This window comes from Macaca thibetana, chromosome 1 (assembly GCF_024542745.1).
Source record: "Macaca thibetana thibetana isolate TM-01 chromosome 1, ASM2454274v1, whole genome shotgun sequence".
NCBI lineage: Eukaryota > Metazoa > Chordata > Mammalia > Primates > Cercopithecidae > Macaca > Macaca thibetana.
This window is the reverse complement of record NC_065578.1, coordinates 110,959,670-111,103,848: the sequence shown is the minus strand read 5'-3', so window position 1 is coordinate 111,103,848 and position 144,179 is coordinate 110,959,670. Positions and strand designations below refer to the sequence as shown.

General features: G+C 41.3%; 3 protein-coding genes and 1 non-coding gene across 10 annotated transcripts in view; 2 read left to right on the top strand and 2 right to left on the bottom strand.

Moving 5' to 3' along the window:
* DDX20 (DEAD-box helicase 20) overlaps window positions 1-6,527 on the bottom strand; it is an 11,622-nt gene extending 5,095 nt beyond the window's left edge. The window contains exons 1-8 of the mRNA XM_050745734.1: window positions 6,439-6,527; window positions 5,967-6,315; window positions 5,447-5,541; window positions 2,288-2,456; window positions 1,582-1,696; window positions 1,322-1,464; window positions 1,045-1,183; window positions 886-944 (exon numbers count right to left, since the gene is read on the bottom strand). Coding sequence (XP_050601691.1) covers window positions 886-944; window positions 1,045-1,183; window positions 1,322-1,464; window positions 1,582-1,696; window positions 2,288-2,456; window positions 5,447-5,541; window positions 5,967-6,267 — 1,021 coding nt within the window. The 5' untranslated portion in view covers window positions 6,268-6,315; window positions 6,439-6,527. The remainder of the gene's footprint in view (window positions 1-885; window positions 945-1,044; window positions 1,184-1,321; window positions 1,465-1,581; window positions 1,697-2,287; window positions 2,457-5,446; window positions 5,542-5,966; window positions 6,316-6,438) is intronic.
* A 16,893-nt stretch (window positions 6,528-23,420) lies between these two features.
* Window positions 23,421-40,722, top strand: INKA2 (inka box actin regulator 2). Its single transcript, XM_050746586.1, has 2 exons — window positions 23,421-23,660; window positions 35,045-40,722. The coding sequence occupies exons 1-2, from the start codon at window positions 23,604-23,606 to the stop codon at window positions 35,879-35,881; spliced, it is 894 nt and encodes a 297-aa protein (XP_050602543.1). The 5' UTR covers window positions 23,421-23,603; the 3' UTR covers window positions 35,882-40,722.
* Window positions 40,723-49,586: 8,864 nt separating this feature from the next.
* Window positions 49,587-143,398, bottom strand: RAP1A (RAP1A, member of RAS oncogene family). 7 transcript variants are annotated; one of them, XM_050746935.1, is made up of 11 exons: window positions 143,241-143,398; window positions 137,720-137,798; window positions 135,592-135,685; window positions 99,156-99,235; window positions 71,613-71,696; window positions 67,079-67,147; window positions 64,986-65,042; window positions 59,551-59,691; window positions 58,206-58,349; window positions 53,426-53,541; window positions 49,587-50,278 (listed from the first exon to the last, which is right to left on the bottom strand). In XM_050746935.1, the coding sequence occupies exons 5-10, from the start codon at window positions 71,667-71,669 to the stop codon at window positions 53,455-53,457; spliced, it is 555 nt and encodes a 184-aa protein (XP_050602892.1). In that variant the 5' UTR covers window positions 71,670-71,696; window positions 99,156-99,235; window positions 135,592-135,685; window positions 137,720-137,798; window positions 143,241-143,398; the 3' UTR covers window positions 49,587-50,278; window positions 53,426-53,454. The 7 variants fall into 7 exon arrangements, with proteins under 7 accessions (XP_050602892.1, XP_050602925.1, XP_050602901.1 ...); XM_050746968.1 differs by lacking the exon at window positions 135,592-135,685 and adding an exon at window positions 91,863-91,968; XM_050746944.1 differs by lacking the exon at window positions 99,156-99,235.
* LOC126944525 (U6 spliceosomal RNA) lies at window positions 112,776-112,883 on the top strand. The gene has a single exon (XR_007722079.1). It is a non-coding gene; the product is annotated as a U6 spliceosomal RNA (small nuclear RNA).
* Window positions 143,399-144,179: the final 781 nt, after the last annotated feature.

Genomic DNA, 144,179 nt, shown 5'->3' with positions numbered 1-144,179 from the left:
CATAAGACCCAGTCTTAACACTTTTAATACACCAACCACAGTTAATTCTGTCCTTCTGTGCAAATCTAGGTTAAGATCCAAAGTTAAAGTCTTTTAAAATATGGTTTAGGCAATCAACTTGAAATTCAAAAATCCATCTTAAATAGTAATCAGGCCATGCCTGAATATATAACATTCTATTTGCAAAGTTACATATGAAGTATAAGTAGCAATTCTTAGGAAAATACAAATGCTTTAATCATCTGTTTATAATTTGGTATTAAAGTGTGATCTATAGTTAAAATATTGGCTCATTAGAAAATAGTCTCCCCAGTATCTCATGATATACCATAACAAAACAAGCTCATGCCAACAAAACTAAGCTGACACCAAACAAAATCCTAAAAAGGACCTCACTGATCAAAAAATCCTTTGACTCTTTCATTCTTATTATGCCAGCAATAATCATTTAACTTTGCGGCAAGAACTCAATCACTTTTGCCTTCCACAAAACCATAAAACAGTCAATTCAGTTAGCAATCTCCAGCATTTTAACAATGATTACTAAAAAAAAAAAAATCTAAAGAAAAAATATTTTTATATTAACACAGACGAACTTGGTTTTACAGAATTATTTGTGGCTGTAAGAGAGATTCTAATAAAATTACGTCTCTCTGAACACTAGTTTTCTAACTTTTTACTATATACCAAGTTACTCCTTAAAAACAGAATGATATCGACACATCAAATTCCAATGAAAAATAAGCCTGAAAATTCCTTTACTCTAAAAGATACAAGATAATTTCACACTCTCAAGACAACTCATGAAGTGGTATTTCTTTTTCCTGACTTTGGAGGCTTCAAGTTAGTATACTAAATAAAGATTAAAGTAAGAGATGAACTTACCTGAAATGCACTCAGCAGGAAAGCCTTTAGAAGAAAGGATATCAGCCAAATGTTGTGCTCTATGAAATGTAACATAAATGGTTACAAATTTACAAATATTGCCCCATGACTATCCTTTTATTTCACAAGTTCCCCAGATGACCTTTTAAGTTACATTACCTGCTGTGCAAATTAGAAAAGACTAAAGCTTGATTAAATGGAATTCTGCTGAACAGTTCCTGTAAATGCTGAGTCTTTTCCTCAAAAACCTTATGTGCCAAAGGGTATGAATTGACAATTTTGTAATACTGCTTCAAACCTACAAAGAAGAGCTATCAGTTAAAACAAACATACATGCTAATGGTAACCAATAAACAGCAAGAGACAACTAGGCAAGGGAAAGCTCCAGAGTATCACAAACAAACCAATAATGTAAGTACCTAAAAGCTATACATACCTATGAGACTTGGATCACTGGAATTCAGTCTTACAAAAGTGGGATCTCTCATGTACTTTGTCAAAGCATTAGCCAAAAATTCAGGGTAAGTAGCTGATACTGCCAGCATCTGTTTACTGGCAGGCAAGGAAGAATAAATCCAGCTACAAAATAAAAACAGACACCATGTAAAGTATTCAGACAATAATCACCACTCGGAAAAGCTACAGATAGATACTTTGGGACACTGTTTTAATAGTCAAGTGAGTTATTTTTCTTACTTTATTTGCTCCTGGAAGCTGCCTTCTTCTAAAAGCTTATCTGCTTCATCAAGAATAAAGAGGCGTATACTGCCTGGGTTCAAGTAGTCAAGTTCTATGAGTTGCTTAATTCTGCCTAATTAAAAAAAAAAAAAAAAATTGAAATATTTATGATGTACCAAATTTGTGTAAATCTCAGTCAATGTTGTTACTCTACTTATTCACAGGTTGTTCTGCTGAATTTCCTGATTCAACTCTCATTATGCATGTACACACTAAACCACAAATTAGAAATCTGAAGCTCTGATCTTGCCTAAACTCATTGTTTTCCCCTCACATTTCATCACCAGTAAATAAGCACCACTTCTATCAAAAGACCTAAAGCACTGAATGCAAGATTCTGATTCTGAGTGATTCACAACCAAATATAATAGAGAAGCCAAAGAATAATCCCAATCCATGGCTTAGAAGGGCCTCCTGAAAGTCATTGCATTTCTCCTCTTCTCAAAAGTCTATCCCATGTCTTCTCAAACATACTTAGGAATGCAAATTTCATAAATTCCACTGGTAAACCAGTCACGTGCCTAAATCTCACTGGTCTAATGCTCTTAATTTCTAATCAAAATAATTATCACAGTTATCAAAGACTCCCATATATCTTTATTGTTATATTAAAAGTGTGTAGTTCCTTAAAAGCCCTGGTTACCAACAGGCATTGTTATCTTACCAGGAGATCCAACAGCAATATGACACTTTTTAAGTCTGGTTTTGTCTTGTGATAATGGGGTCCCTCCAATAAAGACATGACACTCTAAGCCTTCCATTTTGATTCCAATGGCTGTAATAACAGAATGTATCTGTACAGCAATTTCTCTTGTAGGGGCCAAGATCAAAATCTAAAAAAAAAACAAAGTATACTTTTGAGTCAGAGAAATAAATACATAGGGGACTGCTATATTCATTACATGACACACTATATTTCATTTAAATGATCATTTCAAACGAGTTTTTATTGATAAGGTAAGATACAGTTATCCCTTGGTATCCACAGGGGATTGGTTCCAGGAAGCCCTCAGATACCAAAACTGGCAGATGCTCAAGTCTGTTATATAAAACTGCATATATCTGTATGTTACCTATGTACATCCTGCCACATATTTTAAACCATCTCTAGATTACTTATATTACCTAATACAATATAAATGCTATGTAAATGGTTACACTGTATTTTTGTTTATATCTTTTTATTGTTGTATTATTTTTTATAGTTCCCCCACCCCACCCCTAAGTATTTTTGATCCACAGTTGGCTGCATCAGCTGATACAGAACCTGAAGACAGGGAGGGCTGACTGTATTCCATTTATTCATTCATTCAACAAATATTAAGTAAGAACCTACTCTGTGCTAGGCAACATACTAGTTTCTGGGGAATCAACAGTTAACAGTATAAAGTCTTTGCCCTCACAGTACTTTCATTCTTGGATAAGAATATATACAATAAACAAAAATAAGTAATGACAGGTAATGAAAAGTATCATAAAAAATCAAACAGGGAAAAAAGGAGTCATTTTATTTTATTTTTATTTTTTTTTTTAATTATACTTTAAGTTCTAGGATACATGTGCATAACATGCAGGTTTGTTACATATGTATACTTGTGCCATGTTGCTGTGCTGCACCCATCAACTCGTCAGCACCCATCAACTCATCATTTACATCAGGTATAACTCCCAATGCAATCCCTCCCCCCTCCCCCTCCCCCCTCCCCCCTCCCCATGATAGGCCCCGGTGTGTGATGTTCCCCTTCCCGGGTCCAAGTGATCTCATTGTTCAGTTCCCACCTATGAGTGAGAACATGCGGTGTTTGGTTTTCTGTTCTTGTGATAGTTTGCTAAGAATGATGGTTTCTAAGGAGTCATTTTAAATGAGGTGATCATGAACCCTCCTCTAAGGAGGTAACACTTGAGCAGAGACCTACATGTACGGCATAGAGTAGAGCTGGCTATATGACACCTGGGGAAGCGTTTTCACCAACAGGAAACAACAAATGCAAAGGCCATAAGATGGCAGTGTTCTTGGTGTGTTTGAGGAAGAAAAAGAAGGCCTACATGACAGAATCTGGGGGAAAGTAAAGGAGGTCAGAGATCTAGCTCCAGGGACTAGATCACAAAAGGCCTTGAGAGCCACGGTAAAAACTTTGCAATGTAGCTACTGGAGAAGGAGAAAACAAAACTTTTGTGCTCTTAACTACGAGAAGAAAAAATTGATTAAAAAAAAAAAGGACTAGGAGAAAATATGCCAAAACTGTTAATAGCAGTTTCTCTCTAGGTAGTGAAATTACAGATCTTGTTTTCTGGTACTTCCTAATTTTCCTGAACTTTCCCTATTTCTAAAAATTAATAGGTATTACTTTGTTACACACACAAAAAATAATGTAACTGTGATAATCCAAAGATCTGAAATTAAAAATATGAATTTGCCAGGCATGGTGGCTCACCCCTGTGATCCCAGCAGGTTAGGAGGCTGAGGCAGGCGGATTACCTGAGGTCAGGAGTTTGAGACCAGCCTGGCTAACATGGCGAAACCCCGTCTCTACCAAAATTACAAAAAAATTAGCCGGGCATGTGGTATGCACAGTTGTAATCCCAGCTACTCGGGAGGCTGAGGCAGGAGAATCACTTGAACCCAGGAGGCAGAAGTTGCAGTGAGCCAAGATTGTGCCACTGCACAATCCAGCCTGGGCAACAGAGTGAGACTCAAAAAAACGAATTTATGAAACTTTTCCAGGATTTTAGCATTTTATCTGTTGCCAAATTATCAGAAGCCAAAACCTCAAATACATCTTCGTCTACAATTAGACTAGCTCAGGTTCTTGGGAAGTAGGAGGATTTCCAATATGCAACATCACCTAGGATTTGGCAGATATAAGATGGACTCAAAAAGCTTCCCAGGTGATGAACATGGATATCCGGATTAAAAACCACTGTTGAAGACTCATCATCAGATATACCAATGCCTGAGAACTTGAAATACAGTCTGCCATAACAACTAAACTACAAAGTAAGGTTATGAGAATCACATCTAATTCATCTTTGAATCTCCAATGCCTGACATACTGTTCATACGTAATATGGGCTCAACAAATCTTTGTTGAAGAAATGATCCCCAAACCCAAATTTCCTGCTAATTTGGGTAGGGTAATCTTAGAAACACTCTAAGACAACCTAGAAGATGGGAGATGAATATGATACATTTACAGAGCTTTAAGAACCACCTGCATACCGGGTGTGGTGGCTCATGCCTATAATCCCAGTACTTTGGGAGGCAAATGTGGGAGGACTGCTTGAACCCAGGAGTTCGAGGCCGGTCTGTGCAACACTGAGGAGACCCCATCTCTACAAAAAATACAAAAAGTAGCCAGGTGTGGTGGCACACACCTGTCGTCTCAACTACTTAGGAAGATGAGGTGGGAGGATCACTGGAGCCCAGGAGTTCAAGGTTGCAGTGAGCAATGATCCGCCACTGCACTCCAGCCTAGGTGACAGAGCCATACCCTCTCAAAAAACAAAAACAAACCCTGCAGTTATCAGCAATAGCCAGAGCACTTACATTACCATGAATCAAGTCAAATGTTAAGTATCACATTAGTCAGTAAGTAAAAGAATCCCTGTCTGTATTACCAAGTAGTGAGAAAACTGACACGTATGGTAGCTTTATTCTATTTAAATAAGGTACGCATAGAAAATTCCAAAGTTCACCACCACCACCACTTAACTCAATCATTCATCAAATTCAATTCCAGCTCTGAGGGGCTACTGGTATTTCATCTGACCTGTGGTAAAGTCCACGTAACACATCCTCCTCTGGTCCTCTGAGCTAACTCACCTGGGTACTTAAGTTTTCAAGAACAAGAGAGTCCAAAGCTATGGTGGAAAACACACAGGTTTTCCCAGTGCCAGATTTAGCTTGAACAATTAAATCTGCGAAGGAAAAAAAAAAAAAATTATCACTAGCCAGTACTCACGGAAGCAGCTTAGGGGCTCGCATGGAATCAGAGAACTAGAAGGGTCTCCTGAGATTCTCCCAGTTGGCACCTTCATTTTTAGTTGATTCTCAAAAACGTAAGAGAAAACGCCTAGTCCCTGACCTTTTACCGTTTATCTTCTCAAACTTAGAACCACCTGTCAGTGCTAAAAAAGGTCTTAACCATCTTCAAGTTCAATAGTGCACCTTAGTTTTACAAATAAGTTAACTGAGCGTACCGCCTAGCCCCAGGCCGTGCCCTGCTCCGGGAGCCGACCGAGGGCTCTCCCCGAGCTGCAGTGCAGGCCTGGCTGCCGCTGCCGCCCCTCAGTCGCCCTTCTCCCGCCCCGACCCCCGAACTCTCCCGGGCCCCCGCTCTCACCGAGCCCGCAGCGCCCCAGCGGGATGGCCTTGAGCTGCACCGGCGAGGGCCTCTCGAAGCCGGCTGCCCGCAGCCCCTCCAGCACCGACCGCGAAAGCAGCAGTGACTCGAAGTCGGCCGGCTCCGCCAACAGCACGTCCCCCGTGCGGGTCCGCGGGCTGCCGAGATCCTGAGCGGTCCGCAGGCTCCTCATAGGCCCAGGTGTTGGCTCTGGGGCCGGGACGTGCACGGCCACATGCTCAGCTGGCATAGCAGTAGCCACTGCCGCTACGGCTCCCAGGGCTTCAAACGCCGCCGCCATGCTAGCCGCACAGTCAGATCTCGCGGTGCTTGAAGAGAAGCGGGGATCCTGGGAGCGAGAAAAGGAAAAACTTTATTGGCAGTTTTCCCACGAAGACACTAACACGCCTGGCTTGGAAGTGGAGGAAAGGGACGGGAGTCGGAGGCTGAGAGACTAGGGAACACTACCCACACACACAAAAAATGTGGCCTGAGGAAAGCAGCATGAGGGAGGAGAGGAAAGATGAGGCAACTGTTAAGTCGCTGCCTGGGGCCTGCAGAGGGCGCCGCGGGCCCGCGGTGGGGGCGCCGCCCCGCCTCTCGGCCCTCTTCTGGGCGGAGCCGCCAAGCCGTGTCCCCGGCGCCACCGCCCTCTCGGCGCTCTTTGTGATGTGCCCGTTGCGTCACGCCCCCGCCCCGTGCTTCCGTTTTCCGTTCCGCCAGCCTGTCCCGTTCCGCGGCCGCCTCTTCCCCAGCGCTACCCGCTCTGCACCCTGAGTCGCTGCTCCTCTGTGCTGGCAGAGTGCGCCCAGAGCGTAGCCGGGCCCAAGGGTTTACTACGTTGACTGGTGTGTCCGTCTGCTGTGCAACCCAATTTATCTCTGGACCTTCAGCCCCTAGCAAGTCCCTGGCGCACAGTGAACTCTGATAAAAGTACGTTGAATTGGAACCTGGAACCGGACTGACATTTCCCAAGTTCATATCTCCGCCTCAGATCTCCCTTTAGACTCTAGACGTGTACATCCATCTGCCTCCATGCATCCACCTCCGCAGCACCTCCCCTCGGATGCCTAATAGACTCTGAAATGTTACATGCCTTCTGTATTGCTCCTTTCCCCATCATTTCATGCGTAGGCGGCTAGGAGTCTCTGCCACTTTTCCTTGTTGTGGACTTCTGCCCAAATATCACCTTTTCAAAGAGCTCTTCCTTTTAAAAGAAGTCTTGAACACCCTAAGACAGCTCTGTCATCCTGTCTGCTCCCTGGTCTTTCCCAGCACTCTCTTGTTTCGTTTTGCTTTATTTTTTCTTTATGATACTTACAACTACCTGAAATTATATGTCTACTGCCTGTCTCCCACACTCTATGAGGACAAGGACCCATTTTGTCTTGTTCTCCTCTGCATCCCTAGTGGGAAAAGCAATCTGACACATAGGAATTGTTCAATATTTATCAAATGATTGAGCTCCTATAACAAACTCTTAGTCATCATGCCAAATTTAAATATTTCTGGACCTCAGCCATATTCATTATTCCAAACTTAGCTGTATGGGGTGGCTCGCACCTGTAATCCCAGCTTCTTGGGAGGCTGAGGCGGGAGGATCGCTTGAGGCCAGGAGTTGCCAGCCTGGGCAACATGCAGAGACCCTGTCTCAAATTCTTAAAAAGTAAACAAATTTTTAAAAATACGAAGAATACCAAACTTAAATATATTCTGCAACCAAGCCCAACTTTGTCCATAGATTATAATACTGGTCATTGTCCCTAACCCCTTCACACACACACACACAGTGATGGTCCAGATTCCCTATGATAGAGGAGGGGCTTTGACATGGTAATCCCATTGGAAGGTGGTCCTGACGGTTTATATTGCCTGGAAATTTACAAAACATTGAGAAAATGTCAACTATCCGTTTGAAGGAATGGAGACTGATGGAGGAGATGGCACTAAAGGTCCCAGCCTTCCTCTTAGTGCCCTCACCTCTTTTATCTGCCTAATCCCCAGACCCCAAACTTGGGAATTATTCTTGACTCCTTCCCCACTTTCTAACAATTTACCGAGCACAAGTAATTTTGCCTCCAAATATTTCATCCATTCTTCTTAAGTCTCCATAGCATCTGCCCTATTTTAGGTCCCTGTATCATCCTAATTTGCAAAAACCTCCTGAATGGTCTGCCTGGCCAGAGTTTCTTCTCTATCCCAGCCGTGTACCCCACAGGTGCTGCAGTGATCTTTCTTTTTTTTTTTTTTTTTTTTTTTTTTTTTTTTGAGACGGAGTCTCGCTCTGTCGCCCAGGCTAGAGTGCAGTGGCCAGATCTCAGCTCATTGCAAGCTCCGCCTCCCAGATTCATGCCATTCTCCTGCCTCAGCCTCCCGATTAGTTGGGACTACAGGTGCCCGCCATCTCGCCCAGCTAGTTTTTTGTATTTTTTAGTAGAGACAGGGTTTCACCGTGTTAGCCAGGATGGTCTCGATCTCCTGACCTCGTGATCCGCCCGCCTCGGCCTCCCAAAGTGCTGGGATTACAGGCTTGAGCCACCGCGCCCGGCCAGTGATCTTTCTTAAGTGGATATCTTAGGCTCTTTGGGTCCAGCACCAGATCCTGCTCCTTTTGACACCCTTTTTTATTCCCCACCCCAGGGTCCCACAGCACACTATCAATAATTCCAGTCTGGCTCTTATGTTTTATTTGCTTGGTTACTTGTATGTGCCTCACACTAAATAAACTATGAGCTTCTCAAGGACAGTAATTTTGTCATCCTAGACCCTCTGGCCCAGCACCAAGCACCTGGTGGACCCAGTAAACATTGAATGGCTGACACCTTGCTCAAAAATCTCTGCTGGATCTCCATGCACATAGCAGTGGTTCTGTAGAACTCACATCAGTCACCACTGAAGAACCACAGGATTATCCCAAGAAAAGCAAAAAGACTGCATTTCCAGAAAACATTTATAGTTTTATAGGCATTCTGTTGCTGCATTTGTTGTTTATGATGTTTTACAGACACAAATATTGCAGTAAATTATTGGGAACCATGGTGAATAACACAAAAATTTTTTTCTCACTAGTCAAAAGTTGTAACAGTGTTGTTGACCATAATTTTTAGTACTATAAAGACAAAACACAAAAGCAAGAGATCATTTAATAACTAGGTAAGGCATAGGATAACACATACAGAAATGGGCTAGATTGTGTCTGTCTCCCAGCCTCCCCCAGATAAATAACAGTGGGATCCCTGTCTCTTCTCTAGCAGAGCAGCACACCTACCTCCTCCAACCAGACCAAACTAGCCCAAATGCTTAATTCTCCATGGCTTGTAACACCTCAATACCTTTGTATTTGCTGTTCCATCTACCTGGAGAGCCTTTCCAGGGAGCTAGAGGAGGAAGAAATTCATATGAACTGAAGAGATGAGAGTGACACTTAGACTCAGAATGGGTGTTAAGATTCAAATGATCTCGTCCAATTATTTTGCAATGGAGGCTTCTGAACCCAGAGGAAAAGAAAACAGTAAAAAGAAGGCATAGTGTAAGGTGGCCCACCCTGGGTGTGAGGATCGGTGGGGGAATGCGGAAAGAAGGGAAGGAAACTTAAGGTTTTAAAGCCACTTTTTCTCATTTGACCCTCAGAGCAACACAAGGTAGGAAATATTATTATTTGCATTCAATCTACAAAACATCTCTAATCATTCAACAAAAATGTTCTGAACACCTATAAATCAGCCAAGTGCTAGAGATACAAAAATAGAACAAAGTAAACAGAGCCTCTGCACTCAGGGAGACAGATGCACACAAACAGGTGGCCTCATTTGCTGTATAAAGTGCAGGGTGCTACTTAAGTCAAGGAGGTAACCAGATGTGGGGAGCCAAGAAAGACTTAGCAGTCAAAATTAGGTTTGATTGAAAGTAAGACCTCAAAATAGGAGGTTACCTCCCCAGGATAGAAGTTCATTTTGCCCTTGTAGAGAATTCTGGAAGCAGGACTGATAGTCCTGGTCCACAAAGATCCCAAGCACCCAGACTTCTGTCTTGGTCCCCAAACAGTTGCTGTAGTTCCAGTCGTCATGTTTGCATTGCAGCCAGCAGGAAGGAAGAAGACTCGAAATAGAAAGTAGAAATGGTAATGGTCATCATGCCAGCAGTCCTTTTAAGAAATGTTCTCAAAAGCTGCCACATTATCTGGCATTTCTTGGAAAGAACTTAGCCATAAAGTTATACCTTCTTGCAAAAAAAAAAACAAAAAATCTGGGAAATGTCATTTTTCCGGACAATCACATGCCCAGCTATACACTGATTTGAGAGGAGGTCCATTACTATAGAGGAAGGGGGAAAGGACATTGGAGGCAACTAACAACCTCTGCCACATCTTCCTAACATTAGTGAGAGCTACGGTAAGATCTGAAAAATGAATCAAAGTTGGCCTTGTGACAGAGGAGGGGAAAATGGAGGTCTGGAGGTGAGGACCACCATAGCACATTCTAAAAGAGCTTAGAATGCAAATGGGACAGTAAGCTTTGATGAGGCAGGAGAATGAAGTGTAGGCCAGGCTAGTGTCTGGACTTTATCCTAAAAGCCTTCTATGTGTCAGATGCCGAAGAAGATGCTGCCCTCAAGTAAATCCTCAGAAGATTACTAATCTGCTCAAAGTCACAGAGCTCATAATTGGGATTGGAACTCAGATCTATTTGACGGCAAAGTCTAGGCCCTTTTTACCCTCTGTCCTAAAAGAGTTGACAGCCCAGCTAGGGAAATGACCAAGCATGAAATATGCAAGTAACACAAGCTGGTGTAAAATCATATGCAGTACTGACATTTTTTCAGGGCCTTAGTTGTTCAAAGTGTGGCTGTCATGTGGGAGAGAGTGAGAACTTCTGAGAAATTGAGGAAAACAGCTTTTGGTATTCAAAGAGCAATAGCTTTCTTCTCTATGTCCTTCTCCTCCACACCCCAAATCAAAGTTGCTTAAAGTATATATGGAAGTATGAGAGAACAACTGCACATACAAGATCATTGTTTACCTAATTCCTGGAGTCTAGCACTTCTGCCAAGGCAGCAGCACCAGGAGACAAAGCTCAAGTCCTGTGAGGCAGTGGGGGCTGATACCCTGAGTTTATCCTGAAGGATGAATAAGGCGTTCTTCAGGCAGTGGGAGTGGAAAGAGAGCTCACCAGGCAGACAAGTCTCAGAAAGATATTCTAGGCACAGAGAACAGTTTGTGTAGAGGCGTGGAAGCATGAAAGCTATAGTCATTTAGGGAAGTTAAGTCTTTTACTGTGAGTGGAGGCAGGTATGGCAGAAATGACCTGGACATAAGGATGCAGAGATATACTGGCCCTATATTAAGAAGCACCTCATTTGCTACCATAAGGAATATAAAATGAGTGTGTTATGCTCTTCCAAAGGTGGGTAGTGTTATTTAGCAGTAAAGAGAAATGCAATTGTAAATGTAACTTGGGGCTTGGATAATGGCAAAGCCGAGCAGTTTGGATCCCAACTTGCAGACCTTGGAGCATCACCTAGGTTTGGGATCTAATATGAGACAAGTAATGGAAAGGCCCACAACACACACTGTTTCTTAGACCTAGCAGTTCCTAGGACTTTAGGTGTTGGTACACTGCTTTCCAAGTGCCAGTGCCATCCCTATGTACATGCTGCTTACCCAGCAAAGCACAACTGAGATTTTGCTTCCTAGTTACTTTGCCTGGCCACGGATACTTTCATTGTTATATTCTTGAGCCATCTGTGTAGTGAACTGGCACCATCTATAAACTTACGTTGTATCAAGTTTATCAAGAAACAACTTCTGCCCTTCTGGATAGAATGTATTATTTCATGACCCTGCCCAATCCTAGCTGGCTACCTCCCAACATGGAAAATATCCGTTTTTTACATGTGTCCCATGGCTTATGGGGTGACTAGCCTCAGAAATTAGGAAAGAGGGAGAAGTAGCAAAAGCCTGAGCCCATGCCCACTGCACAGCCACCCCCAGCCATCGGGATTTGCCTGACTGGCTTTTGGAAGAGAACCTCAGGTGATCCTCCCTCAGGCTTCTGACCAGATTCCTCTCCGCGCAAGGCCCACGTTGATTAATTGTCCCATTTAACACCACTGCCTCAGTCTTTAGGGAGGAAGGTGGCATGTTTGCTCTTCTCCTTTTGAGAAAGGGGCCCAATTTATTCTTGTCCAGGCAGCATAATAAATAACCTGCCCCTTTTGGCAGGGAGTTTATTAGAGACTGATGGGACATTTAACAATAACTAGGGGCCTATGATTTATTAGGTAGGGAGGTTCATGGCATCTCTGAAGACTGGGAATGTGGAATTTAATTGATAAAGCAGCTGTCAGCAGCAATGAGATGCACTCAATAGAATATGCATTTGAGGGATCCTCTTTGGAGCTGTCAGGAAGGGTTTCTGCTAATCATATTCAGCTCCTGTGGATAGTAGTGTCTGCTGGATATCTGGGTGAGAGACAAATGGCAGGGAGGGGGACTCTGAAAGGGGCCCAGGGAGGGGTACACCTGTCAGTTGTCTGCCGACCAATGGAAGAATGTGGCATAAAGGAGCAAAAAGAAAAAGAATTTCTATCACCCTAAGTAAGGGCTCCCCTTGGAGAGGCCTGTGTCTCTCCTCTGAGCTGCTTAGGAGAACAAGAGGTGCTGAGCACCCACTTCCTGAAAAGAGAGGGAAATGAAAGGGTTAAATGACAACAAAAGAGATTTGTTCTGGAATTCTGAACTCTCTGCACCAGAAACTCCCCTGCCTTGGCTGACACACACACACACACACACACACACACACACACACACACACGCCAACACCCACAGCATAGTTACCTCACACCCACGCAGCCGCCCCTGAGCCCCTGGCTCAGGTGGCATCTCCTCTTGTCACTGCAGCTTCCACACCAAGAACAGAGCCACAGAAGCTCAGATGGACGGGGCCTCACCTTCCTGTTGTTGTGGTTGTCTCCCAGCTCCGGAGACCCCAGAATCCAGGCTGAGAACCTGGAAATAAATGCTCATGGTCTGGAGTACATAGAGCATGCAGCTATCTTACTTCTCTACCCATCCTCCACCCCACTTTCCTGACAATAAGGGAGACTGGTTTTATCTCTGTGGGGCCATCAGTAATGGCACAGCTCTGTCCTCAGGCAGCCTTGAGCCTTTGCAAGGCAGCTTTGCTCACATTTTCTATTCCCCCCACCCTTTGGGCTGTTGCTCAGCCTTAAACAAGGCCATGTAAGGCATGGAGAGGGGCTTTCTCAGGCCAGAGCCTGTTTCCCTCCTTTGATCCTCCCGCATCTATTCTTAGGTCCCAGGAGATTGGTCTGCCTCCTTGTTCCCTCCAGGGAGTGAAAGGGAGGGGGGAGGCTATAGCTAGGAAAGAAGAAGTAATTGTCACTGTCTAATCTGAATCTCAGTGGTGACACTGAGGGACCTCTGAGCAGGATGGATACAGCAACTGGTTTGATTAAATCAAACCTCTCCCACAACCTTGTTAAATTAAACTGACAGGCCCAGAGCAGATGAGGGAGAGCAGCAAGATGATCGCATCAGGTCAGGGGGAGGGGAGGCGAGGGTAGGATTGGTAAGAAGATCAGACAGAAGCAGAGCATCAGCCTGCCCTTTTTCTTATTTGCTGACTATAGATAGGAGCTAAGATTCATGGATGTGAGATGCTTAAGTACCTGTCTGAGCACAGACCGTGGAAACTGACACAGAAGCAAACTGCTGCCTCCCAGTAGGCTTGGCAAATTCCTTTGGCAGGCAAACCTCACATTTAGAACTGTGCTCTCGACATTTCAAAGGGCCTTTGCATACTTTACCTTCACAAGAAGGTAGCAGTGGGACTATCTGTCCCACTTTACAATTAGAGAAACTGAGGCATCAGAGATTATAGGGCCAATCTAGAGTCAGCCCAAGAACCCAGATTTCCTGCCTCCTGGTCCTGGCACACACTGCCTCCAACATTATGCCAGATGGCAGCATTTCCTAGGACTTAGTCCCTGGAGTGCCATCTTTTCTTCCACCCACTAGAAATGTAAACCACACAGCTTGCTTCATGGGCTAATTCCCAACTGGCCTAGCGCAGCCCACCTGCAAGCACATGGCTCGCTTACAAGGTCACAAGGCCGTTGTAACATCTTCATATCACTTTCCCACATGCCCAAGCCCTTCCAAGTCATTTCTACTCTACCTAATTACATTTCATGGAACAGGGAGAGGTGGGAGAGATGTTGTTAGCAACACAGAAACAGCAATAGGAGAAGGATAACACTGATACCCTGCTGGCTTCCTCACCTGTCACCCAGTTCTTCACTTGCCAAAGCTAATTTTCCACTCACCAGTGGGTGAGAGCTCATTTCAGACTGTCTGAAATACACACACACACACACTCTCACACACACTCACACATATATGGATACACATTGTGAATAATGCCTCACCCAGGATTTCCTTGTTCTATTTCAGATACCTTCAATGGTGTGTTTATTGACACATCCACCCCTTTCCCATCTCTTTTTCAATAGGGAGGAGACTGGGATGGGGATGCTTGGAATGTGGTGTGCACTGAGAGCACAGCTGAGATCCTGTTGGGCCCTGTCTCCTCCCAAGGCACACATCACATCCCAGGTGCACACCAGTAAATGATCAGATTCTGGACGTAGGGAGCCAAGGACAGGGGAAGGAGGAGAGAGGAGCAGAATTGCAACCACTGTCGTCATGAAGGAAGCTGGGTGAGAGAGCTGGCACAAGGTGGCAACATTTGCGTGAAGAGGACAAACAACTGGAGATACCATTGGGGGCATGCATAGATGTAACACACCAGTCATGCTCTTTCCCTACGGTTACCAGGCGGGGTTTGATCACTATGCATGACCTGAGAAAGACAGACAAACAGCAGACAGACAGACAGGTTGGAGGTACTTAGATAAACAAATATAACCAGCCTCCTAAGCTCATCCTGGTGTTATGATTGGCCACACCAAAATGTAACATCTCCAGTCTATCTGATATCATCGAACAGGTTTCCTCTAAGGCAAGGAGTTGGATTCCCCTAGAACACCTGCCAAAGTGGAGTGGAAGGGAAGGACGTCTTGCCTGGGGGCAGTGGTCACTGGGCCTGGGTTTCTGTGCTGATTCTGCCCTTAGCAACCTGAGTGACCTAGGGCAAGTCACTTAACATTTCTGTGCTACACTTTTCTGACTTGTAAAAACACATGCTTGGGTGGCAGATGCAGACTGTTAGCAATTTTAAAACTTTAGAGATCACAGAGGAGAAAACTGAGACCCAAAGAAGTTAAATTACTTGTCCAAAGCCACTTGATGAGGGAGTAGAATGACCGAGAGGATGTGGATTCTGGAACCAGGGCCAGTTCCACATGATGGTTCCAGCACACCCCTCATGGTGCCCTCTGGTGATCTACTGTCTCCTCATCTCCCTTCCTCCTCTGCAGAATGGAGGAATAGCAGCACCTGCCTCCCAAGGTTTGGGAAGAATAAATGAGTAGCTGACACAAGGAAAGCCTCCAATATATGTTAGGCTATGCCCATTTTTAGTGATGAACCAGAGGCTCATACCCACAAATCTTTTCTTCCAGTCTTTCTATGAGGCCACACGTCCTAATGAAGGTCCTTTTCAGCTCCCAAGTTCTATGATTCTAAGTCGAAAAGATTAAGATGCAAGTTATTTCCAAAACCCTCCAGGCAGAAACACAAAAGCCTATTTGAGGGATTCATTATTCACTTTCTATTGCCTCAGTCACTTTCTATGGATGATGATTCATGGAGAATAATCACAGCAGAGAAGATCTGTCCAATGCTAGGAGAGAAGGCAGTAAAGCCCAAACTCCTTCGCGTGTTCAGCTCCTATTCTCCACTATGAGTCTTCACTTGTTAAGCGGCGGCAATGTTTCTTGGCCTCGCTGCCTTTCTTCTCTGGGAATTTGAGGCCTTCTCTTGGTATAGACTGTTGCTAGTGCAGTCACTGCCCACCCAGCACCGCTCCTCAAAATGCCAAGGAGAGGGTCCTGCCTTTCTGGCCAAGCAAAAACCCTCACAGAAGCAGCTGTCGCCAATGGCACTGGCTCCTCTCAGGGTGTCCAGGCTGAAATGTTTAGCATGCCCCAAGTTGATGTCTAATCAGAGCTATGCGAATTATCTGGTTCCTGAAAAACAGCAGAAGAGACTTAAGAGCCAGCCTGGTAGAAGCCAATATGCAGACAGCCAAACTTGAGATGTGACCTCTTTTCCCCCTCACCCCATGGTCTCAGGAGGAGAAGCAGGTGGCTTTTCTTTCCCTCTTGCTAACATGTCTCTCCCTGGCAAACTGCCAACCACTGGTCCTTGCTTACAGCTAGCTAGTGGAGATGGCCAAGTGGTATGTGATAAAATGAGCCTTTGCTCTGAGTTCCAGGCCACGGTAAGGTTACAGAGCAGCCAGCACTGGGCCTCTGGAGTGTCAGATGTTGCAGAATGTCCCAGGAGAGTCCTGGGAATGAGCCATTTTCCTTCCTGCTACAGTTTGCATCCACCAGTATTAGTTTGCACAAATACCATATTTCCCTTAGCTGTGCCCTGGCATTCTTCACGTGTTCTTCGTAGTTCAAAAATAGTTGCTTTTCCTGGCCCAGTATGGTGACTCACGCCTGTAATCCCAACACTTCGGGAGGCTGAGGTGAGCAGATTGCTTGAGCTCAGGAGTTCAAGACCAACCTGGGCAACATAGCAAAACCTTGTCTCTACAAAAAAGAAAGAAAGAAAGAAAAAAAAGAAAGAAAGAAAGAAAGAAAGAAAGAAAGAAAAAGAAAGAAAGAAAGAAAGAAAGAAAGAAAGAGAGAAAGAGAGAAAGAGAGAGAGAAAGAGAGAGAGAGAGAGAGAGAGAGAGAGAGAGAGAGAGAGAGAGAGAGAGAAAGAGAGAAAGAGAGAGAGAAAGAGAGAAAGAGAGAAAGAAAGAAAGAAAGAAAGAGAAAGAAAGAAAGAAAGAAAATTGCTGGCATGGTGGCATGTGCCTGTAGTCCCAGCTACTTTGGCGGCTTAGGTGGGAGGATCACCTAAGCCAGGGGAGGTCAAGTGTGCAGTGAGCCGTGATCACACCACTGCACTCCACCTGGTCGACAGAGTGAGACCGTTTCAAAAAATATATATATATATTTTATATATATAATATATATATTTTATATATATAATATATATATTTTATATATAATATATATTATATATATAATATATATTTTATATATAATATATATATTTTATATATATATAATATATATATATGCTTGCCTTTCCAGTAAATATTTGCAAAATGGAAATACTTGCTTCCCAAGTAGCAATGAGATCTTTGCTTAGGCATCATAAGCACCAAGCCCATAGCTCCAAATTATTCCATATAGAAGTGAGTATCAGCCCACAGACTACTTGTTCATTATTTGGACAAATCTAATTTTGCACTTGAAAACTGTTCAGATGAGATAGCCTGGGAGCTATTCATACATGAATTTTACTCAAAATACCATACTGCTATTTCTTCTTCCATCACCTTCCTTCAGTCGCTCTCTAAGAAGTTTCAGGAACTCTATAATTGATAGCCTGATCTTGAAGCCCAGTGACTTTATAACGAAGTAAAGGTTGTGAGAGTGGTGGTCTGAGTTAGCACTATGGGCAAAAGTACGTGGTGGGCGGATCACGAGGTCAAGAGTTTGAGACCAGCCTGGCCAATATGGTAAAACCCTGTCTCTACTAAAAATACAAAAATTAGCCGGGCGTGGTGGCACACACCTGTAGTCCACACACCTGTAGTCCCAGTTACTCAGGAGGCTGAGGCAGGAGAATTGCTTGAACCCAGGAGGCGGAGGTTGCAGTGAGCCGAGATTGCGCTACTTACTCCAGCCTGGGCGATAGAGCGGGACTCTGTCTCAAAAAAAAAAAAAAAAAAAAAAAAAGAAAGAAAGAAAGAAAGAATAGCCGGGCGCGGTGGCTCACGCCTGTAATCCCAGCACTTTGGGAGGCCAAGACGGGCGGATCACGAGGTCAGGAGATCGAGACCATCCTGGCTAACACGGTGAAACCCCGTCTCTACTAAAAAATACAAAAAACTAGCCGGGCGAGGTGGCGGGCGCCTATAGTCCCAGCTACTCGGGAGGCTGAGGCAGGAGAATGGCGTGAACCCGGGAGGCGGAGCTTGCAGTGAGCTGAGATCCGGCCACTGCACTCCAGCCTGGGTGACAGAGCGAGACTCCGTCTCAAAAAAAAAAAAAAAAAAAAAAAGAAAGAAAGAAAGAAAAGAAAAAGAAAAAAATGATGGCAATTCCGTGGATGTGGAACATCAGAACTCACTTCCTCAGTGGCTTTCATCATTTCAATAATCCACTTTAGGGCACCTCCCTCCTGCTTTCTGAAGAGTAGAATAGCTGAATTAGTGCTATGCTGAAAACTGGGAGACCACATTCCATCACCATACAGACGAACCTTTTTGGGTTGAGTCGCTCCATCTGTAAGAGAATGACAACCTTTGTTTGAAGACACCCAAAGTTCATGGAGCTTTTTATGACTACAGTCTTTGATTCCTCCGCCCAGTCCAAAGGTTTTGGTTTTTGTTTTTTTAAATTAAAACCCAAAGTGATTATTTCCTTTGGAACTGAGAGGGTTCCCCAACACACAGGCCACTTCATCCTCTCAGCTGTCCCTCCTGGTATTGGACTTATAAGGGTCAGAGGAGCCCAGTCCTCTGTCTAAGGTAGACAAGGGAAGATGTCATGAAAGCTGGGAGTTGGATTCTTTCAAGAATAGCTGGGCCTCAGTCCAGTTCCTCCCCTACCATCCCAATGTGTTCCCACTCAGACATGTACACAGTCTCTGCTCAGCACCTCTGGGCCAGCCAGTCAGGCAGGGTCCTCTCCCTAGAGAGAAACAGTTCCGCAGTGATATCTGAACACATTCCAACAGCATGTATTTATCTCTAGGGTCAGCCTTTCCTGTTGATGATCAGGCAGCATGTGGTGGGTGATGGGATTGGGATAATAGTTGTTGGCAGCCACAGTCAGGGGCAAGGAATGAGGGCACTGGCGATAGGGCCCCTGCCCTTGGGAGGGTGATGTTATGATGAGGTTTCCAGACTGCTATGTGACCAGGTATCTCTCTCCTTGCACCAGGATGTGCTCTCCAGCTCTCCTGTTGCCAGTAGAGATGAGAAGCTGGACACTGCCTCACTCGGGTATGTCTTCCAGAGCTGGCTAGGACCTGGTGGATAGGGACCTCCAGGTGGGGGCCATAGATCCTATAGATCTGGAGCCAGGAGAATGGCGGTGTTTCCATTATTTAATGTAGGATCTGAGCTCCCTTGGGACACAACTGGTTCTGCCTCTTCATTTGAGCTCATTGATAGGTGTCAGGAGCTTCAGGCTCTGGCAGTGGGACAAAGGGGGCCACCCTCCCTGGCTAGGTTAGGCAGCCAAGTCCCAAGAGTTGACAGCACTGGACACAGTTTCCAGGAGCTGCACCCTCTCTGTCAGGTAAAGTGCCGACCAGTGGAGGGCAAATGGCCACGTACCTTCTGAGGGTTCCATCCCAGCTCTGAACAGCTTTAAGAAAGTATGTTCACAACCAGTCTAAAGAGCTTTGATTTCTTTATTATTTATTTCGAATGAGATAACCTCATCCTTCCTCCAGGCTGAGTTTCGGAGGCGAGTGGGTGGGTGGAAGGGAGGAGGCTGAGCCATCTGATTCCTCTTCAGCAAAAATGAATCATGTCCCCCAGCCCCCATCCTCAGCCCAGAAATATTTATCCATGTTTATATAACCATGGCAACAGGCTTTATTCTCTATCACTTAAATCCTTTTTTAAAAATAAAAAGCAGAAGGCAGCTATTTTTCCTACTTTTTCCACCTGCCTGCTCTGCCCAGATGAGAGTTACCTCTTCAGGAACAAGGCGAGAGAGAGACCCCCCCCCCCCCAACACACACACTCCTGGGGTAACATTGGCCTTCTCAGAAGCAAGGGAATAGGTAAGTTGCAATGGCCCAGCACCACGAAAGGACTTCAGAGTTAGACAGTAATTGTCCTCCAAAGTCTTGTGGGAACCACACAGTGATACCACCTCAGACTTGTCTAAAACTTCTCTTTTGAGTTCTGCACTGGTATTATGACTATCAATTTGTTTTCTTGCTATCTCTCTCTACCTGAAAATGGATGGAATGTGAGCTGGCTTTGCTAACAATACATTCTTCATCTGCAAGATGGGGTAAATATTCCCCTGCTCCTGACTACTTCACAGTTAGTTTTCAGAAGAGAGTTGCTTTTTTGAGATGGAGTCTCGCTTTGTCACCCAGGCTGGAGTGCAGTGGCGTGATCTTGGCTCACTGAAACCTCTGCCTTAGCCAGGTTCAGGCGATTCTCCTGCCTCAGCCTCCTGAGTAGCTGGGATTACAGGCGCCCGCCACCACGCCAGGCTAATTTCTGTATTTATAGTAAGAGATGGGGTTTCATCGTATTAGCCAGGCTGGTCTCAAACTCCTGACCTCGTGATCCGCCCACCTTGGCCTCCCAAAGTCCTGGGATTACAGGCATGAGTCACTGTGTCCAACCCAGAAGAGAGTTTTGTAAGGAGTATAAAGTGTTACAGACTCACAAAGGTTTAAACCCATAAGCAGGGGAAATTGAGGCCCAGTAAAAGGAAAGCATTTGTGCAAGGTCATACTCTGTTGTCAGCAGCACAGAAGACCTAACCACCCAATCTTAGGTTCTTGCCAAGAGATCAGCCTACTTCTTTTGGATTTTCAACCCTAGTCAGCCTCCCAACTTCCAAGTGGATTCCAGCCCATGAAGCCTCAGAGATGGAGAAAACTGGGGCTTACACTGGACCCTAAAGACTATTTCACTAGGCCAGGCATGGTGGCTCATGCCTGTAATCCCAGCACTTTGGGAGGCTGAGGCGGGCGTATCACGTGAGGTCAGGAGTTTGAGACCAGCCTGGCCAACATGGTGAAACCCTGTCTCTACTAAAAATACGAAAATTAGCCAGGCATGGTGGCACCCGCCTGTAATCCCAACTACTCAGGAGGCTGAGGCATGAAAGTCGCTTGAACCTGGGAGGCGGAGGTTGCCCTGAGCCAAGATCACACCACTGCACTCCAGCCTGGCAGTGAGACTGTCTCAAAAAACAAAAACGAAAACAAAAACAAAACAAAACAAAAACACTATTTCAGCCACAGATCCACAAACGTTTACTTAGAGTTTCTTACATCTGACTACCGTGCTGGAGACTGGAGATGGAGCAAAGCAAGGCCCTTCAACTTGGGGAACCATTTTGTGGTGTTTCTCCGCATTAAAGGCCCCCTCTGTGGACTATATGTCAACACTGGGTCCTTTCTATCCCAGTCCCATGGTATTCAACTACAGAACTTCTTCAGCTGGACTGGAAACCACAACTCTGTCCTTGGGGGCGGCTCTCACTCTGAACATCTGGTGGGTCCCATAGAAAGGGATCTCTTGGAGGATTTCTGCCCACAGCTGCAGAAAAGGCAGGAGGGGCAATGCTGCTCAGACTGGTAGGGCCAGAGTTGCCTGGGCTCGGCCAGCGGTCACTGACCAAATTCAGCCCTTACTGTGCCTCTTTTTTCTTTTCTGTATGCATTGGCTACAGCTGCCCCAGCTTCACCCAAAAGGACTCTTGGGGCTAGGCTGAAAGCTGTGGGCAAGAGCTACTGTATAACAGAGGACATGGGGTTGTTAAGTGGAGGCCATTCAACTGGACTCTGCAAACTCTTCTAAAGATTTAATTCTCTCTCTCGCTCTCACCCTCCCTCTCTTCAGACCCTCCATTTCTGTCCCTCCTCCCTCCCTGCGCCACGTGTCTATGTCTCTCTGTATCTCTCTCTCCTCCTTCTCTCCCCCGTCTTTTAGACGGAGTTTTGCTCTTGTTGCCCATGCTGGAGTGTAATAGCGCGATCTCAGCTCACTGCAACCTCCGCCTTCCGCTTTCAAGCGATTCTCCTGCCTCAGCCTCTGGAGTAGCTGGGATTACAGGCATAGGCCATCACGCCCAGCTAACTTTGTATTTTTAGTGGAGATGGGGTTTTACCATGTTGGTAAGGCTGGTCTCGAACTCCTGACCTCAAGTGATCCACCCGCTTCCGCCTCCCAAAGTGCTGGGATTACAGGCGTGAGCCACCCGCGCATCTATCAATAGTTAGCGTATCTGGCACTCTTGGCTGCCACCAACGGACCGATCGCGGAACCGGCACCGTTCGTGCCTTCTCTGGTGTTCTTACAGTTGTCCCACTCAGAGACCTCAAATCCTGCCTGGGGCAAACTTTTCCCCGTTAATTACCTTGAAACAACACGTCGCTAATTGCCTAATTACTCTCTGTGCTCTGCGCCACCGTCCCCGGCTGGCCCGGCCGGGCGCGGCGTCTCCGCGCTGGGAGGGAGCAGCGCTGGCGCACGCGGAGCCGGGCGTCCAGGGCTGGGGCTGGGAAGAGCAACCCCGCCGGTCTGCCGAGCCCATCGGCCTATGGAGCCCATCGGCTGCAACTTCATCCTCCAGGGCCTGGCTGGCGCTCGAACGGTTCCTGTTCGGCTCGAATAACATCGGAGCATCCCAGCCTTTGAGCGCTTCGCCAAAGGCCAGAGCGTCAGCTAGGTTGACTGACGCCGAGCCCTGGGGAGAGAAAGGCTTGCTCCCTGCCCACCCCGGTGAAGGTCCCAGGGAAAACAGGCACATCCCCTACCCCGTTTCATGTTCTCATAAAAATCATCGTCTGAAATTACCGTGCTTACCGTGTGTGTGTGTTTACCTGTTTATCTCGCCTCCCCTTCTTCCCCATGTAAGTTCTTGAGAGCAGGGACCTCGCCTATCATACTCAGTATCCCCAGCCCTACAGCCTTGCCAGGGGCGCAGCCGACCCTCGGCGGCTTTGTGTGATAGGCGTGAACCGGCCAAGCGGCGGCGTCTCTGCTCCGCCTGAGAGGGCAGGGCTTCGAGGACCTCACTCTAGGAGTGAGGCGGGAGCCACATTCCCAGGGTCCTCTTCGGGGAGAAAAGAGCTTCTGAGGGACTTCTGGGGATGGCAGCGGAGGGGGTGGGGGTGTTTCCTTCCTGATCGGAGTTTGGGGAAAGGGACTGACACTATGGCACTCTGCCTCTTACTGACATGACACCGCTACCCAGTCCCTCCCAGTAAAAATGTGCTCTCCCTTTATGACCACACGAGGGTCATGTGCTTCGTTGGGGGCCGCCGTACGGCCTGGAATCACGATGTCCGCCGCCGCGCTGGCCGGGACCAGGTGTGTCCCCGCCAGCCCCAGTAGCTGCGCCCGGGTCCTGTGCAAACACCGTGGTAGGGCCGGCCTCGACCGCCCAGCCCGGCCCCCCGGCCGCCCTGCCCATTGGCTGAAGACAGCCCCCCTGAATTCTCATTGGCTGTCCCACTTTTCCCTCCGCCCTCAGCACCGACCGCACGCTGCCAGCCGCGGGGGAAGCGGCTCTAAGTCCCGGGCTCGCAGCGCAGGCTCAGCTTCGCGCGGCTAGCGCTACGGGCGCAGGGGCGGGGAGGCCGCCCGGCGCGCAGTTTCCAGTGGGGCCGGGGTCCCACCCGGGCACTCTCTGTTTGAACCGAACCCGACAAATGGGCGCATGACGATGGAGAGCAGGGAAATGGACTGCTATCTGCGTCGCCTCAAACAGGAGCTGGTAAGAGCGAAGCTGGCTCCCGGGCAGGGAGGACTGCTCCGCCCCGACGGGCACCTGGTCCCCGCCCGGGCACCCGGGGGGCCGGTGCGTAAGCAGGGCGGAGGAGGGCCAGGGAAGAGAGGGGAGGACGCGGGCCGGCAGGCAGAGAGCCGGGCTTGTCCTCAGGAAAGGGGGCCACGAAGAAACTTTGAGCAAAGATTTGTGATGAGACAAGAACAAGTGACAGAGAGACAGAGGGAGCAAGCCAACCAGGCTGAAATGTGACACAGAGAACCCCAGGGAGAAAACAGTGCACGCCCAGAGATGGCCAGGCACTCGGACGCAGTGGGGCCCCCGCACCGCCGACGCGGAAAGCGCGGGAGCCAAGGTCTGGGGAGCGAGACGCGGGCGCCCGGGTGCTGGGCTGCGCAGGCCGGCCTGGAGCGCGCCGGCGGGCGGGGCGCGGGGAGGAGGAGGGTGCTGGGGCCTGATCCCTGCCCGGGCACGAGGTCAGCGGGACTGCTAGCTCGAGGGGAGCCGGTACCACCCTGGGCCCCCAGCTCTGCTGGGCTTGGCAGAGCTGGCGCGGCTGCGGGGGCAGGCTTGGCCGGCGTCTGCCTGGGCTTGTCTGCCAGCAGGGAGGGGGCTGGCAGCTGGAAAGGCGGGGGAGGGCCCTGCGCTGGAGGAGGGGCTTTGCCTGGCAGATCGCGAGCGGGAGCTGCGGAGGCCCAGCCAGATGTCAGGTCTGGGCTTGGGGAGTGCACAGGGAGCGTTCGGAGGCCCTGGAGTGCAGGGAGGGGGAGAAATAACTCAGTCTGGGGAGGGGGAAATATCACCGAAGTCGGGGGAGTGGTGTCCGCTAAAGCTATGTTAGGGAGAGCCAGGTTGATTCTCACTGGCTTCATATACCACTACCCCCGCCCCCACGCCACCTGCCATCTTTCTTATTCCTTCACCCACCGGAATTCAGGCAAATGTTATGCACATACAGCCCCATCTCTGCTTTGCCCATCTCTCCTTCCACGAGGCTCTGTTGTGTCTTTGCCTTTCGTCTCTTTTTATCTCTTTTAGTTTGTCTCTCTTGGAGTCGACTCTTCTCAGTCTCACTTTTTTACTTTCTAGAGCCAGGGGCACCCAGGCCACACAACAGCAGACCTGCATCTAGAAAGGGCCAGCTTATGGCTCTCCGGATTCTGTGACAGCCTTTCCCACTCCCGCCTGCAAAGGCTACACTCTTCCTGCTTGGGAAGGAAATTGGCAGTGTGTTAGGGGCCAGCTCTGGGGGTGGGGGCAGAGTTTGAAACTGCAGGTGTTCTCACTGATGCTTCCTGACCAAGTCACCCTGCCACTCTTCCTGTCAGTCCTACTCCAGGGTCTGCCTGCTCACATCAACCATCATTTCTCTCTCTAGCCCTTCCTCCTGGAGCCCTTTCTGTGGTGACACTCAGATGCAAAAGTTACTGACTCAGAGAGATACTTCTTGAGAGACAGGAATATTCATTGCTGTTCTTCTGAACTTACACCATGCCCCTTCCCATAGTCGTTTGCACATGCTTCTCATGCCAGATTGGGATGGCTGGCCCCAGCCCACACGTACACATACACAATTCTCATTTTTTCCCATTTATGTGTGCAGTACCAGAAAGCAAGCTCAAGGTCATCACAGATAATGTCTGAGGTCCAAGACCCATGCTGAGAAAAGAATCTAATAGAATCCTCCTTTTTGTGCTTCGAGTTGGGGACTACACCACCCACCTCAGGATCTGCCTTAATGGAGGGTTTGTGGGTGTTCCTGGCATGGGCTCGAATTTTTAAATCCTGCTGATTTGCATTTTTTACAGCACTCTAGGTGGGAGGTGGTGAGGGGAGGAAGACAGAGACTACGGATGCCAGGAGAATAAAAAAGGCAACTAGAAATCTGCACTGAGCTGAGCTTCACATCTTGATTTGCACCCCCTCCTGCCAAGGACTTGAGCCCCCAATGCCTGGGAGGAGGAAAGGGAGAGGCTGAAGTCACTGAGCGCCCCATTAGCTTTCATTTGGCCCTTTGTCTGAGCAGCTTCAGCCTTTGACTCTCTTGGAGAGGAAGCCAAATGCCTGGCCTGGATCCCAGAATGACACTCAGATGGGAGAGCTCTGCACTACCCCCCATGGTGCTCCGCCCCCTCCTCAATGCCAGCCTGCTCAGAGAGGAGACAGAGCAGAAGGACAGACAGAGCTAGTAGAGTGTCACTTGCTCCCTGACACCTCAGTTCAGTGCTTAGGTAGCTGGGCCAAATCTCAGTGCCTTAGTATCCCCAACAGTAGCAAAAGGGAAACTAGAGCTGAATTAGCCCAGGGTCAGCCCTTTGGCTGCCTTGCCCAGGGACAGTAGGGATTGAATTCAATGCAGCTTGCTTGTGACTGGTGTTGACTTAATACCCTAGGTCACAATGGGGTGGGAAAGGAATACAGTTGGTTTCTGTCATGAGCTAGGGAGCTTTTGCACTGCAAATGGCCCATCCCAGGCAGGATCTCCCTTGCCACCCGGAAGACATTGTGTGCCTGGCTCTGCCCTTAGTTCATGTTTACACAGGCATGGCCTCCTGTAATACTGGTCAAGTTCTATGTTCATTTCTTTCAGTAAATTTCTCTCAAGAATCACACACTCTGCAGACACTGTGGGATAAACCTGCTGGAAAACAAAACATTAACAGGTTGTGAAATTATCTTTGTCAAGGGTGTTTTATGCTCCCCTTCTGCATCCTATCCCTGTCCTTGGCCCAGAAAATCTAGACAAGAAGAGTGTGTTTCTGAAAACCAAAGTAGTGGAACTTCCCAATTCCCTGAAGCAGAAAATGTCATTGTAACAGGTGAGCGCTGGGAGAAGGCTGAGGGTTTGGGGATCCTGGCTCAATTAGTTGATAAGTAGAGAGCTGGCCCTTTCCTTCTGCCTGGAAAGGGAAGGGGATCGGGTTTCAGGGATGAAATGTGGCAGGAGAAGTAGCAGCAGCTGACACAGTTCTTCATTAGAATGAGGGCTTGGGGCTGCAACAGCTCAGCAGGGAACACATCTCTTTTCTCCCTCCAGCCGCCAAAGAGGGGCCCTGCCTGAACACAGGCCTTGGGACCAGCTGTTCCATACACACAGCTCCCTTGTGGGCTGCCAATAAGTGGGGTAGACACAGGCACACAGACGAGGCAGATGTATGATGCTCACAGGGCATCCCTCGTGAGTTCAGATCTGTGTAGAACAAATAGAGTGCGTAAAGGCTGAGTGATCAGAGCTCATGAAGTACAGCCAGGCTGGGAAGGCTTCCTGGAGGAGGGAGAGGTTGCAGGAGGCCATCTCTGAGAATGTCTGTCATAGCTGAGGCATGGGGAAGCAGTTCTCTAGCTTTTAGTGGCCACAAGTCCAGGGGTTTCTGGCAAATGGGTAAGGACTGGGGCCTAAAGGCAAAATAAGGAGAAGAAAAGTAGGAAATGGAGAAGATACAGTAGGAACAGCCTTCAGATCTTGGGGCAAAAAGGCAAATTTCCTGAGGCAGAAAAAAGCTTTTGCAAAGGATCTCATAATGCATCTTCTTTGATGTTTAATGTTGGGGAAAGATGACTATGTGACTAGTTAGGCAGTGTGGTCATCGGGAAGAATGCAGAGTATAAGATTTGGGGTCAGACCAACTTCAACTTAAATCATGGCCCTGTGTGACCTTAATATATTACTTAACCTCTCTGTGCCTTGGTTTTCTCATCTCTAAAATGGGGGTTTAAAATACCTACTTTATATGGCTACTGTGAAGATCAAATGACAATTTAAGTGCCTCACCAACTGTATGTCCTTCACATGTAGCACAGTGTCTGATGTGTCGTAGGCACTTGGTAAACTGTTGATGATGGATTGATCAGACTGTTTTGTGTAAGAGTCATTCATAGATAGAACATGTTATTGAGTTCATACTGTGTTTAGGGCATTTACTGGGCACTGGCACTATCATTACAAACAAACAGACACAGATCCTGTCTTCAGGGAACACACAGTTTAATAGAAGATATAATAATAACATTACTTGATGTTAACATCGATATGCCAGACATATAATTTATGATGTCATTTAATTGCCAAAACAACACTAAGAAGTTGTACTTTCATTATTCTCACTTTATGAATGAGTCAATAAAGACATGCGAAGGTTAAGTCACTTGGTTAAAGTCATAGAGCTGGTAAGCGGAGGAGCCAGGATTCAGACCCCACCAGTCTGATTGCAGAGCTTATGTTCTCAACCGGTACATGTATGCAGACCTCTGGGGCAGAAATAGAGGATATTGTGTTATGTAACAAGCACAGGTTCAGTGCTCTGAGAGAGGGAAGTAAACTCCAAATGGGAGATTAGAGAAAGCTTCATGTCTTGGAAGAGGTAGCATTGGAACTAGACTTTGAGGGATACATAGGGACACGCACAGGAGAAGAACAGCAATCCAGGCAGATAATGAAACAACATGAGCAAAAGGTACAGAAGCTGAAGTGGTGGGGATGTCTGAAGAGCAGCTGGAGTTTGCCTAGAGCACAGGGTAAAATGCAGAGAAAGAGTGGGCAACAGTGCTGAAAGAGCTGTCGTGGACACACTCTGGATGTCATGCTAAAGAGTCTGGCCTTTTCTGTATGCATTGGAGAGCAGCCCTGGGATCCAGAAGGTGATATGGGGTAGAGGTGGAGGTGGAGGGAGGGAGGAAATTGAGGCAGGAGGATGAGTTAGAAGGTTATTACAAGAGTCAGCCAAGAGATACTGAAGGCCTGAACCAGAAAGGAAAAAAAGAAGGTAACTTCTTCTTGAGGTCCCTTGGATGTTCGAGGAAGTTGATTGACTGCAATGGAGAGGAGCTAAAGCTGGTCAGAGGGAAGAGGGCTTGCGGAGACTAAGAGGCAAGCTCCAGGAAGAGGCAGCATTGGAATCCCCTCTCCATCTGTCTGCCCCTTGCCTGAGCGTGTGACCCCCATAGATGGTTCTGTTGGGAAAGTGGGTCCATCCATTTCACAGCCCTCACTTTCTCCTTTCTTTACCCTCCTCTCTCCTACAGCTCTTGGCACAGTTTCCACTTTACCTTCCTGTTGAGAGTTCCAGCCAAGTGTGAGGGGCTGTGAAGGTCCCTATTCACTGAGCTGGAGAATGGGCCACTTGGCACAGTGGGGCTTTTCCCATTTCCGGCCCTCAGCCTCCTCCTAGCTTCCCCAGGGGCTGAAAGGAACTTTGTGGGGATCTTGTGAGTAATGGGGTGGGGGAAGTGAGGCAGGGCACACAGCCAGGCTCATGGGCAAAGCTGGAGCCTGTGTCAAAGGATTCTGGCTGAGCTGGGAGAGGGCGTGAGATGGATGGAAGGACGGCACAGCTGCGGGATCAGTCGGGGCCCAGGGGAGGGATTGGGAAGGGAGCCGAGGATGCCGGCGTCACATTTTCCCATCCCTGCTCCTCCCTCACCACAAAGGGCCCCAACAGGGCCCAGGGGGAGGGTGCTATCCATGGCCAGCTGACCCCACACAACCTCTGTGGGGCTCAGGGCTGGAAGTCCAGGACGGTGGGATCTGGTTCTGAACCGCATCTTCCCCTCCAACCCCAGGCAGGCAGTTCCTCTTCCCTCTTCAGATGACTTAGTGAAAGGGAGGCCTCGGAGCCCCTCAGAAGGATGACTTCACGTTCTTCCTCCCCATCTGGTGGTAACTGCCCTTTGCACTTCCTGCTGGCTGCCCTGGTTTCTTCTCACAACAATCCCAGGAGACTAAGAGGTCAGAGGTTACGATGACATGGAAAGCTCGTTGGCCTGGAGTGCGAAAGCCAGCCTTGGGGTCCCAGGTCTCTCACTAATAAGCCTCAAGACCCCAGGAACCACTGGTGGTGCTCAGGATGATGGAGGCGATACTCCAGGAAAGCTTTCAGTTTAAGATGTGTGTTGATAGGTGCCATCTGTCTACGGCAAGTGTAAACACTTCACACAAGTTCCTTCATAAGTACACTATTTACAGAAACAGATAAGAGATGTGTTCATGGAGACGAGGTCCTGTGTAGATAGGGTGAAAATCATGAAGGAGGTCTGGGGAGGAATGCTGGGAAACACTGAGGGAGAAGATGGACCTCCCAGCCCCCTGGTTCCCTAATCCATTACATGGGGATAACTCCACCTGCCTGGCCTCAGAGTTTAGCTGTGGGGATCAGGCAGTGCAGAGAAAAGGGCTAGTGCTGACACCAGGAGATGTCATCTGAGGTTCAGAACCCCAGGCCCAAAAGGTGGGCGATTTTGCCCAAATGTCATGTGGCCGAGTAAGTCAGGTCTCCAGATGAGTGTGGAGCCCTTCACAAACACCAGGCGGGTGCCTGTCGTGCTACAGCTCTCATACAGCGAGGAACCCAGAGGCTGGTTTCAACTGCAGCCGTGGAGACTGAAGTTTGACATGCAGACTTCCGGAGACGCTGAGGGTGGGGGAGGGACTGTGGGGTGGTGTGGAGGCAAGGAGCTGGTGAGAAGACCTTTCCTGGCTTTTCACAGAAGGGATTCCCACAATCTTCATTGGAATATGGTTATTAAGGGTTTTACCTTTGATGGTGGAGCAGGTTGGTTCCCTCTCTCTCTCTCTCTCTCTCTCTGTGTGTGTGTGAGAGAGAGAAAGAGAGAAAGAGAGAAAGGAGAGACTAGGGGTGGGTTAAAAGGAGGTGGCTGTTGGATCCATTCCCCCTCAAACTAATCAGGACCAGGTCGACCTTCTTGTGAATTCTCCCAGCTGACACCTGAGAGCAAGTTAGGTATGATTTGGTGCCTGTTCTGAGGAAGAACCTGAGGCTCCAAGACATTAAGAGGCTCCGGAGGAACTCTGCACCCTGCAGCCTGGAGATGGATTTAGAGCTACTCATGTTTGCTCGGGATTTTGTCTATCTGAGCTGGCCCCTCTCCTTTCCTCTACCCGCCTCACTGTCCGCTTTCTTCCTCCTTTTGGTCCCGAGGCAAGGGAAGCCCGGGGACCTGAGAGGGTCCCAAGCTCTGGAAGAAGAAGGCAGATCCCAAGCTTGGCCTCCGACTCTTCCTTCTTGGGTGACGGCATCCCCTGGGGTCAGCCAGGAAAGGCTGTTCTGCTGGCTCCTCTCTTAGTCAAGACCCAGCTGACACTCCTGCCCCACCACTGCCGTGGTCCTCTCAGGTTCCCCCAACTCCTCCTTCCCTTCTCATCCCTCTCCCAGATGCCTTCTTGCCCTTCAGTGTCGGCACCCTGGATGTGGCTGGGCTGAGCGTGGCTGGGAGTGGGCAGGAGGGTGCCAAGACTTCCCTTCCTTCTCTCCCAGCCCCTGCATGGGGCAGAGGTGGGGAGGGAAAGACAGGACCTTCTCCTTGTGCTTCTCCTTGATTAGACCAGATATAAGGAACGGAATCCTGTCATGACTATGTGCTAAGTTTCACCAAGGAAGAAATGTTGTGGAAGTACATGGGAAGTCTTAAATTAACAGCCAGAATTCACCTAATGCTTTCTTGGTTTCATGCAGATACACATTACCTCACTTAATCTGCACAATAGCTTATGAGGCAGAAACTGTTATTCCCATTTTAAAGAATGGAGAAATTTGGCTGGGTGCGGTAACTTCCGCCTGTTAGCCGAGCACTTTGAGAGGCTGACGTGGGAGGATGGCTTGAGTCCAGAAGATCGAGACCAGCCTAAGCAACATGGTGAAACCCTGTCTCTACAAAAAATACAGAACAGTTAGCTGGGCATGCTGGCTTGTGCCTGTAGTCCCAGCTACTTGGGAGGCTGAGGTGGGAGAATTGCTTGAACCCAGGAGGCGGAAGTTGTGGTGAGCCGAGATTGTGCCACTGCACTCCAGCCTGGGCAACAGGGCAAGACTCCGTCTCAAAAAAAAAAAAAAAAAAAAAAAAAGAATGGAGAAATTGAAAAACAGAATGTAAATAACTTGCCCAGGTCACACAGCTACTACATGGCAGAGCTGAGATTTGAACTTTGTTCCATTGTCTCCAGAACCCAAGTTCTTAACCAATACAGAATATTATTTTGCAGATGGGTGCAGTTTCAGCACTTGCTTACTTACATAGGGCCTCTGTTTTATGGGCAGCTTGAATTCATGCATACCCACACATTCATTCTCACTGGAAAACTGTGCAAAATGTCAGCATTATTTCCTCTGGATTTTTCCACACTGGAAGAGATTGAATGGGGTCATTTCATTCCTCCCTCTACCTCCGACCTGGGCTGGGTTTAGCCTTCTGGAAGGAAGCCTGCCAGTTCGGACTCCTTGCCTCTGGATGAAATGAAACCTTGGGAAGCAGCCCTGGCTCTTTCTCCCTGTGTAGTGAGTTACTATCTGAGGGTAGCAAGCAGCCTGGAGGGTGATCTGGGGTGGTCAGTGGTATTCAATATATGTTTTATGCGTATGTAGCAAGTGCCAGGTGCTAGCGAGGTTCTGGGCTGACATGCTGATGTATAGATCTCAGCCCCTGTCCTCAAGGAGTAGATACTCAATACATATTTCACAAGGGACTGAGCATTTAAACGCATAGAGGACATGGGGTGAGTACATAAATGGCAGGACTACAGAGAAGAGCATATTAAATATCACAGAAGATTTCTAACAGGAGCATGGGGGGTACGTCTCAGGGAGTAGGGATATGCGTGGAACTGAAAGTTGAAATTCTGTCCTGGAGGATCTTGACTGCAGGACCAAATAGTTTGGATTTGAGTCTGGGCATTGGAGAGCCATGAAGATGACAGAAGATGTGTGCTGGGAAGACTGATCAGGTGCCCATGTGTCTGGCGGTTCGGAAGCCGTCTAGGAGGCTTCTGCAGCATTCCTGAGGATGGAAGGAAAGATATGTGACATTTGCGGGAGGAAAAATCCAACATGAGTAAGTTGGACAGGAGCAGGGGTAGTTGAATGGAGAGGCCAAAAATGACTGAGGCTCTAGGTAGGGAAGACAAGGAAAGTGGTATTGGAGGAAGGGAGAGAATAGGGAAGTCAGAGGGAGAAGCAGCTTGCAAGGGAGGAGCTGAGTTTGGTTTGGGGCTTAGAGTCTCCTCTGACTCTGCTCTAGGTCTTAGTAGCTGTAGCTGAGTGCTTCCAAAAGGAAGGGGTCAGGAGAGTAGAAGCAAAGAGGCCAGAGAGAGGGGCTGTCAACATGTGCATCTGTCCCACAGGCTCCGTGTCCCTTGCTGCTGCTGCCACCGCCGCCACTCAAATGGTGTAACCTCTGGCAAATCCCAGGGCTGTCAGGGCCTGGAACTGCCATTTCTTCTTGCCTGTCTTGGGGAAAGTGCATAAAGCATGGGCAATCTCCACGCCCCAGCAAAGGCCTCCTTGCCCTCAAGGGCAGTCAGCCCTCCACTGTTCTTTAGTGTTGCTTCTGCTGGCTTATTGAGAGCCTGGCTGGAATCTCCCATCCCCAGCAGGGCCAGGGTTGGCAGGGGAGGATTTGACCCAGAAGCCTGAGAGGGTCAGCTGTAGCCCAGCCCGGCAGAGCCTCTGTGCCTGCCCTTCCGATCCCTCCATCTTCTGCGTTTAGCTCTATGCATTAAGACAAGCTTGGGAGGTAAGATGATCCCGTGGGTCTCTGGGGGGCTTAAGAAACAGATGGTCCCCGCACAGGAGGTTTGCTTTTGGTAACTTGATCAGGAGCTGGGGAGGGAGCTGGCAGGACCAAGGCAGCTTGGGCCCAGGAACTGGGAACCTTGTGAATGTTATCAGACACAGTCCCCCCGCCCCCATGCAGCCTCCAAATTCGGCCCTCACCCAAGTCAATCTCTCAGCCCCTTCCAGCTGGCAGCCGGGACTCAGGCCTTAGACACCCACAAAGGGGCTGGGAGAATTGGCCCCCAGCATCCCACTCTGGCTTGGCCAGGGCAGCAGAGCCAACTGGGCTGAGAAGGCAGGAAGAGTGTTGAAGCCAAGTCTGAGAACAGCTGAGAGAGGACAGGTGTTTGGCAGGGAGAGGCAGGCTGAGCAGCACTGGGTTTTCAGCAAACAGGAGTTTCCTGGCCTCCTTGTCTCCCTTCTGATGAGTCAGACGTGAACAGCAATTGCAGGAAACCCCAGGCCTACCCTTTCTCTTGGGGAATCGGAGCTCTTCCTTGTCTCCTAATGCCCTTTTCAGCCCTTCTTCACTGTCCTATAGAGGACAGAGTAGCCTTAAAGTCCAGCTCTGGGTGCAGGTAGCACACACCTGTGGTCCCGGTTACTCAGGAGGCTGAGGCCAGAGGACTACTTGAGGCCAGGAGTTAGAGGCTGCTGTCTACTATGATTGTGTCTGAGAGTAGCCACCACTGTGCTGCAGCCCAGCAAACATAGCAAGACACTGTCTCCAAAAAAAAAAAAAAAAAAAAAAAAGCCTAGCTCCACTGCCCAGCCATCTCGAGTCTCGAGGTAGTATAGGTTTGGGTATTCCTTATCTGAAATGATTAGGGCCAGAAGTGTTTTGGATTTTGGAATATTTGCATATATATAATATCTTAGGGATGTATAAGAAGATACCTTAGGGATGGGACCCAAGTCTAAATATGAAATTTATGTTTCATATACATCTTATACACATAATCCAAAGGTAGTTTTATACAATATTTTAAATAATTTTGTGCATGAAAGAATTTTGACTGTGTTTTGGCTACCACTTACCACGTGACATCAGGGTAGAATTTGCCACTTTCGGTCATATTGTGTCTCAAAGTTTTGGATTTTGGAGCATTTTGGCTTTCAGATTCTTGGAGTAGGGATGTTCAACCTCTATTTGGTAGTTAGGACTACAGCATCTGGAGTGGGACAGTACCATGTTTGAGTCCCAGCTCTATGAGCTGTGTGACGTTACGTAAGTTACTTCACCCCCTCCAGCTTACTCATTTGTTAAGAAGAGAAAATAGCAACCTCATAGGATCTATATAAAGATGAAATGAGATGAAGCACATAGAGTCCTTAGCACAATTCTTGTTACAAAGCAGAGGAAGAGGGCTCAGACTCAAAAAAGGATGAGGATGGCCACTACAACTCTGTGCACTTCAGGCTGATCTCAGTCCCACCTCTTACTACCTTATCTTGGGCAAATTACCTGTGAAATGGGAACAGTACTAGTCACTACCTCATAGGGTAGTTGGGGAGATGAAATATGTGTGTGTGGGGTGTGTGTGTGTGTGGGGTGTGTGTGTGTGTGTGTGTGTATGGGGTGGGGGGAGCCTTCTCAGGACAGTGCCTGCCTTAGCTAGTTAGCTACCATTATTATTTCCTTTACCCAGCACTGATCTGCACTGCACTAGGCTATAGAGAGATGGGGCTGGTGGCAGGCTGGATGACCCTGGAAGTGCATGTTTCAGTGGGGGACCCAGGTTCAGGGCTGGGAGAGGCACTGCTGCCCCCTGTGGCTCATAGGCCCCATGCTTTCTCTCTCCCTCGCAGATGTCCATGAAGGAGGTGGGTGATGGCTTACAGGATCAGATGAACTGCATGATGGGTGCACTGCAAGAACTGAAGCTTCTCCAGGTGCAGACAGCACTGGAACAGCTGGAGATCTCTGGAGGGGGTCCTGCACCAGGCAGCCCTGAAGGTCCCAGGACCCAGCGCGAGCATCCTTGTTGGGAGGGTGGCAGGGGTCCTGCCAGGCCCACAGTCTGTTCCCCCTCTGGTCAACCTTCTCTTGGCAGCAGCACCAAATTTCCATCCCATAGGAGTGTCTGTGGAAGGGATTTAGCTCCCCTGCCCAGGACACAGCCACATCAAAGCTGTGCTCAGCAGGGGCCAGAGCGAGTGGAACCGGATGACTGGACCTCCACGTTGATGTCCCGGGGCCGGAATCGACAGCCTCTGGTGTTAGGGGACAACGTTTTTGCTGACCTGGTGGGCAATTGGCTAGACTTGCCAGAACTGGAGAAGGGTGGGGAGAAGGGTGAGACTGGGGGGGCACGTGAACCCAAAGGAGAGAAAGGCCAGCCCCAGGAGCTGGGCCGAAGGTTTGCCCTGACAGCAAACATCTTTAAGAAGTTCTTGCGTAGTGTGCGGCCTGACCGTGACCGGCTGCTGAAGGAGAAACCAGGCTGGGTGACACCCATGGTCCCTGAGCCCCGAACCGGCCGCTTACAGAAAGTCAAGAAGCGGAGCCTTTCCAAGGGCTCTGGACATTTCCCCTTCCCAGGCACCGGGGAGCACAGGCGAGGGGAGAATCCCCCGACAAGCTGCCCCAAGGCCCTGGAGCCCTCACCCTCAGGCTTTGATATTAACACAGCTGTTTGGGTCTGAATCCTAGAGACAGAAAGTTGACTGAACCTGAAAGGGCCAGGTCCCAGTGCTGGGCCCCTGGGGAGGAGGGAGGGTGGGCGGTATGGCTCCCGAAAGCCCAACTCCAAGTTCCTTTCCCCCAGAAAGCAGGGAGAAGCCAGAGCTCTTGGCTCTGGGCTGAAGGGAATGTGGTTGGGAGAGGCTGTCTTGGGGGCTGGCTGGTGGAGCAGGTAAAAGTAGCTGGAGAGCGAGCTCTGTGTGTGTGTGTGTGTGTGTGTGTGTGTGTGTGTGTGTGTGTGTGTCTGGCATGCACACACTCACTTTGGGGCTGGAGGTGACAGTAGGTGAGGGCAGGGGAAGAGATCAGAAAATCCCTCTGACATCTCCACTGCCCCCGAAGACCTCCGTTGAACATTCTGTATGGAAAAGAGCCCTGAAGCATCAGGTTTCCCAGATAGGCCCCCGAATAAAGACCTGTCTATGGCTCTCCCAACCTTCTGTCGGCTTCTTTGGCAAGACATTGCTCTAGGCACAGGGACTGAACCCCGGGCCTCCTGGGACTGGAGCAGCAGTGAGGCAAAACCCGACCGGTCATCCCTTCCTGCCTTGGAGGTTTCAGTCCATACCTGGACCCTGAGAAAATGAGCTAAATGAGTACAGTGTGTAAGGAACAGCCGGGGAAGCCCTAGACACTCCCCCATGCACATGGGAGGAAGGATGTAGACATAGCATTGGACCGTTTGAATGCCTTTTCATCTCCATGGTCCCATTTGAAAGTGAGTGAGGCAGGCAGGCATGATCCCATTTTCCAGATAAGGAAACAAGCCTAGATACGCTACCTGTCCAGGAACAACTGCAGCCAGGAGACAGAAGAGCCTAGGCCTGACTGCAGAGTAGAAGCTGGACCCTGGAGTTACACACTCCTCCCCAACTGTTCGTAGCGCCCTGCAGGCCAGGCGCAGTGGCTCACGCCTGTAATCCCAGCACTTTGGGAGGATGAGGCAGGCAGATTACCTGAGGTCAGGAGTTCAAGATCAGCCTGGCCAACATGGTGAAACCCCATCTTTACTTTAAAAAATATAAAAATTAGCCAGGCGTGGTGGCACACGCCTGTAAACCCAGCTGCTCGGGAGGCTGAGGCAGGAGAATTGCTTGAGCCTGGGAGAGGGAGGTTGCAATGAGCCAAGATCATGCCACTGCACTCCAGCCTGGCTAACAGAGCAAAACTGTCTAAACAACAACAACAACAACAACAAAAACAGTTCTTAGCACCCCGCACCCCATAGCCCCTGTCTCCTGCACTTAACTCCCACCTGGGTCAAAGAACAGTCAATTCACCAGTGAGGTAAAGGTGAACCCAGAAGAAATAGCCACTTGATTATAAAATTCCTAGCTCCATTCCGTGGCCGCCGCCTCACTAGACGCAGCAGCCCCAGGCCTCCTGTTCCCTCCTCACCCAGAGGCGGCCGGACGGAGGGGGGAAGGGCAAGGTGGCAGCTCAGCTCCGGTTTTTCTAAAGCCGCTCTGGGCACGTGGCCCAGGAGGGCCGCCTAGGACCACCCTGGGAAGCCACTGTCCCTCCCACTCCAGCAGGGAACACTCACTGGCTGGGAAAAGACAATGTGGATCTTCTCTTGGGCTGAGCAAGCCGGGAGGGCATACCCTCCCACTGCCCCCTCTGCCTCCCGCCAATTGTCCCACAGCCTGATGGGGTGTGACAGCTGCAATTAGGGGCAGGATGCCTTCCCACCCTCAAAGCATTAATAGCCAGTTGGAGAGGCAAAATAGTAAGAAAAGCCTCTTCTGCTTGCTTCCTGGATCCCTGGGGAGAGTGGAGAGAGGGGCAGAGCTCAAGATGGGGTTATGGGGGCGCAGCCACGGTGGTTAGGGTCACCCTCAAATCCTACGCAAATGGTAAGATGTTTCATTTTTGGTGGGGGAGCTACAGGAGGGGGAAGGCGCTCATGCTTTTTGGGTTTTGTTGAGCACTTACTATCTATCTGTCAGGTAGTGTGCACATCTCTCAAACTTAGAATGACCCTAGAAGGCACTCTTCTCCAGACACATCTATGGAGGTTATTAGGGGTCATGTAAACTACCCAGATTAGGCTGCTAGCAAAGGAAAGGACAGAGATTTAAACAGAGGGTTGGGTTATCTGGCTCCAAAACCCCTGTCCTTTTCTTGCTAATTCTCTACCTGGAGTTTGCCAACTGAGCAAGCCCATTCTGGTGGAGCCAGCCCTTGCAAATCCTTTGTGTCTTCCCAGAGAATACTAACATTTCAGTTTTGAGTGAGGGAACGTTTGCTGTGGCTGCCTTTGGAGGTGGAGATGGTGGAGGTGGTGGTGGTAGTGTGTGTGTGTGTGTGTGTGCACACACACAAAGTGCATGTGAAGATTCCACCTACTGAATCATGAGAGGAGGAGGTCATGGGCTGCTGGCTGGTGGAGAAGCCAACTAGCATATTATTCAAGATGCCACCAGCTCCAAGTCTGGAATGAGTCTATGGGAAACCAAGGTACTTCTTGGACATTCGTCTACAATTCACCTGTTTCGTGGACTGGTCACAGTGGTTTGGATAAATTGAACAAAACTTTATGAACACCTCCCAACACCAGGCGTTGTTATAGAAAGCTAAGAACAGAGCAATGAAAAGGACCCAACTCCTGCTCTCAAACGGATGCAGTGGAAAATAAGCAGACTTTGAACCATTGGTTAGTCAGAAGAGACTCGGGGGACTGAAAACTTATTTCAACTTGGGCCAGAACAAAAAATTCGGAAGCAACACTTGCTGTCAACTTGATTTACAGGTGCCAGCACCTTCCCCTCTGTTATTTCCTTCTCACTACACACTGAAAGCGGTTGCTCTTGTTTTACATGGACAGGCTCAGAGAAGTTAAGCAGCTTGTCCAGGGTCACATAGTGGTAGAACTGGGATTGAATCCGTTCCAACTGACTTGCAATCTTGTACTTTTCAGACGATCCCACTAATTGTCCATATCTGTTCCAAAGCCAAATCAAGAGGAACAAGAGCAAAATCTGTCCTCCCATATTATCCATGGTCCTGCGTGGATCATAAATGGCATGCTGACTGTCCAATGGAGGAGACTTACTTTTCCCTTCCCCCTGGACACCTGCCACGGCAATGACAGAGGCTATATTTTACTGTAGTGGAGGGAAGAGGTGAATGTGAATGCCTAGGGCCTAAGTATACAGGAAGGTGTAGGGAGAGGGAAGCAGTGTGTATGTGGAGGAGATAGTGGAAGTAAGCAGAGAGAAATCAGACAGCTTAATTCTTCCTTTGAGGGAGCACTTTGTGGTTAATTAGGACATGCAAATGAGCTAGAAGCTCATTTAATACCCTCCCTGACATGTAGCCCCACCCCGCACCTGGCCCACTTCCCCGGCAGGTACAAGGGCCACCTGATTGGCCCAGGTATCTGTGGAGGGTTCCACCTGCTTCTTTGTGGCCCAGGGAACAGAAAAGAGTCCCTGCTGGGCATGGCTAGTGGGGCCTGCCTGGTCTCCCTCCTCCCTTTCTCTTCCCAACCTTTCAGACCTGGGACCTCTCTTTTCCGTCCCCCTCAGACACTTCCCCTGTGCCCCACCCCTTAGGGTGATCTCTGAACCCAAACTTGTCCCAAGGAAGGTTGCTGTGTCCTCTCCACATCCCCACCTCCTCCCCGGGGCCTTGGGACTTTCCCAAGTCACACCATCATTTCCTTTGTGCCCTGGACAAGAGCAAGACACAGCCTGTCCCCACCTTCTCCAGAGCAGCCAGAACCCACCTCAGGTGCCTTCCCCATGCAGTGCAGTTAAGGCACTTCTGCCAGCACCATGGTATGAGCACTAGACTTGGAGTTAAGATTGGAGAGCCCTCTCTGTCACTGCGGAAGCTTAAGCATGTTGCTTGACCTCTCTGAACCTCATGTTTCTCATCTGTGAAAGGTGATAATGTGGGGCTGCTGTGAGATTTAAAGGACATAATGCACCTAGGGTCCAAGCACTGCATGGACCAAAGTGGAAGCTCAGCAGATACTGGACTACCCATCCCCTTAGTAGAGGCACTAACCATGTCACCCAAGGCAAAAGTGCTTTAAAAAAAAAAAAAAAATGCTTTCTCTGAGCGTTGGTCTCTTCTGTCAAAATATTTATATTGATTTAATATCCCACAGGATTGTAGCAAGGATCGGAGAAGACAATAGGTGACATGTTTTTGTACACTGTAAAAATACTACCCACCCAGATGGGCTATTTGCTAAATGGCAAATTTACAGTGTTCCCCAAACGATGACATGTACTGGGGAGGCGGGGGGTGTGGAGGTGGGGAAGGGCTGAGCTGGAGAAAAGGTGCTTGAGGACCCGACGGCCTAAGGACCTGCTCTTGGAAACATTCCCACCCACTACACCCTAGCTGCCCCTCACAGTCAACCCTTAAGGACCTCAAATTCTTGGCAAGGGGTAAAGAGTTGAAGGTGCCAAGTCCTAGTGGTTTTGAGAAGCCTCTGGTCTGCTCTTTCTGCTCTCTAAAGCCCTAGTTGCCAGAGTCCCCTACAGCCCCCACATCGCTCCCTTCCTCCTGCCCTCCAGCCACCCTGGAAACTAATGGCCTAAAGGTGCTGTGGCTGTCCTCCTAAAATCCATTCCCTCCTGATGAGATGGAGGAATCTGTGAAGCCCGCCTTCATGAGAGGTCTCAGGGCTCAGGCTGGTGCTGCCAGAGAAAGGGTGACTGAGCCAGAAAGGCCTAGGGGTAAGAAGCTCAAACTGCAGTCATCCCCTTAGCACGATTATTAGGATGTCCCTTGCTTTCCTTCTGCCTCCTCCACCCAACCCCTAAAATAAACAGTATGATGAAGCCTCTCTTCCAGATTCCCTCTGGATTTGACAGAGGACTTACTTCCTGGCTCTCTACCCTTCAGTGAGTCCTGACATATCACTCTGTCCACCCCCTCTAAGCCCCAGATCTACATACCACAGCTCTGGAGCACACATGTACATGCACGGGCACCACAATGAAGTCGGCCTTGCCAATGTCCCCAAAACAAAGTCCCTGCCTTCTTACACTCTTCTCTCCCACTGGAGTCCTCCTCGTCCCCGCCACCAAACACACACACTGTCCCCTGAAAGTGCCTCTGTGTTCCTGGTCGGAGAGGACACTGAAGAGCAGTGTGTCCCTGAACACAGTTTGGGGCAATACTCATTTGACAAGGGAACCATAACAATCACCGCATGCTTTCCCTTTTCCTTGCATCTTTGTCTGAGGAGAAAGAGCAGAATTCTATGCCTGGCTTCAGGCCACAGCTGCGCACAGTTCCTGGCTTCTACTCACGGAACCTATTCACCTATATGCCCCTCTGGGCCTGTGCCTCAAGATACTGGCCCTTTACAGGGACATACCAGAAACACTGCCAAAAACCAGCTCCTGTGAACTCTACACCCCCACTCTCTCTGGTTCTACCCACCACGACCTGGCTCTGGGCTGTCTGCCTTGCCCCTTTTTGAGTCTTCTCCACTCTGAATGTGATAACCCCAGCTTCCTTCAACTGGCCAGGGAAGGGCGGCTCAGGAGCCCATCTGAGGCTGCCTGGGGGCTGCTAGTTTGCAGGAGAAGCTGTCCTCATCCAAAGGAAGAATCAAGTTTTGTTTTCCTGTGGTTCCCTTGCTTCCCCCCGCCTCGCCTTGAGCTTTCGCTTGGGCCCCTTCCCATGCTTCTACTTGAGCCCCACCTGCCCCACCGCCGCCTCCTGCTCAGGGTCTGAAGGACAGACGATTGAATGCGGGATCTGTCTGCGAGCTCCTGTCACTTCATCCTGTTTCCTGTCTTCCCTGGTGTCTAGCCCAGTCCTGCCCAATTAGATCCCACCCACTTTACCCTCCAAGGTGATGGGCTGAGTGTGCCAAGCTTGGGTTCTTTTCATGCCACTAGGTCTTTGCATATGCTGTTTCCTGAGGAATCCAGTTCCCCCACTGCCAGTACTTATTTTGTAAGTTACTTCTGTGCATGTTTGTCTTCCCCTCTACGTTGCTGTACCTCCTGGGTGGCAAATACTCATTATTCATTTCTGTACCTCTAGTACTGAGCACAGGGTTCCCATGTGACCTCCACTTCTCAAACTGAGCCCTGGGCTGAGCCCATCCCCTGCTTCAGGGAAGACCAGCAGTCAAGGCCTCCTTAGCTGCCTCCTAAAGCCTGTTTTTCACTCTTGTCCTCAGCCCATTCTCCAGAAGAGGGGGAGCTGTGGTCAGTCACTTTCAAGAGAACAGGAAAACTCTCTGTCCCCAGCACCCTCTCCAAGCTGTTGGGCAGTCCCCTTTGTCCCTGGCCTGGTGCTCTGGCTTCTCCACCCTAGCTTCCCAGGCCAATTCTATTTTAATGTAGGCCGTCTGGTGAGCCTTCATCCTCACCCCTCCCACTCAGCTCTCTGTCCCCATTGTCATGCTATTATTGGCTATCCAGAACTCAGGCCCTTCAGATGATCACAGCCACTTCCCACATCTACTCAATCCCAAGTGGGTCCCAATTTCCATTCCAGAGGAAGTCACCTTTACCCTATCCTCCATGTTTTTTCCCTTTCTTCCTCGATCCCTTGCCACTCGTCTTCCTGGCTGGGTTCATCTCCTTGTCCTTTTAGCAATATCATCTGGTCCCAGATTTACCCTACCCAAAGATTTTTTCTAACTTGCTATGCTGGTGGCCCCACTGGGGACATTGAGTCTGCTACATTCTCCTCCCATCATTGTGATTATGGAGGGAGGGTCAGGGCAGGGCAATGGGGAAGGAAGTTGAGAGCTGGGTGTTCAGCGCCTTCCATGCCTCCGGCTCCACTACTGGCCACACTCCAGGCATTGTCTCCCTACCAGGGATTGAGCTGCCAGTAAGGCAGCAGGAGTATGGTCATTTGTGTAGAAGAGGTAGGAAAGTGGGGGGTGGGGGATGGGCAGATAGGCATTAAAAAAGCAGCAACAGAAGTTCTTCCAAATGGAGTAACGGCAACTGAAATCCCTGCATAGCCTCAGCTCCCTGAGCAGAGGTGCCAAAGCTAGTATCATCCCCCAGATCACCTCCCTGTCCTGGCCCAGGGCCTCCACTTGCACTCCCACACCATACAACTGGCCTAGGGAGCTGAGTTATCATAGTAAGCAATGGGCCAGATTGACTTAAGCAGGTGTTAGAATTCTTGCTCTGAAGTTCCAAGCATCTGTTAAGTCAATTCATATTCCAGAAAATAAAATTCGTATCCCAGTTAGGCTTTATGTCAGTGATTTCAAGGGCCCAAATAATTCCAAAGCTTCTGACCTAGGCTTCAGGACCCTGCTGGGAGTATAAGGATCAAGTATCTTCTGTAAATTTCTCCATGTACATGTATCCCCTCTCCAAGGAAGACAGGTAGGTCCCAGTGCCTAGTACACTATTCCAAGTCCTACTTTCCATTGAGAAGGCTGCATGCTTAGAGTTCCCTTGATCCTGGTGGCTGCGTCAAACTCCCCAACCTGTGCAACTGGAGACATTAGTGATGCTAAGGGTTACAGAAGTGTGGCCTGTGCCCTTCCTCTCACCCACAAGAGGTCTGATGATGGGATCCTGGTGGGAACATTGGCAGCTAACAGATGGGGGTGGATTAAGGCAGAGTCCCCACTAAGCCTTCTCAATAAGATATGGTAGATCACTAGGATGGGATAGAGGGGCTGCTGTTTCATGCTGTTCCTGAAGAGTAGAGAGGAAAACAGGGAGGATACCAACAGTCTGCCTGCCCAGTAGGAGCCAGGTCCTCTGCTAAAGAGTCTGAGAAGAGCAGAATCATGTCAGGTGAAGCAGACGAATACAGGGGCAAGAAAAAGAGATTTTTCTCTTCAATTTTCTTTAACATCTTTGAGGGCCAAACAATTAATGCTGGTTCCCTTCTAAGTGGAACATTTGTCTGGGAGTCATGGCCTTAGAGGTCATCTTCATTAGAGAAAGGGGGGAAATGAAGTGAGAAATGAAGAGTGAGAGAACCATCGGAATTCATACACAGTAACCCTTAAAACTGTGATTTTCATCCTACTCAGGTCTGAAATTTCTCCATCCCTGCCCTCACCAAGCCTCACTGAGGTGGTTCCTACGCCCTAGATATTTAATTCAACCTACTAGTTAACTTCTTGTTTCAAGGCCAGCCATGACATGGCCCCAATGTATTCTTCCAGCCTAATTCCTTCCACATTTCCCAACACCAGATGGAACTAGATAACTTCTTGTTCATTTCTGTTTTCTGCACTTGCTTTTTTCCTGAAATCTGCCTGTAATATTCTTCCTTACTCTCACCTGTTGAAAATTCCACCCTTTCTTAAAGGCCTACTTCAAACGCCCTCTGAGGAATTTCTCCCAGAACAGAAAACATCTGTCCCATCTCATACTACTTTCCTTGAGACCTTCTCTATACCTACATACCATTTTCCCTCCTGCAACTATGCCCACCTACACTCCTGAGTCAGCGTCTTTACTTTGATACTAGACTCCACCCATTTAGCTTACTGTTTTCCTTCTCAATAGGTCATCCCCCTTAGCACAGAAATAAGCACTGTTTCACCCATCTTAATAGGGCAATCCATGGTTGATGTCTCCAATGTTTTTCTTCCCCTTTTTTCCTGTGTCTACTCCAGACACTGTCCCCAACCATTCCACTGACAGTCCATCAAAGTCACCAGTGCCCTCCATGTCTTTCTCTGCTAATTCCTCTCCATCTCTCAACCTCTTGATAGAATTCCTCAGGGACCTCTTTTCTATCCACACTCAACCCTAGTGATCCTATATAGCTTCATGTTTTAAAATATTGAATGTTCTCTCCAGACTGCTTCTGCTGAATTTGACTCGTATCCAACTGCCTATTATAAATCTCTAGAACATGACACACTTCTTACACATAGTAGGTTCAAATGGAACTCCTGCCCATTCGTCATTCTCCTTCCAATCTGCTCCTGTCATAATCTTCACTTGATTATTGGCCCAAATCTTAAGATTCTTCCTTGACTCCTATTATACTCTTATGTGTCAGTAAATCCTGTTGGCTCCACTTGCAAAATACACCTAGAATATAGCCACTCCACTGCTACCCCTATGGTCCAAATCACCGTTCCTCACATGATTCCGTCTTCTAAGTGGTATCAGGCTTCATGTTTGTCCTCATACAGGCTATTCTCAGCTCAACAGAGCACTCCCGATGGCATATTATAGTTGATCACATTATACCCTTTGCTGAAATCCTTTCCATGGACTCAACACAGAGTAAATGCTGTGGGAAATTTCCCTCTACTCAATCCCATTACCTCTCTTTTACTACTCTTCTCCCACTTGCTCACTCTGCTCCATCCATACTGACCTCCGTGCTAGTCTTCAACACATCAGGCACATGTTCACCTCATGGCATTGGCACAGATCCTTTCCCCAAGGAATGGAAAATCCTTCTTTCCCGCAGGCAGTTGCATGGGCTGCTCACTTTGAACACTTAAATATCAACTTCAATGAGCTATTAAACTACTACCACCACATTCCCTCTGCCTAGTACTCTTGCCCCTTTACACCACTTAATTCTTCAAAGCACTTATCATTACACAACAGTTGTCTTTGACCCTTTTCTAAAGATAAAAACTTGGCCGGGCGCGGTGGCTCACGCCTGTAATCCCAGCACTTTGGGAGGCCGAGGCGGGTGGATCACAAGGTCAGGAGATCGAGACCACGGTGAAACCCCGTCTCTACTAAAAATACAAAAAATTAGCCGGGCGCGGTTGTGGGCGCCTGTAGTCCCAGCTACTCGGGAGGCTGAGGCAGGAGAATGGCATGAACCCGGGAGGCGGAGCTTGCAGTGAGCCGAGATCGCGCCACTGCACTCCAGCCTGGGCTGGGTGACAGAGCGAGACTCCGTCTCAAAAAAAAAAAAAAAAAAAAAAAAAAAAAAAAAAAAAAGATAAAAACTCCATGAGGAAAGGGATCCGAGTCTGTACTGTTCACTGTTGTTTCCCCAGCATGCAGATCAGCACTTGCCATACAGCAGAAGTGCAATGAATATTTGTTGGTAGGGCCCATAAGATCATGTCCTGTTCTGATTTGCATGTCCTACAACATTTAGCACAAAAATCTGAACATGGTTAAGCTTTAAAAAAATTCATTGAAAACAACAGCTCAAAATAAGAGTCACACCACTGTTTAAAATGGGAAGGTTTATTAAGGTTTTTCCTCAAGAGGAACAGCCAATCTCTTGCTTCTTGAGAGAAGCAATTAGTGGGAAATGTATGTCACACCTTGGGCCCAGAACCACAGGAGGCTGCTTCTCAGCATGCCCAAAGAACATACATCCCCCAATTCCCGTTTAAAGCTCATTAATGTCTACAAAACAGAACCCATGTTGCCTTCCCAGAAAACAGAACTAGGAACCCAGTCAAAGCCTCCAGCTGTTCTCAACAAGAATATTTAAGCAAGACAGGGCAATAAATGGACTGCACATTCAACAAACCCAAGATGAAATTGCAGTAAAATCCATGATCGAAGTAATGTCTGGACTACATTTTCAAGAATAACTTACAGTTTTTACATTTTGGGGAACATAAATACTAAAAGCTGGGTGGTTAGACTGCCTCAAAGCTCACATTCATTTCCCTCTCGGCAAGATGAGCTCTTTCCAGACCCTGGACAAGAATCCAAACCACTCTGCCCTTTTAAGCCTGGAGCTGATTCAAGAGGGGATATTTTAACACATATTTAGCACCTTAAATAAGTACAAAATCCAAATTCTTAAAAAGCTTATTTTACAAATTATTTTCTTCCTCCAAATACCTGACAATTTCTTTACACTTTGGTTTCAACACACATACAATTTATAAGAGTATATTTTATGTTTTCTAGCATTCTGCTGTGATTGCTTACAAAGGAAAACACCAAGGTATTCCTTATTTCTCTTTCTGTCCCTCAGTCCCTAAGACAAAACTGAGGCACATAAACTGACAAATACATGTGTATCTACGAGGGTAAGGGGGCAAAATATTTTAAACTGGCCATGTCCAGGAAATGTAGAATGTCTTATTACTATTCTTCTATGGAGAAAAATGTTCCAAGCCTGTTTTAATAAAGTTGGTAATAAAGATCACTATTTTCTCTAAGTATTAACTTTCCAAGTATATTATAACCTCAAAGAAGAGGATTACTTCAGTGAGGAGTAAATGGTGGCCATTTATGATGGCAAATCAAGGTGCCAAACACAGATTAGTTCATAATTGTAGGGAGAAGAGAGTAACACACACATCCATATTTCACCAAAAGTTCTTAATTACCCATGTAGCCACAGTTCGGAAAACTATGGTGTTATTCATATCTTTGATGAACTGTAGTATGTTCCCTGCCCAATTAGATTGTAAACTCTTGAGAGAGTGTCTCTATGCCTCTTTGTGAACCACGCAGTGTTTATGTACTAGGACTTAGTTACTTCAATGCTTATGAAAGTATTAACTGGGCCAGGCGCGGTGGCTCACGCCTGTCATCCCAACACTTTGGGAGGCTGAGGGGGGGGGGTGGATCACGAAGTCAGGAGTTCAAGACCAGGCTGGCCAATATGATGAAACCCTGTCTCTACCAAAAATACAAAAATTAGCTGGGCGTGGTGGCGGGCGCCTGTAATCCCAGCTACTTGGAAGACTGAGGCTGGAGAATAGTTTGAACCCAGGAGGCAGAGGTTGCAGTGAGCCGAGACTGAGCCATTGCACTCTAGCCTGGGCAACAAGGCAAGACTCTGGTCTCAAAAAAAAAAAAAAAAAAAAAAAAGTATTAACCAATATTGATGCTCCCCCTGGTGGAGGGTAAGATTACAGCTGGATTGTGTATTTACTGTTAATTTCTAAAAGTAGACAGTTCAGGGATACCAAGCAAACTATGAACTATGGCATCAAGCCTCCTTAATTCTGTGTCACTCATATAACCAAAGTCATTATACTTTAAATAGTCACACATACTAATATGAAATCAGTTTCTAGATATTTATCATTTGACATTCATACAATATCCTAGAAACTCTTTTTTCAGCTATAAAAATACATTTATTTTCAGATACCCTTCCCTTTGGAACCAAGACTAAGGAGTTCACATTAGGACAATAAAAAAAACACACCTATTTCACTTTCTAACAGGATACCTTTTCATCTTGCTCAGCAACCACAGACTTCCTTGCATATCTGACTTCAGCTGGTTCTGCTCTGAATACCACTGTGTGCTAGAAAGGCATTTTTCTTGAAAGTTCCACCTTTAACCCAAGTAGATTGTATAAGATGTGACAAAGGAATCTAATTATCATCTTTCTCCACCACATTCTAAAATAGAAGATACTGAGTTTATGCTACTAGTCAAGCAGACTGAGACTTGGAGTCTTATCAAATGACTTCTATTTAATCTGTTAAATACACAATAGATGTGACAAGGTAGTATTTAGAAAGTTTTACTGGCTGATGAGATGTCTGTCTATGATCTTAAGTTTAAAGAAATGTTTGAGGGGTGTTTTAAAGCAGAATGACTTTAGAGGACCTTAAAATAAAAGATGCCACCCTGACCTGACAACTGGCCCTAATGCTTCATTAAAGTTCACTCTAGTTTTGGCCCCTCAATCCCAGACATATGCATAATTGGATGAGTAGAAGGGAAATGTTAAGTAACTAAGTGTATTCAAAACTAAAAACAAAAACAAAAACAAGTTTTCAGTTTTTTAAAAACAAAACATTTTCTCAGGTTGGTCAGAGCTTAACATTTGAAAACTGATTTTAAAATTTCAATTTAGTAAGTGACAGGCTGACCACATGCCTGGAAAATCTCAGCAAGACATGAACACTTCTTCATACCTAGTTGCAAAGAGACAGTATCTAGAGATCCCTGAGCAATTACTTAGACTTTCTAGGACTGGTCTCCTCCTTAATATTTGAGGACAAGGCACAGGGTTTCCTAAGCTTGTTTCTTTCCTTTTCCAGAACTTAATAGGCTAACAAGCTTTTTGTTCTACGTCTCTTTATAGAGATTACATAAGCAGTATCACCCTGGGTCCATGTCTTACTTAAGCCCTGTCTTTTGTAAAGACAAAAATAACTGGGAAGGAAAAGAAAAAGCACCACTATACACGAAGCTAAAATTTTAACTTAGCAATTTCTTCCATATTACTACTACCATACTATTTCATAAGTAGTTTAAGCAAAAGCAACACATTCCTTTTATGTGTTTTAACTTTCCCTCATTTTTCTCAAATTATTCAATCTATTATAAAGCAAGTTTGAAATTTTTCACATAACACTTCATTGGTGGACTCACACCCAACAAATTAACAATGCAAAAGGATTCCCTTGATGAAATTACAAGCTGTGGAAGATCTGAAATAGTAAAAGTTAAACCCTGATACAGTATTAAACTTATCTTTTTATATATAAAAATAATATACAGTGGGATTTTTATTCAATAAGATACAATCTTTAAGATCAAGAGAGAATATACAAAACTATTCTATGTTATCTGATGTATTTTACTGTATAGTAGGAATAAATATATTTAGAACAGAAAGTGCGACGTCTGTTCCTAAAGAAATCACCAGTTATTTAGTATAGTTTAAAGCCAGTGTTCTGCAGATACTAGGCAGAAAGGAGCTACTGTCGCATTTAAAACAATGTGGTCATTATAAAATAAAGGCCTTAAATCTATAAACAATAACAAAAACACACAAACCAAATGAAAATGTACTAAAATTTAATCATCCATAAAAGCTGTAATTTAATCTGACAGTAAAACACAAGAAGCAATATTAGAGTTGGTTTAGTATATTATATATTTTAGCTTTGAAAGCCATAGAAATCAGTTATCCCAGTTTTTTTTCCTATAAAAGACCCATTTTTTCCAAAGCATTATGCACAATTTTAATTAGAATATAATGACAGATGATATTCCATAATTTTTTAAATATAAAATGAAGTCATTGACTCAAAAAAGTTATCTGCTGCAATGAGTTTGAGGGGACATTTCATAATCAGTATCATTACAGATATAAAGTATAATGGTTCAACTTTTTAGTGCTTGATAGGGAGGAATCATGATAAAAAGGTCAATATGAAATCATTTGATTATAGTAGCAATATCTAACATTTGAAATGCATCCATGCTCTTTTGTATAATCATATTAGAGTCAAGTATATTTTCACATCTGTTATAACTGCTATTGCAAAGGAGAAATACTATTGTCTTATTTTCCAAGAGATATACACAGAGCAATTTTTTTCTCCAGGGAACTTGTGCAAACCAATATAAGATCTAAATTCTTCACATAATATATAAAACAGGAGAAGCCTCTTCAGATTTTTTTTTTTTTTTTTGAAGTCTGGAATGCTGGCACTTTCCAATTAGGCAACAGTTCTTCATTCCTGTAATCTAAGACATGGGATATACAGATATACATATATGTATGGTTAATCTCTTGATGTCAGAAAATGGTACTAAACAAGCAGGTATCCAATAAAATAAAGCGATTTCAGCTGATTTTACCTGGAGAACTAAATTATGCTAAACAGCTACAGTAACAGTGCTATTGTAAATTCCCTTTAAAAATGTTTTAAAAAATCAAAAATAGAAGTTCACAAGAGAGGAGTCCATAACTGATCAACTTGAATTATCCTCAGTTATACTTAGTTATACTCAATTATATTTAGTGCTTCCCATTACATCTGACAATCCTGTCTGTACAGAGGAAAACAATGATATTTTTTCTATCTCATTACCGTCTTATTTTTAGTTTCCTTTTTTACTAAAGGACACCTGCCTCCATAAACTTTCCATAAGACATTCTTTATTCAAGCATTTTATGATTAAATATTAGAATTACCATTTTTAATACAGGTTAAGGCAAGGGATGATACAGAAAGAGCTAATCCCCATAGTTTAAATCAAAGTTAAACTATGGGCAGAAGGGCACAAGAATCAAAGTTAGTCTTATTGTCAACAGACAAGAATTAGGTAAAAGGAAGAATCCGGATGATGAATATCTCTCAGATGTCTTTAAAACTGGGACATATAAAAAAGAGATTAACATGATTCAATACAATTTTGCCTAAAGGCTATGGACTAGATAAGCTGCCCTCAGGGTTCATGTACTCTTACCAAAAACGTTTATAATTTCTATTTAAATCTATCCTGTATCTCAGTACTTTTAAAAGTACAGGAACAACATGGCACTTCAAGTCTATAATCACAGTAAAATGGATGTAAAGTAGTCTGATTGCTAAGTCACGTATTATTTGGTATTATCGAACATCCACAGAGATCTTGGATGACTTATTAAGTCAACTTTATCACACATCACAGTCTAAGAATTTATGCAAGCAGGACTAAAGTCTTATTCTAGATCTAGGTCAAGATTTATCTTCTCTAAGGTAAAACTCACAAGGGACTGTCACATTGTTGGGTGTGTATAAATGAATTTTAAAAATCATAATAGGCCAGGAGATGGCACCTTTTCCTTTAACAAAAGCTAAAAGGATATTTTGTGAGAACTGAAAATTAAACTAGGACCAGCCATAGTAATGAGCTGTCAATGAGTCAGTCAACTATAAGAGAGTTAAGTAACATAGTATTTAAGAACTGGAACTGGAATCTTCATTTTCTCTATCTTTGTACCCTTACCTAAACAAACACATACACCAGTAATCTTAATAATCACTTTCAGAGAACTGATAATTTAAAGTTACTGAATCAAGGCCAGGCACTGTGGATCGGATCACCTGAGGTCAGGAGTTTGAGACCAGCCTGGCCAATGTGGTAAAACCCCGTCTCTACTAAAACTATAAAAATTAGCTGGGCATGGTGAAGTCCCAGCTACTCAGGAGGTTGAGGCAGGAGAATCGCTTGAACCCAGGAGGCGGAGGTTGCAGTGAGCAGAGATTGCGCCACTGCACTCCAGCCTGGGTGACAGGGCGAGACTCTGTCTCAAAAAAAGAAAAAAAGTTATTGAATTAAGATTTCACTAAAAGCCTAAAGCAAACATTAGCCAGATGCTGTCTTTCCTAAATCTGACTACTGGAGATAATCCCCAGGTCCTTTTCTCCTTTCTGCCCATTTTTCCTGTGTACCTTCATTTAAAAAGGGAGCTATAATTACTCAGGTGTTTTTCCCTTAAGAGAGAGATTCACATCTCTAAGGAAGCACATATTAGTTAATAGGGAGCTCTTAACGGATAATCTACTAAATGGACCCAAGAGACTTACAAGAGTTACTGTAACCAACTCTTCAGTGGACCAGTTTACTCCGACTGGAGACCAAGTTTAGTAATAATCATGTAATAAGCATCAAATTACGTAATACATCCATTCCATGAAAATAATCTTTTATGGTATTATTTATAGAACTGATGAAGTAGAAACGTTCAGGGGATTTAAATACAAATACAAATTAAAGAAAACAGTCCCCACAGATCCTGGTCTCTCACTTGATAGTCAGCTTAAATGCTGTCATAAATTTCTTTCCAATGGGGTCATTTAGTGGAAACTAAAATGGTAAAGTCAACTAATACTTAGAAGCCTAAATAGAAAACCTTTATTTGAAAGAAGCTGACGCATACCAGAGAGGGAAATGGCTACCAAAATTACACTGATATACCCCCACATATCCCCTGGAATGGGTCAAGTTTAAAAGACTGACAATATCAATTTTGGGGATGATGTAGAACTCAAAAACCGTTGGAGTGTGTGTAAACTGGTACAACCACTTTGAAAACCTTTTTAGCAGTATCTACTATAGCCGTCCATATGTATAGCATATGATCTGGCCATTCCATTCCTAGATATATACCCAACAGAAATGCATGTACATGTGCACAAAGACATATAGGAATGTGCACAGAATTATTCATACTAATTCCCTCAAGGAAAGAACTTAAATGAACACCAACAGCAGAATACAGAAACACACTTCCAGTACTGTCATGCAATAAAAATAAACTATTGCTACATTTAACATAAATAATTCTCAAAAACATATTTTGGAGTGTAAGAAGCCAGACATAGAAAAATACACTATGTTTTTGTTTATGTAAAGTTCAAAAAGAGGCAAAACTAATCCATGGAGTTAGAAATCAGGGCAGAGTTTTAATTTAATTTGGAGGAGGGAGACTCCTGTTGTTATATATGGGTGTGTTCACTTTGGGATAATTCACCAAATGTGCACTTACATCTTTTTATTTCAGAGCAACTACTGTTTCACTTCAATTCAGAATGAATTTGGGAGTCATCTAGGAAGGCGTTGTATTCATTCAACCACTATTTTTTAATACCCAACTCTGTATCAGGCACTGGGGACACAGTGGCAAGGTAAAACAGACATGGTCCTTGCTGTCAGAGAGCTTAGAATCTCAAAGGGACAGGGCAAGTTATCCAAAAGATGACTGTACCTACAAGTTATATATCACATTTACAAGTTAAAGACACTTAGGAATACCATAACAGATGAAATGGAAAGTAGCTAAAGTCTGGAAAACACCAAAATAAGAAGACGAGAAAGGCACTTCTTCTGCTTTTAGCATCTTACCTGGCTCAGAGCTGCTGCTGACTATGGGCCTAGAGCAGCAGACATGATTTCTTTTTAGGCTTCTTCTTTTCCACTGGTGTTTTCCTATTTATCTGTCTGACCAGGTCATAAAATATCTAAGTAAAAACAAGAAAAAAAGTACTTACTCGACCAACTTTTGAGACTTTGTTCCACAAAACAACTCTGGTAGGTACTATTCTGGTCTTAGATATGTATTCTGCTTCTTTCTTTGAAAGTCAGATTTGTTAGAAGGCTCTGACTTTCAATCAGGGTAAAAAGCAGGACTTACCTATTTATAATGAAGGAAAGGCCCTTGCTCCTAGATATTCGACATCAAATCAAGAAAAAGAACTGGTAGTAAAAAATAGTGAAAACTCCAAACCTACAGAAAAGTTGCAAAAATAGTACCAACAACTTCGTATATTCTTCCCAGATTCACCAATTCGTAACATTTTGCCACTTTTACTTCACACACACACACACACTCTTTCTGAATCATCTGAGAGTAGACCTTAACTATTAAGTCCTTGATAGTTAAATTGTTCCTAAGAACAAGGATATTCTCTTACATAAACACATTATAGTTATTACACTTAAGACATTTAAGGATTGACATATTATTTTGTATAACTACACAGCAAATTCCAATTTTGTGTCAATTGCCCCAATAATGTACTTTATAGTAACTTTCCCCTCCAAGGACAAGATCTATTCAGGATCACACACTGCATTTTATTTCCTCTCACTTTAGTTTTTAAAAATCTGGAACAGTTCCTTGGCCTTTGCCTTTCAGGACATTGTCATTTCTGAAAAATAAAGGCTAGTAACTTCCCTCAATTTGGGCTTATCTGAGATTTTCTCGTGATTAGATTCAGGTTATACATTTTTGTCTAAAATAGGACAGAAGAGATACTGTCCCCCTTTCAAGATATCACATGCAGAGGCACATGATTTTTGTCTTTTTTTATGTTAATTTTGGTTAAAGCAAAAAATATTCAGAAAAAGTCTGCTAATCCTTGATTTGAAGTAACAAATATTTGTGGGTTTTAGTTTGTTTGTTTTGTTTTGAGACAGAGTCTCACTCTGTCACCCAGGCTGGAGTGCTGTGGCACAATCTCGGCTCACTGCAACCTCCACTTCCCAGGCTCAAGCGATCCTTCCATCTCAGCCTCCTGAACAGCTGGGAACTACAGGCGTGCGCCACCACACCCAGCTAATTTTTCTATTTTTCGTAGAGACAAGGGTTTTGCAATGTTGCCCAGACTGGTCTCAAACATCTGAGGTCAAGTGATCTGGCTGTCTCGGCCTCCCAAAGTGCCAGGATTTTAGATGTGAGCCACTGTGCCCAGCCCAAATAATATTTGTTAATAAATCCTGTGGATTCATTTTTGGATGAAAAGTGCAGTGTCAAAGACAAAAATACAATGCTACTTATCTCATAAAAGCAGATTATTTTAATTCTGATGCCAAAGTATTAAAACATGAAATAGATAAGCTTTGCTATGAAATACAACACTTACTAATGATTTGGAATAAAAACAAATATCATAGAAGTCCCTTATTGATACTAACCTGGAATAAATAGTTCTTTGCAGAAATATATTAAAAAATGGACTGGCTTTAAGGAGCATCTCAGGGACAACTGGTAAAATCTGAATATATACCAAACACAGACTGTGTCATCAATTTTTAGGATTCTAATCATTGTGCTGTGGTTGTGTAAGACAATGTCTTTGATCTGAGGATACATACACTAAAATATTTAGGGGTAAAGAAGTGTAATTTCTGTAAACAAGTGGCAAAATTTTAATAATGGGTGAATCTGATGAAGGGTGAACAAATTCTTTTTTATTGTTCTTATATCTTTTGAGTACATTTTAAGAGTAAAATATTTTTAAATTATCAATCTACATGTATTTTAAGATAGATGGTAAATAACTGTATTTCTTTAAAATGATAATTGCCTATTTACTTTTTTAAATGGTCCAGACTACAAGACTAAATTAACTGTTAAAAAGAAAAAAAACCTGAATGATTTATCCAAAAGCTATAAAAGTGACTCATTTAAATTCTTTTCTTTCTGCTCCATTCTTCCCACTCCCATCCTCTTCAAATCATTTAACTGTTATCTTATTTCTAAAAGAAGTGTGAAAACAGAATTTATAAACAAAATTGTAGTTTCTGTTTTACAACTCCAAAGTCCAAGTTGTTTCAAAACTCTGAAAACTTCAAGAACTCAATGTGCTTAAGCCACAAATGAGCTTTTATTAGTTCCCTACACTCAATGCATAAGCTATAAGATAAAAAATTAATAAAAGTAAACTAAAACAGTAAGTTAATAAAAATTACAAGTAGTTTCTATTTCAGTTTCTTCATACTAGCCAGTTTCTGGTTTCTGGTACTATACAGAAAGGTAACTAATGTTTGTAGTATTATTCTAAATTATTTCTTTGGAAAACATTGCCTACCTCACAGCAGCAGATGGTTCAGTGATGAGGGCAAGTTCGAACTATAATATTTGGTTAGAAATGCTGAAAGGCCCCAGCCTAGGTTCTTCCTCATCTCTCTGAACTATAGAAAAATCTAAAGGGAACACAGAATAGAGTTTCTCAATCCCTCTCCCATTCCTAAATTGGGATGTCTTGATTCCAATTACTATTCCAGCCTCAGCAAAGAACAATTAATTCTTGATTAAGACTACTGTGATTCTGGTATAGCCATATACTACTTTAAAACATTGCAAAGTGGTGTGAATAAGAGTTTTATATATATATATATATATATATATATATGAATGAATTAGGGGGCTCTTCAGCCAAGTAGTATGTCCTTGTGTCTGTTTTCAAATTTAAGGCCAAGAGGTGAATTTTTGAAAGTATCTCTCTATAATTCAGGCATTCAAAAATCACAAAAAAATTTACAAGGCAAAAGTTGTGTGAGGAACTATTAACTATCAAAGAAATCCTGTAGCTGGATTATCAGGTTATAAAGAGAAAAATATTAAAAGAAACTAAAATTATCTGCTCCATTCTCCCCACTCAAGAATTGAACATAAAGTTTGTATGTTTTCCAAAAAGTAAAGATTCTTGAGATGGCTAATGCATTTCATTTTATGGTTTTTCTGTTTGTTTTTATAAACCCTCGTTTATAAACTCTCTGCTTTAACAAGACTGCTATGAAAAAGTATCTCTGCTGCATTGGAAACTAATCCAGAGGAAGTTTAATAGCGTGCAGGAAGGTTTAACAGCATGGAGGTTCTCACAAACATGTAGTGCACTGTCCTCTGGCTCCCAAAGGGAAAAGTCCTATGCACTGGACCCAGGCCCAACCCAGCCCCACCGGAGCCTGGAGCCTGACAAACTTGGTTGGTGGGTCCCACGGAGGTAAGGACAAGGACAGCAAGGAACCACATCCCTTAAGGCCAATTATCTTGTAGATAGTGACCTCACATCACTGTTCTGCTAGCCAAACACATTCACCACTTCTAACACATTCTTTATCAAAATCACTTTTTTTCTTTAATTATTGCTGAAAGACTTGTTTCCCCAGTAGGATGCAAACTTCTTCAGGGCAGGAATAGTGTCTGTCTGACTATTACCTGGGGGCCTGACACAGGGCCAGACACATAATAGTCAATAAATATTTGCTGAGTAAATACAATTTATAAATTTCCTGTTTCTATGTACTTGTTAAAAATTGTTTCACATAAAAAAGCAAGCTTGGGCATTCTTGATTATCTGTAAAATACAGAAGCCGACGCAAGCTTAATTTTTTTTTTACCTGCCAGGTGTTTAAAGTAACCTGGTCATTTTTAAAAGTCAGATAATAGTCTCTAAGCATAATATTAGTCAAGAAAAAGTGGCCAGCAGAACCACAGGTCAGAGAGAACAGCAAGCAAAAACAGAGGATTCATAACTTAACCCACTCTCACTCTCACTCTCACCTATGTAGTTAAGTGATCTGAATTCTGACTGATTACCTGTAATGCTACAAATGGCAAATGCAAGGGCAGGAAAGACACCCACTCTGTTTTGTTTTTATTTTTTTTTAAAGGCTTATGGTAAAGTTAACAAAAGCAAGGGAACTTTTTAAGGTTGATTGGTGGGGACAGTTGGAAATTGCACTAAATTTTTAGGGGCCCAGTAAACTAGCATACTGTTGGCCCTTTACACCCAGGCATGCAGCTTATTTGCTAAGTATTCTTGTCCACAGCTATGTTTTCAAGATAGTGGAGTGCTTAACTCAGTGACCCCACCCCCATGCCCCGCACAAAAGCCTTGTGCATCAGCTGTATCAGGCCTAAAGGACTGAGTGAATTCCAGGTACATGTCCATACTCACACAGATTACCCACTTATGAGTCATGCACCAAAGGTGAAGTAAGACTCAGAACATTATTCTGTGATATCCATGAAAACATATTATTTTCCAACTGACTTTACAACCTATTTTATGCATTTGGATAAATAATTATTACAATATAAGGGTGATGTAATAATTTTTACACACCACTTTATCGCATATCACTTAGAGGCTTAGCAGGATTTTATACACATTCTTTCATTTTAGCTTCAAAATAAGGTAAATTTAAGTATCCTCATACAGCCATCAAAGTGACCTTATGTAAGCTAAAAAATATAGTTTCTAGGAATTAGTGTTTCCTATAAAATGACAGAATCAAGATTGCTTAAAAGATAAAAAATGCTTCTTAAAAGTTTGGCTGTTAACTTAAAGCAAACTAAAAAGGCACTTGTTTGTGCTGCCCAGCAATTGTAGGTTACCTCATTAACATTGATCTTTGACTTTGCAGAAGATTCTAAAAAGGCACAGTTACACCACTGTCTTGCTAAATTCTGGCCCTGTTCTTTGCCAACTACTCGCTCATCTTCCAGGTCACATTTATTGCCAACCAAAATCATTGGAACCTGTGGGAAGAAAAAACCATAAAATGAACAATAACATACTTATTACTTAGCCTTTTAAAAAAATAAATAAGCAATTATCTGCCACCAACTAAAATGCATTAGTTGGGACTGCAAGCTTCATCAAGTACTAACAAAAAGTGTATGTTGAGGGGAAGAGGTGAAGGAAGAAAGAAGAGACCAAAAAAAAATAAAATAAAATAAAATAGGCCGGGCGCGGTGGCTCAAGCCTGTAATCCCAGCACTTTGGGAGGCCGAGACGGGCGGATCACGAGGTCAGGAGATCGAGACCATCCTGTCTAACACAATGAAACCCCGTCTCTACTAAAAATACAAAAAAAATTAGCCGGGCGAGGTGGCGGGCGCCTGTAGTCCCAGCTACTCGGGAGGCTGAGGCAGGAGAATGGCGTAAACCCGGGAGGCGGAGCTTGCAGTGAGCCGAGATAGCGCCACTGCACTCCAGCCTGGGCGACAGAGCGAGACTCCGTCTCAAAAAAAATAAATAAATAAAATAAAATAAAATAAAATAAAATAAAAGAGATCCCACTACATAGATACACTAAATTATTTTAAGACTATAATGCTGTCCAGGTGCAATGGTTCATGCCTGTAATCCCAGGGAGGCTGAGGCAGGAGAATTTCTTAAGCTCAGGAGCCTGAGACAAGCCTGGGTAACATAGTGAGACCTGGTCTCTACTAAAAAATTCAAAAACAATCAGCCAGGCAGGATGGCACACACCTGTAGTCCCAACTACTCAGGGGGTTGAGGTGGGAAGATCACTTGAGCCCGGGAGGTAGACTGTAATGTGTGAATTATGCCAAAGAAATTTTAGAAATAAAAACATACCACTATGGATCTTAATAATGTTCTTTGAACACTGTTTCTGACACAACTACCATCTTTCAAAGCTCAACTTAGTTCCCACTTCTATGAAGTATTCTTTGGCTCCTCTTTTTCCCCTACTGCACTTCTTAACCTGTAGCACAATGAGTACTTTATTACACATGTTCTCATTTTCTAAACATCTCACCACATAATTTCGAGGTTAATTTTGAAAGTTAAATTTTTTTTTTTTGGTCACAGGGGCTCTTTCAGGCATGTGGCAGGTAGCTTCCAAATCCTCTACTGATAGAGAAAACAGGCACTTTTTTATTTGGCCACAGCGAGATGGCATAACACCTAACAGAGAAAAAAAATACTTACATCTTCCGTGTCCTTAACCCGTAAAATCTGTTCCCTCAGGTCCTGTAAGTCATTAAACGTGGACTGAGCTGTAATAGAATATACTAGTGCAAAACCTTGGCCATTCTTCATATACAAATCCCTCATCGCTGTAAATTGCTCCTATGATTAAAAAATATGCAATTATAAATATATGAATTTTTTGAATGTATACTGGAACAATTCAAAACAGCATACGTACAAGTGAGCAACTACATTTTTTATTACTTGCTATCCTAACAGAAAACAAGACTTAACACAGTTTCCAGCAACTCTGAGGTGACTAGAAACAATGACAGTAAATTGTAGAATTAAAAAGGAATTCTTAACCACTTTAATTTGCTTTTGTGTGATTTAGAACTGTATATAATTTTTTAGAAACAGATCTTAATTTTGATCCTAAATCATTTTATTTGCAAATTTATGACACAACTACTGCCCAGGTGCTAACAATCTGAGGTATAAGCCCAATACTGAACTATGACTTAATCATCCAGCATCAATATCTCTACTGGCAGATTTTATCATCTTTCTTTTACTATTCCCATGGCATAGCAAGATTTTTATCATCTTGACAGTCAATAAACTCTTTTTATAAGCACTTGTTAATGGTCAGGGGCAATGACTCACATCTGTAATCCCAACACTCTGGAAGGCCAAGGCAGGCGGATCAATCACCCCAGGTCAGGAGTTAGAGACTAGCCTGGCCAGCATGGTGAAACCCTGCCTCTACTAAAAATACAAAATTAGCTGGGTGTAGTGGTGCACGCCTATAGTCCCAGCTACTCAGTAGGCTGAGGCAGGAGAATCACTTGAACCCAGGAGGCAGAGGTTGCAGTGAGCCAAGATCATAACACTGCACTCAAGCCTGGGCAACAAGAGTGAAACTCTGTCTCGGGGGAAAAAAAAAAAAAAAAAAAAAAGAGCTTGTTCATGTATTTTCATTTCCCACTTTGTGAGAATAGTGCAATGACATATACCTTTCAGTTAAATTTACTAATTGTTAACATTTAGTCACTGAGCTTTAGTCATGCCAAATTAAAATTATTTAATTTTAAACTTCCTTTTATCTGGTGACAATCATTACTGCATTTGTAACTACAGAGGTTAATACAAGACAAAATCTTATTTTAGAAAAGTTTTAGTGTTTTATATATATTATTTTAAAAGCACATATGGTAGAATATTAAAAATGTATACATCTTGGGTCTTTATATTAAGTAACTACACATTTTGGATCTTTTTACCTTTGGATGCATTAAACAGAAAAGACAAATCCACAAGGTTTCTTAAGCTTGTTGCTGCCTTGGCTTCCTTGCTCCCCATGACCATTACACCTCTATTTTGTCTACTACATCTAAAATAGTTCTGGTTGTTCTACCCTGGCTGACGTACTCTTTCTTGTATTCCAGGGAGTTAGCTATGCTACCACTCAACCATTTCTTCAGCTTCAAATTCGTCTATGGTCTGCCACAGGAATATGGCTGAGCTTCCTATACTGCTGCCAGTGTATTTTCTGGGAAAGATGTAAAAACTGGGAGTTTCCTGGATTTTTCACTGATAAGGTTTGCAACAGGCAACCTGAGTTCTGAAAATCCAATTTAAGAAAAGTCCTTACAGAACTGCTGTGGTTGGTGTCCCCTCCTATTGAGAATGCCAACCTCCTTCTTAAGGACAGTCTACAAGTTTCATCCATTCACAACAAATATCTACTAACAATGTTGTAGCCCTACCTTTTAAGGTAAAGCCAATAGGGTTCTCCGAGAGTTTGGATGTACACAGAATATAACAAAAAATACAGTCAAAGATGACTCCATGGTTTCAGGCATAACCAGCTAAAAGGGTACTATTTACTGAGATGGGAAAGAATGGAAAGACCCAGGTCAGGGAAAGGCTATCAGGAGTTCAGTTTGGACATGTTATGTTTGAGATGCTTATTAGACATACAAAAAGAGATACCAAGAGGCAGTTAGATATAAGAGCTTGAAGTTCAGAAAAGAAATGAGAGATAGGGATATTGTTTGGATGTTTGTCACCTCCAAACCTTATGCTGAAATGTAATCCGCAATGTTGGAGGTGAGGCCTGTGGGAGGTGTTTGGGTCATGGAGGCAAATCCCTCATGAATGGCTTAGTGCTATCCTCACGACTGTGAGTTCCCATGAGATCTGGTTGTTTGAAAGTGTGTGGCATCTCCCGCTCTCTCTTTGCTCTTGCCATGTAAAACACCTACTCCCCTTTGCCTTTCACTATGATTGTAAGATTCCTGAGGTGTTTACCAGAAGCAGATGCTGAAGCTATGCTTGTATAGCCTGCAGAACCATGAGCCAATTAAACCTCTTTTCTTCATAAATTATCCAGCCTCAGGTATTTCTTTACAACAATGCAAATGGCCTAATACAGACAGAGTTATAAAGTTAGTATTTATTAGGATACAGATTGTATTTAAAACCAAGCAACTAAAGATCTCCAAAGCAGTGTTGTTAGAAAAGAGAAGTGCAAGTATTGAACCCTGAGGTCCTCCAACATTAAGAGGTGGGGAAGATAAAGAGGAATTAGGAAAGGAGACGTAGGAGTAACCAATGAGACGGAGAAAATCCGAAAAGTATTGTTTCTTGGAAGCCAAATGAATAAAGGTTTTACATTAGAAAGCAGTGATAAACTGAGTCAAAGGCTGCTGAAAAGTCAAGGGAGTTGAGGATATATTCAAGAGAATTATAAATGATGGACGGACCGTGGACCTGAAGCTATATGCAGAGGGGGCTGAAGATATAAGGGATAATAAAAAGATGTTAGGATAAATGGATTACAGGTTGTAATGAAGTTGAAGGGCACTAAAGGAAATGAGATGTCTTGGGTGCAGTGGCTCACACCTGTTATCCCAGCACTTTGGGAGGCCAAAGACAGGAGGATCCCTTGAGTCCAGGAGTTCAAGACCAGCTTGGACAACATAGTGAGACCCTGTCTCTACAAAAAACAAACAAACAAACAAACAAACAAACAAACAAACACACCTAGGTGTGGTGGTGTGCGCCTGCAGTAGCACCAGCTCCTCAGGAGGTGATGGTGGGAAGATTTTTTTTTTTTTTTTTTTTTGAGACGGAGTCTCGTTCTGCCGCCCAGGCTGGAGTGCAGTGGCCGGATCTCACCTCACTGCAAGCTCCGCCTCCCAGGTTCACGCCATTCTCCTGCCTCAGCCTCCCGAGTAGCTGGGACTACAGACGCCCGCCACCTCGCCCGGCTAGTTTTTTTTTTTTATTTTTTAGTAGAGACGGGGTTTCACCATGTCAGCCAGGATGGCCTCGATCTCCTGACCTTGTGATCCGCCCGTCTCGGCCTCCCAAAGTGCTGGGATTACAGGCTTGAGCCACCGCGCCCGGCCGGGAAGATTTCTTGACCCTGGGAGATTGAAGCAGAAGTGATCTGTGTTCAGACCACTGCACTCCAGCCTGGGTGACACAGAGAGACCCTGTTTCAAAACAAAAAACAAAATAAAACAAAACAAAAAGAGGAAGTGAGATGGATAAAGAAAAAAGTAGTGAGTAGTGGAGGATAAGAAGCTTGGAAATTAGATTAGGGAGGTATTATATATTGGTAATCACACAGTCTAGGGTAAAACCATGGTATGAATGCCTTAAAGGTAGGATGGGCATTAAGGAACTGATAGGCCGAGCCAGGGTAGTAAATTATCTATGTGTGAGAGAGCAAAAATCTTCAAAGGGTAAGGAGTGATTCTGAGACAAGATTAAGCAGCTGTTTGCAAAGTTTTATGCAAGGCACCAGGGACACAAACAAGCAAATAGGCCTTATAACACAGCATGTTGAGTGCTATGATGGGAGACAGACACGATATTGGATAGCACAAAGTAAAGATCTCTGTGATAGAGAACTTCCGTCTTACAATTTGGACAGAGAAAAAAGAAAGAATGCCCATACACTGTGGATGTGATTAAAAAAAAAAAAAAAGGTAGAAAGTATTCTTTTTAGCTATTGGGGTTTCTGGAAACAAAGGGGAATTTTGCTGATTCAGAAGCTAAAAACATTAGGGAGGAGGAGGGTGGGAGAGGGAGAGACAGCTTGATTCAGCTGATACAAGATGTAGTTTCAGAAGGTCTTTACCAGAAGCTTGCTGTGAGGGCAAAGGTCCCTGTTAAAAGTTAAGATCAATTTTAAGCATGGAAAAATATAGTATAATTAGTACTATATTGTTGTATAATATCACTCCAATTGCTTACATGCTTTTTTGGACTATCTGAAATGTTTCCATCATTTATAAAAATTACGGTAGAAAATTTTGTGCTGAATTTTAAACAACTTATCACATTTAAGAATGCCAGTCAGGTGCCATGGCTCACACCTATAATCCCAGCACTTTCAGAAAGAGAGCCAGGAAGAACACTTGAGGCCAGGAGTTTGAGATTAGCCTGGGCAACACAGAGAGACTACTTCTAAAAAAAAATTTTTTTTTAATTAGCCGGGGGTGGTGGTACGTGCCTGTAGTTCTAGCTACCCAGGAGGCTGCGGCAGGAAGATTGCTTGAACCCAGGAGACTGCAGTGAGCTATGATTGCACCACTACACCCTCGCCTAGGCGATAGAGCAAGACCCTGTCTCTTAAGAAAAACAAAAGACGAACCCATCCATTTTAAAGCTAGGAATTGCCTAATGTGTCAAGTCTATGTGTATGGAGAAAAATAAACAAATAAAAGCAAAGATTGCTTCATGTATGTATTTTGTGTGGCAGTATAACTGGAAACCATCAGTTATTAATAAAAAATTATAAAGGTGATGGTATTACTGAAGATAAGAAGAATAAAAGCAAATACACAATTCCATACTGTGTAACAGACATTATGCCGAATGATTTATAATTATTATCTCATTTGCTTATCACAAATACCTTATGATATACTAATATCATTATACTCATTTAAAGATTAGAAAAAGGAGGCTCAAAGTAATCCTAAATCTTCTGAGGAAGATTTTTGCCTTCCTCAGAAAACATGTATCTGTCACCAACCCCTAGAGATGTCAAAATGCTAGTGAAAAGAAAAAATTATAAAAATTAATGACTATGGTGCCAAAAGACAAGGTCTTATTTAAACCCATAGAAATACAAATATTAGCTAAAACTCTAAATTTAAAATACATTTAAAAAAATCATTGATAGCATAATCCTTACCTCAATGTAGGAAGAAACCCAACACACAGATAGATTATTACAGCTGAACTTTGTGATACGTAAGCATTAACTACATTACAGTTGATTTCATATTACTTAAGAATCCCTATGTTCAGAGAATTTCTTCTTAATCAGAATGATTACTTTTACTCAGAATTATTTGGATGACAAAACCTACTCAGATGACAAAACCTGCTCACAAATTAAAATCTATCAAAAAAAGAGAAAACATCCTTACTGTCCCTGCAGTATCCAGGATTTCGAGCATACACTGTTGGCAATCGACTTCAACTTGCTGTGGGGGCAGAAAAAGAAAAAGTTAAAAAGTAACATCAAAATCTCATTCTGTTTTCTTCTCCTGTCTTCCATCAAAGTTATCTATTAACAAATACAAAGCCTTTCTCCAGCAGTATGCTGTATGGCTGGGGGTAAACTTGGTACCACAATAAAGAACAGCGGTCTCAAGTACAGGCTATTCATATTACAGAAGCCAAGATGGTTAATGCTGAGTTTAGATATTTTCTGACCTCTGTAATGATTCTTATTTGTTCTTAATTAATAAAGGCAAAAGTCGTATTTTGGAATTTAAGGAAAACTTCAACAAACAAGTATAGTTCTAACAGAAAAAAAGTATATATGCCTATTTATATTATCTCCAAAGAAAACAAAGTACAAAAATATTAAATGGCTCAAAATGCACACAAGATTTTGGGGTAAAAAAAAATCTTGCCAACTTACCATGTTCAAGTTGTTAAAATTTTACTAAAACATGCAGAAAATTAATACATAGTAAAATTTGAGTTTAAGACATAAAAGAAACACAGGAGTACTCAAATAAACAGCAATGAGCTAAAACAGTCCTCAAGACTAAGGCACTTTTCTAGAAAAGCTCTATGTGAAAGGTGAAATTTTATATACTGAGTTCTATTTACCCACTGATCTTATAAAAGAAGAGAAGGTTGGTCTAAAGAAAGTATCAACTATCAACTGTGTGGAAAACTATTTTAATAAAGAAGGGATTAAGAAAAGTTAGTAATTTAGAATTTTAGGTACAGATCTTGCTTTGCAGTTAAAGCTTTAACTAGCAACTTACTTTGGGGAAATTTCAGTAGAGCAATACTGTCTTCTAAAAATAAATGTGCTAACCTAAAGACTATTTTAAACTCTGCTTCTGTGTCAGATCAGACATTGATGAGGGGCACCACTGGTCAGACCACAAACTCATCCCCCCCACCACTTATGGGACAAGTGTGATAATCTGCAAAATGTGTAACTGGGAACGCTCAATGAATAATCAATTAGGACTACAGTTTCTCAATGTATCTAGAGCATAATTTTGTTTCCAATTTGAAGACAATGAAACTGCTCTGCTAGTAGTGCTTCATGAACTAACATACTAATTCAACAGAAGTTACAGCACTCTTAAAGGTAAATTCTAAAAACATCTTCAAAAGCAATCCTTTCCTATTAAAGTTCAATCTTTTAAAAAAAAATCCTTGGCTACTAGCCTTTTATAACCCCCATCCCACCCAATATATTTGACAAATAAAATACTGAAAATTTTCCACAACTCTAGCTGGTCTTCTACAGAATATTTTTTGTCAAGACCAAGTATCTAATTTTTTTTCCCTTTTAAATAGTCTTTATTTATTATAGCAGTTTTAGGTTCACAGCAAAACTGAGAGGAAGGTGCAGAGATTTCCCACATATTCCCTGCCACCACAAATGCATAGCCTCACCCCACTATCAACATCCTGCACCAGAGTGGTACATCTGTTACAACTGATAAACCCACATGAACACATCATTATCACCAAGAGTCCACAGTTTACATTAGGATTTTCTTTTGGCATTGTACATTCTGTGGGTTTGACAAATGTATGGCATGTAACCCAATTATAGTATTACACAGACTCTAATTTGTTTGTAGTCTAAAGATGAAATACCTTTAAACTTATAAAACTAAACAAAAATAAAAATGTTTAGTCACTGGGTAACTTCAAGCATAAAGGTGGTCTTAACTTTTGGTAACAAAAGAGTAAGTTGAAAACACACCTACTATTTATATGTAATTTTTTCATATGTGGCAATATTCCCCACCTGGAAAATGTCCACATTAAGGAACAAGTCACTAATTAGTAACAGAACATAGAGCTCTGAATATCGAAGTAGTATTCTGTAAGAAATATTCTGTCCTGATGAAACTTTTAAAAACATATGCACAACATTTGCATCATTTCTCAAAACTATTTTCAAAAAGCAAATGTACAGATCAAATTTTAACATCATAAGGAACTACTTGTAAACGTGTGTACAAGTTTCACATTTTACCTTTCTGTAGGAATCTTCTATCGTTGGGTCATATTTTTCAACAAAAATTCCCTGAACAAACTGAACTGTCTGGGGAAAAAAAATAAGAGAAATATTAAAAAATTAAAGAAAAAACTCCTTTGAATGTTACTTAACCTCACAAGTTATGATGATTAATTGAAATTATGTGAAAATTCTGGGTAAACACATAAATGTAAAGTATATCATTATCTTTCAATATAAGGATACAACCATAATTAAGAGTACATTTATTATGAAAGGAGGTAGTCATGTTAAAAGCTGTCATCAATACTGACGATAATACACTGTTAATTACATTAAGTTTTAAAATACAAGGATACAAATAACATATCTGAACTAATTAAAAGATGAAAAATTATCAGTATTTAACTCCTACTGCCCCTTTGTATATCTATAGTAACTTTTATCCCATGCCCTCTGCCCTTAATGAAGTGACAAAGATTCTAATTTTTTTTTAAAACACAGGGTCTTTGCTATGTTGCCTGGGCTGGCCTTGAACTCCTGAACTCAAGAGATCCTCCCGCCTCAGTCTCCTAGGTAGCTGGGACCTCAAGCAGCATCTGGCTTAAATTTTTTAAAGCCTTTCTAAATTGTGGTGGAAAAGAGAAAGGGAAATTTAAACTTACTGAATGTTTATTATGTTCCAGACATTAAGCTAGCCACTTTTAATTTATAACCACATTCAAATTTCACTTTCATCCCAGAAATAGTTATTCTTCCTATTTGCCAGCTGAGATTCAAACATACATCTTCCTGATTCTAAAGCCTTACTTTTTCCATTGGAAAATACTGCCCATTCGTCTTTTTCAGATATTACCTACTTTTATCTTAAAGGCATCTAAAAACACATACTAGAAAATACGTATTTATCATTCAGTAAGTGAAAAAAGTACAGAAGATGGTTTTAAGATATTGCCTAGATAACTTTAAAACAGGGTCTGGTACATTGTTGCCTAAAAAGCAAGGGTAAGAATGTGGACTAAGGTCATCTACACTTAAATTACTCAGAGGAGTATTTGATATACTATTTTAGCTTGAGCTAAAGAGATTAACTCAAATATAGTAAACAAACTTCTTTCTCCTACTAAGCTTCTATTATTCAAAGGCAACTCAAGATAAAATCACAACAAAAACTTTAATAATCACTTTTATCAAGGATTTAATCACCTCATCTTCTAAGTATGACACATAATTTAAACATAAAAAACAGTCTACGCTGGATGCAGTGGCTCATGCTGTACTCCTAGCACTTTAGGAGGCCAAGGCAGGAGGATTGCTTGAGCTCAGGAACTTGAGACCAACCTGGGAAACGTAGTGAGACTTTGTCTCTACAAAAAAAATTTAAAAATTAGCCAGGGGTGGTGGCATGCACCTGTAGTCCCAGCTACTTGGGTGGCTAAGGTGGGAGGATTCCTTGAGCCTAGGAGGTTGAAGTTGTAGTGAGCCATGATCATGCCACGGCACTCCAGGGAAAGATGCTGATTCAAAAACAAAACAAAACAAAAAAATACTTTGGGAGGCCGAGGTAGGCAGATCACGAGGTCAGGAGATTAAGACCATGCTGAAACCCCGTCTCTACTAAAAAATACAAAAGGCCGGGCGCGGTGGCTCAAGCCTGTAATCCCAGCACTTTGGGAGGCCGAGACGGGCGGATCACGAGGTCAGGAGATCAAGACCACCTGGCTAACACGGTGAAACCCCGTCTCTACTAAAAAATACAAAAAAAACTAGCCGGGCGAGGTGGCGGGCGCCTGTAGTCCCAGCTACTCCAGAGGCTGAGGCAGGAGAATGGCGTAAATTCAGGAGGCGGAGCTTGCAGTGAGCTGAGATCCGGCCACTGCACTCCAGCCTGGGCGACAGAGCGAGACTCTGTCTCAAAAAAAAAAAAAAAAAAAAATTAGCTGGGCGCAGTGGTGAGAGCCTGTAGTCCCAGCTACTCGGGAGGCTGAGGCAGGAGAATGGCGTCAACCCGGGAGGCGGAGCCTGCAGTGAGCCGCGATCTCGCCACTGCACTCCCGCCTGGGCGGAAAAAAGAAAAAAAGGCAGTCTAATATGGCTTCCTAATATGCTTTAGGCTAGAACAGAGGTTCTCAAAATACGGTCCAAGACAGAGGCTCCCTAAGGCCAAACTATCTTCCTAACAATACTAAGATGTACTCTTCTTCTTCTCTCATAAGTTTACCGTGGAATCTTCCAAAGTAGAACATTTGCTATTCCAAGAGACTGGATACAGAAGCAGGCATAAGAGCCCATGTGCCTTCTATAAACCAGACATTAATAAGACTTGCACAAATGCAAAACAATCCAACACTTCTCATTTCTTTCTTACTAAAAGTAATGTTTTACTACTCCTCTGAATCTTATCCTCTGTCTTAATTTTCAGGGACATCTCATTCATTGATTCACATAGATTATAATTTTATTCCTCAGGTTTTTGTACTGGATCATCTCCTCTTTTCCTCTCTTGTATCCTCATTTTCCTCTCCAGTGGAGAGGAATTGCCCCAGCATACAAATATGCTTTACTATCTCCAATTCTAAAACAAAAACAAAAACCTCCCTTAACCCCAATATCTCTCCAGCTTCTGCCCCCATTCTCTGTCTCCTCTTATAATCAAGCTTCTTCAAATGTCTATATTCCATTTCCTCAGCTCTCATTTGCTCTTCAACCCACCCCACTATGGTTATGGCAACATGACCTGACTAAAGCTGCTTTCTTTACCATGTCCCACTACATCTGTGCTCTCTGATCATCTCTTTCCTCTTTTTTACTTGACTTTTGAGCAATCAAGTAAAGACACCTTCTATGCTAGATCCTCCAATCCTACCCACTTCCTAAAGGTTGAGAGGTACTCAGAGCTCAGTACTGGGCTCTGCTCTTCTCGCTCTAGTATCTCCCTAGACCTCTTTCACTCCTGTGGATTTTTTTCCAAAATTATTTCTGAAAAGGTGATTCATGGACATAGCACTAAATTCAAAAGGCATAAAAGGCTATGCAGTGAACTAAGCTTATCTACCACCCTTGTTCCCAGCTATCCAGTCCCACTCCCAAGAAAGTAACTGATATTACCCATAGCTTATTTAACCTTGCAGAGATACTCTATGATTTTACAGCTATCTGCCCTCAGCCTACACTTTTTTTAATATAAAACACAAATTATAGTCTACACTGTTTAGTACCTTTTTTCTCTGTAATAATACATCTTGGATATCATTACATATTGGTATATATAGAGCTATTGCATTCTTTCTAATGGCTGTATTCTACTCTGAAAATGTATTAAAATTTACTTAACTAGCCCCTTAATGGAACACATTTAGGTTGTTTCCAGACTCTGGTCACTTGGTCACTGTAAAGAATGTTGCAATGTTCCCTGACCACGCCATTTTGCACATGTGAACTTATATGTGGGCTACATTTTTAGAAAAGGAATCTTTGAATTGAAAGTTATATGCCATTAAAAATGACAGATATTCTCAAACATTCTCGACAAAGGCACTAATTTACACACCTAACAGTAATGTAACTCTCATGAAATTAAATATCATCACCATATTGATGGCACCCAAAGTCATATCACCGGTCTCTCTCTTTTATTACTTCAACATGTCACAAACATAAAATCTGGCTTGACTCTTTGATTTGGACTCTCACTGCTCATTCTCCACTGTTTCCCTTCTTTTTTTAATCCATCCATAATAATAGCTCAAACTAGAAACCTGGGAGCCATCCTTGACAGCTCCTTCTCTCCTAGTCCCCGTATCAATCTAGCACCAACTTACGTCAGTTCTACCACTTACTCAATCCTCAAACATCTACTTCTCTCTTCTTCACTGCCATGGTTTTAATCCAAGGTTCCATAAACAATGATCTGGTATACTGTATTAACTCCCAATTTGTCTCCCACATCCACTCTGCCTTTCTTCTAAATTAATCCGTATTTTTTTTTCAGAGTATCTCTCTCACAAGTATAACCAAGGAGTTCTTTGTTTAATTGTGTATTTATCACATCTCCTCCACTACAATGCAAGCTCTATGAGACACTATGACTGTTTCTGTTCACTCCTGTGACCCTAGAATCTGACATTGTAGAAGCTCAGTAACTATTTACTAAATAAAAACAGCATGAACACAAAAAATGACCTTCATTCCATGTAAGTCTAGAGTGGAAGCAGGTGAGGAATTATCCCAATAGAATCTGTAATAATCAGTTTCCCCCACTACAATGTAAATTCCTTAAAAATGAACAATCTTACTCCTCTCTGAATCATAAACACTGGTGCTTGCCATGTAAGACAGTCAATAAATAATTGATAAATGTAAGAATAAATGAGCCAACGTTATAAAAGTGTATATCTGTGGTTATTAAATGATTTCCCGTCCTTTGTGGGGCAGATACCGGATATATAATAATGCCACCTTTTCTCTTTGGTGTCTAGAAGTCTGAAAGCAAGGAAATATCAAAATTCTTCTTGTATTATACTAATCAGTTACAGTTAGGTGGCTAACTTACCAGAGCAGACTTCCCAACGCCTCCTGAACCAAGGACCACTAGCTTGTACTCACGCATGATGTGATCTGTTTAAATACTGACGATCTGAAAAACAAACAAACAAACAAAAAAATCAAAGATTAAGAAACATACTAACAGCCTAATAATGTACAACTGCTACATCAAATATAGGAGTTTGTTTTGTTTTTTCCTTGTAAGACTATCAAATGGACAACAGAAGCTACATGGCAAAAATCCATATAGATTTTAACATAAGTTTATAGGATTACTTTCAGACATTTTAATTCACTGAAGATCATCTTTGACTAGGCATCAATTATGTTCATATTACTTCTAAGAATCTTTGATTAAAAACAAGATGATTAAATCCAACAGTTGATAATCTTATGACTACAATGATAAACCTAATTCTTTGCAAAGCTATCATTTAAACAACTTATGTACTTTTTAAAAATATTCACTCATGAGCTTTAATATAATGTACAGGCTATTTTACTTGCTTAAAATATTCTACAGTAATTCTACACTATTTTGTTCATTATTGTATTATAGCTGAACCATTTAAAGTGTCATCTTGAAAATAATTAAAGATGTGAACAGGAGATCAGATGAAATTGCTAAACACTATAGGCAGTTATTAGCAATACACGACATAAGGCCCAAATGGCCAGAGAAAATAAAAGGAACATAAACTTTATTTTTTATCTCCATGGTTACCTTAAAAGGTATAAAGACAGGAAATAATTTTCAATGGCCATGGTGGAATAACTAAAAACAGACTTTTCAACTCACAATAACAGCCAGAATAGTGAACAAAAAAATATAAAACTCTTTTTAGATATTGGATAACAAGCAGTGTAGGACTGTGATTTCTGAGATGCAAAAGAAATGAAGTGAGACCTAACCTGCCCTGGCTTTCTGCCTAGAGGCACTTTTCAGACTATGGTGAAGGGAGAAAGAACTCAAGCAGAGCTTAGAAGTGTGCCAGAGAAGTGGAAGCTAAGCATATAAAATTCCAGAAATCTGCATAAGGATTCACTTGAGTCTGGCTAAGCACTAAGCCCAGCACACAGACTAACTTCAAAAAGTAAGGCAAAGAATAAATAGAGATTTACAGGTGGAACAATTCCCAGAGTCATATGGTTCTGACTAGAAGTCTTCCTTGTTGAAAAACTAGGAATTCACCAGAAACCTCAAAAGACTCTTATCTTAGTAGCAGAGCTAAATAAGCTCTAGAGTAAATGATATTCTAGATGCTTCCTAACAAAGCTTAAAACAAGGCTCAAAAGGATGGAGTTGGTCCATGTGTAACTCAACCACTTGTCTAAACAAAGTCCAAGATTCTTTAAAAGAAGCAGAAAAAAAAATTCCACCGCTCAATCATATAAAATTAACAATGTCCAGTATCCAATAAAAAATTAATAGAAACGTGAAGAAAGAAAATGTGACCTGAAACCAGAGTGAAATAAATCAGCTGAAACCATCCCAGAAACAAGATGATGAAATTAGCCAATGAGGACTCTAAAACAATTATAAATATGCTCAAAAATTTAAAGAAAAAAAAAAATGAGGAAGAAAATGGTACACATAATTAGAACCAAAAAGAACTTAGAGTATTCAGGCTGGGCGCAGTGGCTCATGCCTGTAATCCCAGCACTTTGGGAGGCCGAGGCGGGTGGATCACGAGGTCAGGAGATCAAGACCATCCCGGCTAACACAGTGAAACCCTGTCTCTACTAAAAATACAAAATATTAGCCAGGCGTGGTGGCAGGCATCTGCAGTCCCAGCTACTCAGGAGGCTGAGGCAGGAGAATGGCATGAACCCGGGAGGTGGAGCTTGCAGTGAGCCAAGATTGTGCCACTGCACTCCAGCCTGGGCGACAGAGCGAGACTCCGTCTCAAAAAAAAAGAACTTACAGTATTCAAAAACAGTATGTGAAACAGGAATATCACTGGAGGGTATTAACAATATATTAAATACCACAGAAGGAAAGTACAGGGGATCTGAAGACAGAGTAATAGAAAATAGCCAAATTTAAACGCAGCTAAAATGTGATGAGAATAAGGGGAAAGAAGAGAAGGGGAAAGGGAGACAGGAGAGAGGGAACAAAGAAGCAAGGGTAGAAGGACTAGGGGTGTAATAAGAAAGAAAAGAAAAAGACAAGAACTACAGGGCAATATCAAGCCATCAAGCAGTATAATATATATGTAACTGGAATGGCGAGCAGGGGTAGCATTTGAAGAAATAATGACATTTTCAAAATTTGATAAAACTGATATATCTGGCCAGGTGCAGTGGCTTATGCCTGTAATCCCAGCACTTTCGGAGGCCAAGATAGGCAGATCACTTGGGGCCAGGAGTTAGAGACCAGCCTGGATAATATGGTGAAACTTCATCTCTACCAAAAATACAAAAAATTAGCTGAGTGTGGTAGCATGTGCCTGTGGTCCCAGCTACTTGGGAGGTTGAGGTAGGAGGACCCCTTGAACTCAGAAGGCAGAGGTTGCAGTGAGCTGCGATTGTCCCACTGCACTCCAGCCTGAGTGACAGAGACCCTGTCTCAAAAAAAAAAAAAAAAAAAGACACATCTACACATCCAAGTAACTCAATGAGCCCACCTCCTGAAGGAGTATAAACACAAAGAAAACCAAAATGAGGCAGAATAATCAAATTCCCGAAAAGCTGTCAAAAACAGAAAATCTTACAAGAAGCCAGAAGAAAAAAATTTACATAGAAACAAAGTTAAAATATACAGACTTCAGCCAGGCACGATGGCTCACGCCTGTAATCCCAGCACTTTGGGAGCCGAGGTGGGCGGATAGTCTGAGCTCAGGAGTTTGCGACCAGCCTGGGCAACATGGTGAAACCCCGTCTCTACTAAAATACAAAAAATTAGCTGGGCGTGGTGGCATGAGCCTGTAGTCCCAGCTACTCGGGAGGCGGAGGCAGGAGAATCGCTTGAACCCAGAAGGCAGTGGTTACAGTGAGCCGAGAGATTGAGCCACAGCACTGCAGCCTGGGCAACAGAGTGAGACTCCATCTCAAAAAAAAAAAAAAAAAATACACACACACACACAGACTTCTTGTGAAGCTATGCAAGACAAGAAAATGGAACTATAAAACAAAGAAAAATCTGGTCAACCTAGAAAAATAAATACAATGAATATATGCCGAAGAAATGGAAGTAAAAGATTTTTCCCAGACTTCATCCTCCTGGTGGGGGCGGGAAAAAAAAAGCTGGAGGCAAAAAGTTCACCAGCATACATTTAAATCATGAAGAATTTTTTTTTTTTTTTGGGGGGGACAGGGTCTCACTCTGTTGCCCAGGCTGGAGTACAAGGAGTACAGTGGTACGACTGTAGCTCACTGCAGCCTCAAATTCCTAGGCTCAGGCAATCTTCCCACCTCAGCCTCCTGAGCAGCTGGCACTACAGGAGTGCACCACCACACCTGGCTAACGTTTCTAACTTTTTTTGTAGACAAAGGGTCTCACTATGTTACCTAGGCTGGTCTCAAACTCCTGGGCTCAAAGGCTCCTCCCACCTTGGCCTCCCAAAGTGCTGGGATTACAGGTATGGGCCAGCACACCCAGCCACAAGAGTAATTTCACCACTTAGAGCAAAAATGATAATAATCACTGGGTTTACATGTAGAAGTAAAATATATTACAATAGTAGAAGAGAGAGAAAGAGAATACTGAAGGTCCTTAGATTATATCTGAAGTAATACAGCATGTTTTGAAGTAAATTGTCATATGTTAAAGAAGTATATTGTAAGTCCCTGAGCAACCACTAAAAACAAACAAACAAAATTCAACTCAGGCCGGGCGTGGTGGCTCACGCCTATAATCCCAGCACTTTGGGAGGCTGAGGTGGATGGATCACCTGAGGTCAGGAGTCCCAGACAAGCCTGGCCAACATGGCAAAACCCCATCTCTACTAAAAATATAAAAAGTAGCCGGGCATGGTGGCAGGCGCCTGTAATCCCAGCTATGTGGGAGGCTGAGGCAGGAGAACTGCTTGAACCCGGGAGACGGAGGTTGCAGTGAGCTGAGATTATGCCACTGCACTCCAGTCTGGACAACAGAGCGAGATCCCATGTAAAAAAAAAAAAATTCAACTCAATCAAAAAGAATGTATGAAAAATGCAAACAAATAAGCAAAAAATAGCGAAGAAAAAATTGGGATCAATACAAAAGGCAAGATGGCAGAATTGAAAGGAAATCACATCATTACATTAAATGCAAATTGTCTAAACATTCCAATTCAAAGGCAATATAAAAAAGTAAGACCTAACTATATGTTGCTTCAAGAAACAATCTTTAAATATGGATACAGGAAAAAACATCTATTGGTAACAAAGTCACAATTACTGCTAATATTACTGCTGTGTTTTGTTGCCTGCATTCAAAATAGAAAGAAATACTAAATTTCATTCAGAGATTAGTGGAAAAAAAAAAAGATACAAATATTTTTTCTTTCTATGAGAGTACTGGGAACCCTGGATTAAGAATCCCTACCTACTCTAAACAGTTACCATTTTAGGTTACTTTAGTTCAGTTCTCAAACTTTTTGGTTTCAAGTCTTCTTTATAAACTCTAACTTTTATTTTTTTCTTGAGACAGGGTCTCACTCTTTGCTCAGGCTGGAATGCAGCGGCACAATCACAACTCACTGCAGTCTCCACCTCCCTTGATCAAGTAAGTGATCCTTCTGCCTCAGCCTCCTGAGTAGCTGGGACTACAGACATGCACCACCACAACTGGGTAATTTTCTTTTTTCTTTTTCTCTCTTTTGCAGGGACGGGATCTCACTATGTTGCGCAGGCTAGTCTCAAACGATTCAGATTCCCAAAAGTGAGAATCACTTGTGCCCAGGAGTTTGAGACTAGCCTGGGCAACATAATCGAAGAGGCCATCAAGTAAGGCTCAAGACGCTTCGGCCTCCCAAAGTGCTGAAATTATAGGTGTGAACCACCATGCCCAGCCAACACTTTTACATTCTTTTTTTTTTTTTCCAACAATATCAATAATCACTTTATTTTGTTATACTTTAAATTCTGGAATACATGTGCAGAAAGTGCAGGTTTGTTACATAGGTATACGTGTGCCATGGTGGTTTGCTGCACTCATCAACCCGTCATCTACATTAGGTATTTCTCCTAATGCCATGCCTCCCCTTACCCCCACCCCCCGATAGGTCCTGGCATGTGACCTTCCCATCCCTGTGTCCATGTGTTCTCACTGTTCAACTCCCACTTATGAGTGAGAACATGCAGTGTTTGGTTTTCTGTTCCTGTGTTAGTTTGCTGAGAATGATGGTTTCCAGCTTCATCCATTGCCCTGCAAAGGACATGAACTCATTCTTTTTCATGGCTGCATAGTATTCCATGGTGTATATATGCCACATTTTCTTTATCCAGTCTATCATTGATGGGCATTTGGGGTTGGTTCCAAGTCTTTTCTATTGTGAATAGTGCTGCAATAAACATACAGGTGCGTGTGTCCTAATAGTAGAATGATTTATAATCCTTTGGGCATATACCCGGTAATGGGATTGCTGGGTTAAATGGTATTTCTGGTTCTAGATCCTTGAGGAATCACACTGTCTTCCACAATGGTTGAACTAATTTACACTCCTACCAAAAATGTAAAAGTGTTCCTATTTCTCCACATCCTCTCCAACATTTGTTGTTTCCTGACTTTTTAATGATCACTATTCTAACTGGCATGAGATGGTATTTCATTGTGGTTTTGATTTGCATTTCTCTAACGACCAGTGATGATGAGCTTTTTTTCATATGTTTGCTGGCTGCATAAATATCTTCTTTTGAGAAGTGTCTGTTCATATCCTTTGCCCACTTTTTGATGAGGTTGGTTTTTTTCTTGTAAATTTGTTTAAGTTCCTTGTAGATTCTGGATATTAGCCCTTTGTCGGATGGGTTGCAAAAATTTTCTCCCATTCTGTAGGTTACCTGTTCACTCTGCTGATAGTTTCTTTTGCTGTGCAGAAGCTCTTTGGTTTCATTAGATCCCATTTATGGGATTTTGGCTTTCGTTGCCATAGATTTTGGTGTTTTAGTCATGAAGACTGCCCATGCCTATGTCCTGAATAGTATTGCCTAGGTTTTCTTCTCGGGTTTTTATGGTTGTAGGTCTCACGTTTAAGTCTTTAATCCATCTTAAATTTTGCATAAGGTGTAATAAAGGAGTCCAGTTTCAGTTTTCTGCATATGACTAGCCAGTTTTCCCAACATCATTTATTAAATAAGGAATCCTTTCTCCATTGTTTGTTTTTGTCAGGTTTGTCAAAGATCAGATGGTTGTAGATGTGTGGTGTTATTTCTGAGGCCTCTGTTCTGTTCCATTGCTCTACATATCTGTTTTGGTACCAGTACCATGCTGGTTTGGCTGCTGTAGCCCCATAGTATAGTTTGAAGTCAGTGTGATACCTCCAGCTTTGTTCTTTTTGCTTAGCACTGTCTTGGCTATATGGGCTGTTTTTTGGTTCCGTATGAAATTTGAAGCAGTTTTTTTCTAATTCTGTGAAGAAACTCAATGGTAGCTTGATGGGGATAGCGTTGAATCTATAAATTACTTTGGGATACTGATTCTTCCTATCCATGAGCATGGAATGTCTTTCCATTTGTTTGTGTCCTCTCTTATTTCCTTGTGCAGTGGTTTGTAGTTCTCCTTGAAAAGGTCCTTCACATGCCTTCTAAGTTGTATTCCTAGGTATTTTATTCTCTTGGTAGCAACTGTGAATGGGAGTTCACTCATGATTTTGCTGTTTGTCTATTATTGGTGTATAGGAATGCTTGTGATTTTTGCACATTGATTTTGTATCCTGAGACTTTGCTGAAGTTGCTTATCAGCTTAAGGAGTTTTTGGGCTGAGACAACGGAGTTTTCTAAATATACAATCATCTCATCTGCAGAGACAATTTGACTTCCTCTCTTCCTATCTGAATACCCTTTATTTCTTTGTCTTGCCTGATTGCCCTGGCCAGAACTTCCAATACTATGTTGAACAGGAGTGGTGAGAGGGCATCCTTGTTTTGTGCCAATTTTCAAAGGGAATGCTTCCAGTTTTTGCCCATTCAGTATGATATTGGCTGTGGGTGTGTCATAAATAGCTCTTATTATTTTGGGATATGTTCCATCAACACTTAGTTTATTGAGTGTTTTTAGCATGAAGGGGTGGATTTTATCAAAGGCCTTTTCTGCATCTATTGAGATAATAATGTGTTTTTTGTCATTGGTTCTGTTTATGTAATGGATTACATTTACTGATTTGCATATGTTGAACCAGCCTTGCATCCCAGGGATAAAGCCGACTTGATTGTGGTGAATAAGGTTTTTGATATGCTGCTGGATTTGGTTTGCCAATATTTTACTGAGGATTTTCGCATCAATGTTCATCAGGGATATTGGCCTGAAGTTTTCTTTTTTTGTTGTGTCTCTGCCAGGCTTTGGTATCAGGATGATGCTGGCCTCATAAAATGAGTTAGGGAGGAGCTGCTCTTTTTCTGTTGTTTGGAATAGTTTCAGAAGGAATGGTACCAGCTCCTCTTTGTACCTCTGGTAGAATTCGGCTGTGAATCCACCTGGTCCTGGACTTCTTTTGGCTGGTAAGCTATTAATTACTGCCTCAATTTCAGAACTTGTTATTGGTCTATTCAGTGATTTGACTTCTTCCTGGTTTAGTCTTGGGAGGGTGTATGTGTCCAGGAATTTATCCATTTCTTCTAGATTTTCTAGTTTATTTGCATAGAGGTGTTTATATTCTCTGGTGGTAGTTTGTACTATTGTGGGATCAGTGGTGATATCCCCTTTATCACTTTCTATTGTGTCTATTTGATTCTTCTCTTTTTCCTTCTTTATTAGTCTGGCTAGCAATGTATTTTGTTAATCTTCAAAAAACCAGCTCCTGGATTCACTGATTTTTTGAAGGGTTTTTTGTGTCTCTATCTCCTTCAGTTCTGCTCTGATCTTAGTTATTTCTTGTCTTCTGCTAGCTTTTGAATTTGTTTGCTCTTGCTTCTCTAGTTCTTTTAATTGTGATGTTAGGGTGTTGATATCAGACCTTTCCTGCTTTCTCCTGTGGGCATGTAGTGCTATAAATTTCCCTCTAAACACTGCTTTAGCTGTGTCTCTGTCCCAGAGATTCTGGTACATTGTGTCTTTGTTCTCATTGATTTTAAAGAACTTATTTATTTCTGCCTTAATTTTGTTATTTACCCAGTAGTCATTCAGGAGTAGGTTGTTCAGTTTCCATGTAGTTGTGCCGTTTTGAGTGAGTTTCTTAATCCTGAGTTCTAATTTGATTGCACTGTGGTCTGAGAGACTGTTATGATTTCTATTCCTTTACATTTGCTGAGGAGTGTTTTGCTTCCAAGTATGTGGTCAATTTTAGAATAAGTGCTATGTGGTGCTGAGAAGAACATATATTCTGTTGATTTAGGGTGGAGGGTTCTGTAGATGTCTATTAGGTCTGCTTGGTCCAGAGCTGGGTTCAAGTTCAGAATATCCTTGTTAATTTTCTGTCTCATTGATCTGTCTAATATTGACAGTGGGGTGGTTAAAGTCTCCCACTATTATTGTGTGGGAGTCTAAGTCTCTTTGTAGGTCTCTAAGAACTTGCTTTATGAATCTGGGTGCTCCTGTATTGGGTCCATATATATATTTAGGATAGTTAGCTCTTCTTGTTGCATAGATCCCTTTACCACTATGTAATGCCATTGTCTTTTTTTTTTTTTTTTTTTTTATCTTTGTTGGTTTAAAGTATGTTTTATCAGAGACTAGGATTGCAACGCCTGGTTTTTTTTTTTTTCTTGCTTTCCATTTGCTTGGTAAATATTCCTCCATCCCTTTATCTTGGGCCTATGTGTGTCTCTGCACATGAGATGGGTCTCCTGAATACAGCACACTGATGGGTCTTGACTCTTTATCCAATTTGCCAGTCTGTGGTTTTTTAACTGGGGCATTTAGCCCATTCATATTTAAGGTTAATATTGTTATGTGTGAATTTGATCTGGTTATTTTGCACATTAGTTGATGCAGTTTCTTCATGGTGTCATTATTGGTCTTTATATTTTGGTATGGTTTTTGCAGTGGCTGGTACCGGTTTTTGCTTTCCATATTTAGTGCTTCCTTCAGGGCCTCTTGTAAGGCAGGCCTGGTGGTGACAAAATCCCTCACCCTTTGCTTGTCTGTAAAGGATTTTATTTCTCCTTCACTTATGAAGCTTAGTTTGGCTGGATATGAAATTCTGGGTTGAAAATTCTTTTTTAAGAATGCTGAATATAGGCCCCCACTCTCTTCCGGCTTGTAGTGTTTCTGCTGAGAGATCTGCTGTTATTCTGATGGGCTTCCCTTTGTGGGTAACCTGATCTTTCTCTCTGGCTGCCCTTAACGTTTTTTCCTTGGTTTCAACCTTGTTGAATCTGACGATTATGTGTCTTAAGGTTGCTCTTCTCGAGGAGTATCTTTTGGCATTCTCTGTATTTCCTGAATTTGAATATTGGCCTGCCTTGCTAGGTTGGGGAAGTTCTCCTGGATAATATCCTGAAGAGCATTTTCCAACTTGGTTCCATTCTTCCCGTCACTTTCAGGTACACCAATCAATTGTTGGTTTGGCCTTTTCACATAGTCTCATATTTCTTGGAGGCTTTGTACGTTCCTTTTCATTCTGTCTTCTCTAATCTTGTCTTCATGCTTTATTTCATTAAGTTAATCTTCAATCTCTGATATCCTTTCTTCCACTTGATCGATTCAGCGAGATGGGTCTCCTGAATACAGCACAATTGATATTGAAAATATCAATATTCAAATATTGATATTTGTGTATGCTATATGAAGTTCTTGTGCTGTGTTTTTCAACTCCATCAGGTCATTTATGTTCTTCTCTAAACTGATTATTCTGTAAACTTTTATCAAGGTTCTTAGCTTCCCTGCATTGGGTTAGAATATGCACTTTAGCTCAGAAGACTTTGTTATTACCCACCTTCTGAGGCCTACTTCCATGAATTCATCAAACTCATTCTCCATCCAATTTTGTTCCCTTGCTGGGGAGCAGTTGTGATCCTTTGGAGGAGAAGAGGCATGCTGGTTTTTGGAATTTTCAGCATTTTTTCCCCCTCGAGACAGAGTTTCACTCTGTCACCCAGGCTGGAGTGCAATGGTACAATCTCGGCTCACTGCAACCTCCACCTCCCCAGATTTCACCAATCAGCGCTCTGTGTCTAGCTAAAGGATTATAAATGCACCAATCAGCACTCTAGTAAAAACGCACCAACCAGCGCTCTGTGTCTAAAGGATTGTAAATGCACCAATCAGCACTCTGTAAAATGGACCAATCAGAAGGATATGAGTGGGGACAAATAAAGGAATAAAAGCTGGCCATCCCAGCCAGCAGTCGCAACCTGCTTGGGTCCCCTTCCACGCTGTGGAAGCTTTGTTCTTTTGCTCTTCACAATAAATCTTGCTGCTGCTCACTCTTTGGGTCCATGCCACCTTTAAGAGCTGTTAACACTCGCTGCAAAGGTCCGTGGCTTCATTCTTAAAGTCAGCGAGACCAAGAACCCACCGGAAGGAACCAACCCTGGACACACTGGGAGGTTTCTCTGGGCAGGAGGCACAGTTATCAGGGATCCACTTAAGGAGGCAGTCTGTCCCTCAGCAGAGCTTGAGTGCTGTGCTGGGAGATCTGCTGCTCTCTTCAGAGCTGGCAGGCAGGAACGTTTAAGTCTGCTGAAGCTGCGCCGTTTAAGTCTGCTAAAGCTGTGCCCACAGCTGCCACTTCCCCCAGGTGCTCTGTACTAGGGAGATAGGAGTTTTATCTATAAAGCCACTGACTGGGGCTGCTACCTTTCTTTCAGACGCCCTGCCCAGACAGGAATAATCTAGAGAGGCAGTCTGGCTACAGTGGCTTTGTCATGCTGCAGTCTGACCTTCTGGGAGGCTTTGTTTACACCGTGAGGGGAAAACTGCTTATTGAAGCCTCAGTAATGGCAGACGCCCCACCTCCCACCAAGCTGGAGTGTCCCAGGTCAACTTCAGACTGCTGTGCAGAGAATTTCCAGCCAGTGGATCTTAGCTTGTTGGACTTCATGGGGTTGGGACCTGCTAAACAAAACCACTTGGCTCCCTGGCTTCAAGTCCCTTTCCAGGGGAGTGAACAGTTCTGTCTTGCTGGGGTTCCAGGTGCCACTGGGGTACAAAAAAAAAAAAAGAAAGAAAGAAAGAAAGAAAAAGAAAAACCTCCTACAGCTAGCTGTGTCTGCTCAAATGGCCGCCCAGTTTTGTGCTTGAAACCCAGGACGCTGGTGGTGTAGGGACCCAAGGGAATCTCCCGGTCTGCGGGTCATAAAAACTGTGGGAAAAGCATAGTATCTGCGCTGAACAGCACCATCCCTCACAGCACAGTCGCTCACGGCTTCCCGTGGCTAGGGGAGGGAGTTCGCTGACCCCTTGCACTTCCCGGGTAAGGTAACACCCCACCCTGCTTCTGCTTGCCCCATGGGCTGCACCCCCTGTCTAACCAGTCCCAATGAGATGAACTGGTACCTCAGTTGGAAATGCAGAAATCACCTGCCTTCTGCATTGGTCTCACTGGGAGCTGCAGACAGGAGCTGTTCCTATTTGGCCATCTTGCCCGGAACCCCCAACTTCTACATTCTTAAGAGCTTTCATTTATATGGGTTCTCAGGAAAAGATGTTGGATTTTTTTTTCCCAAAATATTCTTACTGCATCTACCAATGCTATACGGTTTTTTCTTTTTATTGTATCAACATGTCTACTCTTACCACTTCTGTTGACATTGTACTAAGCTAGGTATAGTAACTATGCAAAAGGAAGAAGTAAAATTGTTTTTATGCACAGTTGACAATCCTGTATGTAGGAAATCTTAAGGAATATACAAAAATGCTATCAGACTAACAAGTGAATTTAGCGAAGCTGCAGGATAAAATGTTGATACAAACAAAACAAAACGTGAACAGTCATGTGCTGCATAATGACATTTCAGTCAACAGACTCTATTACATACAGGTGGTGGTCTTATAGATTATAACAACATATTTTTACTGTACCTTTTCTATGTTTAGACACACAAATACTTATCATTGTGTTATAACTGCCTACAGTATTCTGTACAGTAATATGATGTACAGGTTTGTAGCCTACAAGCAGTAGGCTATACAACACAGCCTAGGTGTGTGGTATGCTATATTATACATCCAGATTTGTGTAAGTACACTCTACGGTGTTCACACAATTATTAAATTGACTAACAAGGCATTTCTCCCCATTATGAAGCAACATGTGACTATATTTCTACACACTGGCAAAGAACTGAAAATTGAAATTAAAAAAAAAAATGCCATTTACAAAAACATCCAGTAAGAAACTACTTAGAGATACATTTAGCAAAATATCTGCAAGACTTATATACCAAAACTACAAAACATGGCTGAAATTAAAGACTTAATAGAGAACTATGCCATATACTAAGATTTGCCCATATTATTATTAAGATGTCATTCTCTTCATGTTGATATGCAGATTCAATGCAAACTCAATCAGCAGTTTTTGTAGAAACTGACAAGATAACTTTAAAACTTATATGAAAATGCAAATAATTCAGAAAAGCTAACATGGTTTTAAAAAAGGACAAAGTCTTATATTATCTGATTTCTAGACTTACTATATAACTGTAGTAATACATATTGTGTGATATCAGCATAACGACAAACATACCAATCAGTGAAACCAAATTAAGTCCAGAAGTAGAAACACACCTACATGTTAATTCATTTTTAATAAAGGTATACTGTGACACCCCATCCTGCAAGACGGCTCTCAATCAATGATTCTGGCCTCCTGGTACTCATACCTTGTATCGCTCCCTCTCACTATACATACCCTTGAATAAGTTCCCTCCCATGATGAATCAAGATTGGCCATGTGACCAATACAATACGGCAGAAGTGAAAATATGTGACTTCCAAGTCTAGATCCTAAAAGGCACTGCAGGTTGTGATGTGGTCTCTTGGATCACTTGCTCTGAGAGAAGCCAGTCACCATGTCGGGTGAACACCAGTCCTTCAGAGAGGCACACCTGAAGAGGAGCTGAGGACTCCTACCAAGAGTCAGCACCAACTTGCCAATTACGTTAGTGAGCCACCTTTGAAGCTTATCTTGATTTTAGTCAGTCTTAATACAAATAATTGCAGCCTTGTGAAATATGAGCTAGAACCCTCCAACCAAACCACTCTCAAATCCCTGATCCACAGAAACTGTGACAGAAAAAAAAAAAATGATTATTGTTGTTTTAAGCCAATAAAATTTGGGTCAACTGGCTATAGAAAAATAGATCATTAATACAGGGGCAAAAGTAATTCAATGCGTAAAAGATAGTATTATCAACAAGCCAAGCTGAGAAACAATGTTAACTTCAACTTTTGTCTTTGTAATAGCCAAAAATCTAGAGACAACCCAAGTATCCATCAAGCGGTGAATAAATTGTGATATATCCAACTGCCGGAATACTTCTCAGTAATTAATGTAAGGAATGAACTACTTGCAACATGGATGAATCTCAAAAACATGTTCAGCAAAATAAGACAGACACAAAGAATAACATTCTGTAATTCTACTTATATAAAAATCTAGAAAAGGCTGGGCACGGTGGCTCACGTCTGTAATCCCAGCACTTTGGGAGGCCACGGTGGGCAGATCACCTGAGGTCAGGAGTTCGAGACCAGTCTGGCCAATATGGTGAAACTTCGTCTCTACTAAAAATACAAAAATTAGCTGGGCGTGGTGGCATGCGCCTGTAATCCCAGCTACTCAGGAGGCTGAGGCAGGAGAATTGTTTGAACCTGGGAGGCAGAGGGTACAGTGAGTTGAGATCGTACCACCGTACTCCAGTCTGCGCAGCAGAGACTCAGTCTCTTCAAAAAAAAAAAATCTAGAAAAGATAAAGTTATAGTGACAGAAAGCTGTTTGGGGCCAGTGGTGTGGCACAGGGGCAATAGCTACAAAGGAGCATGAGGATACTTTTTGGGGTGATGAGAGTGATCTGTATCTTGATTGTGGTAAAAGTTGCATAGGCATATTTATTTACCAAAACTCACTGAATATCTAAAATAGATACATTTTATTACATGTAAATCACAGCTTAAAAAGTTAATTTATTTCAATGGCAGAAAGAGAGAAATTTCTCAGAATACCAGTTACATACTGATATGGTTTGGCTCTGTGTCCCCACCCAAATCTCACCTTGAATTATTTATTTAGGAAATTTCTCAGAATATCAGTTACATACCAATATGCTTGGGCTCTGTGTCCCCACCCAAATCTCACCCTGAATTATTTATGTATTTATTTTTTATTTTTGAGACAGAGTCTCTCTCTGTCACCCAGGCTGGAGTACAGTGGTGCAATCTCGGCTCACTGCAACCTCCGCCTCCCAGGTTCAAGTGATTCTCCTGCCTGTCTCCTGAGTAGCTGGGAATACAGGCGCCCACTACCATGCCTGGCTAATTTCTGTATTTTTAGTAGAGATGGGGTTTCACCATGTTGGCCAGGCTGGTCTCGATCTCCTGACCTCATGATCCGCCCATCCTCGGCCTCCCAGAGTGCTGAGACCACAGGCATGAGTCACCGCACCCAGCCTCACCTTAAATTTAATAATCCCCACGTGCCAAGGGCAGGGCTAGGTGGGGATAACTGAATCATGGGGGCAGTTTCTCCTATACTGTTCTCATGGTAGTGAATAAGTCTCACCAGATCTGATGGTTTGATAAGGGGAAACCTGTTTACTTGATTCTCATTCTCTCTTTGCCTACTGCCATCCATGTAAGATGGGACTTGCTCTTCTTTGTCTTCTGCCATGATTGTGAGGCTTCCGCAGCCACATGGAACTCAAAGTCCAATTAAATCTCTTTCTTTGTATATTGCCCAGTCTCAGGTATGTCTTTATCAGCAGCGTGAAAATGAACTAATAAACACACATAGTGAGGACATTATAAAGGAGACATAATGGCAAATACTGTTATTCTGAATCAAGCATTTGCAAAGTATTTTCTAGGTAGCAGTTCTGTACTAGGTGTCAAGGAAATAAAAATGAAAAGTATGTGTTTTCCATCCTCAAGGAACTTATAAAGGAGAAAGAAACAAATAACTACAAAACAATGGGAATAAAGCTGGTGCAAGACAAAATTAATGGGCTGGGGAAGGATGGACGAACACAGGAGACTCCAGGACAGTTGTTTTAATTTTGACTAGCTCATTTGAAGAGCTCAGTAAAAAACTGAATAGGAATATTCCAGCTATAATGCTTAGAAGGACATTCCAAGCAAAGGAAACAGCTTAAGCAAATACACTAAAGAATTAAATACACATCCTCTCCAGCACCTGTTGTTTCCTGACTTTTTAATGACTGCCATTCTAACTGGTGTGAGATGGTATTTCATTGTAGTTTTGATTTGCATTTCTCTGATGGCCAGTGATGACGAGCATTTTTTCATGTGTCTGTTGGCTGTATGCATGTCTTCTTTTGAGAAATGTCTGTTCATATCCTTTGCCCACTTTGTGATGGGGTTGTTTTTCTCTTGTAAATTTGTTTGAGTTCTTTGAACACTTTTACACTGTTGGTGGGATTGTAAACTAGTTCAACCATTATGGAAAACAGTATGGCGATTCCTCAAGGATCTAGAACTAGAAGTACCATATGACCCAGCCATCCCACTACTGGGTATATACCCAAAGGATTATAAATCATGCTGCTATAAAGACACATGCACACGTACGTTCACTGCGGCACTATTCACAATAGCAAAGACTTGGAATCAACCCAAATGTCCATCAGTGACAGACTGGATTAAGAAAATGTGGCACATATACACCATGGAATACTATGTAGCCATAAAAAGGATGAGTTTGTGTCCTTTGTAGGGACATGGATGCAGCTGGAAACCATCATTCTCAGTAAACTGTCGCAAGAACAGAAAACCAAACACCGCATGTTCTCACTCATAGGTGGGAACTGAACAATGAGATCACTTGGACTCGGGAAGGGGAACATCACACACCGGGGCCTATTATGGGGAGGGGGGAAGGGGGAGGGATTGCATTGTGAGTTATACCTGATGTAAATGACGAGCTGATGGGTGCTGACGAGTTGATGGGTACAGCACATCAACATGGCACAAGTATACATATGTAACAAACCTGCACGTTATGCACATGTACCCTAGAACTTAAATTTTAAAAAAAAATTAAATACAAAAGATCTAGGGATACTACATAGCTCGGCATTTGTCATGTTAAAGAGCTTATATTTTATCTAGTAAGTAATGGGGAGAAGACAAAGTGATTTAAAAAAAATTAATATGATGAGATTTGTATTCTGGAAAAACAACTGGCAGTATGCAAAATGGACTGAAGAAAGGAGACTAGAGGCAGGAAGAATAGCTAGGAAGCTACTGCAATAGCTCCAGTGCGAGATGACACGGGCCTGTACAGGAGCACTAGGGCTGAAGAGGGGCAATACTTTTCTGAGGATAAAACTGACAGGACTCCATAACTGATAAGAAGCTACTAAGAGGAATGAAGAAGACTCAGTGATAACTCCTAGGTATCTAGCTTGAGCAAGTAAGTGGTTGATAGCCTACCTCCAATTAAGACAGGAAACACAAAAGGTTTAAAAAGAAAGATATTACTTTCTTCCAAAAATTAACTGTGAGATTCCTATGGGAAGAACAGGTAAGGATATCTGATAGATATTTTAAAAGCCAACTCTGGAGGTTCTGTAGAAACCAATGGACTAGAAGTACAGATTTGGGAGTCAATGCTGGTCAAGATGGTAGCATTGAAGCCATAGCAGTGGATGAGGTCAATCAATGAGAAAGAGAAGCAAGGTAAGAACTGGGTGAGCCTTTAAAAATAACCACATTTTTGAAAATATAGAGTAAGGTGGGAGAGGTTTGTGTTGGGCACTAGGCATCTTATACCTCTATCTGGATTAGGTGATTCCATTCCATGGGGAAAAAAAAATGGTTTCATTTCCATGAAAAGAAAAATACTGACAGCTAAACACAAGAGCATGTATTTCACATAAAAGGATGCCCACATCCCTAGCCCCTTTCCAGGCCTCTTAAGTCTGGGGATCGCTGTCATTTTAACAAGATGTGAATTCACCGTCTCTCTAATCCAAAAATGCATCTTTCAAGACAAAATCCTAATATAGCAAGGATCATTTATATTCCCCAAATGCCTCCAGCTTTTCTAGGGCAACAGAAACTGGGGAAAGAACTCAGAGATGGTCATATTATTTTGGGTATTCTGCAACAACAAAATATTTGGCCCCTGTTCCTCAACTAAAATGGCAAGACATTCAAGTTCCAAAGCCATTTTTCACAGAGTATGTATAGAAAATTTTATCTACACCTAACAAATGCCATGGGTCATGAATGTATACACATAGGCACACTCACAAATATAATAATCAAATAGCTCACACAAGAAAGCATACACACAAATGAATTCCCAATAAGAATGTAAGTTAATTTTTCTTTCTAAGGGGAATTAGTTCTAACTCATTACTGCCAAGTTAGAAAACCTCTATGTTCTTCCAAGCAAATCCCATGCCTTTTTATGGAAATCTCTTGTGCCCTGCACTCCCAACACAGCACCAGAAAATTTCTTACTCTGGTTAAGATTCCCTGACAAATATGGAAGATAGGAATAAACATTACACTATGTTTAAATTTTAAGTCAATTTTGAGTCCCTAACATTATGGTCCAAGTTATAACCTAACTCTTCATTTTTCCTTCAGGAAGCCTACTTCTAATATTTACAAAAATAAAATGACTTGATTGTCTTTGTGAAGCAAACTGATCCCAACTTTGTTGTTTCTGCAATTTTTAACATAAATGAATGCATTATAGACAAAAGTTTCTCCTGTAGAAATGAACTTATGAAACAAAATTCATTAAAGGAAATTTAGTGATTAGAAATTTTGGAGAAAAATTTTTTACATTAAGGAACAGTGAAGATAGATTCTTAAGCAGTATATTGTTGTTTATCTTTAAATATTTACAGGGATCACAAATATTTAAAACTGACAACTCACCACAACATGCTGGTGGGGAGGGGAGTAAATATGGAAATCATGGTAAGATTTAACTTTCCAAAACAAAGGACAATGCTCTTCAGAGTACATCATAAGAAAAACTGAACTGTTTGGTAATATGAAATCACATAAATATACCAATACACAAACCAGAGAGAACTGAACAAAAGAACAGAGATGGAATGTATGAAAGAAAGAGGTAAAGAGGACAGACCCAGAGGTTTCACCAGCTATCTGATGCAAGTGTAGAAAGAACGCCAGACCCAAAGTAACAGTAGAATAACATTTCCAGAGATAAACTTAGAAAAGTTAGGAATCATCAGATTCAAATACCCAATGAATGCCAAACACTGTGGGAAGAGGAAAGAAAAAAGATTCTTGTACCTGAACATATTTTAGTTAAAATTCCAAACTACTAAACATGAAGACAAAATCCTAAAAAGCTTGTAGAAAGAAAAAACATATTCCCCTCCTCTTGAATATAGGCAGGGTTAGCAACGAACAAAATCCAGCCAACATGGTGCTATCTGCTTAAGCTAGGTTAGAAAAGGTATCAGAGCTTCCTCCTGAATTTTTTCTCTTTGGGGATACGTATCTATGGAGTCCTAAGTGTTAGGCTGCCGTGCAGTCACCACTTTGGAGAGACCACAGAGAAAGACATGGTTGCCGGAGTCCCAGCTGTTTCTGTCTTCCTACATCTGTGACTAATAAAGGCTTCAAGATGATCCCAGACAGCAACCATCTTACTGCAACATTATGAGAGACTTAGATTCACCCAGCTGAGCTACTCCCCAATTTCATACCCAAGACATTTTGAATTTCTTGCAGTGTACTAAAAAACAATCTCAAAGAAACAAAGAACAGATCAACAAACTGAAAACAAATGGAAAGATGTCAGACAATCCATGTATATAAATACGTTAATATTAATTTACATTAACAGCACGCAATAGAAAAATAAAATTTAAATATAAATCAAAGCACACAAAGCAAAACTTGACAGAATGGGAATCGTGAATAGAATTTAACAGAGCTTACTCAGTAAATGATAGAAAGGAAAGACAAAACCAGGAAGGAGATATAGAAGATTTGAGCAGATAAAGAATCAACTTAACCTAACAGACATATAGAACACCACACCCAACAACTGCAAACTACACATCCTTTTCCAGTGTACATGGATAATTTACTAGAATAGACCATGCTGAGCCATAAATCAAGTCTCAAGAAATTTCAATGGACTGAAATCATACAGAGTGTAATTTCTAACCAACATGAAATTAAACTAGAAATCAGCATAAAAATACAACACATTATCCCCAAATGTTTGTAAATTAAACAGAATTCTAAATAACCCATGGGGGAAGAAAGAAATCAAGATGGAAATTAAACAATTTCAATTAAATAATAATTAAAATGTAATATATCAAAAATTACTGGAGCTGGCAGGGCATGGTGGCTCACTCCTGTAATCCCAGCACTTTTGGAGGCCAAGACAGGTGGATCACTTCAGGTCAGGAGTTCAAGACTAGCCTGGCCAACATGGTGAACCCTGTCTCCACTGAAAATACAGAAATTAGCCAGGTGTGGTAGCATGCGCCTGTAATCCCAGCCATCTGGGAGGATGAGACACAAGACTCACTTGAACCAGGGAGGCGGAGGTTGCAGTGAGCCAAGCCGAGATCGCGCCACTGCACTACAACCTAGGTAACAGAGCAAGAGCGTCTCAAAAAAAAAAAAGAAAAAAAAAAAAAAAGAAAGAAAGAAAGGAAAGAAAGAAGGAAGGAAGGAAGGAAGGAAGGAAGGAAGGAAGGAAGGAAGGAAGGAAGGAAGGAAGGAAGGAAGGAAGAAAGAAAGAAAAAGAAAGAAAAGAAAAGAAAAGAAAAGAGTATACTTGACTTATATGAGGCAAATTTTTTATGAATAGCTGATTTTGTGTTTTCTTGTTTTAAATGCTGAAGTCAGTATTTAAAAACAACAGAATTCCTGAAATACAGTAACTTTCATTTGTGGAAATCTACTCTAAAAACATATCTAGATATGGACATCTAGCCCTTTGAATTCTATCCTCACACAACAGTATGTTTCAGCTGGGCGTGGTGGCTCTCACCTTTGAGGCTGAAGGGTCGCTTGAGTCCAGGAGTTCTATGGTGCAGGGAACTGTGACTGCACCACTGTACTCCAGCCAGCCTGGGTGACAGAGTAAGACCCTGACTCTTAAAAAGAAAAAAAAAAAAAAAAAACAGACAAATTCATTTCTGGGTAATCTAATTGTTCAGAAACTTCTTTACACGACTGTTTCTTGGTATTGGCTACTTACTGGGTGGTTTCAGCTCTGCTCGCCCATGTAAACAAAAGAAAGAGAATTCCTCTTCTATTATACACTCCTTTAAGTATCTGAAGACAGTTATTTTCCTCACTTCTTTTTCCATAAACAGTCTCCTTTTTCAAATAATAAAGTTTCAAACTCTATTATCATTCTAGTCTCCTCTGCAAAAGCTTCAGTTCTCTCTCTTAAAAGCAATGCATACTTGATTAGCACAATTAGAAGATATTACTAAAAGGCTTATAAGAAAAAAAGAGCAGTCACAATCTCAATCTACAAGAGCTACTTTAAACTTCTACCTGCCTGTTTCTTTGGGTGTTTCCCTTAATATTTCCAAATAAAATTCATACTGGAATCTCTTCATTTTTGCATTTGGATATTGCTATCATATAGATGAGAATTTTAGCTCTCTTAACACACAGCAAAGCAGTATATTAAGATTACATTTCTTTTATCATATAATTTGTGTTTATTCTGGAATTATCAACATAATTTCCCACCCTGTCAAATCGGCCAGATAATCTATCAATTTCATTCCCTTCTCTCCCCACCCTCCAAAAAATTCTTTTTGGATCTTCTATAATCTGTATCAGTTGCTCCCTAGGTCTGTAAATATTTGTCAACCTAGGACTTTCTTATGTACTAGTTTAGAACTATAATATTTACAAAAGTGCTACCACTATTTGCTACCAGTCCTCCAGAAAACAAGGGGCTTGCCCTGGTACATCCATGTCTTGCCTCAGTACACTATTTAGTTCACTGAACAGTATGAATATATAATATAAGACTCATGAGAATTTTAAGAGAAAGAAACACTAAATTATGGATCATTCTCAGTACTGTGCCATCACTTTTTGGTACAAGCACCAAAAACTTACTAGTAATACTTTTTTAAAAAACACTTTTAAAAATACAAGGTTTCCACAATTTCTCAGGTTTATGCATTTCCCCTCTTCTTCCTTAGGCATTAAAAGGGAACACATATTCTACTGTTTTAAAGAAATGTATCCATATCTACACATCCCCAAATAAATCTTTACCACAATCTTTAGTAAAGTATGACTGATTCATTGCACCTTTGTAATTCTCCAAATATTCAAGTAAAGGATTAAAATATTTAATCCAACCATCTCACATATTCAAGAGTAAAATTTTTGGCAAGTTTGACAAGTGGTCTTGATAGGCTTGATATACTATTATGACAACAGATACAATAATCTACCATTTGAAATTATTCCCTGAACAAATATGTGTTAGTGTATGCACTTTTCTCTCTTTGTAAAAATCTGCCACATTTTTAGTTATATCTCCTTTTTCATTCGTATTTTTTATCTCTGCCCTTCCTCTTTTGCTTTTGGTCAATTTTACCAGGTTTATTACTTTTACTAGTCTTTTTCCAAAAAAACCAACTTTGGCTGTGTTGATGTTTCATTGTAGACCTCTTTTCTATTTCTTTAATTTCTGCTTTTATGTTTATTATTTATTTCCTTTCTTTAGTTTATTCTAATGCTTTTCCAACTTAAGTTGGATACCTGCCTCAATAACTGCAGCCATTTTTGTTTTTGTTTTTGTTTTTTTTTTTTTGAAACAGAGTCTCAACTCTGTCACCTAGGCTGGAGTGCAGTGGCATGATCTTGGCTCACTGTAAACTCTGCCTCCTGAGCTCAAGCAATCCTCCCACTTCAGCCTCTAGAGTAGCTGGGACTACAGGTGCATGCCACCACGTCCGGCTACATTTTTTGTATTTTTGATAGAGACAGGGTTTTTGCCATCTTGCCCAGGTGGGTCTCGAACTCCTGGTCTCAAGCTATCCACCCACCTGGGCCTCCCAAGGTGCTGGGATTACTGGAATGCTTAAATGAGCCTGGGCCCATTTTTCTTTCCTAATTAATATCTCAGATCCTCCATTAGGGGTCACTTTCCTTCTACCTAAAGTATATCTTTTGTAATGTTTCTTACTGCTGTACAAGTGGTGAGAACAAAAAAAAAACTCCCAGTTTTATTTATCTGAAAACTTTGCTTCACTCTTCAAAGATATTTTAGCTTTAATAGTTATTTACTCTGAGTACACTGTAGTTACTATTCTACTGTCTTCTGATTTCTACTTTCCTTTCAATAAGTCAGCTGCTAGCCTAATTGCAGAGCTTTTGAAAGTGATCTGTCTTGTCCTTCTGGTTATTTTTGAGATCTCTGATCATCTGCAAATTTAACTATGAAGACTTTAGGTTTAGATTTCTATTTACTCTGCTTAGGATTTATTTGACTTCTTGAATTTGTATCTTTTTGCAGTTTTGAAAATTCTAATTGAAATCTCCTTAAATACTGTATCTAGTTGGCTTTTCCTCATATCTGAAATTCTAGTTATTAGACCTTTTCATGCTCTTCTTGAAATAGTTAAGACGTAGACAAGGCTGCTGTTAATAAGAGACTCAAAAGTGGCTTAACCAAATTCAGGGTTATTTTCCTTTCACAGGACAGTCTTGTTTGGCAGCTAGGCAGTCTGAGACAGCCAAGCTCTTATGTCTTATTGCTCTATCATCCTTAAGAGTATTGCCGTCTTCTACAGAGGGAAAAATATCTCATCGCCATGTTTACATTCCAGTTCACAGAAAGGAAGAAAGAGAAAGAAAATGGCATATCCCCTTTCCTCTTACAGGCATGACCTAGAAGTTACACATATTTCAATTTGCATCCCAAATTACCAAAGCCTTGTCACATAGTCAAACCTTACTATCAGGAAGGCAATGAAATGGAAGTTTTAGCTAGGCAACAGAGCATCCAACTAATATATCCACTACTTATTAGACACAGAATGGTATCAGAGAAAACTCGCAATTTAGGCTATGGTTGTCCAATTTTCTTTTCTTTTTACAAATTTTCCATTTCTGTCTCTTTTATTTGGTTAACTTTGGTCTCATTCTGTTGCCCAGGCTGGAGTGCAGTGGCACAGTTCACTGCAGCCTTGACCTCCTAGACTCAAGGGATCCTCATACCTCAACCTCCCAAGTAGCTGGGACTACAGGCACAAACCACCATGCCCAGCTAATTTTTGTATTTTTTTGTAGAGATGGGATTTCACCATGTTGCCCAGGCTGGTCTCGAATTCCTTGGGCTTAAGTGATCCACCTGCCTTGGCCTCCCAAAGTGCTGGGATTACAGATGTGCGTCACTGTGCCTAGTCTACATATTTCATTTCTGAAAGTTCTCCCCCCACCCACAAAAAAGCTATTTGTAACTTCTCGTAATCTCATTATCTTTCTCAGTATAGTAAAATGGTTAAAAGCCTGACTTTAGGACCCATACTGCCTGGCTAGAATCCTGGTTCTACCACTTTACTAACCTTGGTCAAGTTATATCCCCATTCTGTGCTTCATTCCTTCACCTGTAAAATGGGGATGATAATAATCCCTACTTTAGAGTTTTGTGAGGATTAATTAACACGTAAAGTACTGGAACAGTTCAAGGTTCCAACTGATAGCTACAAAATGTTAGCTATCATAATCCCACCATTCTTACATTTTTAATCTTTACCTTGCTAAACACACTGATTTTAAATTCCTGTCTAATAATTCCAAAATATGAAGTCAATGGGAGTCCAATTCAGTTGTCTGTTATCTTGGCTAGTCCATATTTTCAGTGTCTTTTTCTTTTAGAGTTCTGTGATATTTTACTGTGATGTGCATTTGCTTCTGCCAAGTGCCTGGGGTTACTAGCAACCAGAATTACTTTGAATCATAGTCAAATTTTAAGATATTTTTGGGCTAACCCAAAAACTGCGATTTAGATATGGAAACATAAAGGCTAGGGTGCAACTATAAAATGTCAAAGAATAACAACCCCCAAACTTGCACCACCACTTCAACTTAGTGCCAACATTTGCGACAGTCTAGTTTCCTTGGAGTTGGCAGGAAGAGGCGTGGGGAGGGGTGCACAGACACTCGGTGGGATGCCTCCTCATAGACTGAGCTTAGTCTCCTATCCTCTTATGTCTGCGAAGGCAATGAAACCATAAGCCCAGGTTTGCTAGTTCAGTAGGTGCCATCAAGCCAAAAATAGGCTCTGAGTGCTGGTTCTAGCTTTCACTTACTTTTTAGCCTTTGAGCATGTCTCATAAATGTCAGTTCCTTGATATTGTTCCTTTAGGTTTACAGTTGTAAAAGGGACTTCATTTAAAAAATCTTACATGGCCAATATGCACATCTTCACAAGTGAGAAGTCATAAACCTACATTTTTTTTTTTTTTTTTGAGATGGAGTCTTGCTCTTTTTGCCCAGGCTGGAGTGCGATGGTGCGATCTTGGCTCACTGCAACCTCCGCCTCCCAGGTTCAAGAAATTCTCCCGCCTCAGCCTCCCAAGAACTGGAATTATAGGTGCGGGCCACCATGCCCAGCTAATTTGTATTTTTAGTAGAGACAGAGTTTCGCCATGTTAGCCAGGCTGGTCTCGAACTCCTGACGTCAAGTGATCCGGCCGCCTCGGCCTCCCAAAGTGCTAGTATTACAGGAGTGAGCCACTGCGCCCAGCCATGACCCTATACGTGATGAAAACATTTCTTTATAATATTCTCAACATAAAATTATGAATATTAGTTTGTTATCGAGAATATAATCTATAATAGTGTGATAATTTAATCACAGAATACTACTTTGTATTTTCTATCACCATTTTTTTAAAGAATAGAGAAACAGGAGAGGAGGGTAGGAGTGTCAGAATCACCTGGGCAAAGAACCACTACCCTCCAGGCAAAGAATCTGTCAGTTCCTTTTCTTTTCCACTACATGACTCTAGTCTAAGCAACCTCCTGGGACTACTGAAATAGCCTCTTAACTGGTCCATTGTTGCTCACTTGGGTTCCTCTACATTGCAGCCAGAATGGTCTTTTCAAAACAGAAAACTGAATGATTTCATTTTGCTCACAGGGTAAAGATTAAACTCCAAGTCCTCAAAGCTCCTAATGATTTGGCCTGTATCCACTTCGTCTTGCTCCATATCCCTATTTACTCTCTATGACAGTCACACTGGCCATCTTTCAGTTTCTTAAACCTGATATGCTCCCTTCTGCCACAGGGCTTTTGCAGAAGCTATTCCCTTTGCCTGCAATGACTTCTTCCTTCTCCACTTAGTTAATAATGCCTGCTCTTTTCCTTGGACCTGAGCACAAGTATTAATTCCGTAAGATATCCTTCCCTGACCCCTTTGAGTCAAAACTTTATATACTCTTACGGTATTGGACATTTTTCCTAAGCAATACTGATCACAGATGCAAATCAATGCTTTCTGTAAATCTCTGTGATTTACCTAAATTAGACTGTTGAATATCATACAAATTATTTGCCACATGTAATAATCTCAGAATTACTGTTAAAACCTAATTCACATTCTATTTTTAGAATATCTGCAATGTGATCTGAGTTCTTACATTCAATGACTACCATATTGTTATACATAAGGAGTTTTTAATCTAATTCTTTATTAAAAAAACAGTCTAAGACAGATTGTTTCAATGATTCCAGATTTTACGTATGAAAACTAATAAATACATGCACATATGGAAACTAATAAACACATGCACATGTTGCATGGCTGAGTGTTGCCACATAGAACTGTACAAATAATCCCTAAATGACAGTTTTTGCAGTATTAGTATAAATACTTAATTTGAGAAGAGAGTCATGATTCTGAATTTTTTTCTGAAAGATAACTAAGTAAACATTTTTGTGAAATTCAAATATAATAGCTTTGTTTACCCTACTGTGAATTTTCATGTCATGAGGCAAACAACACTTGTACTGTTTTGAAGACTTCAACAAAAGATTATACAAAATTACATCTTTCCTGTATGCTTTGTCTCAATGCATTAAAAAAAAATTCTCCCTTTGTTGATTCAGTTTAAACTGTCAGTCATCAAGGTTACATAGGTCATTAGATCGAGCCATCTTCTCTCTTCAGAGAAACAAGTATTTTAGAAACAAATGAAAATACTTTCAAGACAAACCGAAAGGTTACTAAAATTGTTACTTTAAACCATTTTAAATCTCCAAAGTAAAATATATTCTTCATATTAAAATGATTTAAAAGAAAGAGATGGTCTCTTTTGGCTATAACTTTTCCTCCTAAATGTTTAATACTGGGAATGCTTCTAATTACCAGAATAAGGGGGGAATATCACGGTATCCAAAAATATCCTATACTCTGTGCCTTTAGAAACTACACGTGCTCTTGGATCCATGAGCTGTCAAAAAAACAGTGACTGCGTATCCTGTTTTAGCAACATAGCAAATGATCAAAAGCACATCACCAGTAAATGTTTGACTAAGGGAAATGAAAATGAAAGACTGCTTTTTACATGTATTACCATCTACTTAAATGAATATTCTTCAGTAACTATTAATCATCGCAGACAAAACATTTGTAAACCATGCAGAAAAATTTTAAGGCCATGACTAATACTTTCTAGGTTGACCAAAATACATTATTTTCCTTAAAAGATACATTTGGCCAGGTGTACTAAATTATGCCAAGTATAGTTAAGTATACCAATTCTGGAATCTTGATAGATACATTTCCATAAATAGAGGTATTTACTCTAACTTTATTCCCTTAACAGCACTGCCACATAAACTATATATGACCAAAACTAAAGCATGCCAAAGCTAATGAAAAAGTATGAATTTGGAGTAATTGTAAGCAAAAATGCATAATTATAACTAAAGTTTCTGGTATCTTTGTTTTTTAGACTATTATCCAGCTAAAATGTTATAACCTTTTCTTGAAGGGAAAGTAAAAACATGTAACCAACAGCAACTAAATTTCATATATCATTCTGTCACTTACAAAGCTCTTTCGAAACTTTTTATATTTTAGGTAATCAAAACCAAAACTATATGTCATTACCCCCACTATAAAGAAACATACAAGGCTTAACTTGGATTCAATGACTTAAGCATAAAGTAATTAGGAAGCTGTATTCAAACCTATGTCTCTAGATTTTAAATGTTGCTCTCTTTTGAATATATTATGCTGTTATATAACAACAACACAACAACAATAATGACAAACATTTACTGAGTGCTTACCATGTGCCAGGAAGTGCTGTAAGAAATCCTCACAATAAGCTTACGAGGCAGATACTAGTAATATCCCCAAAGTCACATATCTAGGAAGAAAAGCCATGATTTAAACTCAGGCAACCTGCTTTCAGGGTTCACAATCTAACATGCTAAATTGCCTGTATTCATTCATGTACATAAACTTGTATATGCATAGAATACCTTTGGGAAGGAAGCTGAGGAATGATGGGACATGGAAAGAAAAGACATTTTTCTCTGTGTACTTTGTATGTATTTCTCGAAACCCAGGGAGAGGAAGGGGGTGTAGGTAGACAGAATGTTATAGACATGGAATTCCAGAAAAAAGGCAGAGATTCAAGAAACTCTGTGATCTGTGATGATCTAATGGAAAAACTATATTTTTAAAAAAGTCTAGGTGGCCTGAGCATTTACTGTGAAAGGCTGAGACAGGAAAGGACTTAGTACGTGTGTGTGTGTGTGTGTGTGTTTGGAGACGGAGTCTCACTTTGTCGCCCAGGCTGGAGTGCAGTAGCGCAATCTCAGCTTACAGCAACCTCCGCCTCCTTGGTTCAAGCGATTCTTCGGCATTAGCCTCCCAAGTAGCTGGGACTACAGGTATGTGCCACCACGCCCAGCTAATTTTTTTGTATTTGTAGTAGACAGAGTTTTACCATGCTGGTCAGGCTGGTATTGAACTCCTGACCTCAGGTGATCCGCCCTCCCTGGCCTCCCAAAGTGCTGGGATTACAGGCGTGAGCCACTGTGCCTGGCCCATATATGGTTTTAAATAGCAGGCTATAAAAGTTCCTCTATGACATCCCATGAACTTGAAACTTTCCTATCAGATAAGAAAAGCCACCTAAGGCTTTTGAACAAGAGTTTGAAGAGAAAAATGAAAGCTCTATGAGTACTCTGTAGATTGCAACAGAGGAATGAAAAACTAGAGAAGGAAGATCAGTTAGGAGGGCAAGGAAGCAAACTTTTTTTTAAAGTGCCTTTTTCTTAGCCTTTAGCAATCTTCAAGGCAGACATTTTCTTCCCTTCAAAATGCAGATAAATTACAGATGCCATTCCTACTGCCCAGAACAATAGTTGGGAAACAGTAGATGCTCAATAAACATTTATTGAATGAAAGAAAAAAAGGGCTGAGCCTGGATTCAAAGCTAGGTTTTATCTAACACTAATGCCTAAGACTTTTTCCACTATATTCGGTAATTCAATTAATCCAAGCAATCTTTAAAATCTGGTGAGACCCTTTAGGTAGGGAGCTAATCTTAAAGTAAGGGACATAGTTCTGCAATGTTGCTGTGAACACCAAATTAGATAATGCATATGTAGCACTTAGGAGAGTGCCTGGCAACTGTCCACTTAAAAAAGATACTACTATCACTACTTTATTAACGTAACTAGAGTGTTATTGGTATTCTGAGAATTTTGGAAAGGTAATGTAAGACAAGAATGGAAAGCGCTGTCAGATTAGGAACCCCAAATCAGGAGGCAGTATAATCAAATTTATTGATTCTTAACTTTATTGGATTCCTTAATCTAGTAAGTCCAGTTCTTTGAAAAGAATATATACACTGGGGGAAGTGAGGGATGTTGGAGACCAGGGAACCCAAACAAACAACCTCTGATCAAAAACAAAGAGCCTTGGCCAGGCACAGAGGCTCACGCCTGTAATCCCAGCACTTTGGGAGGCCAAGGAGGGTGAATCATGAGGTCAGGAGATCGCGACCATCCTGGCCGACATGGTGAAACTCTGTCTCTACTAAAAATACAAAAATTAGCTGGACGTGGTGGCTCTTGCCTGTAATCCCAGCTACTCAGGAGGCTGAGGCAGAAGAATCGCTAGAACCAGGGAGTCAGAGGTTGCAGTGAGCCGAGATCATGCCATTGGGTCCAGCCTGGCAACAGAACGAGATTCCGTCTCAAAACAACAACAACAACAAAAACCAAAGAGCCTTTTGAAGGAATATCTGGGTCCAAAATCAGGATCTATAAGTTATGTTAGCCTGGACAAGTCATTTATCCTCATTAATATTCAACTTCTTTATTTACACAACAAAGCTGGACTAAGATACCTCACTGGTTTCTGATAAGTAAACAATATATTTAATAATATATTTTAGGTACAGAAGCTTAATGCTTTTTTCCTTCCCAAACTAAAGTGAAAAGAGAGAATCAATGTTTTAGTTTATTATAAACACTGCCACATTAGAAAACTACTATTAGAATCCCTGTTTATTAAATCTGTTTGCTCATACAAGAGCTTCAAATCTCTTTAAGGATGGCCAGAGTGTTAATGAGTTTCCTATTCCTGTAAGTGCTATAGTTCTACACAAATTTTTGTTCCCAGAGCTATTAGTTTTGTGAGGAGAAATAACACTTATATTTGTCTTGAAAACAGCCGATTGAGGAACAATCTTAGTCCTGATCAAGTTAATTTTTTCAGATGAGAGAAGGTTGGGAAAAACAAGGAAATCAGTTAAAGTCTTGCCTTCATGAGAGATGAATTAATTTGAACAGGATCTAGAAATGACCATTAAATAATAATTAGCTTAATTAGGAACCTTTGATTTCATGCCAAATGCTAAGACATACACAAAAAGAGATACATAACTATTTGACTAACAGAATTTCTAGGATTTATTCTGAAGAATTACGTTGGGAAAGCCATTCTACTTTCTTACCATGGAACCAAAAAGAGATCCTCTAAATTGGAAATTGTTCTTCTTTTTCCCCTGAGACGGAGTCTCATTCTGTTGCCCAGGCTGGAGTGTAGCAGTGCAATCTCCGCTCACTGAAAGCTCCGCCTTCCGGGTTCAAGTGATTCTCCTGTCTCAGCCTCCTGAGTAGCTGGGATTACAGGCATGTGCCAACACGCCCCGCTAATTTTTTGTATTTTTAGTAGAGACAAGGTTTCACCATGTTGGTCAGGCTGGTCTCAAACTCCTGACCTTGCGATCCCCCCGCCTTGGCCTCCCAAAGTGCTGGGATTACAGGCGTCAGCCACTGTGCCCAGCCCCTAAATTGGAAATCTTAACCTGGCAATCAGGAGTTATGAATCGCTGACCACAGATGTATATAAATAGATTTCTTCAGATAATCAGGGAGTTTCAAACATTCTTTTTGTATGTCCATCAACCATAACAGACTAAATAAGCTACCATCAGCTTACACCTGGATCACTACAATAGCCTCTCATCTGATCTCCCTACATCCAATATTCTCCCCCTCCAATATATTCAAAAGGAAGCTAAAATGAACTTTGTAAAATGACAAATTTAATCACTCAGTGACCTCCTCCAAATCCCTTCAGTTCAGATACTTCAGTGATTTCCCATTTCCCTTAAAGACTAAAGATGTTAACATGGCTTACAAGGGTCTGCACAGTTGGGTCCCTAACTGTTATTTCACAACAGTGCTCCCTCTCATTCTCAACACTCCAGCCAACTGGCTCTCTTACATCTTCTCCAATGCGCCATGCACTCTCCTGCCAGAAACAAGTCAGCTGGTAAAGTGTTCCAGAAAACGTAAAGCAATGGGGAGATTGTAGTCCATATGGCATGTAGGTTTATAATCTAGAAAAGAATGATCTTTGAGCAAACAACTAAAGATGATGGGCAGTTAGAGAACACAGTTGGGCAGACATCTGAGGGAAGCAGAAAAGCCTTAAGATGCCAGGTGACTTCAATTTGAAGGAACAAGAAGGGCACTATAATTGGAGGACAATGAGGAAGTCATCAGGAGAAGAGAAGGTAAGAGATTAAATAGAGAGCTAAATACAGGCTTTTAGGCCATGGTAAGGACTTTAGCTTTTACTTGGTATGCATGGGAAGCCACTGGACAGTTTTGAGCAGAGGATGTCAACTTTCCACTGAAATTTTTAAAAGATCTCTCTGGTTATAAAAGAGAAGGTCAAGGGCAGAATCAGGAAGAACTAGAAGGCAACTGAAGTAACACAAGAGATAGGAATGCTGACCAAAGGAGTAGCAGTGGAGGTAGTAAGAATTGGTTAACTTCCACATACGTTTTGAAGACAGGGCCAAACAGAGACAAGTTGGGAGAAAAAAAAAAGACTGCTAAAAAATAAACAGAGGATAGACACCAAACCACAGACCCAGGAAGTTCAAAGAACACTAACCAAGATAAATGCCAAAACATCTACACTTAGGTATTATTTCAGACTGCATAAAATCAAGGCAAAGAGAAAATGCTGAAAGCCAGAGGGGGGAAAAACATCTTAACTATAGCAGAACAGAGAAGTATTGCATCAGACTTTTCAGAAACCAGGAAAGCAAGAAGAGAGTGAAGTAAAATATTTAAAGTGTTCCCAGAAAAAACCACCAAGTTACAACTCTGTATCAAGTGACACTACCCTCCAAATGAAGGAGAAATGCAGACATTCTCAAAACAAAAATTAAGAGAATTTGTCACCAGCAGACATGACTTGCAAGAAATGTGAAAATTTCTTCAAAAAGAAGGAAAACTACTTAGATGGGAAACTTTACTTCCACTTTTCTTATCCTTTATCAATCTAAACAGATGCAGTTTGTTCAAAATAACTGCAACAAGGTATTAGGTGACCATAGCTTGGTATTATGCAGGTATCAAAATAACTGCAACAAGGTATTAGGTGACCATTCAAGTAAAATGAATGACAGCAATGTTATAAGGGACCAGTGTAAGTAACTGAGAATACTCTGTTTCAAGGTACTTGCACTACACATGAAGTGCTATGTTACATGAAAGTGAGCTTGGATTAGTTGTGAATGTATACTGCAAATTCAAGGGCAACTAGTAAAAAAAAAAGTAAAACCAAGTGTAATCAATACAGTATGCGAGGAGAAAAAATGAAGTAACATAAAATGTTCAATTGAAACCAGAAAGCAAAAAAAGAAAGAACAAGGGAGGGCAATGAATAGAAAAGAGTAACAAATATGGTAGATACATATTAATCCAACAACAATTAAGGGACTGTCAGGATGGACTAAAAAAACAAGACCCAACTATATGTTGTCTATAAGAAACTCACTTTAAATATAAATACAGTAGACCCCCATTCATAGTTTTGCTTTTTGCAATTTCAGTGACCCACAGTCAACAGGTATCTGAAAAATATTACAGTATTGAGAGAGACTACATTCACTTAACTTTTAATAAAGTATACTGTTAGAATTGTTCTATTATTAGGTATTACTGTCAGTCTCTTACTCTAATTTATAAATTAAACTTTATTATAGGTATGTACAGGAAAAAACATAGTACACATAAGGTTTGGTACTATATCTGCAGTTTCAGGCATCCACAGAGGATACTGAAATGTATCCTCCATGGGTAAGTGGGGACTACTGTACACAGATTAAAAGTAAAGAGATGAAGAAAAATATATCACACTAACACTAATAAAAAGAAAGTTAAGAGTAGCTATATTATTCTGAGACAAAGCAGGCTTAAGAGTAAGAGAAGTTATCAGGTATGAAGAAGAGTATTACATAACGATAAAGGCATCGATTCTCTAAGAAGACATAACAATTCTTAATGTGCATGCAACAACAGTGTCGAAATGCATGAGGCAAAAACGGATACCACAAGGAGAAACAGATGAATCCATTATTATGCCTGGAACCCTCAACACCCCTGTGAGTAACTGACAGATCCAGCAGGCAGAAAATCAGTAAGGTTGTAGGTGAACTAAACAACACCATCAATCAATTGGATCTAATCGACATTTACAGAACACAGCCAGGTACTGCATGACATTGTTTTAGTCCGCATTGTTTAGACCGCATATGTGATGGTGGTCCTGTAGGATTATAATGGAGTTGAAAAATTCCTATTGCCTAGTGACATCTTAATGATCCTGAACCAGTGTAGGCCTAGGTGAATATGTGTGTTTGTGTCTTAGTTTTTAACAAAAACGTTTTAAAAGTTAAAAAAAGTAAAACATTTTAAAAATAGAAAAAAAATAAGGATATAAAGGAAACATTTTTGAACACATGGACAATGTGTCTGTGTTTTAAGCTAAGTGTTATTACAGGAGTCAAAAAGTTTATAAAGTAAAAAAGTTACAGTAAGCTAAGGTTGAATTGAATGATTTACTTTATTTACTTACGTACTTACTTTAGAGACAGGGTCTCGCTCTGTTGCCCAGGCTGGACTGCAGTGTTATGATCATAGCTAGGAGATATGTTGTTAAATGATGTGTGACTGTATTTCTATATATTGGCAAACAAGTGGAAAATAAAAAAAAATCACTTGCAAAAGTATCTAAAAAGAAATAAGCTACTTAGAGATTAATTTAACAAATTGCCTAATGATATATTTCTCTGAACATATCCCTGTTAAGTGATGTATGACTGTACTTTATCCAACAAGAAAGAATATACACTATTTTCAAGTGCACACAAAACATTTACCAAGACAGACCATATTCTAAATTATAAAGTAAGTCTCAATAAATTTGAAGAAATTTAAATCACACAAAGTATGTTTTCTGACTACTACGGCATTAAATTAGAAACCAGTAACAGAAAGATCAAGAAAATCCCCAAATATTTAGAAACTAAACAACGTATTTCTAAATAATCCATAGTTCAAAGAAGAAATCAAAAGGGAAATTGGTATTTTGAACAGGATGAAAAAGAAAATATATTAAAATTTATAAAATAACCCAGAAATAAATCCCTCACATGTATGGTCAAATGATTTTGAAAATGAGGCCAAGACTATTCAATTGGGAAAGGATGGTCTTTTCAATAAATAGTGCTAGAAAAACTGGATACCCACATGTAAAAGAATGAAGAGTTGGGCCCTCTTCATTGGGCCCACCATAAACAAAAATTGACTCAAAATGGATCAAAGACTAAATGTGAGAGAGCAAAACCATAATATTCTTGGAAGAAAACACAGGAGGAAAGATACATGACAATGGATTTGGCAATGATTGCTTGGATAAATACCAAAAGCACAGGCAACTACAGAAAAAAACAGATAAATTGGACTACAGGTTGAGTATCCCCCTGGGAACAGAAGGGCTTTAGATTTCAAATATTTTCAGATTTTGGAATATCTGTATATACACAATGAGCTCCATTGGGAATGGGACCCAAGTCTAGACACAAAATTCTTCTATGTTTCATAAACACTTCATACACATAGCCTGAAAGTAATTTAATACAGTATGTTTAACAATTTTGTGCATGAAACAAAGTTTTGACTACTATTTTGACTACAACACACATGGGGAAAGATATCGAATGTTCCACTTCTGGTGTCATGTTAGCATTCAAAAGTTATGGATTTTGCATTTTGGGATTAGGGATGCTCAACCTTGGTGTGTTCTTTGATGCACAGAAGTTTGCAATTTTGACATATAGGTATCCCTAATCTATATGAAGTACCTATTGTAGTAAAAAATTCAGAGGCAGAAAGTAGAATGGTGGTTGTTGGGGGCTGAGAAGGGGGATGGGGAATTACTGTTTAATGGAATCAAGTTTCAGTTACATAAAATGAAGAGTTCTAGAAACGGATGTTGGTGAAGTCTGCACAACAATGTGAATGTACTTAATTTTACTGAATTGTATACTTAAAAATAATTACGATGGTATAAGTTATGTGTATTTTACCACAATATAAAAAAATACAACACAATTCTCCATATTGACTAAAAAAAAAAAAAAAATCAGGGCAGAGAAGCCATCAAAGCAGGTCAAGAAAGAGCAACTAGTGAGGTGGTGGGGGCGGGGGGGAACCATGTATATAGTTTATTGGGATAAAGAGAAGAAAATATTTCAAAGAGGAGGAAGCGATCAACTGTCAAATGCTGACATGTAAAGGAAGATGAGAGTGAGAACCTGACCACTGGAGGTCACTGGAGACTTGATAAACCAATTTCAGTGTAATAACCCAGGACAAAAGCACGATTAGGTTCAGGAAAGACTGGGAGGTAAGAAATTGGGAGATGGCATTATAGACAATTTTTTTGAGGAGTTTGCTTGAAGGAGGAATAGAAAAATTGGGAGGTCACTACTACAAGGGGAAGGAGAATGTGGTTTCAACAGGGGTTTTGCCGTATTTATTTTTATAGTAGGTACTCAGTTAATCAAACATTTAAGAGCAACTCAGTAAGTATTTGTCCAGAATGAACTGTTCTCAAGACTAGGTTTACAACTTGACATTAGAGGTTAAAGTGTTGCAATTTTGAATCTTGTTTTTTATTACCCCCCTACCCCTACTCCCGCCAATATTACTGATATTACTTCATCTCTCTCCAAGGTCACTCAAGTTTTTCAAAACCGTTTTAACAGATATTGCAATAAGTGTACGGTCATTTAACTATCCTTCTTGCTGGGCATGTCCAAGTATTTTCTATTATTATAGACAATGCTGTAATGAATCTTTATATAATACACTTTTATCCAGTTGTCATTTTTTTCTTTGGTTTATATTCTCACATGGAACATTAATCAAAGACTAGGAACATTTTTAAGGTTCTTCATGGAGATTAGTAGTTTTATCAACTGGCATTCCAATCAGGAATGTGTGGGTCCCATTTCCCCATATCCCTAACAGCACAGTTTCAACATAAATGTTCTTATTTTATAAATTGTATTATCAAAATTTTATTACTCTAAGCTTCTCTGATTAGTGAGGCTAATGTTTTCAAATATTTATCAGTCATGAGCCTCTTCTGTGAATGCCTATTCTTTTTCATTTATCTTTAAAAAAGTTTTAAAACAAGTTTTTAAAAAGTTCCTATCAAGCAGTCTGTTCTATAAGAATAGTCACTTTTTTGATTATCTTTTCCCTCAGATGTTGTTTGCTTTTAGCTGTTTATTGTATCACACTCAAGTTAATTTCTGTTAATTTTTTTTATTATTTTGTTTTTTGCATTGTTTTTTCTTTTTTCCAGTTATTTTGCATTAAATCTATGTTTTCAATTGTCATTTTCCCCTCATAGCTCATAAGTCTGGTGTACAACTGCTAAGGATTGGGCACCAGTGGATTAAAGCAAAAAACTGAGTTTAAGAATGGAAGTTCTGTTGCATGGAATTTAGAAACTCTCTTTTGCTATAACTACTTGGTCTATGGTCTGGCCCACATTTATTTTTTCAGACAGGGTCTCACTCTGTCACCACTGGAGTGCAGTGGCACGATCACAGCTTAGTGCACCCTCGAACTCTTGACCTCAAGCAATTCCCTCCCACCTCAGCCTCCAAAGTCCTGGGATTATAGGTGTGAGCCACCACATTCAGCTGATCCATATTTAAATGAAAATTTAGAAGGCTAATAATTTTACGTCCAATAAGTAAATAAACATATAACAAAATATGGTAAAGGCAACTAGATAAATTAGCAAGTAGGACTTAGATTCAGATCACCTATATTTAATCATTGGCTCTAACACTTATAAGCTGGAAGGCTCTGGACTTCTTAACCTTACTCAAGTCTCATGATCTATAAACAACAGTAACAGTTTAACACTTACTGAGGACTCACTATGTGCAAGCATGTTTCTAAGAATTTTACTTTTAGTCAACTTATTTAAAACAACTCTATAATATTATTACAATCACCACTTTGGACAAGAGAAAACATATGACCTACAGAAGTTCAAAAACTCACAAAAAATTGTTTTGTGAGCAAAACTCACAAAACAATTAGTAAATGGCAGAACGAGGATTTGAATCTAGGCATTCTGCCTCCAGTGCTCCCATCCTGGCTCCTAAGCACTCTATTATATGGCCTCTTTCATCTTTAAAATGGGAATGATACCACCTACCTCAGGTGTGACGGAAGGATTAAATGAAACAGTATACATGAAAGAACAATAAAGTGTGAAGTGGCAAGAATAAGGGACAGTATTAAGAGGGTGGTTTGTTTTAAGTAACAACAAAACCTGATAGATACTTTGTATGACTTAAAATAGGTTAACAACAACAACAAAAAAAAGATGGCAGCAAATTCCACAAAGCATATGCAATGAACTAAAATCCTTACAGTAACCTGCTAAGAATACTATGGCGGAGAGTACTTAGGCTCTTGCTCTCTGGCTGGAATAAAAACATCTTGCCTGAGACTAGAAGGATATGCAATTTATCCCATGAAAACAATTGTGCAAAGCATTATCCTTAGCAGGCCTGATCAGTTAATATGCCAGTTAAGAAGCCCCACGAAAACAAGAGACTCGCTTTGTCTTTTCTTCCACTTATATCTTGCCACTTCTCTTATGCCAAAATAACATCTTGGTTTATACCCCTTCCTAAGTAATGCCTTAACCACTCCTTTATCTATCCAAATCCTCTATGCCTTTTGAGGTGCATTTCAAGCCCCAACCTCAGAGTTGTATCCATTTTTTCATGCCCACAGTCTTCTTTTCTCTCTCTGACCTCTCATTACCTTTTTTATACTACTTAATCTCTGGTTACATTTTCTTTTGTTGAGATATAATTCACATACTGTAAAATCCACCTTTTTTTTTTTTTTTTTTTTTTTTGAGACAGAGTTTTGCTCTTGTAGCCCAGGCTGGAGTGCAATGGCACGATCTCAGCTCACTGCAACCTCCGCCTTCCAGGTTCAATCGATTCTCCTGCCTCAGCCTCCTGAGTAGCTGGGATTACAGGCATGCGCCACCACGCTCAGCTAATTTTTTGTATTTTTAGTAGAGCTGGGGTTTCTCCATGTTGGTCAGGCTGATCGCAAACTCCTGACCTCAAGTGATCCGCCTGACTCAGCCTCCCAAAGTGCTGGGATTACAGGCGTGAGCCACCACACCCGACCCACCATTTTAAAGTACACAATTCAGTGGTTTTAAAAATTATATTCACAAGGCTGTTATTACCACCATCACTATGTAATTCCCATCACCCCCCAACCCAAGAAAAAAACATATCCATGAACAGTTATTCCCCATTTGCCCTCCCTACAGCCTCTGGCAACCACTAATCTACCTACTATCTCTAAAGATTGGCTTTTTCTATACATTTCACACAGATGGAATCATACAACATGTGGCCTTTTGTGTCTGGCTTTTGTGCTTAGCATGTTTCCAAGGTTCATTGATGTTGAAGCGTGTGTCAGTATTTCATTCCTTTTTATAGCTGAATGATATTCTATTGTATGACTATATGATATTTTGTTTATCAGTTGATGGACATTTGGGTTCTTTCCACTTTTTGTTTATTGTAATGAACAGTCTTGTACGAATTTTAGTGTACACATACGTTTCCAATTCTCTTGGGTATATATCTAGCAGCAAAACTGCTGAGTCGTAAGATAACTCTCTGTTTTTCTTTTATTTATATTTATTTATTTTTTTATTTTTCATTGCATCTCTTTAGCATATGTTTAACTTTCTCAGGAACTGCCAAACTGTTTTCCACAGTGGCTGTACCATTTTACATTCTCATCAGCAATGTATGAAAGTTCCAATCTCTCTACATCCTGGCCAACACTTGTTATTGTCCTTTTTTTCCCTAAATTACAGCCATCCTAGTGTGTATGAAATAATATCTCATTATGGTTTTGATTTGCATTTTCCTAAGGTCTCTGTTTACATTTTATTTTATATGATATATAGTCTTCTAATTCAAAGTCAGCAAACTTTATCTATGAAGAGCTAGACAGTAAATGTTTTATGCTTTGTGAGCCACATATGGCCTATGTCACATATTATTCTTTCTTATTTAAAAAAAAAAAAACTCTTTAAAAAGTAAAAGCCATTCTTAGCTTGAGGGCCATACAAAACAGGTCTTGGACCAAAGTTTGGTGACCTCTCCTCTAACTGTTTCATAATTAGCCTTGCCTTTGCTATCACCGTCAACTTTGCTAAAAGCAAGGTAAGGATTATTTTGTATTTCCAGATAGAGATTTGCACAGGGTCTACGAATACAAGAACAGAGGTTCTAAAAATACTTGAACTAGGTCATGCCTGTAATCCCAGCACTTTGGGAGGCTGAGGCGGGTGGATCACCCAAGATCAGGAGTTCGAGACCAGGCTGGCCAATATGGCGAAACCTGGTCTCTACTAAAAATACAAATATTAGCCGGGCATGGTGGCACACACCTGTAGTTCCAGCTACTCGGGAGGCTGAGGCAGGAGAATCATTTGAACCTGGAAGGCAGAGGTTGCAGTGAGCCAAGATCGCGGCACTACACTTCAGCCTGGATGACAGAGCGAGACTCCATCTCAAAAAATAAAAATAAAAATACTTGAACTAAACTTTTTGCACACAAAAAAAGTCAATTAAAAAATACATATACTTGAGGCCAGGCATGGTTGCTCATGCCTATAATCCCAGCACTTTGGGAGGCCAAGGTAGGTGGATCACAATGTCAAGAGATTGAGACCATCCTGGCCAACATGGCGAAACTCTGTCTCTACTAAAAATACAAAAACATTAGCTGGGCCTGGTGGTGCATGCCTGTAATCCCAGCACTTTGGGAGGCTGAGGCAGGCAGATCACTTGAGGTCAGGAGTTCAAGACCAGCCTGGCCAACATGGCAAGAAAAAATCAGCTGGGCATGGTGGCACATGCCTGTAAACCCAGCTACTCAGGAGGCTAAGGTACAAAATTGCTTGAACCTGGGAGGCAGAGGTGGCAGCGAGCCAAGATCACGCCACTGAACTACTGTCTGGGCAACAGAGCAAGACTCTGTCTTTAAAAAAAAAAAAATATATATATATATATATATGTATCTCCCCACAGGCATTATGCAATATAAAGGGTACTAGTTTTTAAGTGATTATTAAAACTACAAAGTCATTTTTCTTTTTTGAAACTGGGCAACTTGAAAGAATTTTGTTAAGAACCAGAGAAAAGGCTGGGCGCGGTGGCTCACGCCTGTAATCCCAGCACTTTGGGAGGCCAAGGCGGGCAGATCACCTAAGGTCAGAGTTCAAGACCAGCCTGGCCAACATGGTGCAACCCTGTCTCTACTAAAAATACAAAATTAGCCGGGCATGGTGGTGCATGGCCTGTAATCCCAGCTACTCGGGAGGCTGAGGCAGGAAAATCGCTTGAACCCGGGAGGCAGAGGTTGCAGTGAGCCAAGATCATGCCATTGCATTCCAACCTTGGCAATAAGAGCAAAAACTCTGTCTCAAGCAAACAAACAAACAAAAAGAACCAGAGAAAGACTCTTTCATAATGCTCTTAGAGTCAAAATTATAATCTATTAACTTACACATACTTCTGAATCAAGTATTTCTAAATCCCACAACTACAAATAAGATTAAAATTACAGTAATACAATGTGGAAGAACTTGCTATCTGTTCCTCTTTATATATAGCCAAAACAAGCAAACAAAAAAGACAGGAACACAGAAGACTTTTAGGGCAGCAAAACTTTTATCTGTATGAAACTATAAGGTGGACACACATCATTTTACATGTGTCTAAACCCAGAGAATATACAACACCAAAAGTGAACTCTAAGGTAAACTATGGACTCTGCATGATTAAGTACGTGTCAATGTACATTCATCAGCTGTAACATATGTACCGATTTGGTAGGGGATTTGTTGATAACGAAGGAAACTATGCATGTGTGCAGGCAGAAGATAGATGAGAAATCTGCTCAATTTTATTGTAAACCTAAAACTGCTCTAAAAAAAATTAAGTCGTGCTTGCTTTGGCAGCACATATACTGAAATTGGAACGATACAGGGAAGATTAACACGGCCCCTGCATAAGAATGACACACAAAATTCACAAAGCATTCCATATTTTTTAAATTGTCTATTTTTTAAAATGGTATACTTTTCTGGTAAATGTAGAAAAGTCAGAAATTTCAACAATTTGAATTTTACATTTTAGAAATTATAAGTAAATCATATAGAAGTCTTTGCATACAAACTCTTTGATACAGGAGAATGAAAACTAATGTAAAAGATAGCAGATGTAACTAGCTATTTATCTCAGGGCAAGTCACTGAATTCTTTGAAGCCCAAACTTCTTATCTTTAAAAGTAGGAGTGACACTATCTGTCCTACCTTTTTCACAGAATTGTGAAGATCAAATGAGACAAACTTGGTAAAAGTATATTTTAAAAAAAAGCACTCTACCACTTTACAAATATTATTCATATATATTGTTAGAAGAACTCTAAACCAAAATCAAATTTTCACTATTAAAATAAGTATAAACAAGAGTTCTCTCACTCTTCACAGTTATAACAAACATTTTTCCTAATAGTCGTAATGACATCAATGAACAGTGTGGTGATTCTTTTTTAAGCCTAACAGAGGAATGAAAATCAGCCCAAACTGGTCTCACATTCTGAATGGCATAAAGGTTAACCTAGTGCATAAAAGCATTCAGACCGGTTTTCCAGGTCTTAGAAACCTAAGACAACATTCATTCTTTTGCACCTTTAGCTTATTCTAGCTAAAAGAAATAATGTATTAAATATTCCTTTAAATACTAATCTGTCTGCAAAAAATTCTATGGGAAACAAACCTCAAAAATCAAGTCGGAATCAGTAATAAAGTTTTGATTATCAACAGCAAAAGAAGACAGGGATATTAAGCAATGATAACTAATATTCTGGTCATCAGCAAAGCCTGAGTCCTATCCTCTCACTCTCCTCCCCAGACAGCATGAGCTTCACCACTCGCTTCACCTTATCCACCAACTACTGGTCCCTGAGCACTGTCAAGGCACCCAGCCATGGCGCCCAGGCAGCGTCTATCCAGGCACTGGGGGCTCTGGTTCCCAGATCTCCATGTCCTGCTCCACCAGCTTCTGGGGCAGCTTGGGGCTTGGCTGCGGGGATGGCCAGGGGTCTGGTAGGAATGGGAGGCATCCAGAATGATGAGAAAATGAAATGCCTGAATGATCGCCTGGCCTCCTACCTGGACAGAATGAGGAGCCTGGAAACCGAGAACTGGAAGCTGGAGAGCAAAATCCAGGAGCACCTGGAGAAGAAGGGACCCCAGCTCAGACACTGGGGCCATTACTTCAAGACCATCAAGGACCTGAGGGCTCAGATCTTCTTAAATACTCTGAGAGGCCGAGGCAGGTGGATTACGAGGTCAGGAGATCGAGACCATCCTGGCTAACACGGTGAAACCCCATCTCTACTGAAAATAGAAAAAATTAGCCAAGTGTGGTGGCGGGCACCTGTAGTCCCAGCTACTCGGGAGGCTGAGGCAGGAGAATGGCATGAACCCGGGAGGCAGAGTCTGCAGTGAGCCGAGATCGCGCCACTGCAGACCAGCCTGGGGACAGCAAGACTCCATCTCAAAAAAAAAAAAAAAAAAAAAAAAAAAAAAAGAAAAAACAAAAATACTGTGGACAATGCCCGCATCGTTCTGCAGACTGACAATACCCGTCTTGCTACTGATGACTTTAGAGTCAAGTATGAGACAGAGCTGGCCATGTGCCAGTCTGTGAAGAGTGACATCCATGGACTCCACAAGGTCACTGATGACACCAATGTCACTTGGCTGCAGCTGGAGCCAGAGATCGAGGCTCTCAACGAGGAACTGTTCTTCATGAAGAAGAACCACAAAGGGGAAGTAAAAGGCCTACAAGCCCAAATTGCCAGCTCTGGGTTGACCATGGAGGCAGATGCCCCCAAATCTCAGGACATCCAGATCACAGCAGACATCTGGGCCCAATATGATAAGCTGGCTCGGAAGAACTGACAGGAGCTAGACAAGTACTGGTCTCAGCAGACTGAGGAGGGCGCCACAGTGGTCACCACGCAGTCTGCAGAGGTTGGAGTTGCTAAGATGGTGTTCACAGAGCTGAGACATACAGCCCAGTCCTTAATCAATCTGGACTCAATGAGAAATCTGAAGGCCGGCTTGTAGAACAGCCTGAGGGAGGTGGAGGCCCTCTATTCCCTGCAGATGGAGCAGCTCAACGAGATCCTGCTGCAACTAGAGTCAGAGCTGGCAAAGACCCGGGAAGAGGGGCAACGCTAGGCCCAGGAGTACAAGGCCCTGCTGAAATATCAAGGTCAAACCAGAGGCTGAGACCGCCACCTACCGGAAGATGGCAAGGACTTCAATCTTGGTGATGCCCTGGACAGCAGCAACTCCATGCAAACCATCCAAAAGACCACCACCCACCGGATAGTAGATGGCAAAGTGGTATCTGACACCAATGGTATCAGAACACCAAAGTTCTGAGACATTAAGCCAGCAGAAGCAGGGTAACCCTTTGGGGAGCAGGAGGCCAATAAAAAGTTCAAAGGTCACTGGATGTCAAAAAATATACACACGCACGCGCGCGCACACACACACGCATTGTTTGAACTTGGGAGACAGAGGATCCAGTGAACCAAGATTGTGCCACTGCACTCCAGCCTGGGTGACAGAACAAGACTCTTGTCTGAAAAATAAATAAATAAAATTTAAAAAATAAAATTCTCTACAAGAGTACAGACAGGTTGTGACCTAGATTTGAACTAAAAAATGTTAAACAGGAAAAGGTATTTACAGTCAAACCAAAACCACCTGAACACAGACCTTAAAAGTATTACTAAACGCCTTGAAGTTCGGGGTTCAAAGGAAGAAACTACAATTAAATACCTATGACTAAACGTTCTAAAAGCTATGATCTTAACATGTATTAGATCTAGATCCCTGGCCAGGCACATTGGCTCATGTCAGTACTCCTAGCACTTTGAGAGGCTAAGGTGGGAAGGGGTTAGGAGTTTGAGATCAGTCTGGGCAACAGAGCGAGACCTCATCTCTTAATTTAAAAGAAGGAAAAAAAAAAAGATCTAGAGCCCTAATTCTAACAAACTTTACAGCAGCAAGAAGCAAATAATTGAAACATTAGCCATATCAATCTGTAAGGCATGTTGAGCTTCATCAAAATATCTAGATTAATACAGAAAAAATGTTATAATAGTCCCTGATATAACCACAAATATCTATTATGTTTATCTACATAATTTAAGGAAGCGATCCCCAACCTTTTTGGCACCAGGAACCAGTTTCATGGAAGACAATTTTTCCACAGACTGGACCAGGCGTGGGAGATGGAGTCACGATGATCCAAACGCATATTAATTGTGCACTTTATTTCTATTACTATTACATTGTAACACAAAATGAAATAATTATACAGCTCACCATAATGCAGAATCAGTGGGAACCCTGAGCTTGTTTTCCTGCAACTAGACAGTCCCATCTGGGGGTGATGGGAGACAGCAACAGATCATCAGGTATTAGATTCTCATAAGAAGCATGCAACCTAGATTATGTGCATGTGCAATTCACAATAAGGTTCGTACTCCCATGAGAATCTAATGCCACTAGTGATCTGACAAGAGGCGGGGCTCAGGCAGCAATACTCAATGCTGCTTACCTCCTGCTGTGCAGCCTGGTTCCTAACAGGCCATAGACCATTACTCACTAGTCTGTGGCCCAGGGGTTGGAGACCCCTGATCTAAGGGTATGAGACAGTGAGAGACAAAGGAAAATATGACCAGTTACCCAAATTTAACAAGAAAAAAATTTTTAACTCCTTTCCTCAAAGTGCTAGTTCGACTAATGTTATCTTGGGTAACAAAATATTGGAAAAAGCCAAGCATCAGGAAAAAATAAATCAACCAGTTCTATGTTGAGAAGGTGTTCCACTCGGTCGTGCACGGTGGCTCACGCCTGTAATCCCAACACTTCGGGAGGCCAAGGCGGGTGGATCACAAGGTCAGGAGATGGAGACCATCCTGGCTAACACGGTAAAATCCCACCTCTACTAAAAATATAAAAATTAGCCAGGTGTGGTGGCGGGCGTCTGTAGTCCCAGCTACTCAGGAGGCTAAGGCAGGAGAAATGCGTGAACCCAGGAGGTGGAGCTTACAGTGTATGGAAGCTTGCAGGGTACCAGAGCTTGCAGTGAGCCGAGATCGCGTCACTGCACTCCAGTCTGGGGGACAGAGTGAGACTCCGTCTAAAAAAAAAAAAAAAGAAAAAGAAAAAGAGAAGGTGTTCTACTCCAATGGATGCATTGATTTTTTATTCCCTTAGTCTGCATTTGCTCAAATTTATTTATAATTTGGGCAACAAGTTTTTTTTACAAAAAGGAAAACTGACAGAGAATTTAAAGACAGACACACATTATCTCTCCAAATTAGAACAAAACATCACTAGCTCTAACTGGCAGGGATATCCTATTAAATGGGCAGAGGTATACTAGTGGATACAAACACACTAACATATTTTAAAGCTTGCCAAACCCATGTTATGTTGTGGGAGAGAAAAAAACGTGTAGAACACAACCTGGTCATTTACTAAGGGTTCTATCAAATTCGCAGTGGTGAGGGGTACAAAAGGAAAAGATGTTTACTTGTACAAGAATTCCTTACTGCCTTCTACTACATAAAAATGAAGCAAAAAGAATTGTGCAGTGCAAATATGACTCATGAAAAATGCTCCTGAAAGAATTCCTGGTAAATATCTAAATTAATTACCTTTTTTTTCCAGCACCTAACCTGATATAAACAAGTGTGCATGTGTGTATAATCTGAGGAAAACCCCACAGCACAGGTTTTCCACCTCACTGAAGCATCAACTTTGAGTCCTGAGCCCTTCATCTTCTCCCAGCTTATTGTTTCCCTTCCTTTTCTCCTAACCCATGACTCCAAGAGTGATCAACAGTGTAGCTTAGTAGTTAAGAACATAGACTTTGGGACCTAGCTTCCTGGGTTTAAAGCCCAGTTCTGCCACTTACTAGCTCTGTAATCCTAGGCAAGTGTCTTAACCTCTCTGTGCCTCAGTTTCATCATGGGAATACCAGTGCCTGGCTCGTAGGATTATTTGAGTAAATGAAATGGTATCTACAAAGCTTATTTATGTGCCCAACACAGAATAGGAGCTCTGTAAGTTATACACCACCATCTTTGAGTTAGTCTTTGCTCAGATTCCTCTATTCCACGTATTCCTGTTGTTTCACCCCCAAATCAAGCAGTACACATCAACTGTTAGTGAATCTTAAACTTTCTCTTCATTGCTGGAGAAAATATTATTATATAACTGATGTCACTACTTCAAATTCCTGGTGTGAAATCTCACCTGGACCCTCAGTACTGCACATCAATCCTTTTACCATCTCTACTCCACTTCCTCTCTCATTCCCTTCCTTCTTGATAAACTTAAGTTCAGTTACTATCATCTTTTTTCCTAAAGTCCCAAAGGATGAGGCTGTCCCTTCTCACAATTAAGGTCAACCTTTCTACCTACCCTATATATTTCCCCTGTAATTCCTACAAGCTAAAACCCTATAAGCCATACTTGACTCTACTCCCCATATATAATCAACAGTCAAGCTAGTTCTGCATATTTTGTTTCCTAAATAATTTTTTCAATTGTAAATTCTTTTTATCCCTATTTCCACACTGTGTTAATAAGACCCTCATCATCTCTTAACCAAATTCCTCCAAAAGAAATCAAAGAGATTAAGGAGAATTAGCAGTGCAAATATCAGAAGCTGAGAGAGATATAATATTTTTATTGTTTTTCAGATTAAGATACTAGCTCCTCTTTTCACCAACTATGGATGTACTTCAAGAGGTAAAATAAACTCTTGAAATGTTATACAAAACAAAAACAAATATTTTTTAAAGCATAGGTATAATCTTCTAGGAGAGAAGAGGGCACAATATGTGGCCCCAAAATTTCAAAATTTCAAAGAGATCTATGACCCCCCTCTCAAAAAAAAAAAAAAAGTTCCATTATTCTAGAGGATAAGGCCCAAGCTCATTATCAGGCCTTGTAATGCTCTACATAATCTGGCTCTGATCCATGTTAGTTTTATCAGCTGACCATCTACGTGAGATATCAAGAGTTGGTGAAGTGGACATCTGCTATTTGTGTATGTCTAGTATTCCTCCTTCTTTTGCTAATAGCATTGTGATACTTTATTGGGAAACAATCCTTATCTTCCTGAATGCAGTTGTGGTGAGAATGTCAATCAAGGTGTCCCCACTTTTCACTGGGCAAGGGAGACATGTGACCTAAACTCAGTCTACACTAATCAGGCTGAGTTTCCCAGGAAGCTGAATCTTAGAGTGATGTGAGGAAGGAAAATGGCTAGAGCTGATTCTTTATGACTGTGGCACAATGAAGACATTGTTCCTTACTACTACCTAGGTCCCTACCCCTACAAACTGCTCTGGTTCTTTTCAGGACTTCTTGAGGCCTAAGTGCTCACTTTTTACTTAAATTCTGTTATTCAACATCCTCCAAATAAACATTTTTCTGTTTAACCATTTTAGCCATTTGTTCATCCTTTTATTGGACAAATATATATTGAACTGTGTAACGGCTAGTTGGACATGTCAACTTGGCTAGACTCTAGTACCCAGTTATTCAAATGGATGGAAGTGTTGCCATGAAGGTATTATCTAAATGTGGTTAACATTCACCATCAGCTGACTTTAAGGAGATTATCCTCAATAATGTGAGTAGGCCTCATCCAATCGGTTGAAAAGCCTTACTTTGCAAAACTCAGGTTTCACTGAAGAAGAAATTCTACTGCTAGACTGCATTATCAGCTTCACCTACAGAACCTGCAATGTGTTGGTCTGCCGTACAGATTTTGGACTTTCTAGTCTCCACAATCACATAAGCCAACTCCTTGAAATAAATCTCTTGATTTACATAATGTATGCGTGTGTGTGTGTGTGTATGGTGTGTAAATGGGTGCATCGTCTTACAGGTTCTGTAGGTATCTGCCCAGTTCTCTGAGAGAACACCTACTACATACTAGTGCTGACGATAAGCACAGGTTGTCATTTGCTTGCTGCTGTGACTCTGAAATAAAGGACTCAGTTTCATGTACACCCACAAGGCATTTAAGTTAAATTTTGCACCAAAGAATAAAATCTCCAGTGAACCATGATGGTTCTTTTGCTTACAACCAAAGAACCCTAAATATAGTTATATATGTCATTGTTTGAGGAGGAGAGAGTTCACAAAGTTTCACAGTTTCAAATAGTGCTAATAAACAGCTTAAGCTCAAAGCTGTGAGTAGAATTTTAGTTTTAAACTTGATGCCAAAAAATTACCTTCTAGATTCTCCCAAAGTACAGAGAAATTAAAAAATGAAGGCATGTCCAAGAAACAGAAGATGCCTAAAATAGTTATCAGAATGTGCAGGTTCATTTACCCTACTTCAGGGACCAGCACACTATGAGCCACAGGCCAAATCTGGGCCACTGTCTTTTTTTGTGTGGCTTGTGAATCAAGGACTGTTTTTATATTCTTGAATGTTGTTATACAAAAAAATCAGAAGAAAAATATTTTATAACGTGAAAATTACATGAAATTCACTTTTAGTGTCCATAAATAAAGGAGACACAATCACTCTCATTTGCTTATATAAATGGCTGCTTTTACCCTATAACAGCAGAGTTGAATATGTGCAACAGGGACCATATGGCCCCAAAATCCTGAAGTACTTACTATCTGGCCCCTTACAAAAAAAGTTAGCTGGCCAAGCACAGTGGCTCGCGCCTATAATCCCAGCACTTTGGGAGGCTGAGGAGGGTGGATCACAAGGCCAGGAGTTTGAGACCAGCCTGACCAACGTGGTGAAACCCCGTCTCTACTAATAATAACAAAAATTAGCCAGGTGTGGTGGTGCACGCCTGCAGTCCCAGCTACTTGGGAGGCTGAGGCAGGAGAATCGCTTGAACCCGGGAGTGAGACAAGATCACACCACCACACTCCAGCCTGGGTGACAGAGTGAGACTTTGTCTCAAAAAAAAAAAAAAAAAAAAAAAAAAACACCTACTCTAGTTTATCAGAGGAAGCATTAACTTCAGGAGGAATAAGCAAGAAAAGGGTAAGAAATGTTAGAAAATAGAATACAAGAAAAGGAATAAATGAATTAACTGTTATTTATTGTACATTTACCATGCATAAAATACTGCTTTGAGCACTTTACATCTAGTATTTTTAATCCTCACATTTCCATGGGGTGGGGATTATTGTCCCTTTTTGTTTTGTTTGTTTGTTTGAGACAGAGTTTCGCTCTTACTGCCCAGGCTGGAGTGCAATGGCTTAATCTCGGCTCACCACAACCTCCACCTCCCAGGTTCAAGTGATTCTCCTGCCTCAACCTCCCAAGTAGCTGGAATTACAGGCATGTGCCACCACACTCGGCTAATTTTTGTATTTTTAGTAGAGACGGGGTTTCTTCATGTTCGTTAGGCTGGTCTCGAACTCCTAACCTCAGGTGATCTGCCCGCCTTGGCCTCCCAAAGTGCTGGGATTACAGGCATGAGCCACCACTCCCAGTCTACTGTCCCCATCTTATAGATGAGGCAAAAAGGCTAAAACTAACTTGTCCAAGCTCAACATACATAAATTATGGAGCCAGGATTATAACTCAGGCACTGTGGCTCTAGCATCAGTGTGGTTAACTACAATACTATATTGCCTTACCAGTCATCTTCTTGTCTATCTAACCTGTACTGTGCAAATATTGTTTTTCTTTAGAATTAAAGTATACAAACACTATGGATAAACCAATACTAGAATAAATTAGAAATCTGTGGTGGTACATTTCTTAGAGAATTTAAAGGATTACAAAGACCTATGTGCATGCACGCATGCGCGCGCGCGCGCGCGCACACACACACACACACACACACACACACACACACACACCCCTTCCTTCTAGAAGGCAGAGAAACTGAGGAAGACGGCCCCTTGGATTCAATCATTGCTTTCCCGCAGACCATATTTGAACTCCGAAGCTGAGGCAAGCTTCTATACGCAGGCTAAGAATGTTCTCCTCCCACATCCCCTGCATCATTATGACCAATTAATTAAGAATCAGGAAGGTGGATCCAGAATGTGGATATTTCTCAAAGCTCCCAGTTAAATCTAATGTACAGCCAAGCCAGCATTGCAACCCACCACACTATACACTTCTCTCCTCTCAAGGAGAGGAGTGGTAAGAATAGAATAAGAGTGAAGGGAGGGAGGAAGCAGGAAGATGAGAGAAACTTGACAAAACTTAACCTCTGAAGAGTGGAATTTTTATTTACTAGCATGCTAATATAGAACTAGTCTTCATGTCTCATTGCTACACCTGAAGACTTAAAAACAAAATGAATTATAAAAAGAAAACTAATTATTTCTATATATGCGTATATGTACATATGCATGTTTTTACAGGAAACTTCTGTAAGGATACACAGCGAACCGAAAACCATTATTTTTGTCTCATTTGCCTTGATCTGTACTTTTCAGGGCATTACCTGTATTCTTTTAAAATACATTACTTAACAAAAATAGTGGCTTTTTTGTTTTTTCTGAGACAGGGTCTCACTGTCACCGAGGTTGGAGTGTAGTGGCGCAATCATGGCTCACTGCAGCCTCAACCTCCCATGCTCAAGCAATCCTCCCAACTCAGCCTTCTGAGAATCTGGGATTACAGGTATGTGCCACCACACCCTGCTAATTTTTTGTTTTAATTTTTGTAGAGACAGGGTCTCACTATGCTGCTTAGGGTGGTCTCAAACTCATGGGCTCAACCTATCCTCCCACTTTGGCCTCCCAAAGTGCTGGGATTACAGGCTTGAGCCACCATGCCTGGTCAAAAATAGTGAATTATTAAAAAACCATGTGACTAAAAGGATGCTCAAGGATTACTTTATTATTACTTTGAATAGGAAAATAATTACAAAAAAGGGCTAGTAAAAATTACTTGATATTTTCCTGAAAAACAGCTTGCTTTTAGTCACTACACGAAACATAAAAATCTCTCAACTTCTATGTACTGTGAAGATGTATATTCTAACAAATCTATTAAAGAATCCTTGCTATCAGATGGCTATTATTAAAGTCTTACTGATACTAATTCATCACAATATTGAGGAAAAAATGTTTTAAATAATGAGAAATAATAAAAACATTTTAAGTTTTATAAAACACAAAATATCACACATTCTAGTTTTTGTAATCGCTTATAATAATCTCACATAATATTTAGTTAAAATCAAATATCATCCTAAAAATAAATTAAACATCACTTACATGGACTATTCAGTTAAATGAATTTGAAGTTTTTCTATGGTCTCAGTCTTTAAAAAACAAAGAAGTAGGCAATGGTGGTAGGTAAGGCTTTATCTAAGCAATCAGGCTTGGCCAAAGGTCTAAGTGATAATGAGTTAATGCTCAAGCATGGGTTGTCATTTGTTTGCAGCTGTGATTCTGAGATAAAGCATTCAGTTTTATGTACATACACAAAGCATTTAGGTTAAATTTTGCACCAAAGAATACAATCTCTAACCTAAATGGTAAACCTCGACACACAAAATCACTGTTGTGATTTAATTTTCATAAACACACCATGCAAAAAGCATACCACTACCATGAAGGGAAGAAGTTGGCTTTTCACTTTGACAGATGCAGACCCACAATTCAAAGCAAGGTAAACCTCTGCAATAAGCTTAACCTAGCTGTGGTGACAACTCAACTCCAAGGGAGGCTAGTGTCAGAAAACAGTGCTGTCTGAAATGCCTAGGTACTGACTACCATTTATTATATTTATTTGATTAGTTTTCATCCTAGTGGTGAGTGTAGTACTCTCAGGAGAGATTTTTCATTACAAAGGTAAACTAACTCTTCCAGAACACTAAAACCATTTGAGAATCTCACCTGACAGTACATCCTAACGAAAAAAAAAAAAAAAAGCTCATATTAGTTACTAATAGTATCAGAATCAACATTTAAAAATTTTAACAATGCTGTGAGTGGCTACATTTAAAGAAAAAATAGTCTCAGAAAAAAATTAGTTTTAGAAAGGAAACATATTTCTACTTTAAAAAGCAAAGTGTAATTCATATGCAATGTTTACTGTTTTCTCATAAAGAAACCTACATAAATCCAGCAAAAACACTAGATTTTTAAAAATTCAGATTCTAATTCATAAGTGTTACCTACTATAACATCTATTCTGATATTTTGAGCTATATTAGACTAAACCTCAGGAAAATGTATGTATAACTCTGAAGGTAACACATAAGTAGAGAACTACAGAAATAAGCAGAAACAACACAGTATGATGTACCTAAACACATTACCAGAAATGTAAAAAAGATAGAGAGTATATCTCCTTTAAAAAGAATAAAAGCTTGACAGCAGAAAGAGTGTAAGTCCAAAATACTTCAATCAATAAACCAAAGATTAAAAGGCATATTTGACAGAAATGTTATGGTTCCAAGTATTCCCAGAAAGCTCACAGTTCAATAGGTTGTTTGTTCACTATGCAACTTTGATGTGCTTTTAGAGTTCTGAATTACTGCCAGGCCCTAAAAGTCCTCAAAAATCTGTATTATTCTAGACTATTTAAAATACAAATACTTGTCTTAAAAAAAAAAAAAAAGATAAAAACCAAACACTTAGCCAAAATTCAACTGTGATTTATCTGCCTACTTATTAGAACATGTTATATTTCCTGATATAAAAGTAATTAAAATCTGGTCCAATACCAGAGTAGGCAAATAAAGGAATGAAAAAAATAGAAAACACAGGGTACGGTGGCTCATGCCTATAATCCCAGAACTTTGTGGGGCAAAGATGGGTGAATGGCTTGAGCCCAAGAGTTCAAGACCATTCTGGGCAACATAGCAAAACACTGTTTCTACAAAAAATACAAAAAGTTAGCCAGGCATATTGGCATGCGTCTGTAGTCCCAGCTACTCAGGAGGCTGAGGTGGGGGAATCACCTGAGTACAATGAGCCACAATCCTGCCACAGCATCATAGCCTAGGGGTAGGAGTAAGATCATGTCTCAAAAACAAAAACAGAAAAAAAAAAGAAAGAAAAGAAAGAAAGAAAGACAAATAAACACACAAAAAAAGACCTGCACATATACTTTCAATTCTTAAATGACCCAGAATTCCATTACAAATAGGAATTTATGCTAAAAACAAAGACATACACAAAAACAAAACAAAATGGGAAAGAAAAGATCCTTCCATAGAAGAATGGACAAATTACTATGTATCATACAGCTTACAAGAATGAGGTAGAATTATACATAGTGATATGAGATGACCAAAATCTCTCAGGCAAAATGCATTAGGCAAAAAAGCAACTTGCTGTAGTTAAGGAACAATCTATTTTTCTTTTTCAAAAGACAGATACAGCTATATAAATTATTTATATGTAGTTTTTATATAAATAATATATATAGCTATTTATGTTAGGATATATACAGGAAAAGGCTAGACAAAGATTCATTTTAATGGTGGCTGCCCTTGAGGAAAGGGACTTTCACTTTCTAAGTCACACACACCAAAAAATATTAAAATGTACAGAATGAAGTAATTCTACTTTTTGGAATTTATCCTGCAGAAATAATTAAGGATGCATGGAAAAATTCAACTATAATGATATTCATAGAAGAACTTTTATAATAAAAACTTGAAAACTATAGAAAAATCATTTTAAAAAATGATGGCAAATTCACATACTACTATACATCTATAGTATTTATCCATTAGAGATGATACTGTTAAAAGATATTCATTTATCATGAAAATTCACAAAATATTAAGAAAAAAGGGTGCATGAAATATTATGTATCTGATTTCACTTTCATCAAAGGCATATATACATTGAACATCACTGAGAAAGATGCATGCCAAAATATTAACAAGTTGTAAGGTAAAATTAAATGTGATTTTTGTTTTGGCTTATTGCATGCATTCTCAACAGGGGCAGTATCACCACCAATGGGGTAAAAATTGGCTCTTGAGGGGCAAAAAAAAAAAAAATTCTTATTCTTTTAGTGCATAAAACACAGATACACATACAATACATAAATATACAGTTATATCTGTGGCATTAAAATTTCATGAGGCGGACAATTAGAAAAATATCTAAAAAGGCTGAGAAATAATCTCTAATTGGTACTTTATTTTTTTTCTACAATGAACTTGGTATTACTTGAGTTTGACTTAAGTAATCTACGCACATTTAACTAATTGAAAAGGTAAAACAAAACATAACCATGGAAAGCTAAGACATATCATTAATTTTCATTATTAAATATAAAATGTGCTTCTTTACTCCTATGGCTTTAAAAATACAACACAAAGCATTTTTTAAAAATAATAGTAAAACGAAAATATAGAGATAAATAAACCGAAAAAGTATCTCATCAGAATCATCTGGGGATCACCCACAGGAGTAAAACACAGCACCCTAGGCCTATCCCAGACCCATAAAATCAGTATTTCTGCAAGCGGGGTTACGAGGTATACCAGAGTAGCTTTTATTAAATGAAGCACACTTACATCATCACACCACTCCATGGAAATATGAAATCTAGACAGGAAATATATTTTAATTTGGCCTGAGAGATTTAAAAAATTATGTACTGAAGTAACAGAAATAATGTAAGAGGCTGGAAATCTAGAAATTCCCAGTAAACTCACTCCTTCCCTTTAATGTATTCAAAGATTTACATTTTATCGGGCTTTCTCTGGGCACTATGTTCACAAAGAAACAGTTTTTAATTCTATGATGAAAATTAAGTAGAGAACAAAAGTCATGTCACTGTTGGGTAATAAAAACTGGGATACTGTCAGCTATACTCAATTCTCTAGTTAACAGACTTGTTCAGCACATCAGCCTTGAATTCAAAACTCTGCCTATACCAGATTATAAAGTTTTCATGCTAAATATTTTAGGTCTAAACTATTAAGTCATGAATGCCAAAGATTCATTGTATACATAAACAATGAAACTACCTAAGTGAGGGGTTAATGGTCCCACTTAATTAATGGGGAATACACAGGGTTGACCAAAACAGGGGATACACGGCATAATATATTGTTCCAGTCCCTAGGGATCTTTTAGCTCAGTTTCATAGAAACATCAATGCCAGCCTGGCACAGTGGCTCACACCTGTAATTCCAACACTTCGGGAGGCTGAGGTAGGGGGATCACCTGAGGTCAGAGGTCAGGAGTTCAAGACCAGCCTGGTCAACATAGTGAAACTCCATCTCTGCTAAAAATAAAAAGATTAGCTGGGTGTGGTGGCACACACCTATAATCCCAGGTACTTGGGAGGCTGAGGCACGAGAATTGCTTGAACCCTGCAGGCAGAGGTTGCAGTGAGCAGAGATTGTAGCCACTGAACTCCACCCTAGGTGACAGAGTGACACACTGTTTCAGAAACAAAACAAAATACAAAGGAAACAAAGAAACACCAATCCCAACTTTGGGATAATAACAGCAGCAAAAATTTTAAGTGCTTCTTGTACCTCAGGCATGCTTATTTAATCCTCAAACAAGTCTAAGACATAGATACTGTTCTTTTTCCACTGATAGATGAGAAAACTGAGAAAAACTGGTAGGCACTACATGCAAACTTTTGCCAAGTGTTTTGCCTGCTGACCACAAATACAAATGACCAAATATTAAAAGCAGGATTTTGCATACCATTTATATAAATAAGTTTAAATCCTATAATTAAACACTTATCCATAAAACAGCATGTGATGTAACTGAAGCAAATCTGAGTCAGAAGAATCAAAAGGTTTCCAAGGCAAGGTACAACAGTACAAAACCTTTCCTATTTCTCTCATCCCCATGCCCAGAAAATGGCAACTTAATTGTGTGTTTGTTTTAGTTTTAAAGGAAAAATGTTTACCATAACATAAAATTCCACTTCAGAAATCCTATTTATTTGTAAAACCTTTAACTCATTTTATCACCTAAGAATCTTTATCTTTAAAAGCTTTATTAAATTTAATTTCATACTCTATAATGAATTCATTTTAGAACTCTTAGTTTGATTATAAAATATATGAACAGGCCAGGCGTGGTGGCTCACGCCTGTAATCACAGCACTTTTGGGAGGCGGGTGGATCACAAAGTCAGCAAATCGAGACCATCCTGACCAACATGGTGAAACCCCATCTCTACTAAAAATACAAAAATTAGCTGGATGTGGTGGTGCGTGCCTGTAATCCCAGCTACTCAGGAGGCTGAAGCAGGAGAATCGCTTGAACCCAGGAGGTGGGGGTTGCAGTGAGCCGAGATCGCACCATTGTACTCCAGCCTGGCGACAGAGGGAGACTCCATCTCGAAAAAATAAAATAAATAAATAAAAAGAAGGTAGAGTTCATAAAAGGCTTAACAAGGGAAATAAAATATAATATAACCTATAATAATATATATTATATAATATATAACATATAAAGTATCTATAACCCACACATTAGAGATAACAATCTAGGTCTTTTGGTGTTTCCTTTTAGCCTATGTTCTACACATGAATAGATACATGTTTTAAAAATAAGTACAAAACTCATACTATGTAAACACTGGTATTCTGCATTTACCAACGTAACAATCGAGAACTTTTTAAAAATAGCACAGACAAATGCAATTTTATGACTGATTTTCTATAAAACATTTTGGCCTATATAACTAAAAAATAGTTTATTATATTGTGAAAATTAACCAGGGTGGGAAGAGATAGTTGGTCCTTCATATAAAGGGCACTCTCTCAAATATTTGAATGTTTTTAAAAATCATCTTTAAATTTCACTGATTAAATAGCCATTTTCTTTGCACTATTAAAAACTTCACATGTCCATCTTTGGTATGCCAACACACAGAGGACACTGAATGCGTGGTTATGGGAGTGTTGTTATAAATGCAAAAGATCAAAATTGACCACAGGCTCAGCCCAGAACACTAGAACTTAAGCAGAGTCAGTTAAGAAAACCATAAAACAATGATTCTTTATATCCAGTATCTAAGGCCTACTATAGCTTATGTACACATGTAGGCAGATGGCACTGAGTGGTGACACAATCTCAAGCATGTTCTGTTGTGACAGCAGTCCAAGTCTGAAGCATAATGGGAATAACAGGATGAGTATATCAACTAAAACCCTCCAACCCATGGTTTCTACGGCAGATTTTGGTTGGTTCTTGAATTATAATGCTATTCCAATGTAAAAGTTGTAACACTTAGTGAAATACTAGTCAGAAGTTATTAAACAGTAATTTAAAATTCAAAGGGATGTTTTACAACTGAGGTTTGTCCTAGGTGTGAAACTAAGTATTCAAAAAGACACAGAAACTTTTTTTTTTTTTTTTTTTGAGATGGAGTCTTGCTCTGTCGCCCAGGCTGGAGTGCAGTGGTCAGATCTCAGCTCACTGCAAGTTCCGCCTCCCGGGTTTATGCCTTTCTCCTGCCTCAGCCTCCCAAGTAGCTAGGACTACAGGCGCCCGCCACCTTGCCTGGCTAGTTTTTTGTATTTTTTAGTAGAGACAGGGTTTCACCGTGTTAGCCAGGATGGTCTTGATCTCCTGACCTTGTGATCCGCCCACCTCGGCCTCCCAAAGTGCTGGGATTACAGGCTTGAGCCACCGCGTCCGGCCGACACAGGAACTTTTTTAAAAGATTATATACTATTAGACCAATTTCGAGATACTAAACTCCCAGGCTTCTTACCATTTGAATGTAAAAGAAACACTACCAAAATAACCTAATATATGAAAATCTAAACATGCAAATAAAGGTGTGCCTGATTATAATATTCTCCCTCCCAAATCACTTGCCTATGGTTTTTCTTAAGTTAATCTGATATCCTTAAATAATCACACCAGTTTTTACAGATACACATTTACAGAGCAAATTGATACTTGCACTTTGTATGCCAAACAATTTTCTGAAGCATAAAAACTTCATGCTGGGGGTGATGTATGTCATTACTAAATAAATTGTATGATTAGAATGGAGAACAGCAAGATGCAATAGTAGGGCAGTCTAAAATCTGTCATACAGAAATCCACCAGGGAAAATTAAAAACCAACACTTTGCGGATACCAAGAACCAAAATATCATATAAAGTTATCTTTCATAGACCTGTCATAACAAGTGTCAGACAACTAGAAACAAATTTTAAAATACGTTCCTTCTTCACAACAACCCTCTTCATTTGATCTAGGTTTATTGTCCTTCCAACTCAAACCAACAAGACACCATACCTCATGTAGTAGTAATTATACTGCCACAAATGGTGACAGAGTAATCATATACTCTCTGAAGGTCCATGTAGGCTGCAGTATTTTTTTTTTTTTTTTTTTTTTTTTTTTGAGATGAAGTTTCACTCTTGTTGCCCAGGCTGGAGTGCAATGGTGCCATCTTGGCTCACCACAACCTCTGCCTCCCAGGTTCAAGGGATTATCCTGCCTCACCCTCCCGAGTAGCTGGGATTATAGGCATGCATCACCACGCCCAGCTAGTTTTTTTGTGTGTTTTCTTTTTGAGTGGAGACGGGGTTTCTCCATATTGGTCAGGGTGATCTCAAACTCCCAACCTCAGGTGATCCACCCGCCTCGGCCTCCCAAAGTGCTGGGATTACAGGCATGAGCCACCGCGCCCGACCGTGGGCTCCAATATCTAATCCAAAGTATTCTATTCCTTCAACCATAATTTACCTCCTCCTAGCCCTCATTCCATCAATTTCATTTCTCTTCTTTGAGAAAATAAATTCCTTTTCCACAGTCTAGCACGTCAACTTCTGTGTGTTATTCCCCTATGGTAAATTCTGTATCATAATTATGTTCCTTTCTCAAACTTACTTGGATTTCTTTCAATTTCTCAATTAACTGTATTTACTTTCATCCTTTAGGTATCCATTCCTAATTTTAAAGATTCATTTAAAAGAATACTAAACTTAAAACTTATTAAGATATTAATTAATCTGAAGGATTAGAAACTTGATAAACACAGGGTTGAGAGATTTCATACTCCTATTCTGCCTGGGTAGAGATGTTAAAAAAAAAAAAAAAAGCCCTCATTTATCCTACTAACCATTAAATTAAATAACCAAGAATTATCAGTTCGTATTTCTAAGCAACAAATCACACACTTTGATATTCTAATAGAAGACAGAAAGAAACATATGCCAGCAACCCTGCCCCACTCCCCACAGACTGATAGATATTAGGTAGACAACTAACGCTGGCTACATAAACATCTGGACTACTGTAATTCCATCACTTCATTTCAGAATACTAAATTCTTAAATGGTTACCAAAAAAAAAAATTAAGATACAAACAGAACCAAAAGAGGTTACTGATAATGAATACTATGGTGCAAACCAGACTTTTTTTTAAAGCTGAAAATTCTACAAATTACTCAGTTAACAAAGCCTAAGAGAAAATTATACTTTGTAAGTGTTTGGTCTTTATTTCTCTCCTCAGGATTTTTACCATATGATTTATGAAAAAAAAGACAGGTGAAGTCACTTTATTTCTGAAGAAATTTTCTAGACTCATTTAAGAGAAAAATGGTGTGACTCACTGAAAACAGTATAGGGATAGAGGCAGTCTCCTGTCATTTACTCATTCATTCATGTTTACATTTAAGCAAGATACAAATATGTATTGATCACCTATTTTCTGCTTTGTATTGCAGAAGTTCCTTCTTCTGGAAGTTTACCATCCACATGATCCTCTATTATTGGAGCTGTGTAAATTTTCACAAATTATATAATTACTTTGAGTTTCATCGGCTGTAAAAAACTGAACAATATCTACTTTATAGATTGTGCAAATTAAATAGGATATAAGGGGTCTACACTCAAAAACATGATTCCCTTCTCCCTGTAGGTTCATTACAGATAGGACATTAATCAATGGCTCCCAACCTTTCTACAAAAAAACTCTATTCCCTTCCATGGGTTTCGCGTCTTTAAAGATTTTTGTCTACCAACTGCATTGACATCTTATTAATCACGTAAGTAAAAGTTAATCAAAATCACACAAGTAAAAATTCTCAAATTGCCAAAGACTTAAAAACTAACAAAACCCAATGCTAGGATCTTGAAGGGATAAGAACAATATTTTATTTCCTTAACAATCTGGAAATCGCTACAATGCATGATAATGATTTGAGTCAATATAATCATTGGTCAAAGAAAAGATACATAATATTTTACCTGTATAAATCTGTTTAGAGTAAATACACAATTTTCATTTGGCCTTTTGTAATACTAATCATAATTCTTTCTTATCTCTGCAGATCCCTGGGAAAAACACAATTTATGGACCATAAATCAGTGATTCTGTATGTCTAGAAAAACTACTGGTTATCCTACAGATTTAAATGAGTATTATTAGTAACACCATCTTCAAATTCATAAGTTGCATATACTTACCCATAAAGAGAAATAATATCCGGTGAGTTGTTCCCTATAAACCTCATCTACCAGGCTTTTCCTAGTCTTGTGATGACAAGGATCTTCTTGTTCTTCCTCAAACATGATGACCTGCTTCCCACTTTAGGGCCTTTGCACCAACTGGGCCCTCTGCCTGGTTCATTCTTCTTATATACCGCTATGTGTCTGGCATTTTGTAATTCGGATGCCACATTAAATTTCACCATCTCAGTGAGCTTTTCCACAACACTCAATTTAAAACCCTTTCATCATTCTCTATCATTTCATCTTGCTACAGTTTCTTCATGGCATTTGGGACCTCTGAAATGATCTTATTTACTTGTTTTTCTACTGTGTTTCTCTATGATCATCAACCCTTCAGTGGTATAAAAATTGCCATGAAAGCACACCTTATTCACTGCTAAATCTCTGGTTCCTAGAATAGTATCAAGCACTCAATAATCACTCAATAAATACATGTTGGACGAGTAACCAAACTGTTTATTATTACAGTAGGGAATAACTGATTTCTTAGTCAAGAATTTATAGTTAGCATTCAAAATTGCTGATTCAAAAGGAGTATGAAAAAAATCTTCTGATAAAGAAAAATATACATAATATTTTATTCAACCAGTAGGCTTCATTGTCTTTTATTTTAATCCTCTGGGATAGGCTATAATACTCTATTCACATTTCAGACACTTCGTATGTCACCTTATATAAAAATTAAATGAACTATCTTATAACAGTATACCATAAACTGCTAGCTACTTAATTTAATAATTTTTCTGTCAAGATGCAAGCACATTTCTAAAAATGTAAGACAACAGTCCATCATAGTGACAATACCAGAATGGCCCAAACTAAGGACTATGCTATTCTCTCACCTACAGTTTAAGGAGTAGGAGTGATGGGGAGAGAATGACTATAGCTCAGATTTCTGCTGGACAAACAGGCAGAAGTATCCTCAAACCTATTCAAGAGAGACTCATAGTCTGTAGACATTAAATCATCGTTTTGAATATCTGAAGCCCCTTTAGTAAATGAAATTTCATTCAGTTGACCAGACCTGGGCTTTTGCAGATTCGCATAGCAAAAAAAAAAAAAGTCACACGCACACAATCCCCAACACTACAATGAGCACTATGAGTTACATTTGCTTATTCATTTAAAAATATTTTCAAGGATACTTTTAAAGGGAAGAGATTTGAGTAAAAATAATAAGAACTTTATTTTTGAATTTAGGCAATATTTGGAAACTAAAAGAAACATTAAGAAAGGTATGACAACTCACTGTTTTAAAAAATGCAAACACCTTAGAAGTATCACAAGCCTGTATTTTTTTAAATTGGTGGTTGCTTCTTTTCTCCATTGGAAGATAGCGAGCAAACAATTCACAGTTCATGTGAGTTTACTTATTAGTCAAAAAGAAATACTATTAATATCAATCTCCGGCTAACTTGCTTTATATTATTCAGTCAAGTGGAAAATATGAGTAGAGCTCTAGTCAGGTACTAGAATGACTAAAAATGGCATCTGCAAACTCTCTTTTTTTAATTAGGAAAATTCAGGGGTGAGGGAGAAAACAGGAATACTAAAAGTAATGTTTTTCTAAAGATCATACACCCAATTTCCCATTTTTTTGCTTCTATATTTTACTTAGAAGCTGCTTAACAAACAAGAACTCTATATTTCACTTCTCATCACCTCTGCTCACACGACTGGTGTTTTTAAAGTCCTGCAGCAATCACAAATGCTACAAAAACCACATGCAGAAGAACTTCACCTTACAGTGAAGAGTTTTAAGGTAATACCTCCAGAAATACAAAGTCTAAAAGCGAGGATATCCTGTTAATCAGGAACTCAAAATGCTATCTAAATAAAATTACTGCAGGAGATTGTGCATATATATTTTTAAAAGCATAAATATATGCTTTTTACTGATGAAATGATAGGAATCTCAGAATGTTTTATCCTTCAATTTTTTAAAAACCAATAGTAACAAGCAAAGTATACTGAGTCCCATCTTCTCTCAAAGGCTGCCTAAATGCATATAAGCCTAGACTGTTTCTTTTGAATTTAATCTCCAAATTGGTTGCACAGATCTTCACAACCATGAAGCCTAAGCACTTCCCCCAAAATCCTCCCTGTTTTCATTTAAACCCTCAGATCTTACCTTACCTGTGTTTATATTAATCCAGATTCCCTGTCTTCAACCTCTTCCTTCCTCAATTCATTCTGTACTCTACAAGCAAATTCATCTGCTTTTTGATGAATGCTTTTATCAAGTCATTTTCCGCATACCAAAGCTTGCACTCCTGAAAAAGTCTACTTACCAACCTAGCATTCAATGGCTTAAAAGTCTAACTCCAATCTCCATATTTCTCCCTTACCTCCATATTTTCTAACTATACAAAAGTCTAGGCTTCTGTCAAATTAATCACCTGTCCTCCAACTTCTCCTGAACTTTCCTTCTATCTTGGCACATGCCATTCCTACCACAAAGAATGTCCACCACTCCCCTCCTGCTGCCACTGCTCACCACAGCCCATTTGCATTTCTGTATTTATTCATGTAAACAAGAACACAAAAATGAGATATTTCTTGCCCTTGAGTAGACTGTCAGAAAAAACAAATTTAATGAAAATAGCTAGTTTTTATTAAATACCTATGTGCCAAGTGGTCTTACGCATTATTTCTAATCCTCTCAACAATCCTACGGGGTAGATATTATTATTCTCCTTTTATAAAAATAAGGAAGCCAAGGTTTAGAAAAATAAAATCATACACATATTTAGCAGGTTGCCTCAAATCATATACTTAGTGAGTGGCAAAGCAAGGACACGAACCCAGGCTGCCTAACTCCAGAGCTACTGCTCTAAACACTAACAGATTTTTTGTTTTTAAAGTCAGAACCATGTGACTACCCCCTTCATCTATCTGAAATAATTTAGTTTTACATAATATTTCTACTTATTACATACTATAAAACAAGCTTTCTCATGTTTGTCATTTTAATAAAAGAATATTAAAATTCTAGCTCTCCAAAAAAAATGCTCAAATTGCAACTTTAGGGTAATTTTTTTTGTCACAGATTACTTTTACCTAAAATATTTTTAAAGAAACTCATTTCAGTAAGTTTTTGGGAAAATAACTGCAAATTTCTTTCATACACTATGATGGTTTTACACATTACTAATATGAGGATTTTTGCTATTACCCCCCAAGAATGTAACAGATATCTATCACATTGGCAAAGACTGTAAAAACTGACCTACTCAATGCCATTGAAGGTGCAGTGAGACACATACTCTTATACACAGGGTAATCACCCTCTGATCCAGTTACCCCACTTCTGGGAATCTATCCTACAAGAAGAAAAAAAATCAGAGATGCAATCAAAGATACATGTACAAAAAATGTCTGTTCCAGCATTATTTAAAATAGTAGTATTATAAAGAATCAACCATAAAGTCTCAATCTAGGAGACCAACATCCCATTCAGGAAAAAAAAAAAAGTAGGATCAAAACAGTATATATAAAGTTATAATTCTAAGTTTTGTAAAAAAATAAATAAATAAATAAATAATCTGTACATGCAAGGAACGAACTGGAAAAATGTATATTAAAAATATTAGCAGTAATTTTTTCTGGATGATAGGATCATGGATCTTTTCAATTTATTCTTTACACTTAACATTCTTTTCAAAATATGCCACAGTATAACATGAATTACTATAAACAGAAAAAAATAATGTTTAAGCAGTTATAACCACTGAAAAACATCCTGAACCTAACAAGGGCATATTTCTTGGAATATGAAATACATTTCTTAGTGCAAAGAAAATGTCAGACTTGTTTCCAGCTTCTATTATGCCCAGAAGCTTGTTTCCAGCTTCTATTATGCTCACCTTTACTTTTAGGTTGTGTAAAGAATGTCATCCAAAACTCAGTAGTACCTGTATTTATGAAACTGCACAAGGTCCACTATCTAAAAGTCAGCCAATGTTCCAAAAGAAAGAATCACAGTTAAATGGACTATTTTATTATATATGTCTACTGAGAATAATACATGTCCAATTAATCCAAACTCAAAACATGCAAAAATGGAAAAACCAGAACAATTATTCTCATTTTGCAAACTAACTAAATACATTATTGTTGCCTTATAAGTACATCATAATTAGGTTGGGAGAGAAGAGGATCTTGAAAATAAAACTGTCAAGCTAATAACAGTCACTAAAAATGCACATTTATGCATGTTGTCTATTTGCACATTTCTGTCCTAGCAGATAGTTGACTTTAGTGGCAAAGGATGATTTTAATCAGCGTAGAAAAAAATATTAACATGCCATTCTACAAAACAACTTCTGACATTAAACAGAGAATTGAAATTGCTAGCTGAACCAGGAAACAACTTCCCTACAATGTCTGTATATACAGGCATATGTGTGTGTGTGTGTATGTATGTATACATATGCAGAAAAGCTATTTACTAAAAATAAGTGTTGGACTGAAGTAAAATAGGCAGTAAAGCAAAAAATTCTTATTTAACTCTATTTTAAACAACTGGGAAACTGATTTGGTCCAATACTAATAAGCTGTTAGAAAACAAGACCACCAAAATAGCTGTTCACCAACTAAGAGAATTTGAAATGTCCACAATTTATTTTACTTATAAAAATGAGTATCATTCTATTTTCACTCTATAATGAAAATACAACAGTGATTTACAAAACACATGACAGGCTGTGGCAAACAAAATAAACTGCTAGACTATAAATTCCTTAAAGCAGAAACTACATCTTCACATCTCAGTATTCATCAAAGAGCCTAATTTGGGGTTACTCAAACATCTGTTCAATGACTGAATCTGAAATCTATTAATGAAATTATGAATTAACTGTGGTGGCACACGCCTGTAGTCCCAGCTACTCAGGAGGCTGAAGTGGGAGGATAGCTTGAGCCCAGGAGGTGGAGACCAGCGTGGGTGATATAGCAAGACTGTGAAAGAAAAAGGAAGAAAAGGGAAATAGAAAAAGAAAAAGAAAAAAGAAGAGGAAGAGAAGAGAGAAAAGAGAAAAGAAATTATGCAACCTATTCACAAGCACAGGATGGAATTGAAAGGGTAGTTACAAAGGTATCAATAGATTTGGGCTAGATTGTTAACTGTGTAAAACTGAAAGATTGGTGTTAAAATTTCAGCTGCTACAATATTTAACTTAGTGCCTGTTTGCTTAATGTTTTATAATACAGCCAACGTGTCTAGAACAGAATGATCATACTGATAAAGGAATTTTAAAATGTCACTGAAAATACAGTGAGTGAATTTACTCTCTGGATTACACATCTGACATATCTGAAATGTATATAGTCAGCAATAAGAGATTTCCACTACTTACAGTCATATAAACTGCATTTGTGATATATCCAAATAGTTGTATTCAGTTCTTTGTGCCTCTTTTTATAGTTTTGTCTTTTCTAAAGACAAAAAACCAAACAAACAGAAAAGAAAACAGTTAAAAAACAAAAGACGGCTAAACCACAGTCCTATCATGAACAAAATTATCTTTTACATCCAGAATAAGTGGGTACAGCACTGCACTGCAAAAAACCATGAATGAGTAGTAACATGTTATAGGTGTATACACCTAGGAGTTCAAGGTAAGGCACTTCAAGTTTTAATTAACCCAATAGTATCTTTTATTCGTTTTTTTTTTTAGTTTAATATACTGCTATTCTTGTGAAATATGGCCTAATTTAAATACATTCGAGACACTAAAACATATGAATACATATTTAATTTTAAATTTGGTTAACTTTAACACTTTGAACCACTCTACCAGTATAAACTAAACAGGTTAGAGGTAAGAAACACTGGGAAAATTTGAGTGACTTATAAAGAAATTTTTTTCAGATTTATCTAACCTAAATTTATATAGCCTAAGTAAATAAGTCATTAGTGCTTTTTAAAAAGCCATTACCTTGTCTACTGATTGGAGTTTATTTCATAAAACATTTAATTTTCCATGTGGATATCATGTACTTCTGAAAATTTTATTAAAAGAATTATTTAAACCACTTATAAAAGCACGTTATTTCCTGTTTCAACTCTACCTTAATAACCATACACAATTTCCTTTTTTTATTGGTGCACATGTATATGCGTGTTTGTACCTTCTACCTCTAAAAGGTTTATTTTCAAGCGGAAATGAGAGCACGGCATGGTTCTCTGTTGAACTGCTTTGTTGATCAGAACCTCATGATAATGAACAAAGCTAAGCTTATAGGTTCAATACTCATCTGGATCATTTAACTTTGAAACAAAGTGCCCTCTTAACCAGTCATCTCACAACTGTGTGTAGGGGACTGAGAGAACGTGAATTATGCAGTGCAAATCTATACCACTATTACAAAAGTTTCAAAATGTAAATGAGCTAATATTAACATCATCTTTGTATATGAAAAACTGAAAAGCACATAAAAACGAATGCTTGTAATTCCCATACTTCATGCACACAATAAAAGAAAATATGGACACTTCATCTGTCTCAGTAACATACTAAAGCTTAAATATTTTTGTTTAATGCTAATCTGTTTCACAAGATATGAATCTGGCATTAAGTAATGCAGCACTTACATGACATCAGAATAAGCAAAACATTCTTGGAAATAGGCCGTAACTCTTCTTACAAATGATTAGGTGTAATCAATTAATTGTTACAACCAATTAATTTGGAAAGTGACATTATAAACAAGTAAACTTACATTCAATGTATCTCAATATTAAAATATAAATGCTTTACATTAGTTGTTTTCATTGATCAACTAAAGAGAATTTTAGAACCACGAGATTAGAAGTTATCTGAGGTTCAATGAACATTTACGGTGTCCCTATCACATGTCAGAAACAGAGCAAGGTGCTTTCAAGTAACTCAAATGATTCAACGCACTCCCTTGTATAGATGTCAAAGCTCCCCACCTATGTCAAATTAAGCCATCTAGGTTCCAGAACCAGAAATACTGGGCAAAGCCCTCAAAATGGTATAGTTTTCTATCAAAACTGGTATCATCATCCCCTATAAACCAAATAAAATTTCAATGTTGACCTATTTAACAAAAACAATAGTCTCAGTCACACGAGGCCAGCACTTTGGGAGGTCGAGGCAGGCGGATCATGAGGTCAGGAGTTCGAGACCAGCCTGACCAGCATGGTGAAACCCTGTCTCTACTAAAAAAAATACAAAAATTAGTCGGGTGTGGTGGCACACACCTGTAATCCCAGCTACTCAGGAAGCTAAGGCAGGAGAATTCCTTGAACCTGGGAGACGGAGGTTGCAGTGAGCTGAGATCACATCACTGCACTCCAGCCTGGGTGACAGATCAAGACTCTGTCTCAAAAAAAAAAAAAAAAAAAGTCTCTTGAACAACTATAAAGAATTACAACAAAAAAATTCAACTGTGAGTCTACAACTAAGTACCTACACAATTTACTGCAAAGAACAAAACATGGGGCTGTCACAGCTATAAAATTCTAAAAGCACACAAAACAGAAATTAAACAAATTACAGATACCATTAAAAATCGCTTTGTTGCTGGCCACAGTGGCTCACACCTGTAATCCCAACACTTTTGGAGGCCAAGGTGGCCGGATCACTGGAGGTCAGGAGTTTGAGATCAGCCTGGCCAACATGGTGAAATCTCATCTCTACTAACAAAAAAAAAAAAAAAAGAAAAAATTAGCTGGGCTTGGGTACCTGTTATCACAGTTACTCGGGAGGCTGAGACAGGAGAATCGCTTGAACCCAGGAGGCAGAGGTTGCAGTGAGCCAAGATTGCACCACTGCACATCAGGCTGGGTGACAGAGCAAGACTCTTCTTTTAATTTTTAAAAATATCCCTTTGTAAGGAAAAAAACAACTACCGACATGAAAATTTGGATGTCTAATCCCTATTTTATATAAAATATCATCAACCATACACTAAAGTTCATAGGTAACACTAAACACTGGCAAGATCTGGAGTAACTATTACAATACAAATCATGACAGACTGTGAAACCCCCTGAGGGCAGAGACCCTGTCTAATTCATCTCTGTATCCAACAATTAGCACCCTGTAGTTAAATGTTGAAGAGAGGTAAGCTAACATCCGAACTTTAAATGTGAGCTGTTGAAATATTCAACTTAACAATCTGAAAGATCTCCTTTTATGACTGACATTGTTTTTCAAATGTTAAACAATAATGTCCAATGCAAGTATAGCAGTGGCATTACCATGAAACGTTTGTCAACAACTGTGGCTGTCAAAATTAGTATAACCTAGTCTTCAGAGTATAAGGCAGGGTAAGGAGATAGAAACAGTGGCAGGGAAGGGTAGTGAGGGAAGACTGAGACTGGTGCAGAGACCTGAAGGAAGTGAGGGATATATTACAGGCAGAGAGGACATCAAGTGCAGACACCTGAGTGTATTTTACCTTTTTGGGAACTAGGAGGCCAGTGTGGCTGGAGTACAGTAAGCAAGAGGAAAAGTAAAGGGGCTTGAGATTCAAGAAATAGCCGGGCCGCTGTAAGGCTTGTAGGCCATGGTAAGAATTTTGGATTTTACCGCCGAGATGGGAAAACACTGGAGGGTTTTGAATAGAAAAAAGACTTGTTCTGAAGTTTGTGAGCATCGTTGTAGCTGCTGTGTGGAAATCAACTTGGGGTGGAGGGGCAAGAGTGGAAGCTGGAAGATCAATCAGGAGATTAATAATCTTCATTTCTAACCTTTTTCAGTGACTGCAAAAGTGTGTATCTTTCTGCTGTTGGGCCAGTAGTTTCCTTTTCTTCCCATCTATTAAAATAACTAAACGAACATGTGCATACACAACATTTTCTTTCTTTTGGAATATTTCCTTGGGATTCATTTCCAGAAGGACTACAGGATCAACGTATATGAATATACTTGTCGTCTGGGGTATATTAAGTGTAGATACTGTCCTTCCTGAGGCCATACAAAGAGTGAACAAAGGCTTTTGAGTTAATATCTAACTGTGGGGATTCCATCCGGTTCACTTCTAAGACAGATGTTCATGGTTGGCTTCAGAGGGTCCCTAAAATTAATGCAAAATTTTGTGAATAAATGCCTATTAACTTTATTCTGGGAAGAGAGTTTATATATTTCATCATATTCTCAAAGGTGTCAGTGGCCTAGAAAAGGTTAAGAATTACTATTTTACAAACTGGAAATGGACTGCAATATCCTAATATAGGGTACCTCTCAAAAGGACAGAAGATTTAACACCTCGACTCATCTTTGTAATCATTCAATTCATTCAACAAATACTGAACATATGATCCTCAGTACCTAACAGCTAATCGTATCTGAAGTAGACCGTAATTTAAAACACCAAGGAAACTAGACAGGATTCACTGAAATATCACGCTACAAAAGAATATCGAACCATATAATTTCAAAACAAAAATGTTACAGGAAAGCATAATAAAGACAGAAAGTCTGGGGCCTAATTTAACGCTTATTATGTCAAAGTATCACAGAAATAAATTACATCACAAGGAAAGAAAAACTACACATAGGCATGTCCACCCCCACACATTCTGACAGGAAACCCAAAGAAAGTTTCCAAATCCTGTTTCCAGCAGCATCTCTTCTGAGACGGCCCTTCATGCTTTTGACGGTAGGAGCCCCAAGTTAAATCTAAGAGCTGATGCTTTACTCTTACTGTAATAAAAACAGAACTATCATCCGCCACCTAAGGAGAAGAGTGGTCACCTGTAGGGCTGTGGCTCATTCACCTTCTGCCCTATTATTTTATTTCATTTTTTATACCTCCTTCCTTCAAAGAAGTAACAAAACTATTTTCCCTCCCAAAACAGAATGCATTACTCCTCAACGGCAGTTCTTTTTCCAAGAGGTCAAAGGTTCCCTAAACTCTGGTTCTCAGCTCTATGAGGAGATCCCATTTTGTAGGCACAAATGTCTTCCTCTCATCTTCTCCCCGTAGCAGTAAATTACACAATTCGGCTGAAGACACTGTCCTTAACTTCCTGAGTAAGGGGGCAAGAGATACTCTCACCAACGCTAGTTTGAAGGATAACAAGAATCACACCGTGACCTCTTCCCTAACAAAATTCAGGGAAGAAGCAGAGACGCATGAAAAGTAACATTGAAAAGGCGAACACACGGTAAGCTAAGGAAGACAGGGGGGTAAAGAAGGCGGGAAAGGGGCTGGAAGGTGGAGTGGGATGTAGATGTCAGCCCTATTCACTGGGGGAATAAAGGAAGGAAAGGGAGACCCTGAACCCTGACAGAAGTGAGCCCGGAGACATAACGCTCCAGTCTACCCGCACTTCTACAGCAGAGGACAGAGAATTCACCCAACCCTCCAACCCCCTTCCCCGTGTGTCCCCCCGCCCCTCCCTCCGGCCCAAAAGGGAGAGCTGGGTTTGAAGGAAGCTCTGACCCTAGACAGGGGACATGCAAGAGGAGGAAGGCAGCGATGTCCAACCTTCTACGTCTCTCAGGCAGTGAGGGACGAGGGCACCGTGTCTGGGGAGACGGCGAGGTAAATGGGCTTGTGCTATGACACCTCAGGGAGTTGAAGGGTGGGGGACACAATGTCCTCTTTCTCTCCCACAGCCGGCCGGGGCCCCTCCCGACGGTCTCCCGCAGGCCTACAGTCGACCGGGTCGGTCCGCGGGCGTGGCTGGCCCTGGTCCTGGCTGCGGCCGGGCCTCCCAGATCCCCGGCCCCTCCCGCCGGCCAGGCCCCCGGGCCGCCGCCCCGGACACCGACGGAACGCGGAGGAGGAAGGGGGAGCCAAGCGACTGACCGGCGACATGAGCCGCCTCACCCTCTGCTCGGCCGACCCGCGCCCCCCGCTCCCTCTGGGGCCGTCTGGGGCTCCCCGCCCCTCACTCACCCCCCCGGTCCAGCGCCTCCTCCACCTCCTCCACCTCCTCCACCTCCTCCTCCTCCTCCTCCTCCCTCCTCTCGGCCGTGGCTCCGGCTCCGGCTCCGGCTCTGCGCGGCGACGGCGGCGGCGGCGGCGGCGGCCTCGGGAGCGGCGGCGGCGCCTCCTCCAGAACGCGCACGCACGCAGCACGCAGGCCCCGCCCCCCTGTTCTACCCCGCCCCTCCAAGTTGGCGACAGCTGGGCTTCGGCCCCGCCTTCCCCGCGGCGTTCCGGAGTCAGCTTAAAGGAGCCGCGCACATAGGAGCCGGGAAAGCCTGGAACTACCGGGAAGGGGCGGGGAGTTTTAGCTTTGCATAGGGCGGGATGGAGGTGGGTAAGACCGGAAAAAAAATGAGGAAGGGTCCAAAGATTCAGGAAGAGCATTTGGAGGGAACGCAATCATTCAAGCCCTAATTGAGCACGTTAGGTTCCAGGCGCTGTTGTCACTAAACGCAGAGGGATAAAGCCATAGAGTAGGCAAATACCTCTTGCAGCTCGCATGCTAGTGGAGTGGGAGAGGGAAGACAGACAACAAACAAGTGACAAAAATTGCAGGTAATAATAAGTGGTGTGGAGAAAAATAAAGCAGGGGATAGGGTGACTTTACACCTGGTGAGATACTGCCTCTCGAAGAAGACCTTTGAGCCCATACACACGGGATGAAGGAATAAGTCTTGCAAACACGCGGGCCGGGAGGAGGAATAGCCTTTCCAGGCTGAGAGAAAATCAGCCGTAAACCCAGAAGTGGAGATACGCTTGCCATGTTGCAGAAACAGTGAAAGGCCAGCATGGCTGAGCAGCGTCAGCCAGCCCGAGAGCAGTACCAGCTAGGCTCGGAGAGGCGGGCCAGTAGCCAGATCCAGTGAAGCCTGTGGGCCATTATAACAGCAACTGGAAACCATGAGT

Bases quoted from the DNA above. Each gene is read 5' to 3' on its own strand.
- INKA2 (XM_050746586.1), top strand. From the start codon at position 23,604: ATGACGATGGAGAGCAGGGAAATGGACTGCTATCTGCGTCGCCTCAAA. The intron at 23,661-35,044 runs GTAAGAGCGAAG...TCTCCCTCGCAG, and splicing joins GTCGCCTCAAACAGGAGCTG to ATGTCCATGAAGGAGGTGGG.
- RAP1A (XM_050746935.1), bottom strand. From the start codon at position 71,669: ATGCGTGAGTACAAGCTAGTGGTCCTTGGTTCAGGAGGCGTTGGGAAG. The intron at 58,350-59,550 runs GTAAGTATTTTT...TTCTTCCCACAG, and splicing joins GGGTTAAGGACACGGAAGAT to GTTCCAATGATTTTGGTTGG. The intron at 53,542-58,205 runs GTAACCTACAAT...GTTTTTACTTAG, and splicing joins CAAAGATCAATGTTAATGAG to ATATTTTATGACCTGGTCAG.